This window comes from Acomys russatus, chromosome 10 (genome assembly GCF_903995435.1).
Source record: "Acomys russatus chromosome 10, mAcoRus1.1, whole genome shotgun sequence".
Classification (NCBI taxonomy): Eukaryota; Metazoa; Chordata; class Mammalia; order Rodentia; family Muridae; genus Acomys; species Acomys russatus.
The window spans coordinates 11,399,167-11,521,062 of NC_067146.1; the positions used below are offsets into that span (position 1 = coordinate 11,399,167).

The following is a 121,896-nucleotide window of genomic DNA, read 5'->3' on the forward strand; positions in this document are numbered from 1 at the left end:
CTGTGCTCACAAAAGCAGTGTATTTCCCTCAGACTAGCTCTGGGGTTAGGATTTCAAAGCTGTTAGTTATAGCTGCATTCGTGGAATGGGGGAGGGGTGTGAAATCCAATAGGTGGGGTGGGCAGCCGTCTGCAGTCCTGCAGGGGAGCGAGGTGCCCTTCCTGGCAGGAATTCTGGTGACTCCCTCCTACTGCCATCCTTGCTTGATCTCATCGAGACACACACTGTAACCCAGTGTCCCCTCGGTTCTAAATTCCCTGCTTCCCAGCCCAGCCAACAAGCTCTCTCAGATCCAAGAATACCTGGAGAGGTTCTGTCACCTCAGCTAAGGCTCTAGCAAGTCCGGCCTTCAGGTGAGGCCTTCTGTTGGAGCAACTGGTTTTTCAGGGGGAGTGATTGTGTTTCCTGCTAATGTCCACCCAGTGCCACTTTAATGTTCCAAGAAGAGCCGGCCTTTTGCCTCCCAACCCCGCCACATTGCTGTCTGCCTTTCCTCCACCTCATCCCATTAGCCGCCTCTGCATCAGAACGCTGGCTCAGGGCAGCCTGCAACTGTACTGAGATCCACACACTAAATGAGGCACCATTCGTGTTTTATGAAGTCAGCTGGGAGCAAGGATGGGAGGTCCACAACTTGCCTCTCACATACCACTTTCCTTAGTGTTAAGATACACGGGCGAATGCAAGGACTCTGCACCACCACCTCTCATCACCATGGTATGTACAGAGTGTATGACTCACCTTCTAAATCCACAACTAGGGTTGTGCTAGCTTCAAGGTTAGATTCCCCAGGAAGTAAGACTGATGAGGTCATAAGCCCTATGGAGGGGACACGAAGTCACTCACCAAGGGAATCCTGAGGAGGGTGTCATAGGAATGCTGAGTGTTAGGCTCCCAAGTGTTGTCTTGCCGAAAAATTAAAACCTGCCCCCAGTTTAGACGAAACAAAGTCTGGATGTATTCAAAGACCCTAAGGCTATACAGCAGGTTAATGGAGCATAAGACTCTTGTTTGCAGCTAAGTGTGGTCGGCACACACAGGTAATTCCAGTACGTTGATAGTGAAGGCAGGAGCATGGAAAGTTCAAGGCCAGCCTGGGCTACATGGTGAATTGGAGGTCAGCTGGACTATACAGCTAGACCCTGTCTCAAGATGAAACAAGACACTCCGCAGAGACAATGTGCATCATCTGTGGGATGCTTTGACTGTGGAAGCTTGGTCCTGAGGTGGAAGCTGTGATGGGGTATTCTGTGGTACTGCCTCTGCGATACTGAATGTGACCGCCATTTGCCAAATTGCCAGCTCACCCACAGTCTACCACGTGCTAAACCCTGGCTAGCCCAGAACCCCAGCTCCCTGCAGCTACATTTCCTGTGTCCTCGGCGTTCTGGACTTTAGAGTCGGGGGAAACTCGTTTTTCTGTTCTGTTCCTCATTCCTGTAAATTGCCCTCAACACAGAACCTGACTGAACACAGAAGAGGCCAGTGACAGCGACACATGCCAGAGGCATGCACCATGAGCTAGAGACCTCTGCGCCAGGCTCCTGTGTGGCAGGAGACCATGGCAACACCCGCCACACACAGAAATCTTAAGGGTTGGAGAGGAAGGCTTCAGTCATTTTCTCTGGGATCACACAGCTAACAAATGCAGGAACCAGGATTGAAAATCAGACTAGCCGCCCAGCTACACCCAAGCTTTGAATTTGTGCTCTATTTGGTTTCCTGACTCACAGATTAGATTTTATCTATGGGGAGGGGACCATTATTCAGTTTGAGGTAGTCACGTATCTTCAGTGTATTACAGGAGAATGCTCTCGTCCAGGTGGATGCTTCCGTAGCACGCCTTGTTCTAAGCCCTCCTGTGACGGCTTATTAATGGTGAACACTCTAAGTCCATCTGCGTCTACAGAATGCCCCGTGACCACAAGAGATGCTTTTCAACAAATGCACTTCACAAAGCAACTGCCTCAGTCACCAAGGACAAGGAAAGTAGTGTGGGTCATGAGGGACCGCCTCCCTGTTCTTGGTCATAAACCAGTGATAGCTCATTTCTCTTGTGCCGTCAGAAAGTTGAGGTTTGTCTTTGCTGACTTAACTGGAAATTGGATAGTATTCACTCTTGGGTAAGTACATGGTCTTTGAATGAGAGACAGAAATGGCATAATTGTGTGTGACATGTCCACACACATTATCTATGTTTCACTGCAACTTGGATAGCGTTCTCTGTCCGCATCTCACTGATGGGGAGACATCAGCTTGCCTGACATGGCTAGCGAGTAGCAGAGCCAGCATCTCACCTCAGCTAGTTAGGACCTTTAGTCCTTGGGTCCTCTTCTCTGGTTCCCTGTGTGGCTCCTCCTTAGCAAATGTGGAAAGTTGTTTTCACAGCCTTTTATGAAAGCCATGTGTTGTTCTTGTCCTGGTCAGCTGGACTCAGAGAATTGATTGGTTTAGTTTTAATTTTCTTTTTCTTTTTGCTCTCTCCTCCTCCTCATTAACAGCTTCTTGTCCTCCTGCCGCCCCACATGTACACACTTTGAGTTAAAGTTTTACACCTACAAGTGACAGAACCTCCCCGAGTCAGAAGGGGTTGACATTGACTCTTGTGCGTTTTAGACCATTCTGGCTGCCTCCTTTCATTGTAGAGATTTGGGAAAGTACAAAGTCACAGGGTTTGGGTAAAATGTGTGAGCACATTGAGCGTGAAAATCATGGTTGTGTTGGTGAGAACTGAACAAGACAGGAAGTGTGTGTACCTGGGCAATGAGGAAGTGAGTGAGAGAGCGTGCGTGGGCGGCCGGTGTGCTTGGCACAAAAGAGGCCTTAGAGAGGTTGCTGGCTGGGACAGGCTGTGTAATTAAACAGTTGAACAGATCTTATTAACAGCAGGGTGGTGTTCTCCACAGGCCTGCAGGTGAGCAGGGAGACTGAGCATGAGAGCTGGAAATGTCTTTGGACATGTGACGCTAGACGTGGGTTTTTCACAAGCAGGTGGGCTGAAGACTAGAGAGTCCAGGTGGCAGTTCAAAAGTTAAAAAGAAAATCAACCCAGTATACAACTTAGGTTTCTTTTAAGTAATATTAGTCAAAGGAGGGATTTTTAATTTCACAGAGAAATTAATATTGTCACCACAGTAGGATACAAGACCAAAGTTGTTTTTTCAGTGATTGTGACACTGGCCTGAAATTGGCCTTTTATATTTGGGTCTCTAGCGAGACCCTCCCTACATTTATTACTGTTGTGTTGTGGAGGACAAAGTAAGGGAGAAGACGCCGCTGCCATCAGAGCCCCCTCCTCAGGGGTGGTTGGAGGTTGGAGGCCTTCAGCTGTGGATGGCCAAGGCAGCTGATGTGTTTGTCCGGCACTCACTAACCCTGTGCTTCATGAGTGTCCCTGGTCAGCACTGAGCTCAGACTGATGCATGACGGCACAGGTGAGCAGGCGTGGCCCCCGCCGCTGTGGAACCTCGGTGAGGCAGGGGAGCTCTAGCAGGTGATTTCAGCACACACAGGTGGGGGTGAAGAGAAAGGCAGGATCATGGGAGAGTCAAGGATGAGGGCTCCAGGCCCTAGAAGGGAAGGCCCTAGAGCAGGGGCTCCCAACCTTCCAAATGCTGCACCCCTTAATGTACAGCTCCTCACATTGTGGTGCCCCCTCAACCTTAAAATTGCATTTGTTGTTAGTTCAGAACTGTAGTTCTGCTGTTATGAATCACAGTGTAAGTATTTGATGTGCAGATGGCCATAGGATGGCCCCCGTGAAAAGGGCAGACCCTGTCCCCCAAAAAATGGAGTGGCGACCTGCAGGTTGAGAACCACTGTCCTAGAGCCAGGGGTGAGTGCAACAAGATAGGATCAAAATGAAGGCGCCTCCATTTCAGAAGCCTCATGGAATCTCTGGATACGCCCCTGGGAAGTTTCCAGGCTCTTAGGAGTGCCCCACCCTAAGCCACTGCCTGCCACTTCCTGTTCCTATGACTGTCCCTTGTTGAGGGGAATAAACAAAGACGGTGAAAGCACATGACAGGGAACCCGAAACCAGTCCCATTTCAGGTGGCCCTGAGCATCACAGTGACTGCAGGGCTATCGCAGCCAGGGGGAGGGAGGGTCAGGGGACCCAGCTCCTTCTACTGCGGTTCACATGGTTGGAGTGCTGAGGCCGAAGCAGGGGGCATTGTGACAGACAAGGTGGTAGGATGCCAACCACAAATGGTAGCTAATTCTGAAGAGAGACACCTACACAGCTGGACCCAGCCTTCCAAAGCCGTGTGTGCAGAGTGAGATGGACTTTGGGCCCCACTCCTTCGCGTGTCAGCTTCAGCAAGTTCTCAGAGGCAACACTCAGGCCTGTGCTTCCCTGCAGACCCGCAGGCGGCATCCATTTGCTCTTCTGCCTCCAGTTCCCACTCCCCATTCTGCTTATTTGAAGTGTACTGTCTCCACCTGGGAAGAAGTGAACTTTGACCTTGGAGGCTGGTTGGGGTGGGAGCTAAAAGGAAGCACTGTGGAGCCCAAAAGTGTTGTGTCAACACTGTGGCTCTGAGCGTCTAATCTTTTACTACCTGTAGGGACAGGTGGCTGCGGAGTCGCTGCTGGCAGGGACGGCCAAATTCTTTCAAGGTTACGATTGTGCAACAGGGAGTATCTTTTGAAGCTGCAGGGGGAGGTCAGTGCAGCGTGCTCACAAAGCTCGTCTCACAGGAGTGCATTTACTTGACTGTCTGAAGTGATCTCTAAGCCAGCATACAGCGTATAGCGGGGCCTCCAGAGAGTGGCCGTTACCAATCCGTAGTTAAAGTAAGCATATTTGGGGGTGCGGTGGGGTTAGGATCCTCCTTTTAGAGTTTTCCTAGGGTGCTGGTCTGAAGCACTTACATTAACAGCTCTTTTTAAATAGTGTCTTTGTTTTAATGTCCAAGGGGGAAAGATGAGGGTAGTTTTTCCTTATCCAACAAGAAGTGGCAGTGAGCAGCCATTCAGCAGGTTGTAATGGTGAGGCTGTGCTGAGCTTGCGTCTGGCACTACAACCAGACAAGGGGAAGTTTGAGAAACTGGGGGGTATTTTTAGCTGACCAGGGCTGCTGTGAAACAGATTGCTCCCCGTCCTGTATTTCCAGTGGGAGGATCCGGCAGTGAGCGCCTTCATTCTGAATGTGTTGGTACAGTTTCAGACATGCACAGAAACAGTGTGCACTGTTACGGTGACAGCGCAGCAGCTTTCAGACCCATGTGTGTGGGCATGGTTTCCCACGTCCTCTGCAGCCTGCATCCCTCCCTCCTGCCAAGTAAGTGTGCGGTGTGACAAGGAGCCCTTTCGCAGAGCTGTGATTGGATTGCCCAAAAACCCCTCTGGGCTGGCGGATTCCTGTTTCCATTGCTCCCTCTTTGGTCCTCTGTCTGCTTTGACGTGGCAACGAAGTGGCTGCTTGGTGTGTTTGGGTGCCCTGACAAGCAACAAGGAATGTCAGTTAAATCCTTCTGTGAGTACAAGTACCCCCTGTGGGTGACTGATGCAAGGACCCTCCCCCGCACCTGTGGGCAATCTCTGCAGTCACTTGTGACGGTCGTCAGGGTTCTCCCTTGCGTGTAACCAGAAAAGCATGAATCCCCACCACAGAGTCTTATCGCCCCTTTTTTATTTGCAAGGTGGCTGGCCCCCCGGCCACCCCAGCCTGTGGTGCTATGGAGAAGTGCTGGGAAAGAGCATCAGCAAGCCAGGCCCCACCTCTTCTTCCCCCCACACCTCTCCCCACATGTGGAATTCTGAGCAGGTAACCGCTTATGTCACTGTAACACATACGCCTAGAGGATCCGAATCAATAGCTCTGCTGCTTCTGGCTGATGTGAGCACACAGAGAGTGCGTGTATTATCTTTTCTCTGAGCCCACAGAGAGACAGTGCGTGTATTAATCTTTTCAGTCATTCCACACTCTGAGGTGCTAGAATCCTCCTCCAAGCCGGTTCACTCTTTCTAGAAGGCCTAAGTCACAGGTGCCCCCTTCGTAAGTGTGGGGTTTGCTTACTGTCCTCTTCCCTCTCCAGACTGTCACTGAGCGGCAGATACCGAATAACTAGAATGTTCTTTTAAAGATCTAACTCCAGAGAGGACACGCTGGGAAGTCTGGAAGGCTGGCCCTGGGGAGCCCAGTTAAGTTATCCAGTCCTTTTTCTCCTCCTCCTCCACGTGAAGAAGGCAGCCTTTGTGACAGCAGGAAATGGAGCCCCCTTGGGTCCAGCTAGTGGGATGAAGGTATTGAAGAATTGGGGGGGGGGCGCTTGTAAAGTCCACCTGACTCACCTGTATGTTGTGCCCCAAGCTAGAAGGAGTGGGGTCAGACCCAGACTCGTAACCCACCTGCCTTTTCTGATGGAAACCTCTCCCTCAGCCTGTACTAGTTACTACTTTGAGGTGTTTCCTACAGACCCTGCCTGCCCTCTGTTCTGTGCTCAGCCAGCAAGTCAGGAGCGCCGCCGCTGCTCCTTGCCCCAGACCCACTGACATTCCCAGTGCTCCTGCACGGTTCTCAGTGGGAGAGAAGTGTTGGTGGAGTGAGCGTCCTTAAGAGCTTATACCCTCTCTGGCATTCCTGTGGGATGTGGTGCTGCCCTGTGGTGGGTGGGAGCCCCTTCTTTCTAGTTTAGATAGCTCTGTTTCCACCGCATTGGCTGTCCGAGGCTGCCACCTGGTGGCCAGCGTGAAGCAGTGTGTAACTTGCCTGGTGCTGTGACTTCTGACACACTCACACTAACTCCCACCGCTCCAGCTTAAGGATTTAGCATTTCTGCTTTGGCATCCATATGATCTGAATTTTGGTTTCTTGGACGGATAAGGTCATTTTCCATATGCCCTTCTAAGTCCGCTCCAGGCCAGTCGTTCTGAAAGGCAAATGTGGCTCCCTGAGTTCCAGGCTCTGGCCCAACTCTCAGGAGGTCTGCCAAGCCCTTCTACACCGCAGTGCCTTCCTTCCAGCTCACCTAGATGATGCTCACCTCTCTTACTGTCATCTCAGGTGCCACCTCCCTCTGTACCTCCCCCTTACCATGTCTGGCTCACTTCCCTCAGCATGCCTCAGCTCCTTTTTTGGAAGAAAAACAAAGAACCAGAAAGCCAAGGCAGAGGGAGGGGGAATCTGAGAGGATTTAACAACTGTATTATAATCAGATGTTTTTCTTCTTCCACGAGCTATTTGAAAGTAGAGACTGTCTTTTGTCCCTCGGTCCCTATGTAATAGGATCGTGCCTGGCACCTGACCATTGCTCCCTGGCTATGAGGAGCAATAAAGGGAAGAGAGTCAAAGCAGGCAAAGGGTTTCTTTGAAGCAGTGGAGCTTAGAAAAAACTTAGGGTGTGCTCATGGGATGGAGAGACTACCTGAAGCTAACTGATGAGCCGAGCCCGCAGACCTCACCGCAGCACCTCGCAGAAGGTGTCCGCAGCGCCCGGTGCTAGGGCTCGCCTGTTTAAAACTCCTCTGTTCATGCGGTTTTCTTCCCAAGCACCTTCAGTGACTTCTCAGTCTTGGGCCCGCAGCAAATGCCCCAAACCTACCTGTGGCCTGTACCCGCCTGGAGGACTTAGTAACCATTAGCCTGCTCGTTGACTGCAGAGGCTCTTCCTGGGCTTCCCGGAAGTTTTCGGTTGAACTTCCCCGAGGATAATAAAGCCTTGGGGCAGGTCGCCTTGGGAACCATCAGAAGAGGTTGGGAGACACAGTATGGGAGCGTGACAATAGGGAAGAGAGCATGACCAGACAGCTTGTAATTGGTGGCCAGGTAAATGGCTGGGGAATATGGTGGCAGCTAAACAAGACACCTATAGAAGATGCTTTTCTCCTATGAAATGCCTCACTCCAGATCCGTCTTGGAGTCACTTCCCCTCACACACGTCACACTTCAGATCTAGTAAGTGCTCAGCTTTCATGAAAAAATCTTGAACCCAGGCCTCACTCCAAGCTGCAGAGGACTGCAGCAGACGCCATGTGTAGTTTCCCACAGTGGGTGCTAGTCTGCCCCTCCCACCCATCTCCCTCCCTTGTCAGACCTGTTCTTTAAAGTTTTATATAAACAGCCCCGAGGTCACAGTAAAGCATCTGGTGCTCCAGGCAGGACCAGCTTCCTCCTCTGAGGGTTTCACTGTCCTTGCTAAGCATGCCATCCTTCTGTGGCCACCCTCTCTAGCTGTGACCACCTCGCTTTCTCTACGGCCTAAGCATTTGATGTAAGGTCTGGCGCACAGTGTGGACTTGGAAATGGTTACCCTTTGAAAGTACTTAACGCACACAAAGCCAGAGGGCATCAGTCGAGCTGTGAATCCAGAGGAGGCGCAGGTCAGAATGACTCCGGGACAAGTACAGATTTTTAGAACTGAACAGCAAAAGTTCTTTCTATTTAAAAGATGAGACAGTTTCAAGGAGAAGAACTCAATGTCTGAGGTTCTGCCAACTTGGCCGGCCTAGCAGGGGAGAAGCACACGTTGTGGGCAGCAGGTTACCCTCCCAGCAGAGGTTCATCTAAAGGCAGGAGAACGCCCTGGGGTGGCAGCTAGTGTGTGCCAGTTACCTCTTTAAAAACTTCAGAGCCTTCAAGAGTGGTGAAAATAATCCAGGGTCATTTTTTCCCCTTTTAGAGACAGGAAATCAGGGTGGGCCAGCCTGGCCTTGAACTTACTATGTTGTGGCTGAGTCTCGCCTTGAACTCTTTAAGCCTCCTCCCCCCACTTCCCAAAGTACTAGAGTTTCTGGGTGTGCTGCACCAGAGTCCTCTTTTTAAAGCACTAGCTGCCTGCCCTGTGGCCCTGCCTTCAATTCCTGTAGTGGTGTTCACCTTGGTGTCCTCCTTGTGGCCTCCTGGCTTTGGCCTTATGACCCGCGTTGCTTAGGCATTTGCTCCTTTTGCTCCTTTCCTCCCTTAACAGACTTTCCTTCAGGGCCACCTCTGGCTTGCCCTGGCGACTGTAATGACCTGGAAAGCAGCAGCACGCAGGCAGCAGGTGGTCCTCTGGAGCTGAGTCACCGCCCTGGGAACAGTGCCCTGGCAAGGCCGTCCCAGGCTATCTGGGTCCTCTCCATCTGGCCTGCGAACCTGTGAGGGCTCTTTGCGTGTGACAGGGATGGCAGAGGAAATGGGGATTTTTCTGGCAGAGCACACAGAAGCTTTTCCCACAGTTACAGTCATCTTATTTCGGCACACCAAAATTACCCACTTACAGATGCCCTTTAGAAATAGAAGTGAAGGAATTTTAAAGTGGTGTTTTGCTTCAACTTGTGGTTTAAGAGAACCGAAGACAAGTGTGACACGGGCAGAGACACAAGCCATTGATGTTCTAGAAACAGGGTAAAAATGAGCTTCAAGTTATTTGGGGAGCAGGGGTGTCAAGTAGGCAAGCATGCGTGTGGAGGCCGCTTTGTTGCTCTCCGACCTTACAGCTTTGAGACAGGCTCTGCAGTAGACTGGAGTCTCATCTTCTGCTAGGCTTGCTGGCCTAGCACCTAGGCTCTTAAGATCCACCTGTCCCCATGGGGTTAAGGAATGCACAGCCACACCCAGCTTTTTATGTGGGTGCTGGAGGTTTGAACTCTGATCTTAATAAGGGCTCTTACCACTGACCCATCTCCCCAGCCCTGTGCTGTTCTTTGCTTTTGTTGTCGTTTCCAAGTTAGTTACTCGTAGGCACTGTGATGGTTGCTTTAAAAAGCTCAGGTGCTTATATATTCCTAAAGCAAAAGAGGGGGTGGGAAAGGACTCCTTTCAAAAGTTCCCTTTTTACAAACATGTAGCTGCTTCTCCACACCAGTTGGAGCTGGCCTCGGGCTATACCAGATCCTCAGCCACAAAGTAACTTCCCTCTTCGCCTGAGACAGGACAGGAGCAGCAAAAGGACACATGCTGATCTGACAGACCATGCAGTCATGTCAGCCAATCAGAGCCTTCCAAACACAACATGGAACACTCTCGGGACTTAATACCGACTTTAGAAAATACTTACCAATAAACCATTTTTAAAAACTGTGCCTGGTGTAAACGGTGCTCCTGATGGACTGTGGTGTCCCCCTGGGAGCTTCTGGAAGAGGAGGAGAAGCGGCAGAGGCTCTTGATGTCAAGTAGTGAGGTTTCTTTAACTGCTGAGAGTCAAGTTTTTTTTCAGGTTTTGGCCACAACACCATGTGACCAGTTAATTCTGCTGAGCCAAAGTGTCCTAAAGAGAAAAGCCCACCACTCTCTTCACCAACCCTTCTTTGGGTCTGGGGGTTTGTGTTTACTGGGGACCAGCCTGTTCCCCACTAAACTCAGATGTCTGGATGCAAACTGCAGTGTAACTGTGCTGGGGGCGGGGACTTACTCTTTATTTTTCCTTTTGTCTTTTAGGGTTGTGTGCATAAAATGTAAGAATGGCCAAGAAGTTTCCTTGTCTCCTCCCTTCTCCTTCTTGCAATACTGAAAACCAGTCCTTCTCATTTTACTAAAGTAGAGAAATTGGGGCCAAATTCTAGAATCCAGAACCAGCCCGAATTCCTCAACCTTTAATGTCCGGTCATCTAGGGTTAGCCACAGTTGGTGAAGTTTGCAGGCAGTTAGTCAGTTCTGTAGACTTCATTCTCCTTAACCCACGAGAGAGCTGACCTGTTTCTGCATAGAGGATACAGAAAAATCAGTCTTGCTGACCACATGCCATCACTGAGCATTGGACACCGAGATGCCCGAGTGATATGTGATGGCACCATACAGAAAAGGCCTCCCGGAGGTCTCGGGACTTAGGCACCGGTGAGTTAAAAGGCAAAGGCTCTGGCAGGCATGAGTTTGCTTGTCTTGCCTTCCTGAAGTTGAAGCCAACATTTTTACTGGCTTTGAATAATTCCGTAGGCTCCATTTTGGGCAGAACAGCTTTTCGAGCATGAGCTAAAATCTCTTCAGGTGAGGTGTAAAGCAGAAACCAGCCTCACACTTCATGTTATTTTGTAGGATCATCTCATGTTGGAGAGGGAGGCAACAGAAAAACAGCTTGCTTACTTCAGACAAGGCTCAGCACCGGAGACTTTGGCCTGCTGTGGTCATGGATTCGGGAAGGGAGCCAGTCCCAGTTAGGCCTCTGAATCTGCAGCCTATGACACCCAGTCCAAACCGCAGAAGAGGTCCCTGCCTATCTTTGGCTTTTGCTGGAAGAGACAGCTCACCCTTTGAGGAGTATTCTGGGTGGAAAAGGAAAGCTTCGTTCAGTACAGAGTGGAACAGACCTGTGTGTGCTGTAAGTAGCCCTTTCATTGTCCATGTGTTTTACGTTTATTAGCTCTTGGAGAGAGTGGCAGAGTGAGAGTGTTTCTGTCTTTCTTCAACAATCAGACTCCTCATAGCTTTGTGGGGTTCCCATTTAGATGAGGACGTGTGCCACAGTAGTTCTTAGTAAAACTACCTTCCACAGGAGACAGAGCAGAGCACTGTTGTAAGAACACGCTGTCCTGTAGGGCTTGAATAGATGTCACATTTAGATGCTCTGGGCACTTGGAAGTGCCCGCTGGGGGAGATACAGGGGCCAGGGCAGCCTAGGGAGAACAGTAAACTCACCCCTCGCTGTTCAGCCAAGGCTTCGGGGAGGGTAGCCTCCAGGAGGAAGGATGCATGCGATGCATTGCGTTTCCTCATAAACCTAGGAGAGACCAGCCACCCCTGCTGTGTCAGGGAACATGCCGGACAAGCCTAATGGACTAGTCCCAAGAGACGCCAGACCACAGGCAGAGCCGCACCAACCAGAGAGAGGGCACGTCAGCCGATGCTCAGCATCCATCGTGCACTGGCACTCAGCCACCAGCGTTTCCTCCATGAGCACTTAAGACAGCATAGTGCTCCTGTTTCGTGTAAGAACAGTCACCTGAGCCAAGAGATTAAAACTTTGTCTAAAGAGAGAGTCAAGTCAAAGGCGTGGAATTTGTATCCAGGTCTCTGCCATGGAACCCTCCAGTGAGTAAATCCTAGGCATGTCCTTCTAGGTAGAACTTAAGACCGCTGTCATTCATGCCCCAGCTCTCATAGTGGCCTCATTATTGCAACTCTTGCTTTCCCTGGAACATGTAAGCCCAGCTTGTCAGCCTGAAGTGGAGGCCCTCCCACCCAGCTAGCCTTGGCTCTACTGACGCTCAGTTTGAGCTTTTCAGAGCCCATGGAAGCCATGTGGAGGGTGGCCATCCTGTTTAGCTCCTGGCATGATGCTGGAAAAGAGTAACAATGCCTCTGCCCCCAGCACCTGTCTAAATGTCTAAAACAGGCAACTCATTTTATGATAATTGTGTTTCTAAAGACCTGCTAAAGAAAAGAGCTTGGCAAGTGAGCCACCTATGTGTCTACGGTGGTCTTTCCTGGAACCCCTGTGCGCACACGTGCACCTCTAGGCCAGAGGAGGCCATTGGGTCCCTTGAAGCTCTAGGCAGCCGTGAGCTACCTGCCTTGGATGCGGGGAATCAACCTCCAGGCCTCCGAGAAAGTAGCCAGGGCTCTTACCTGCAGTGCCCCATCTCCAGCCCCTACCTTGGGTTTTTATTTCTTCTTTTCCAACAGCAGGGCCTTAACATGACCATGTCTGCGGCGTGGACAGACTTGGGCCAGAGGCTCTGCCTGCTCCAGGGTCCTGGCATTCTTTGTGAGGCCAAGGGGTCCTCACTTGAGTTACAGGAACATCTTGTGTCTTAGTTGTGCTTTAAAAGCTGCTCCAGTGTGAGTGTGATTTGGGGACTGGTGACATGATACCTTCCTTTGCTTTTCTAGAAGGAAACAAGACAAAGCCCTGTGTTGGCCTGAAGGGCCTTTAGAGGCTGTCCTACGGTCTTTTCTCCATCTCTAGCCACACCAAATTACAGATAATGGCACCCTGCTCTGAAGGCTCCCAGGGCAAAGGCTGTCCCAGCCATCCTGGAACACTCAAGGGACTGGTCCCTACTCCTTTACTCTTACCCTTACCTCTGAATGGGACAAGGAACAGTACACTTCAGGAAAGTTTATCCAGGCCCCAAAGTCTGGTCCTGTCCTGTGTCCTCCGTCAGTGTCTTCTGTTGGCTTATAGCCAGCCGCAGGGTGGCTGGCACCGTGTTCTGATCACTATCCTGTCATCAGCAGAGCTTGCACAGGCTAGACCATAATAAGCATTTACTGTTTTTTAACCACCTTCTCCCCACCCCTACCGCCCATAAAATTCATGGTTCTTCTTATCTCCTGCCTTTCCTCTTCCTAGCTAACCTTTGGGGTAGGACGAATACCATGTTACCTCAGGACCTTGCAGTCTGACTTCGTGAAGACAGTGGTACCCATCTGTTAGCTGTGACAACTCTCCTGTCCTGTCCCTGCACTTCCTTCCTCCACCTGTCCAGGCTGCCCTGTGGGGGCCCAGTGGAGAGCCTTGTCTTCTCGGAAGCACCTCCCTCCCAGTCCATCCAATTCAGAGTGAGTACTGCGCTCTGACAGCGTGACACTAGCTCCAGCAAGATTCTTGCTCTGTGCAATAGAGGCCATCCTGCAGCTGGGTTAAGGTCAGGCTCAGACATCGTACATTCTCTGCCTAGGTATGTCTCTAGCATTGCCTGTGAACACTTCCTGGTTGGTTACAGGAGTATGGGAGGTCTGCTCCTCGAAGACCATGTGGCCATGTTGCATTGCTGTTGGCTAATCTGTTTGCAAACGAGGTAGCATGTCCCTCCCGTGTGCATGGCATGTGGGAGCTGGCACCACTTGTGTTTGTCCATGTTACATCTTGTCTTTCTGTCTGGCACCTGTTCCTTTGCTGCCATTTCCGCCGTTTATAATTTACTTACGTTGGACTCATCCCTCCAGACTCTGGAGTACCATGAACGCAGTGAAACTGTGGGCCTGAGTGGGTGGGCCACAATGGCCAGAACACCTCAGTCTGTTTCAGATCTTAATCTCTTTTACCCAATTCTTGATCCTTTGTTTTGACGTCTCTTGGCCTGGCCTTGACCTCCACAGAAACCTCCAAAGCCACCCACAGTCTTTGGTTACTAATGCCCAGTCCTGTTTTCATATTCATTAATATCCTGATTGTTTGTGGAGACAATAAAGATAATCATCATCTGAAGAAATAGATGTGCCGTCCACTCAAGTCAGGAAAGGGGACATGATTGGAAGCTTCCCAAGAAGGAGGGGGAGGTGTGTGCTAGAGAGAGGAGAGGAGAGAACTTGTTTTGAGACAGTAATACTGCGTAGTGCAGATGATCCTCCTGCATCAGTGCCCTAAGCGCTGGCATTGCAGGTGTGTATGCCTTGCACAGTTTCCCTCTCCCTTCCCCCCCCCCCCCCCCCCGCGTTAGTTTTCACAGTCTCAGAGTTAACCCTAAAGAAAGGGTTAAGGAGCTTGCCAGAGGCAGCAGAGGAGAGACTGACATCTAGATCATCTTCCTAATCTAGGGCTTACACTGTTTGTCCTTCTAATTCCAGGCTAAAGACGCCACAGGCGAGAGATTCCTTTATAACATGTGACAAAGGGCAGCACGTGTGTCCTGGCCCTCAGCCGACTGACGCCCAGTGAGGAGCAGGAGAGGAAAAATACTTGTTGGTAGGTCTGGTTCTGAGGTAAGCCCCTCCGTCTGTAGAGTCCAAACTTTGACTTACTGCTGTCATCTTGCCAGAAGCAGTGGGTGTGCTCCCTCACCGAGCTAGGTGCTCTGCTCTCCCTGGTGGCACATACAGTGTGAGCCTTGCTTCAGTTCTGTCCTGACAGCGAACTAACATGAGCTGCCTTGACAGCGCAATTCTCATGGGGGGAGGCAGAACAGAAGAGAGACTGACTGCACGTGATCTGTTAAGTCAGACCCTTTGGTGTGAGGAAACTCGCAGGCTCCTGTGGTTTTCTTACTTTACCTACAGAGACTGTGCGTATAGCCCACAGCCTACGAAGCTGCAGGGTGCTGCCGTTGGGCCCAGGTCCCCTGAGGAGAAGGTGAGTGGCACACACTCTGTAATTAGGTTTGCTCAGGCACTGGCCTAGGAGGCTCTTCACCAGCTTACATGTAGTAGTAAACCACTTTCTAAACCCTGAGTGCTCCCAGACCAGCTGCAGCAGGTGTCCTGTGACACTGCCGTAAAGCACAGGATGTCCTCTGGGACACTGGTCCCTCTCCTTGTATCTGTGACCAGACAGTTGGGAAGCTGCTGCTGGATTGTGGTAGCATTTGATGTACTAGCTGCACTCTGGCCGTCCCTTTGTGCTGGTCTTGGTAAGTCTTCCTCTCTACCTTAGTTCTTAACCTGCCCCTACATATCTCTCTCTCTCTCTCTCTCTCTCTCTCTCTCTCTCTCTCTCTCTCTCTCTCTCTCTCTCTCTCACACACACACACACACACACACACACACACAGACACACACGCGCGCGCGCGCTGTTCTACGGTTAGCATCATGTTGAACGTTATCATGGCTGCTTCTTTCTTTTCTTTCACCAACCAACATCTTCAGGCTTTATTCCCAGCGCTTAAGAATCTTCTCAGCAGACACTCCATTCTCGTTTGGAAATTATTTTGCAGTGTATAAGCTACAAGAAGGAACTTTGGGCGTTTTCAGGGTAATGGGTAGAATTGAAGATCATTGTGTTAAGTGAAATAAGCCAAACTCAGAAAGACAAATCATACTGCATGTTTTCCTCTCTTACATGGAATCTAAATGTTAAAAACAAAACAAAAACAGTGCCCAGCCCTGGGGAGGCTGAGGCGCAGACCGTGTACAGGGCTAGGCGCTAGGACAGCCAAGAGTACAAAGGGAAGCCCTGTCTGGAAAAACCAAACCAAACCAACAACAACAAAAATTACATTCTAATCCATAAAGAGAAAGGGGGTGTTTGGGAAGAGGCTAGGGACCAGTGGAAGGAGAAAAGGCTGCATAATGAGGGCGAGCACTGGCCAGAGACTTGCTACGTGTGTCTGGAGATGGCATAAAGAAACCCACCAATTTGGACAATAAGACACGCTAATAATAAAAAGAAAACAGTGCTTGGCTTGGCATGTGGTCTATCCCAGTCTGACCGGCTCACAGAACTGGCCCACGCCGTCCTGGCCTGATGATAAGCCTGAGGCCTCTGCTGTTCCAAGTTCTGCCAGGGGCACTGCAGTCATTAACTTAGACGTTGCCACTGTTAGGCTCTCGGCTGCTGAGTCACTCGTCCTCTTTTTGCCGGTATGTTAAGTTCCTTGTAAAGCGTCCTGCGTGGGCCTGCTGGGGCAGCATTCCCAGATTATTAACTTGAGTGATCGATATTTTGGAAATGGCAGCATCTACGCCCTTGGCTGCTTTTCTAGTGAAAGGCATCTTCAGCTTTAAAGTTAGACCGCACAGGAAAGCGTAACGTAGTTTGAGTTCCGTAACTGCCCTCTGCCTGCTGTAGAGTGAGCACAGGTGATTGTGCGTGGGCACAACTGTACTGAGACGCTCCCCCTGCCATCTGCAGCCTGTGTCGCTAGAACTTCGGAGTTACAGGTGAGCCTGGAAAATAAAAACCTCCTGCCCTGTGCAAGATGCTTTCATGCGTTCCTGCTCTAATTGGCTCTACAGGTTAATAGCATGCTGCAGCTCCTAAGTCATCCTGCACACCACACCTTGCTGCTCTGCACATTGGAAGGCCAAGGGGCAAGTTTCTTAGTCATAGCCACCAAATACAGACATCCCCAGTGCAGAGCAACGCCTGCATGAGGAGGTAAATGGCACTCACTGGGCAGGACCTTTCCCAACTTACCTGTCTTAAGCAGCAAGGAGAAGGGACCTTTTGAAGGTGTGTGAGCTAAGGGCCCAGAGTGATAGAAGCTGCGAGGGGGAACCCGCTTACTTCCTGGGCTACACCCCGAGGTTCCTATGTCACTAAACTATCACTTAACTGCTCCATTAATGAAGGGCCTCTCCAGCATGCCTCTGCCTGGAAAAAAATCCACGTAGCAGGATTTTGTGGCACTGTGGAAATATAAACACGTGCTTGCAAATCACCCTTAAAGAGGTTTGCTGTATTCTGTTCATGGTGAGTCCCCGGTGAATTTTTCTAAGTGACCGTTGGTGTCCACTCGTGCCTTGCACACCCAGCTGCCAGTTCACAGTCAGGAAAGATGTGCACAAACTCCTGCTCACTAGCGACAGCAGCGGTGAACGGAAAATGAATCCGAACACATCGCGGGAGCTCACTCCAGTACACCGAGACGAGGAGCCAGCCATTGAGAGACCCGCAGGCACCTTTCTAATGCATCCGTGGACGCCTTCCACTTTGCAAGCCGGGGCAGACCGCCTAGCCCCATGCCCTACTCTGTGCCAAAGAAAATGCCACATATTGCTTGTACAGTCATCTCTCTCATATACTGCCTGATTGAACCCTCACATTGACTCTGGTGTGGTGGGTTAGGAAACTGCCATTGTACAAAGAGGAAACTGAGGCACAAGGGCCTAACTCACCCCCTCTGGGAGCAAATGGAAGAGCTGTGCATCACCACCTGACCACACCTCCTAGAAGTGGGAGGCTCTGGAGAGAGTCGGTGTGTTAGCAGCAGCATGCTCACGTGGAGGGCATGAGCTGGGAACCAGGCGTGACACGCCCTTCACTTAAAGACAAGGTTGCAGAGAAGATGGGGGTGTCCTCAGGTCACACTGGAGTTCAGGGAGTCTCTGGCCGTTTAGTGTGACCAAATCTTACTGGTTTCCAAGTCTTCCTTCCCACTGGTGGCTGATGTGGTACTGCTGAGTGGATTAGGGCCAGAGCTGGTTTTAATGGTTTGTTCTAGTGCTCACTGGCAAAGTGAGGGGGTTGCAGGCAGTGGGTGCTCCCCCTGTCAGGGGGAGATGGGGCGTTATGGTAACTATAAGGTCTCTGGTAGCAAAGAACCAGTGCCTCAGCATCAAGCTGGTCAGATAGAGCCCCAAGATTGCCACGTACAAACTCCGGGACAAAATTAAGTCCTGTATCTACACCCGACCCCCCATCTTTATGTTCACATGTCTCTCTTCATGTGGCCAGGATAAGCATTCCAAAGTAAGTTAGAGACACCAGCTGGCTACAGAGGGAGAACCTATTTCAAAAGATGATAATTTAAAATAAAACTAAGTTTAAAAAAAAAGGAACACAGTCTTTGACTAGTGTAAGAAAAACTTTATGTTCTCCAAAAGAGCACCAAACTAGCTGGGTGGTGGCAGTGGTGCACACCTTTAATCCCAGACTCAGAAGGCAGAGGCAGGTGGATCTCTGTGAATTTGAGGCCAGCCTGGTCTATAGAGTGAGTCCAGGACAGCCAGGGATACACAGAGAAATTCTGCCTCATAAAGTCAAAACCAAACCAAACCAAAAAAACGAACAAGAAACAGGCAAACAAACAAACCAAACTGGAAGACAGTATTCATTCCGACGCACCTGGAGGCCCTACACTGAGAATAGAGAAAACTTCCGGGACTGGAGAGTGAGCTCCATGTATTTGGGAAAGTATGTATGTGTAACACCAATTAAACGGAGGCCGTGAATTGGAGAATGCACAGGAAAGGGATTAAGGGAAGGGAGAAAATGATATTAATTGTATTTTAATTTCCATATATTTTAGAAATTACTTTTAAAAAGAAAGTTAGCATACAACGTTTTATAAAAAGTTATTTTTAAAAAAGAATATTAACATTTTGACATCTGAAATGTTCCTCAGTAGTTTTTTTAGAGTGTGGATGTAGTTAGCATGACCCCTGGCACACTAAAAAGAATGACAGCAAACTGCCTAGCAAGACTATGTCAAGAGTTAGTGGGAGGGAGACAGGAAACTAGCAAAAATAACCCAGTGTGGTGGCCACAGCTTTAATCCCAGCACTCAGGAAGCAGAGGCAGGTGAATCTCTCGAGATAAGATGACAGCCTGGTCTACACAGCAAGTTCCAGGACAGCCAGAGCTACATACTTAGACCATGTTTCAAATAATAGTAGTAATGATAATATGTCAGATACCTAAAATTCAAAGCTTCTGTAGGAGGATTGAAAGCTAGCAAAAGACCTGAACTCACTATTCTGGAAAAGAGAGGGATTATTAGCACCCAGCTTTGCCTTTGAGCTGGCCCAGTGTGCTCTTCAGAATCCCAAATTGCACTCACTCACCTGTCAATCTGAGGGGTGCTGTGCTTACACAGTGTTCTCAGCTCCGCTGCCCTGCCCTACTCAGCACCATGCGTGTAGAAGCGTGGCTCCCGGGGTCCACGGCTGCCTGTGCCGGGGTCTCAGGAGAGTTCTGTTCTCAGCTGAGGGCTTAGCTTTATCATATCACATAAGAATGCCCGAAATTGCCAAGTAATGCACAGACTTAGCTCTTCCCGCTGTAGGATGGCTGGAGATGGTTGGAAACAGAGATAAAGCTTCTTCAGGAAGCTGGTTTCATATGGTGGTTTAGATTTAAATAGTGATTGTCTAGCACCATTTGAAATCAGTGTTCTTGGTGGAGAACAGCTTCCCTGCCAACCGCAAAAGGAGTGGGTGGTACAGCCCTGAATTACCCAGAATCAAAAAGAAGCCGCCAGGCCTGCTCAAGTCGCAGCCCCTGCCTGCTGGCCTCGATGCTGTGCATAGCTGTATGCGTCCGTTGTTAGACTCCGACATGCCTGGATGAAGACCCTATGGGACAGAGTGAAGGCTTGGGCCTCTCCAATTCACATGACCTCTTGTGACCCCCTTAGAGGATGACTGATTTCTTTTGGTGTTCAGAGTCAATAGAATTTTCTAGCACCATCTGAAATCGGTTATAATGATTGGGGAAAAGCACCATGCAGCCGACTAACTGGAGACTAATTCATTGCTCACTTTGGGGCCACAGGTAAGAATAAGAAAACAAATACCAAGACGTACTACGGCACGTTTTCTTCTTTCTGTTTTAAACTTGAGTTTCATTGCATACGTCACAGTGTCAACAAGTGGTTAAATACTCACACAGTGATGGCGGCTATACTTTACACAGTGATGGCGGCTATACTTTACACAGTGATGGCGGTTATACTTTACACAGTGATGGCGGTTATACTTTACACAGTGATGGCGGTTATACTTTACACAGTGATGGCGGTTATACTTTACATAATTTGTGGAGATTTGAGGTTTGGTGATAACTAAAGGATAAAAGAGCAAAGCCAGTGACTGGCCACACCAATTTGAGAGGAGCCGCGAAGATGTTCAGTTTACTTCTAGGAGCTTCTATCAGCTCAGCTAGGGATAGTCACCTAGGCTGCCTGGCCACTGACCATTGCATGGTGAGCTGACCAGACTCAGGAGGCCCAGAAGTTAAATGGTTCAGCTAACTAGTTGGGCCTGTGTCTGTGACTCAGCTAAATTAACGGACGTAGAAATAAGGACTTAAGCTATGGTCCTGAAATGTCTTTAGGAAAGAGACACTCTAGGTAAATCCACAGTGACTTGCCTAGGCCTGTGAACAGTAGGGAGCCCAACCACTACACCTCCCAGGTTGTCCTACCCCAGATGCTGATGTCACCAACAGGTCTACCCACTGCTACATGCAGGGACACCTAAGGACAGCTCTTCTGTGCCCTAACAACCCAGAAACACCCTAGCTGATTTCTCCTGACTGCCTTTCATCCCTCCTCAAAATCTCTAGAAATGTTTCCTCCAAGTTAAAACACTGGGCCAGTCTGTCCCCTGGGGCAAGATAGATGAGCCACAGTTCACCCCCTGCACTCCCCGGGGCGCTTGTCTTCTGCTTTCACTGCCACTCTCTTTTTCTCCTCTACTCCCAGGCCCCAGACACATCCCCCATGTGCTTGCTTCCATCAGCCTGGAGCTCTAGCCCCCAGGACTGCATTGGGGGTCTCCTACGCAGATCAGCCTGCTTTCCTCAAGCCGTTCCCCCCCAGCATGTCAGAGCCATGTCCTTGGTCTCTGTAAAGCTGCCTCTTCCCACACTGCCCATTGGTAAAGTTGAACGCCCTCTCCTTCCCCCACATCCACCCTCAGCAAGCATCTGCCCACTGCCTCAGAACTGCCCTTCAGATTGCTCCCTTACCCTCTCCCACCTTAGTCTCCTGCATGGCTTCCTGGCTGCACTATTCCCTGTTTCCTCCAGCCTTTGACCATCAGTTACTTGTGTAATACATGAATTCATCCTCAGTCCTCCCTCGCCTTTCAGGGAGCTGTGTCATCTGGGGCAGGCTGCTGGAGACTCCCACCCTAGCCTGCATGGCCACCCTTGCCTTCTCACTCTCTCTGAGGACCTGTTTTCTGAGCTTTCTTAGCCTGCTGCCTGACATTCCAGGCCCCCCAAGCCTGTGTACAGTGCCCCTCTGCCCAGAGGTGTCCTCCCTTGATCCTCAGCTCGGGTCTTCGAGGACTCTGCCAACCCCTGGATCACATGTGCACTACTGCTGTGTGTTTCCTCGGTGCCTTCACACCAGCTTCTGCTGGTGACTTCTCCGGTGGGCTCCAGGCTGTACTGTCCTGACTTACCAAGCTTCTCTGTTAGAGGGGAGTGCTATGCCTCTACAAAGGAGGGCCGCCCATGTGCTAGGATTTTAGAGAAAATCTGTCAATACTACAGCTGCTTACTTGAACCATTTTTTAGTATTGCACTCTTATGTGACACACTCAACCTCTGGTAGATAGATGTGTCCTGCCTTTTCACAGTGCAGTGAGATGTCATCCACAAACTTCCTATTAGCTAGTGCAGTGGAGCTGGAAAAAGTCATTTCATAGGTTTTAAGTATACTTAGGATGTGTTGGACAGAAGTCATAGCTGTCCTGGGAGGTGTGGCCCGTGGTCTACAGGTTAGACACGCCTAGCCTGTGGTATTTGTACCATTTCCAAATACTACTTAACAGTCTACATTCTCTCCTGGCTGAACTTTAACTAGACTTATAAGTGGAAAAAATGAATCTTAGAAGTGACTAAGATTTGGATAGATCTAAGAAGTCATTGAGCAAGATAGGGTTTTAATATTTTTTTCTTGATGAACTAACAAAACCCAGAAATAAACCATTTTTTAAAAATCCACAAATCCTAAATTTTAACTCTGAAATGGACAGACAAATCTGGGTGCCTGGAGTTTGCTTTGTTGTTGACTCTAGGGTCAGGCTCTTGCCGGCTTATCTGATTTTTAATAACTGAGCATCAAGAGATGTTGTGAACATTGGTGGGGGCATGCCAAGGAGAGGGAAGTGGAATTTAACGATGATGGTGATGATGATGGTGAAGAAGAAGAAGAAGATGATGATGATGATGGAAACAAAACAAGAAGCTCCTCACTAGACCTTACTGCTCAGAACCCCAAATTCAAGTTTCCTGTGCTTCTGTGTTTCAGAATGAAAAGGCAACAAACTGTTGGTACTGCTGAGGAACTGCGTGTGTCAGTAATTCCTAATACTGTGCAGCATGCTGGTGCTAGGTCATTTCTGTTGTGCCCGAGTGAGATGGCACAGCCACAGGGACTCTGCCATTACATGTCACCCAGGTCAGCATCCTGTGCTTACAAAGTAGGAATGTGTTTGCTGCCGAGACTGTGAACAACTTTTTTGTTTTGTTTTGGTTTTTGGGTTTTTTTGTTTTGTTTTGTTTTGTTTTGTTTGTTTTTTTGGTTTTTTTGGTATTTTTTGGTCTTTGAAGACAGGGTTTCTCTGTGTAGCTTTGACTGTCCTGGACTCACTCTGTAGACCAGGCTGCCCTCGAACTCATAGTGATCCACCTGCGTGTGCCACCACAGCCGGCCTCCATTAGCATTTTTTTGTATTTTTATTATTAAAATGAAACAAAGTTAACATAGTTACAGAAAATGTGAAGTTTATCATCGTAACCATCTTTAGAGTATATAATACAATGGCTTTTAAGCTGTTCATGGAGTTGTACAACTATTAGATTAAAAAAGTCTTAATTCTCCTCACCTAGAAAGAAAGCCTGTACCCAGTAAGTCAGCATTTCTCATTCCCTGCTTCCTGGCTCCTGGCGAAATCTACTCTTTTTTGTTGTTGTTGTTGTTTGTTTATTTTGTTTTTTCAATATAGGACTTCTCTGTGTAGCCTTGGCTGTCCTAGACTTGTTTTGTAGACCAGGCTGGCCTCTAACTCATAGCGATCTACCTGCCTCTGCCTCCTGAGTGCTGGGAATAAAGGTGTGCACCACCACTCGCAAAATCTACTCTTTATAGACTCATGTATTCTGAACATTTCACAGAACCATACACTATGAAATTCTCTTGTCTAGGTTCATTCAGTGTGATGTTTCAGGGTTCACTCACATTTTAGTATCCATCAATACTCTGTTCCTTTTTCATGGCTAAATAGTATTTCATCGTATGGACATACCACATTTTGTTTAGGTGCTTATCAGTTTGGCATTTGAGTTGTCTTTTTTTTTTTTTTTTTTTTGGCTTTATCTTTTAATGTGATTAATGTGTTATCCATCCACAAACTATATTTGGTCTGTGTCTTCTGATTCCCTGCATTTTAAGGTGTTGACTTCTATTCTTTCTTTCTGACTTTTTCTCCTTTCCCTCCCTCGTGGGATGTGAGGATTTAGCTTTAACACTACCTGACCCCCATAAGCATCTCACTCCATTTACCTTCACATTCAGTTATAGCCCAAGAACTAGTCAAGGACTAGTGAACAACGTGGTCTCAAAAAAACAGGTGGACAGCTGGACTGAAGAACCTGAGGTGCCCGTGTGCGCACAAGAACACACATGTGAACACAGAAAAAGGACTAGCGTTGGTAACATGGAGAGAGGCCTTTGTAGCCCACCCAGACAGATTCACATTCCTTCAAAACCCTTGCTTAAATTCTGAAACGAGTTAAGTGTGATTTGAAAAATTGTTTCACAAACTTCACCATTCACTCCTAATCCTGACTGCGGGGCTGTAGCTTCCTCTCAGCGTGTTGGGACGAGTGTGCGGTCACCATTGTTTGTGCTTTGTTTTCTTGGAGCTTCCTCCCACACTGGTCTGGATCAGTGCCTTTCTCGGCTCCCTGGTTCCCTTGCTTCCTTCCTGGGCTAAATGCATCCCAGGTCCTCGCCTCTGTAGTCCTCTCACCCCAGCTCCCTTCTGTGTGTCTGAGATGTGCATGTGTGTTAAAGAAGCATGCGCACACGCACACACACACACACACACACACACACCCCTCGGTAGTCACTGGTAACCTTTGTTTTGGGGATTTATAGTGTTAGTGTGGAATTCCTGGTTAGAAAAAGAAAATCCTTCACACTTTCATCCTCTCGTGCCCAGCGTTGAAACCCAGTACAGAGCTGATGGATAGGCTCAGTTTGCTCCCCCCCCCCCCATATCCTGTGTTCCCCAGGGGTTGGCCCCGTGGTTTCGTTCCCTGGGTTGGGCTTTGGGCATTGCCATCACATGGACAGTGCTGTCGCTCCACTCCAGCAAAAGTTCCTTCCTGGCCTTGTTTTCTCTTTCGTTCTTTCCTGGGGCCACCTCTTTCCATGTGCTGCACTCACCCACTGGCTTGACTTACCTTGCCCCTTCTCCCTTCTCTCTCTGTGTTCTCCTTTCTGGAAAACATCCCCACCGTGTCTTCTAAAACATCACAATATTTGTTTCTGCGACTGCCCTTCAGTACCTGAAAGCTGGGTTTAGTGTCATTGTTCCCCTGTGTGAGGGAGTCACAGCTATTTCAGGACTGTTGATTTCTTTCCCAGTTTATAATTTTCTGCCCACTGTTCTACTGGATTCTTCCGGGTGCTGTGGGTCCTGGCTCTCGTGTTGTGGGTTCCCTGGCTCCTCGACTCTGTCCGTAGTAGGGACAGGGCTGTAATGTCCGAGGTCTCGGACCACTGACGGGAGTTTTCTGGTGGCTTACCTAATTGCAGCACACATGTAGGTAGAACAAAGGTCCCCTCACACAAGCAAAATGAGGTCCCTGTCCTTGGGGCTGGAGAGGTGGCTCAGCGATTGAGAGCATGTGCCGTTCTTGCAGAGAATCCAATGTGGTTCCTCGTGCCCATGTGGAATGACTTAACGGCCACCATAAGTTGGGCACTCCAGGACATCCAGCACCCTCTGCTGGTCTCCGTGGGCACCCACATGTGTGTGCACAAACACCACAAGATGTTTTTCTTTTTTCTTTTTTTCTTCTATGGGCACTAAATATTTGTGTTCCTTGATAGATTTTTTACATGTACATAAATACAATACAGCAAGAAGAACCGCAAAACAACCAGGAATTATAAAATGTTACATTCATAATGTTTTGGCTATTTTAATTTGGCAACCTTGAAGAAAACATCTTTCCTATCTTGTTAAGTCTAAATTTTTAATGTAAATCAGTATCTATCATATCTCATCTCTATCAACTTAAAAAATCTATCTAGACCTACAAATATTTTAACCCCTAAACAACTAAGCTTAATTGTAAAACTAAACTATCTGGTCTTCAGCCCCATTGGAGACTTGAGAAGGTATAAAACTTAATTACCTGAGTAAACAGGAAGTGCAGGTTAGCAGCTTCCAAAATGAAAAAATGACAGTTTGCTACCTGAACAGTCACCCAAAACTCTCTGTAACATTGGAGCATCATCTTCAGCCTTCTGGCCCAATATATCTGACAGACATATTTGTGAGGCAGGAACTATTGAGGACTTGCTTACCCTGTCTTGGCAGAGTTGGCTGTCGACTCTGCCTGCATCCAAGCTTGCCCATTTTTAGGCAGAATTCTGTCTGTGGCAGAAATGAGGACCTTTTGCCCAGTGGATTGTAGCCACATTTGAAGCCATCTCCATAAGGAGGTTCTTTGATGCTCATCATCATCTTTGAGGTAGGCTGAGTGTTGCCATGAGTTAACCTGTCATGTTGTCAAAGAATCTTAAAAATAATTAAAAAAAATATTTAAATGCCATATTCTGTAGGTCTCTGAGGTTTTGAAGACCTTATCTAACTATTTTACCTTATCTGTCTATAGAATCATATCTATTTGTAAAACCTAGGATGTGTATTCTCGTAGTAAAAATAGACTAGTAATTGATATGACCATGATTTGATCAACTAACAATTAGTTTTTATTGCTTACTTATCCTAAACAGCCTGCAATAGCACTTGCAAAGTATTGGAAGAAAACTGCAATGTAATTGAGTTGTATGTATGGGTGCAATACCTCATACTAGAGTAGAAATATGTATATTGTGTGAAGAATTGTCTTAAATTTGAATTCTGTGCCGCTGTATCAAAATTAAACTTATTGTGCAAAATTAAACTTATTCTATACCAATGAATTCTAAATAACCTTATTTGTGAGTAACAATTAAGGCAATTAAGTTGCGGAGTAGATTCAATAATCTACTTTTTGTCCTATCAACCCTATATATTACTGTATTCCTCCTTTTTTTCTTTTCAACCCCTATCTCCATACCTATGAAAGACAGACAAAGGAAATGAGGCATCATTCTGGCTGATTTGGGGCAAATAATACCTTCATAAGGGCATAAAATTATTTTTAATTCTTAAGAAAAAAGCCCATGTGCTAATGCATAAACTCTGTGAAGATGTGGCCCTCTGTGGGCTTGGCAGATGCAGTGGTTCAGGCACTGTGAGATGGGGCAGCATCCTGGCTGGTCCGGGAGCCTCCGCAGTCACTCCTGGCCTTAAAAGCACAGCCCCTTCTTGGCTGCGATCAAGGAGATGTGGGGATGGAGGAAGTAGAGAGGCACGCATTGCTGCCTCTGGGATGGGTAAGAGGCCTCTGACATGGAACATGTCATGTTCCGAAGTGGGAAGGTGATGGAACAGACCTTCTCTCCAGCCTCAGAAGGGCATGGGACTGCTGACACCTGACTTTACCTTATGAGGCCTGTGGTTGACCTGGAAGATAGCGTAGTTAGAGCCATTGACAACACTGCCTTTAATGTGACTTGTCACGGTGTGGCTTAGTCTCCTGGTCTGCTGGGGTGCCGCCGGTTTGCCTACATGTGGGTTCTTCAGTCTCCATCTAGGGGTTGGTTCAGTTAGCATGAACAACATGAACTGCCTCAGATACCACAAGGGTTGCTGTGGAGAGATCCTGAAAGCTTCAGCCAGAGCAGTGGAGACGTTCTCACTCAGTCTTGAGCCTACATCACAAGGGCTGGAGTGCTCTAGAAGTTCCAAGAAGCTGCGGATTGCCCATCAGTGGCTGGCTGCTCAGTGGATACAGGTAGATGGGACTGTGGACCACTGTGTCTGGCCTTTGGAATAATAACTTCAAGGTGGGTATTCTACCTCTGACTTCAGGTTTCTCCCACTGCCTGGAACCATACAGAGAAGGGTATTCTGGGAAATGTAGTTCCAGCCTTACATGGCAAGATGGAGGAAGTGACTAAGACCCAATTCTACACAGGGCTGAGCCTGAATGTCAGATTCTGGAAGCTGAATTGAAGAGTGGGCAGTGAGTCTAACCATTCCAAACGTGGATTTCTAATTAGCCCCTTTTGTAGCCTGTCACCCGATCCTCCCTTGGCTGTGCCCACTGTCTTCAGGTGCACTCCATTTCTGCCTCAATTTCTCAGGAGGGTAAAACATGTTGGGGGGGGTGCTTGGGGAGAAACTAGAATTTAACTGGACCTCTGTTCTGTTCCAGAGACTTCTTCCAGTCCACCTGACATCAAGACACTAACACTCACCCCGGCGCCTGAGTGTTCCTGCCCTTCCACACAGGTGTAGGGTTCCACCTAAGGACCTTCCTCTCTGGCGTCTTCTGTATCACCACTGTGCACTGTACTGAATGTCATCTCTGTGGATCTGCTCGTTTGTTAAGCTTTTGTCCACAGATTTCCTTGCTCTCGTTCTCTCTGTCCTCACTGGTTCATGGTCGTAACTACCATGAGTAAATTTTAAGGTTTTTTTTTTCTTTTTTGAGATGGTTTCACTATGTAGCCCAGACTGAGAGCTGACTCACAGAGTTCTGTCTGCCTCTGTCTCCTGAGTGCTAGGATTGAAGGAGTGTTCTACCACACCTGGCTGCGGTTGTCATTGTTACCATCATCGTCGTCGTCGTCATCTGTTTGGTACCCTAGAGCTGCAGTTACAGACAGTTGTTGAACTGCCCAACATGGGTCCTCTGAAAAATCAGTATGCGCTCTTGACTGCTGAGCAATCTCTCCATCCTCAACAGTAAAATCTTAGCAGGAAATAGAAGACCCATCTAGTTTTGTTTTGTCTTGTTTGTGTGAGACCGATTTAGCTCAAGCTGGCCTGGAAATCAAGAGCCTCCTGCCACGAGTCTCAGAAGTGCTGAAATGACAGGTGTATACCACTGTCCCGACTTCAGCTACAAGATTGTCTCTGATTAGATACTTCAGTTTGTTCATTTTTACAATGATAAATATAGCCTTCCTGTGTTGCTGCACAGGTTGAAATTCGTCCTTCAGTTTTCTCGCATGTACTCTTTATTTACATGACCCATCCAGCCGTAGCCTCGGTGGCTTTTTCTGGGAGGGTCTTTGCAGCTGGCTGTGTCAGGGTTATATTCTTAGGGAGCCTACATTGGGAATATCACTATTCCAGAAATCAGAAGACAATGGTGACCATTGCTCTGGACATGGTCTCTGATGGTTTGGGGAACTTAGGATTTCTTAGATGCTGGCGTCTCTGCTGAATCCAGCTTCCCTGAGATTTTCCTGTGTCTGTTCGGTTGTATTCCAAAGTCCTAGGTGATTAGTAAGAAACAAAGTTGCTTTGATTCTCTAAGAAACATAGTTGTTTAATTCTCTCTCTCTCTCTCTCTCTCTCTCTCTCTCTCTCTCTCTCTCTGTGTGTGTGTGTGTGTGTGTGTGTGTGTGTGTGTGTGTGTGGTCTGTTTTTCTCGCTCCTCTGTGGTGGTCTGAGATTCCATGAGAACGTGACTTGCAGAGCACTATGGGTATTTGAGATGAGTAGTATCTGTGCATGAGCTCATAAGCCTGCCCTGGGTCTGGATGCAGCCATCCTACCATCTTATTTTCATGGTCCCATTGGAGAGTCCCTATGATCCCATTAGGGTCTTAAGGTAAAACCTATTCCACCGAGGGCCCGTTGCATGTTTTGAAGGCTGTGGAGCTGCTGGAACGTGGCACCTGAGAGGTAGGGCAGTAGGCGGAGCTCTGAAGGTTGTCCTCATCCCGGGTCTGGCTTACACTGTTTACTTCCTGCTCTGGACCAGGTGCACAGCTGCTGCCCTGCACTTCACTGCTGCAGTTGGGACCACAGCCAGCACTGCCCCTGCCCTGGGACAGATGAAGCTTCTGAAGCCGTAAGCCAACATGACCCTTTGTTTCCTTACGTTGCTTGCATCAAGGACTTTGTCAAGGCAACAAGAAAAGTAACCAACACAGCCCCTTACAGATACCCATCCATCTTGAGTTGAACGTTTCAGAAGGGTCGTGTAGTGCCTGCCTATCCACAGCCCTTCACAGGCATTCATGCTGCATCTCAGAGCCCCTGGCCCATGGCATCTCTGAGGTCATCTTTAGATCTAATATGATTATCGTTATATGTGAAGCATAACAGAGCTGAGAGACGACCCTACAAGCCCGTCTTTGTAAAATATTATGAAGTGGTTGTCAGTCACCTATTATGAAGAAAGCAAAAAAGGTCCAAGAACCTGAGTGTGAGTGTGACTTCTGTTCATTGATAGGTACCATTCCATGTAGCTCATGGGATTTTTTAGAGAGCAAAAAAGCCTGCGAACAGAGAGAGGAAAGAGACTTTGATTGGCTCACTGTGAAGAGAGGGCCAAAACTTCTGCATAAGCCCAGCAGGTGCCCAGCTCAGTCTAAGCAGCGGCCTCCTGGCCGGGCACCCAGCTCAGTCTAAGCAGCGGCCTCCTGGCTGGGCACTCAGCTCAGTCTAAGCAGCGGCCTCCTGGCTGGGCACACTTCTTGCTGATGATTTTGAGTATTGCTGAGAAACAGCCCAACATGCCCTCTAGGCCATGGTATCACCGTGTGCCCCAGAAATCCAACTGGGCCTTTGATCTTTATCTTCAGCCTTTCAAAAGCTGAAGGGCAGTGCAGCTTTCTGGATCGTATGCATGCCAGGCCACGGGGCAAAGTGATTTCTTTGGGGGTGCAGACTCGTGGTTGGTAAGAGAACTGTTTTCTCTATTACAGGTAAAGCCAAGGAAGGAAGGAGGGGACACCAGGATGTCTCTCTCCTAAGTCTTGTGAGGACTGGGGCGGCTGTGTAGTAACCCTGGACCTGATGTGTTTGCAGATCTCGTCCTAGGATGGTGAGCTGTCTCCATCTGATCCCTGTCTAAGGCTGCTGGGAACTCTGCAAGCAGGCACCCTTCAGAGTGGCCAAGTGCCACCTTCAACAGTGGTGTCACCTTCCTGCCTTAGTCATTTAATTCCAGACTAAAGGTTGAGCCAGTCTTACATACAGTACTCAGGCCCAGAAGAGCTTAGGGTTAAGGAGTGTTTGTATATGTGTGATGAAAAACATGCAGGTGAGACTCAAATTTTGTATGACATTGATTTGTGTTTCATGTGTGTGTGTGTGCACGCGTGTGCGCGTGTGCGTGTGCCTATACACACAGCCTGAAGGTAATTTCACGCATTATTTCTAAGGCAGCTTAGTTACTGCAGTCCATCACACAAGGTGAGGTGTGGAATTTTCCACTTGAGGCACCCACTAGTTTCTGACCCATAACTGGCCCGAAGCATTATGGACTGCAGATTAGTGATGCCCCTTATGTATAGACCTGAGCCTGCAGAGGGAAAGTTACTTCATTAAAGTACTTGGCTAGGACGGCAGCTCTACCAGCAATTACCCTTTTGCCGAGAAGCCGAGCGGTGCAGCAGCATGTCCTGGGACTTTCATGGGGACTGAGGGAGTTGGAAAGAAACTCTACCAGGCTCCTTGGTCTATGGAGCAAACAATAGATGGGCACCTTTGTAGGGCACACTGGCATTGGCACTGCTTTGGTATGTGGGTGCGGCCAGAGAGTTTTGGGCCGAGCTGTGCTGACTTGCTGTGTCAGGGCCGACCCTTTCTGAAGCCAGAGACACGTGGGGCAGTAAGCACAAAATGCTGCCTCCTCAAAGCGAAGGAGCTCGAAGGTGGAGCAAGGGGTTGCTTGTCCGTTGAGCTCATAGTGGGAAGTCAAAGAGAAAGTCAAAGGTGGTGCATCTACCACCTGCAGACACTACCTCTGAAATGAAGTCCAGGAGATATGGCCTACTACCAACCTGTACCAACCCAAACATGTTGGCTGTCACCCACCATGGGTTGGGCACAAATGGTGTGGGCCTGGCAGGGGTTGAGTCACCAGAACCATGCCAAAGGCTTGATGTGGCAGGAGGTGACACGACAGAGGCACTAGAGTGTGCCAGTTGGGTGCCAGCCGTCTTAGCTGTTAGAACTGGTCTTGGAAAAAAAGGATAGCCGTTGGATATACTTTTAAAGGAGGCGTCTTTTAAAACTTTAAAGGAGCCCGTAGACATGGCCACCTGAGTAGCCCGGCAGCAATGTGCTTGATAGGGACCTTCTGAACATCAGCAGAACTCTGCTCCTCAGGCATCCCGAGACCCTGGCTGTAGTAACTTACACTGAGCTGACTCACCCTTACATATGGAACATGTGTGTAAAAACAGACGCCTCTCTCTGCAGCTCCCTTCCAGTGAATGAATAGGTAAGAGGACACAGCCTGGAGGCAGGCAGGAGAAGGGGCTGAAAGGCCTAGATTGGATGATAGGCTGAGCCTTGCTATAATCTCGGCTCAGTTATTCTCTGCAGAAGTCAGGAAACAAAAGCAGTAGAGTTGAGGCAGCTGAGAGAAAATATCAGCAATCTAGAGATTCAGCAGCTGGGCAGCAGGCGAGTGGCGGGAGTCTCCTAACAATTTGGAAATGAACTTGGAAGGGGTCCTGGGCAGAGACTAGGCATTAACAGCCACTAGCCTGATTCCCTGCTGGAAGGCAGAGTCAGCAGTAAGTACCTCGTTAAAGCTGCATAGTGAAAGTGTGTATAGCAAGAAAACTCATGGACGTTGGCGCTGGCCTTTCTAGTGAGGATAGGCTGGGTTCTAGGGATGGGCGGGGCAGGGGGCTTTTCCAGAGCTCACACCTTTACTCCAATATCATGTGGGGTCTGCCGTGTGTCCCGAAGGACTCAGGACAAGTGGTCACCTCTTCACTTTATGCATGGCATCAGCAGTGTGCTGACACTAGGCACTGAGGTCCAGAACCCTGCTCCTCAGGCCATCCCCAGACCCTGTTGACACAGTTACACTAATTGCTAGGCCTTATTTTCCTGCTAGGGATTAGTTTAGAAGGCAGAATGCTTACCCTAGCACGCACTCGCGCACGAGACTCTGGCCTCAACCTGAGCATTGGCCAGGCTGAGTGTGATGCTACAGGTCTGCTGGAGAAGAGACCCCAGAAGGCATGGGAGTGGGGAAACAGTCCTGATGTTCACCTAGGCCAGCCAGAGGAAAAGTTCCTGGCATGGCGTGCTCCTCCTAGACACATTCCGGCGTGTCCTTTTGTTCATGCCTCCCCCGCATTCCGACCTCTGCTTGTGCTGGGGCACAGTGTGGAGGTGGGACTACCGTTTGCGTCCTCGGAGCAGGCTAACCACGCTTTGTCCCGACTTGCTCATGCTTAAGCACCCACTTCCTGCTTGGCAGCCCTCGGAGGGAGGGATGCAATCCCGAAGACACCCAGCAAGGGCCATGACCAGGGCGTCACAGCAACATGCAACTCCATGCCTGGAACAAGCATGAGAGCTTGGGTTTGCTTCCTGGAAACCACATACTGAAAAGCTGTGAGCACAGTGACGGCTGCTTACAATCCCTGCTCTGGGGAAGCAGAGGCAGGCAAATTCCTGGAGCTTTCTAGCCAATCAGCCTTCACAGATACATATATGTGCACATACATGTCCCTGTACACATGAACATGCATGGGCACACATAAACGCACACATACAGTTAAATATGTTTTCCCATAGCTGGAATAGGTGGTCAAGACTAGAACTCAGGGCTGGAGAGATGGCTCAGTGGTTAAGAGCACTGGCTGCTCTTCCAGAGGTCCTGAGTTCAATTCCCAGCAACCACATGGTGGCTCACAACTGTCTATAATGTGATATAGTGCCCGCTTCTGGCCTGCAGGTATACATGCAAATAGAGCACTCATATACAATAAATAAATAAAATCTTTTTTAAAAAAAAGACTAGAACTCAGAACTCAAAGGTTTTTCTTTAGTTACTTTTCAAGGTAGAACACTGTCCTTCCCATGTGTCATCTCTGGCCACACACCTCATCGTACTGTTTTCTCACCCAGCTGAGTGTATAACTTTTCTTTTTCTCTCTTTAAGATGGGGTCTCAATGTAGTTCTGACTGGCCTGGAATTCGCTATATAGGCCAAACTAGCCTCAAACCCAGAGATCCATCTGCCAACAGTCTCCTGAGTACTAGGATTAAAGGCGTGCACCACCACACCCTGCCGTCTGTTAGCCTTTTAATGTAAACTCTCTGCATATCCAGGGCCCAAAGGGCTTTTTCCTGCACACTTTGTCTGTAGAGGACACGAAATTTTCCCATGACAAGTCTCCTGAGAGCCCACATCTGTGGGGCGTCCTCACCGAAGCAGGCAACATTGAAAAGTAGAAAGTTTAAGGGGTCACTGTCCCAGGAACTGTCACATACATGTCTGGTGTTCTCCACACCTGGGAACATCATACTGCGTGCAGCCCGTTGGCAGTTTGCTTTTGCAGCCAGGGTGTATTGTGACTGACTCTTCAGACACTACTCAAGTTTAGATGATGCACAGGAACTGGACGTTCATCTTAGCAAAGAATTCTCTCCCGTGTCTCACTCCTCTCATGGAGGTCAGGGAGTGGAGGCACTCGGCAACTTAGGCAGGCAGCTAGTGGAACTCCAGCGGGGAGGAGGGCATGTGTCTACTCTCCTGAAGCTCTTCCAGCACCCCCACCACTCTTGGGCTTCCTTCGGCCGCTGTAGGAGTTATGTTACAGGAGCATTCAGCACCATGGTCAGAGCCTAAGATCTGGCCTTGCTTCACCTTCCCTAGGCAGTGCCCTCCAAGCCACCTCCAAACCCATGCTACAGCAGGTCCCAGTGTCTGTCTTGAGTAGACTAAACACCACTCCAGAGCCAGGGCCTTTGCAAGCTGCTGATCTGTTTCTGCTCTTCCATAAAATGGAGCCAGGCAGCATATCCCTTGGATATGAAAAATCTGAGTATCTATGAAAACACGAGCCTGACCTCAGACCCTGAAGAGAGATCTCAGGTGGCCAGAATCATTCCTCCAGTGTGTGCCCCTTAGGGGCTCAGCTCTGGACCCCCATAGTTAGAAGGTTATGGAAAAAAATGGGGCTGGTGCCTGCTGAGTGCCCCACGTGCCAGATGCAAAGCATGCACAGAAACCCAGCCAAGATAGAGGTTTGCCCTAGCTCCCCGCCCCCATGGACCCATGGGACATGTGTGGACCCATTGCACAGGTGAGAAAGATAACTCTTGTTAATATCAGGATGCCTCAACTTATATAATGTGAGCATCCCTGACGAGGTGTGTGAAGTTAAGCCAGGAATGCAGATCCGACCACTTTTCAATTTGATTTTGGACTTGGGAAAAAAAAAAAAAATCTCACGAGAGATTAAAAACTGGCAGTTGCTGTCACCATCTGTCTTTCAGGCATGTAGTAATCCTGGGCCAGGCCTAAACTCCTTGCATAACCCTCCCCACAGGCAGGGCATGTACATTCTGAGGCTCCATGGGGACAAGTCATCTGCGCAACTGCTGAACAGCACAGGCGGGATTTGAACTCAGTTCTGTCTGACTTTAGCAGGTCTGTGTATCCGTGGGCATAAGGAAAACCACTGGAAAATTCCCATCTGTTACCTGTTGGGCAGATAACCCTTTTCTTGCTGTTGCCCAGCCATGTGCCCCAAGTTACTTGCCATATTGGTCCTGCCTGGGCTGGTTCTGCTCCATCAGGTCAGTTTTTGGTTTTGTTTTGGGTTTGTTGTTGTTATTGTTGTTAGTTTTTGTTTTTGCTTTTTGTTTTTCAAGACAGGGTTTCTCTGTGTAACAGCTCTGGCTATCCTAGACTTGCTTTGTTCTAGACTCACAGAGAATTCACCGGCCTCTGCCTCCAAAGTGCTAGGATTGGAAGGTGTCCACTACCACAGCCCAGCTTGTTTTTTAAATTTTTTGAGGCAGGGTCTTACGGAGTCCAGAGTGATCTGATACTCACAGTTCTGCGTCCCACGCATTGGGAGTGCAGGTATGCAGTGCCGTACTCAGAAGAAAGTAACAGCAGCCAGTGTTTAAAGTCAGAAGTCACATAAAAGTTACATCCTTCTATAAGGCAGAGAAGCAGTGGGCAAAGGGTTCTTTAGTGTCTGCCCCACCCCCACCCCTCACCTCACTCCAGAGGATGTCACTGCCTTCTTCAGGGATCCTCTGGCATAGCCAGGGGCTGCACTATTCACGTTCTCAGTTCAAGTTTACAGTCTAGCAAAGTTGGAGGGGAAATCCCTCAGATAAGAATTAGAAATATTAGTCTCCGGTGTGGGTGGCTCACTGCTCCTCAGACCTTCCTGTTAGACACAGTGACACAGACACACTGAGCACCTGACACTGACACCCAGCAGAGGCCGTGGCAATGTCAGTGTGTACCTGGGATGCCAATCACTGGCCTTCCGTTTTGTAACCGTTGGCTTATATCCCAGGGTGGTGAGTCACCTAATTGTTAACCTAAGTCAAGTTCCATTTCTCCTGTTCTTCTTGGAAGTTCAAAGCCAGCGGCTGCTCTAACAGAGAGGCCTCATCCTGGGGCATCTCATACCTGCCGCCGCCTTCTTTAGACTTGCTTCCTGTCACCCAGCTCTAGGCTGGGGTCTGCACCGCACCTTCACTGGTCCTGCGGGCACATCCTGCCTGTTGTCATCTGTGGAACACAGACATTGAGGGATGCTTGTCTCACAAGCACGACAACTCACACACTAGACCCTTTCTGTAGCCATATGCGTGTTTATCCCCCCACAATTTCCCCGAGCTTCCTGCCCTTTGGTGCCATGAGGCCTGCATGGAAAACTAGGCATACAGGGAAGCTTGTGCCCAGTTGTAGTGTGCTAAATCATTATTTAATTATTACAAAGGAGCAGAAAAAAAGTGAACCTTAGATATTAAAGTGAGCAGTAGCGAGAGAGCAAAATGGCAGGCTGTAAAGCAGTGACCTGTGGGGGCTCTGTGTTCCTCGATGTCTGTGAAGAAATGTTTGTAAGATGCACATCCTGGGTGCCTCCTGTGAGCGAGAGCTGCCTCCTCTCCCGCTCCCATCGCTGACAGAACACTTTCTGCTCCATTCAGAGCATGAAGGTAAACCATGTTGAAATTCTCGCCTGACACACGGGCTGCCGTGTGTTTATAGGAAAGCCTGGTGCTGCAGCAGGAGGACATGAGCTTGGTGATAATGCCCATGTGAGGATGGCTAAGGACGATGGCAGGCGGACCCACAGCCTCTCTCCAGCGTCACACTCCTTTAGCCTTGCCTTAGCTGAGTATCTAGCACACTCGATGAAGCCAAAGTGGGAGCCAGCACTGACACGGCTTCTGTTCCTAAACCCTCAAAGGTCTGCATATGTATCTCCCTAAGTGTATATAAAAGCTCCACAGCCATGCTACCATAATTTAGGGTCTGGACTTTTGGTACTTCTGTATCTAGCCAGAGATAGATAATTACAGCATGGAGTTAAATATAGAAGAAAATACAGGAAACGCGGGTAGTGACATGAGACCACCTACCGGCTTCGGCTTGGCAAAAGTCAGTCTGTCCATCCCACATGCTTGATAGAGCTGTGGGCAAACAGGATTTCAGCTCTGGTGAGTGGGTGGCCTGGGGCAGCCACTTTGAGAAGTGTGCACTGCAGGAATGCTTGCACACTTGTGCCTGAGGGCACTGGGGGACACTCGCTGGAGCAGACTTAGAGGCAGCCTGGGTATCATGCTGAGGAATGGACAAAAGCATCCAGGTGCAGGCTAAAAACACTACCATGAGAAACAGAAGCGAAGCCCAGATCCCCATGGGTGCACACCAACTCTATGGGAGCCCTTGAGAGCTAAGTGTTACAATTACAGGGTTGCCATCTCTAGCCAGAGATAGCCATGTCAAAAGGAGTTGTAATGTGAAAATTGGCAAAAGCTACAACTTGCCCACACACACTACCAGAAGCTGGTGTAAATATTTGTCAGCATAGCACACAGGCAGGCTTTAAGTGGCCAGGGTTACTTTAACAGGAGGAGGAGTTTGTTCTAAGGAGCCACACAGCACAGGGCCAGCCATGTTGAACGCTCACTTAAAACTACTGAAGAAGGTAAGTCTGGTGGACCATGTTCCTACTCTCATACAAGGAAATGAGGCAGTGGGTACTCAGGCAAGCACTTGGGGTGATGGGGTCTTTTATCTGGATTGTGGTGATACTTTTCACAGCTGTAGGCACATGTTCAAATGCCTCAAATTGTGTACATTGTCTATATGCATTTTCTTGCCTACCGATTATGCCTCAATAAAGGCCTTTTTTAAAAAAATAAAATAAAATAAAACTTTAATTGTATAGCCCAGGCTGACTGTAATCTCTCCATCCTCCTGTCTCTGCCTTCATAGTGCAGGCATGTACCCCTGTGGCTGGCAGTGTAGCTATTCTAAAATCAGAGTTGAGTAAGACGTATCGCCCTTCACAGGATGCATGGGTCTCATCTAATCAGCTGAAGGCCCTAAGGCCTTTGAGCAGGTCCCTTCAAAGAACGACTCTTGCTGACTCCCTCCTCCACCTCCAGACTCAAGACCTCAACCCTAACTCTTGCCAAGCCTGGAGCCAGCTGCAGCTTACCCACTCCCACAGTCACGTGCCAGCCTCAGTGATGCGTATGTTCTCCCCCTCACCTCTCCACACATACACGTGTGCCCACGTGCACATTCTGTGTTAGCCACGTATGTAAAGTATATGGAAACCCACCTGTTAAAGTCATCTATTGAGGAAGCACTGGCAGATCATGTACCCTGGACTTCTTTCATGTAAAAATGTGTCTTTTCACTTTTTAAAATTATTTTTTCACGTATGGGTCTTTTGCCTGCATGTAAATCTGTGTACCACATGTGTGCCTAGTGCATTTGAAAGCCAGAAGAGGACATCGGATCTCCTGGAGCTGCAGTTATAGACTCATGAGCCACTATGTGGGTGCTGGGAATTGGACTTGAGTCCTCTATAAGAGCAGCCAGTGCTCTGAACTGCGAAGCCATCGCTAGCCCTGTCTCTTTAGTTCTGGATTTGTAGATGGAAGAGCTTGGTCACTTACTTCCGTCCGAGAAAATTCATGCTGCTGTGTGCAGTTCTCTGGTTTTAATGGCAGATGGAGACTGCATGAAGATAGCCTCCAGCTGCAGGGAGCCTGGAGCGAGGTCACTCGCCCAGAAAAAGAAGCCTCGCTGTTGACACCCACAGTGTTTGGAGAGCCAGTGAATTCCAAGGGAATGAGCAAGAACAACTCCAACCCAGCTCCGGCCTCTCCATCCTGCCCCATCTTGTCCTGCCCTGTGCGTTCGCAGCCTGGTTTCTTCCTGCAGCAGCAGGTTTTCTTTCTGTTCTGAGAAGTCCACAAAGGCTTCGCAGGCAGAGAGCACTGAGCTCCAGGTTGGAACAGTGACTGCAGCCCTGAGGGCAGGGCAGGGGAGGCATCCTGGGAGGGCTGTGCTAGCTTCCCTCTCACCTGAGCCAGGGACATAGATGGATGCATTCGTGGAGACTTGCTGATGGAAGAGACTGTGTGGCCGGAGGGATCAAGAGCTAAATAGAGGTCACGCGGCCTCGGAGGCTGCCCACTTGAGACTCCTGTTCTTGTCACCTGGCTTTCAATGTCACTGCTCAAGTGTTTTCCTGACACCCCTGGGAGTTTCTAAACTGGAAGTTTCCAGTAAGGATAGAAGAATGTGGAGATAAACAAGGGGGCACCTTGTCCCCAAGGAAGCACCGGATGCCACTCACATGGTTGTTTGGTTTTTGTTCTCAGTACTAGGATTGAACCCGTGCACACCAGGCAAACATTCTGCCACTGAGCTACCTCGCCACTCCCCCTTTCACCGTTTGGGAGAGGCTTTCACTAAGTTGCCCTGGCCAGCACTGAACTCACACTGCAGCCCAGCTAAGGACTTGAACTTGTGATCCTCCTGCCTCAGACCCATCTTGAAATACACCACCAAAGCAGACACCAAAGCACCATGGGAAACCTCGTTCTCCATGGCAACAGTGCTGCCGAGTGTTCACTGGCTAGGTGCTGTGGCCACTGAGTCCTTTAAATGTTGCCAATGCCACTGAGCAAGTGACTTTTTTTTTTTTTTTTTTTTTTTTTTTTTTTTTTTTTTTTTTTTTTTTTAGCAGCTGACTTCTAAATTTTATTTCATTGAGAATGGAGATAGCCATGGTGGTTTAGATGTGAACTGTTCCCCTAGAGGCTTGTGTGTTCAGTGCTTGCTCCCCAGCCATCCATCGGTCTCTTTTGAGAAGTTCTGGAAACTTCAAGGGGCAGAGCTTTATGGGGAGAGTATGTCACTGGGGACCCATGACTGTTTCCTGGCCACCTTGATCCACACAATCTTTGCCAACGTATCTCCACTACCATGACAGCATGAGCCAAAATGACTTCCTGCCTTGTTGTCCATGTCAGTGGTGGGAGCACAGTTTCCTGTGAGTAACGGCTTCCATATTGGAAAGTACAGCCATGGGGGCTTCCTAACTCCCTCATCACTGTGCCTGCCAGCATAGCTCAGGGAAGAAGCACTCTAAACAGATCAGCTCCCGATTCCTTTCCTACTGTGTATCCATAGCTGAGGTGCTGCCGTAGTGATCTGCTTTCTATTTCTTTGGAGTGCTAGCATCTTGAGTGTACCGAAGAAAAGACCACAGACTCAAATAGTATGCAAGTGGCAAAGAGCATTTATTCGGCAGAAATCCAGCGTGCTGGAGTCGAACGGAGGTAACCTCGCAGGCTCCTTTTAATGGCATTTGGGGGAATTTCAATGGGGTTTAGGCAATCTTTAACATGATTGGAGCATTCAAACTAAGAAAGTGAGGACAAACTTAGGGTCATTAGTTAATCATAAGACAAGAGATTTCCAGACCGGCAGTAAATCATCCTTAAGCAATTAGACCAGCATTAAGTCAACCTTAAGCAATAGTATCTTCCTCTGTTCAGGTGGCTGGGCCGTCTCTGATTGGCTGTCCATTTTCTACAGCCTTCCCAGTGAGTGCTGAGCTCATTTCTGAGGAATGGAAGGAGGCTGAGGCCTGCTCTAAGCTAACAAGACACTGAAACCTGCCATGGAGTCAGCTAGGCTTATTTAACCAGCCCCTCAGCCCCCAGGAGAGACTTTTTATTTTGTTTTGTTTTGCCTTTTGGGTTTTTGTTGTTGTTCTTTGTTTAGTTTATGCAGAGTTTCGCTGTATAGCCCCTCATGGCCTGAAACTCCAGGAACACCAGGCCGACTTCGACTTTGCGTGGGTTGTCCCACCTCCCATGTGCTAGAATCACAGGCACGCGCCACCATTTCCACCCTGTCATTTGTGCTTTGGAGACCTGAGGGATGTGGTAGTCATTTTTACCAACCTGAAAAGAGAGGCCCACGACTGAGCAATTGCCACCAGCAGATTGGCCTGTGGGCATTGTCTTGATACCGGAGAGCTGCGGGTGGTGCCACCCCTGGGCAGGGGGACCTGGGCTGTAAAACAGCCAGCTGAGCAAGGCAGGGAAGCAGGCCACGAACAGCTTTCCTCTTTCGTCTCTGCTTCGGTTCCTGCCTCCAGGTCTCTGCCTTGGCATCCCTTGATGATGGCCTGTGAGTCAGCTAAGCAATTTCCTCCCTCAGGCGGTTTTGGTCAGTGTTTTTTTTTTTTTTTTTTTTTTTTTTTTTTTTTTTTTAAGATTTATTTATTACTTATACAGTATTCTGCCCACACGTGTGCCTGCCCACCGCAAGAAGGCACCAGACCCCATTACGGATGGTTGTTTGCCACCATGTGGTTGCTGGGAATTGAACTCGGGACCTTCAGAAGAGCAGATGGTGATCTTAACCTCTGAGCCATCTCTCCAGGTCAGTGTTTTATCACAGCAACAGAGACCAAACTGGAGGCCAGCAGGAGACCATGTGGGGTTCGATCTGGTCAGCTGGAAATCTGTGCTCACGGAAGACATACTTTCACCTGGGTCAACTAAACAGTTTCTCAGAAACATGTGTCTGTTGCTTAAGATTTTAGAAACAGTGAGAGCTTCATGCTCAGCTTCTTTCTAAGGTGGGATTTCCCCTCCCGCCCACCCCCCCTCCTCCATCCAAGACAGGGTTTCTCTGTGTAGCCCTGGCTATCCTAGACTCACTTTGTAGACCAGGCTGGCCTCGAACTCACAGAGATCCACCTGCCTCTGCCTCCCAAGCACAGGGATTACAGGCGTGTGCCACTGTGCCTGGCCTAAGGTGGAAATTTTAAAACAATTATTATTTATACAATATTCTGCCCACATGTATGCCTGTCTACCAGAAGAGGGCACCAGATCTCCTTGTAGATGGTTGTGAGCCACCATGTGGTTGCTGGGAATTGAACTCAGGACCTTTGGAGAAAGAGCCAGTGCTGTTAACCTTTGAGGCATCTCTCCAGCCTGTAAGGCGGAATTTTTAAAATGTGTTTATCTCTCCCAGTTTTTGAGAGATGCAGATGAAAGTCCCTGCAGTTTTTATTTTTTAAATAATTTATTCAGGTTATATCCCAATTATTATGCCCTCACTTGTATCTTCCTGTTTCCCCTCCCTCCCTCTTTCACCTTATTCCCCTCCCCTAGGTCTGTGATGGAAGGGGACCTCCTCCCCCACCATATGACCACAGCCTGTCAGGTCTCATCTTGATAGCCTGCCTCCCCTTCTCTGAGTTCCACCAGGCCTCCCCATCAAAGGGAAGGGATCAAATTGGGGGCACCAGAGTTCATGTCAGAGTCAGTCTCCGCTCTCCACACAACTGTGGAGAATGTGCTGTCCATTGGCTAGATCTGAATAGGGGATCTAGGTTTGCTGCATGCATTGTCCTTGGTTGGTACAGTAGTTGTACAGGGCCCCTGTGTCCAGATCCAGCCTTGATGGTCTTATTGTAGGGTTGCTGGACCCTCTGGGTCCCTCTATCTCCCCACTCTCACCAGAGGGGGATCATGACAGATGCTGGGAATCCCTGAGTTTTAAGAGATCATTAAAAGTCCTCTGCTCCACCAAATGAGCCAGTTGATTAAGAATCCTTTGTTCTACTGAGTGAGCTACGTCCTCTATGGAAGTTTTATAAATAGGAAAAAAAAAAAAAAACCATTTGTCAAGCTTATCTTGGGATAATTTTGTTCAAGGGGTAAGAAATAGCTGGACTTAGAATGTGGAAACATTGCATATTAGGAATGAAGACAGAGACTGGGCCAGAAATAACTTACTGTTTAGTCCCCAGCAGGCGTGTGTGTATTCAACTTATATCTGCCTAGCACAATGGGCTCTGCTGGCCAAGTCTTCAGCTCAGAGCCTCTGAGGCAAGGAAGGACTCTGCCCCCAACACTGGGCTTCCTCATCCAGACAACTGAAAAAAAAAAAAAAAAAAAAAGAAAAAGAAAAAAAGAAATGCCTTTCCAGGTTTTCTTTGAAGAAAATGACAAGGTAACGCTATAAAACATTTTTAACGACGGTAAGCATCCCCTTCAGTATAAACTATAAGAGTTATGTATTTGATTCCCCTTTGGGGATGTGGGGATTCAATGTTACGTGAGTAGGAAAGTTGGGTCTCGCGAGGTGAGAGCACTGCTGTTTGCTTTCCTGAGTCCACTTGTAAGGGAACTGTTGTTACAGACCCCAGGAGACCCTGTGACTAGCTTTTAAACAATGACTGTGACTTGAGCCGTTTCTGAGGAACCAATTCCCTCCGTTTGGCTCCGGATTCTGTTGCTCCAACCCGTCTGCTGTGCCCAGGAGTTGGCTCCGTCTCACATTGCTTTAGAGGTGGCCACTCCGAGTCAGGCTGGCTAATTGCAGTTAGTAAGTTTGGTTTCCGCCCCATTTGGCTTTTTTCCTCCATTCTCTAGATCCACCCCCAGTTTCTCTCCCTTCCTCGGAGTCATTTGAGCACATCAGTGGCCTTCTTCAGCTAAAGAGGCCAAAAGGAAAATTCTCCATGATGGAGGAAAACTCACTGTCTAAATCCAGACATGTTAGCGAATAAGAGGATTGCTTTAGTAATGATGCCAGGACTGCAAGCTCGAACTTCCCGCTGTAACCAGAAGGACGCCTGGTTAGCTATGAAGGCGAGCCCTGATGAGACCCTGTGTCCCTGTCAGACTGGCAAAAGTCGCAGTGTAGACTAGCAAGTGTTAGGGAAGGCTCTGTGCCACGGGGCGAAGTCGTGCTGCTGCTGCTGGTGGCACTGGGGGATGTGGCTCACTTTGAAAGTGACTTGACACTAGCTGCTAAAGATCATTGCTCTCGTCCGATATATAGTTGAGCAGCTTCCTACCTACAAGATATATGTTTAAATACTCACAAAAACAAGTCTACAGAGACCCAACATACCCCCAACATTAACATGGATACATTCAAAAGATGACCTCCGTCAGTCTGCGTGAAACATAAGCATTGCGTTTATTACTGAAAGAAGCGATTAAAAAACACAGCCATTTTCAGGAGTCCAAAATTGCTAGAACTAAGCAACAACACATGGATAGGTGAAACTAAACATAAAAGATTGGATGCTGGGGAGACGTCTCCGTGAATAAAAAAAGGCTAGCTGAGCAAGCATGCGGACCTGGGTTTGAATCCCCAGCACCCGTATAACAAGCTGAGCACATGGTGAGCATCTGTAACTCTAGTGCTGAGGGCGCAGAAGCAGGCCGACCCCCAGGCCTTGCTGAGGGCTCAGAAGCAGGCCGATCCCCAGACGTTGCTGAGGGCTCAGAAGCAGGCCGACCCCCAGGCCTTGCTGAGGGCTCAGAAGCAGGCCGACCCCCAGACGTTGCTGAGGGCTCAGAAGCAGGCCGACCCCCAGACGTTGCTGAGGGATCAGAAGCAGGCCGACCCCCAGACGTTGCTGAGGGCTCAGAAGCAGGCCGACCCCCAGACGTTGCTGAGGGCTCAGAAGCAGGCCGACCCCCAGACGTTGCTGAGGGCTCAGAAGCAGGCCGACCCCCAGACGTTGCTGAGGGCTCAGAAGCAGGCCGACCCCCAGGCCTTGCTGAGGGCTCAGAAGCAGGCCGACCCCCAGGCCTTGCTGAGGGCTCAGAAGCAGGCCGACCCCCAGACGTTGCTGAGGGCTCAGAAGCAGGCCGACCCCCAGGCCTTGCTGAGGGCTCAGAAGCAGGCCGACCCCCAGGCCTTGCTGAGGGCTGAGAAGCAGGCCGACCCCCAGGCCTTGCTGAGGGCTCAGAAGCAGGCAGACCCCCAGAAGTTGCTGAGGGCTCAGAAGCAGGCCGACCCCCAGACGTTGCTAAGGGCTCAGAAGCAGGCCTACCCCGAGACCTTGCTGGCCAACGCATCTAGCCAGCCACCGGCTCTGGTTCACCGAGTCTACCGTGTCTCAAGTAGATGGAAAAGACATACTAGCATTGCCCTCCAGCCTTCATAGGCACATTCACGGCTGCTGGCATATCTTGTCTATCTATTTAACTTGGGTTTTTATATCTCTACCTCCCTTCCAACCCTTATCCACCCTAATCCCTTCCAACCCCCCAACACTAGGTAGGAGACAAAGAAGGTTCCAGGGGAAAGGAGGTGTTGAGTTCTTTTTAGACTGCTTCCTGATGATTAGGGGCGTTGAGTTCCTTAGGAAAAGTCCAATCCTCATCTCCAATTTCTTGTCTCTTTTTTTCTCAACCGCTTGACAAACCAACAGCATCAGGAGCAGCAGCAGCAGGATGAATAGCCAGCCTCCTCTCTTGGGGCTCTGGTTTTTTATATACCCTCTCTAGAGTCCCCACAATCAAATTGTCTTCAGCTGGCAGAATCATGGCCCCTGCCAGAGCACACAGGAGGCACACAGTCAGCTGCTGTGGACAGTCTGAAGCAGCCCCATATCCCACACCTGGGATTAAAACAAAAACATGTTTACACAACATAGCTAGATTTTTAAAGACACCAAAATTCTCACTACATGTGGCCATACATATGCTCCTGCACACACATGAGCAGGTACATGTATGCGTGTACACTATATGTCAACAAACACAAATAAGTAATAAAGGCATGGTGTGTATGTTGGTCAGATTTCCATTACTACGGCACATATTTGGATAATCCACATAGAGGGGTGACATTGAGGCATGGTTTGGGAGGTTCAAGGCCATGACTGTTTGGCTCCATTGCTTTGGAGCCTGTGGCAAGTCAGTGCATCACAGCAGGACCATGTAGCTATAGAGGAACCAATTTGCGCACCTTAAGCCCGAGGAGCAAAAGAGGTGGAAAGGATCAGGGTGCCCAATGCCTTCCAGGGGCATGCCCTCCAGGGATCTGGAGACCTCCCCTAAGCCCCACCTCTTACCAGCAGCACCACACTGACTTAGAGCTGCTAAAAAGCTACGCAGTGGCTGCTCCTTGGAAACGGAGGAACGTAACAAGGAGGGCAGTCTGAGGCCTCAAATGAGTGATGGGTACACAGGTTTGTCCTTTATTCCCTCAAACTAGAGAAACACTGTGTAAAAAAATAAAACCAGTATAAGGATTGCAGTGGCCCATAGAGTCACTTACCTTCAGAACACCTGCTAGATTGGCCTATATGGCTCTCTGTGGCTGAGTGGCACCATCTACTTGCTTTGTCACTCAGGAGCATAAACCCTATGTGTCATTTCATGGCCTCCAGAGCTGTGTCTAAGTCCAGCCCGAGAGCAGACCTTGTTCCAGACAGTGGAGGCTCGCTCCACCTTAGGCGGGACGTCACAGAGCGTGGGTCCCCAACAACCAGCAAAGTGTAGAGCCAGCAAGTTGTAAACCTTTCCTGTGTCAGCCACGGCTACGTGAGATAGCACAGATGGCGAGTGCTGGCCTCAGAACCATTTCACATGGCATCTGCTCTACAAGGGAGGCTGTGGACCAGGTGGAAAAAGAGTACTTCCAACTGTGGAAACTCCCACGTACAAAGACCCTGTGTGGGACAGAGGCAGAGAGAGAAGAGCAGAGAGAACACCAGTGGGGAACACAGGAAGAAGAGAGCAGTAAGAGCTGTGATCTGCCAGGAGGTGGTGGCACACACCTTTAATCCCAGCACTCTGGAGGCAGAGGCAGGCGGATCACTGTGAGTTCGAGGCCAGCATGGTCTACAAAGTGAGTCCAGGACAGCCAAGGCTACACAGAGAAACCCTGTCTTGAAAAAACCAAAAAACCAAAAAACCAAAAAAAAAAAAAAAAAAAGCTGTGAGCTGAGGAGAAGGTAGGCCTGCGCACACACTGAGACTGTCCCTGGTCAGGCACTTGGAGCCTTCTCCTAGGCAGCTGCTGGTGGCTTCAGGAAGGAGGATGACAGCAGGCTGGTCCCATCTCAAAGGGCTCATTCTTTCTGCTGTGTGGCAGGTCATGCAGCGGGCAATTGTGAAACCACAGAACCCACGTACGAAGAAGCGCACACCCGCCTGGCACGCCTTTGACCTTGAGGGTGTTTGCCAGTTTATGGCAAAACGGAAAGGCAGCCCCGCAGGCAGCCACAGGTAGAACAGTAAGTTGTGATTCTATATAATGCAATCACATATATGGAATATTCAGTAGAGTGAAACAATAAATTATTAGTATGAATAAATGTAAGATGAAATAAGGAAGTGAGAGCAAGGGTTAAAGGTCAGTCTTACTGGGAGCACGGCTTAGTACAAAGCACCTGTCTGGGATGTTCACGATTGGATCTCCAGCTCTGCAGAAAAATATATATAAAAAAATTAAAAAGATATTTTATCTGGAACCTGGTGAGATGGCTCATCACTCCGTTAAAATTGCTCATTGCTCTAGTGGAGGACTAGAGTTCAGTTCCTGACATCCACAACGTCAAGTGCTCACCACCACCTGTAACTCTAGCCCCAGGGGCTCTGACTCCACCTCCTGACTTCCACTTCCTGCACACAAACACGTAAAAAGAGAAATCTATCTTTAAAAAGCTGTGTCTTGGAGCTGGAGAGACGACTCAGTGGATACGAGCATTGGCTGCTCTTCCCAAAGAGGACCTGAAAGTGGCTCTCCACCCTCACCTCAGGCTGCGCACAGCTGTCTGTTAACTCCACGGAATCTCACACCTCTGCCCTCGTGTGCACACACCCACGTGCGGACACACGAACCTATAATAGTCTTAAATAGTGAAAGTAAACCTTTAAATAAAAGAAAAATCATTGTGTACAGCAACAAAAGTTAGACAATGAATAAAAAAAAAAAAAAAAAAAAAAAAAACCAGTCTGGCTTCACGAGAGATTGCCTCCTCATCCCCCCCCCACCCGCACACACAGCCTTCCTCCTCTTTGTTGTATTTTTAAAGGATGGACACAGTAACATTTTCTATCCTCTATATCTTCTTAATTAGTAGTTCTAGCTAGAATAGTAATTGGCTTTGTCTTATGGCAGTCTCACAGTGTACGTCACTACACCCTGTTCCTACTCCCATCCTCCAGTCTTTGCATTCCATGGCTTTATTTTCTTTCCTCTTCCTCTTCCTATTTCTTTCTTTCTTTCTTTCTTTCTTTCTCTCTCTCTTGATTATCTTCTTGGGTTTTTTTTGTTTTTGTTTTTTTGTTTTTTTGGTAGTGGGTAGATTTTATTGGTTTGGGACACACAGGAAGGTCACCCTGAGGGATGGAGGGTAGGTTGGAGTTATCTGGTGGCTACTTGTGGTAGAACCGTGGGTTCTGGCTGTACTGGGTGAAAGGGAGCCGAGGGCCAGGCTGGCTGGTAGTGGCGACGACGCCTGGCTTTGCCACTGCTTGCATCTGCACATGCATCTGGGGGGAAGCCATGAGTCCAGGGCCTGGGTGCAGAGCCTGGGCGTACATGGGCCACAGAGAAGATGATTCCGAGAAGCTGGTTGGCTGAGTGGCACGTTCCATCTGCTTTGGCAAAGACAGGGCACCGCCAGGCTGGAGGAACCCTGTCTGAGTGGGCTGAAAGTGGCCATGCACTGCATAGGGGTGTGGCTGCGGCTGAGATAGGTACTGCACTGCAGGAAATGCTGCCGGGGCCCTGAGCTGCTGCTGGCTAGGACTGTAGGCTAGCTGTGTAGGCCCATAGTGAGGTAGGGGCTGGGCAGACCCGTAAGCACCCGCTGGAATGCCTTGGAACTGTCCATGCTCTGAGGTTCCTGCGAAAGCAGCTGCTGCTCCCATGTAGTGCTGGGCCGCAAGCACTTGGGGTCCAAACATCTGCTTGGCTCTCTCCGCCGCCATGAGGATATCTGGGCGGTTGTGACCTCCAGGACTCGCGTGCATGGTGAGGAGGTGAGCTCCTGTGTGAACCGGCAGGCTCTGCTGGTACGCGGCTGGTGGCAGGGCGGTGAGGTCGCTCTGTTCCTTTCGCTTCTGTTTTTCTTCCTCATGCAGAACTTTCTTGAGCTGCAAGAAAAGCTGGTGCTTCTCCTCCTGTAGAGCTGAAAGTTTTTCTTGCAGCTTCTGAATTTGTTCCTTGGTCTCCTCCAGGGACATTCTCTCTTCCATCTCCTTCTTCCTTCTTTTCTCCTGCTCGGCTTTCATCTTCTGCTCCATCAGCTTGTCCACCTCTTCCTCCTCCTGGCGTTTGCGCTTCCGCTCCATCGTGATGTGCCTGTGCAGAGCCCTGGCCATGGCGTTGGAAAGCTTGGGGCGCTCCAGCAGTGCGGGCATGATGCTGTTGGCGACTCTTGGGGCAGCGGGCGCCTGGCTCTGTCACTGACTGCCAGGCCTCAGGCGGTGCTTACTCCGGGGCCTCCTGGCTTCATTTTCTAGTGTTGGGGAAATATGAGAACAATAAAGGAAATGTTTACTATCATATATATAAATATCAGGAATACACACACACACACACACACACACACACACACACACACACACACACATATTCTTAGAGTAGCAAATGGATGGAGATAAGTAGACTAAGGCAGGTGTAATGATGTACGTCTTTAAAGGCAGCACCAGGCAGAGGCCAGCAGGTCTCTGCCTTTGAGATCTGGTTTACGGTGTGAGTTCCAGGTCATCTGGGGCTAAACAGTGAGACCCTGCCTCAAAATTGGGGGTGGTGGAAGGATTGGCCATAAAGATGGGATATAGAAGGTTATTTTCCTCAATATAATGTTTCGCCCATTAGCCACTAAAAACTATGGACTTGTGCATATTTGGCATTTAATCAAAGCACACCATTCATATATAAATAATATCCACATATAGTAAGTGTGCAGCTCACTGAATTTCCACAAAATGAGAACACTCTTACAGTTACCACACCTTATCAGCAGCCAATGAAATTTTTTTAAATTAAAAGCAATAACTAGTAGAATAAAAATCAAAAGACAGCTACTAAAAAAAAAAAAAAATTTAAAAAGCCGCAATTCTTTCAGGCCTACAGAAGAGGGCGCTCTTGAGCCAGCAACGCAGCAAATCATCTCGCCTAACCCTTCTAGATTAGTGAGCCTGGAGCAGGAAAGACCGTTCCCAAATGGAGTTTCCAAATGGATGGGAGACTGCAAACACCTAAAATGACTATAAAATGAATTAATGAATGAGCTAACGAATGAATGAATTAATACCAAATATAAAATAAAAACTCCCTCCCACAAAACGAAACAGGAAGAAGCTAACGCACATTAACAGCCAGAGCCCTTTGTAGACAGGAGAAGAGTCACACATTCAAATGCTCAGGATGAAGCTAGACAAACAACCCGGGAAAATCTGAAACAGGAGTGTGTCCTGGAGGTGGAAGAGCTGGCATGGACCAGACTTCCTGCAAGTGGCAGCCATGATTCCATTCAAAACAGTTCGAAAGGAAAGCAACAACCACAGGGCAACGCTGGGATAGACTTGGTAGAGGGAATAATAGCACGGGCACCACGTAAGTTCCTCGTTTAGGTGGCTGTTGGCCTGAGGGCAAGCCACAACCCATTCATAGAACTGACTGACCCTTGAGTAAAACCACAGGCCCATCGGCCTGCAGACTGGGAAGACGCCGTCAGAGGCATGCACCACAGATCTAAGGGGAAGGTTTCCAGAGCTTGTGTCATGAGCTAAGATAGCCCCAGTGTCTTCCAGTGTGACCTAACTTGGGGATAAGGCCTGCAGATTTATTGATTCAGAAAAAGCCTTGCAAAAGTCAGACCCCACTCTCCACTCAACTGTGGAGAATGCCCTGTCCATTGGCTAGATCTGGGTAGGGGTTTGAAGTTTATTGCCCTTGACTGGTGCCATAGTTTGAGCAGGACCCCTAGGCCCAGATTCACCTGTCATAATGTTCTTCTTGTAGGTTTCTAGGACCCTCTGGATCCTTCTATTTCCCCATTCTCCCATGCTTCTCTCACCTAGAGTCCCAAGAGGATGCCCTCTCCCTCTGTCCCACTTTCCTGGTAAGTGAAGACTTTCATGGAACTCTGGTGCCCCATATTTGGCCACGTCCCCCAGATGGAGAGGCCTGGTGGCACTTAGAGGAAGGATAGTAGGCTACCAAGAAGAGACTTGATACCCTATGAGCATATACAGGGGGAGGAGGTCCCCCTCAGTCACAATCATAGGAGAGGGGAGGAAGGGGAAAATGGGAGGGAGGGAAGAATGGGAGGATACAAGGGATGGGATAACAATTGAGATGTAATATGAATTAATTAATAAAATATGTTTTTTTTTTTAAAAGAAAAAGCCTTGCTGGAGTAGGTGGCCCCTCATCCAAAGTGACCGTGTCCTGCGGGAAACGTGAGTGCAATTGTATCCAGGACGAACAGCACAGAGGCAGAGAGCAAAAAAAGAGAATACGTTTTCAGAGTTTTGAAAAAACCAAAAGGCAGTTTTAAAGCATCAAGAAAACAGACTATATATTAAAGCAAAGCATACGGGAAATGGAACAATAAAATATTTCCTAAAGCAAATACCAGCCATTTCAGTGCAAGGAAGAAGACACCCACCAGGCTGGGGAGGGGACCCCGTGGCTGACCAGTTCAGAGACCACTCAGGCCCAGATCCAGGGCTTCGAGTTCACCCACCCCAACATCTACCCCATGTATGAACTGCTGGAGTTTGTGAAGGGGCCAGTTCTACAGACCCAAAGCTGCAGGATCTCCATGACACAGGGCAACCACAGGGTATCCAAGAGGAGTCCCGGCGAGGTCCCAGTATTAACAGTGTAGCAGAAGCCAGAGGCCGCAAGCCAGACCAACAAGTCATTGCAATGAACATTTGTAAGTAAGCAAAGAAGTGTGGGCAAAAGGGTTTACTGTGGGACACACTGTGACACACTACAGCTTCCATGTGAGGTTTTTTTTTTAATCTGTTAGCGGGGCAGGGGAAGATTACAAGGGTGGAGGACAGGTGCTAGAGGAGAGGAAGGATTGGGGCTCATGATGTGAAATTCACAAGGAACCAATCAGAAAATTACAGCTGTCAGAGAAAAGTGCTTATAGGTTCATGATAGAGCAAATGTTAGCTGGGGGTGCAGTCACGAGACAATGAGTCAGATTCCAAACAGCTAGAACTGAGAAGATGTGAAAGTGTAACAGGCATAAAAAACACACAAAAGCAAGATATGGAGAATGAGCTCAGAAAACACTGAAGGGGGGAAAAATGTTTCAAATGAGAAGCAGGGTTTTTTTTTCCAATACAAGGTTTCTCTGTGTAGCCTTGGCTGTCCTGGACTTGCTTTGTAGACCAGGCTGGCCTTGAACTCACAGAGTTCTGCCTGCCTCTGCCTCCCAAGTGCTGGGATTAAAGGCATGAGCCACCACCCAGCAAGTAGCAGAATTCTTGATGATGCCAAAGACCATGAGGCACAATAATAATATGTCACTGGCACAATAACAGCATATGTCTGTACCACAGAAAGCCATGGGTACATAAGGACAAATACACAAAGTCACACTAACACTGCAAGTGGTTTGTAGCACAACACAGGACACTGGCACGCATGCACGCACACACACACACACACACACACACACACACACACACACACACACACGTCCTGCCCCTCTCCCCCAAAATAGTCCTACCTCAAAAGCATGCTGGGTAATTAATCCTCTTATGCTTCAGAGTCTCCTGAAGGCCACTGAGACTTGTCATGGGCAGAATGTGTAACCCACTACACCTTGAAGTCTGATCCTCCAATAGGGTGGTATTTGGAGATGGGACCTTTGATGGGCAGCTGGGCTTAGATGAGGGCATGAGTGTGGAAAGGGCTTTCCTTATAGGGTTGGTGGCCTTCTAGAAGGAGACATCAAGGGATTGGCTGTCTCGCTCTAGCACCATCCTTTCCCCTTTCTCCCTCCAGTATGTAAGATCTCAGCTCAAAGATCCAAGCCCCAGGTTGCAGCCCAGTGCTAGAGCTCTGGCCTCGCGTGCTCAAGCCCCAGGTTCAATCCCCAGCAGCAAACAGGGAAACGTCAGCAATTCTATAGGTTTGCAGAGTTGTCCAGTGTGAAGGACAGAAGAAAAGTGAACGAAGAGTCTCAGAGGAGCGTGTGTCCTCTGTCCGCGTCAATCTCCTAGCAAGAGGGAGAGGAAAGAGCAGGAGTAATGAGGAGAATTGTTTAGGTTTTGTGCAAAGCGTTAATCTGTGCACTAGTAAATGCCACAAATTCCAAGCAAGAGGCTTGCAGGCTGGAGTGTCAACAGCAAGGTAGCAGAAGAAGGGTCCCCAGTACCCGAAATCACCAGTGTCTGACAACTCTGCTCAGAAGACCCTCCTGTGCTTTAAGGAGGCCAGATGAGAGGAGGCCTGCTTGGGGCGCAGATGCAAGAAAGAGGGCTCTTGAAGGAAGGACAGATAGCCTGGTTCACCCATGCCACTCCTCTCCTTAGTGTGAGGGAGGAAGAGATAAATACACACCCAGATTTGCTAAGAGCTAGGCCCAACAAAGAACCCTGGAGGGAGGGAGACACAAAGTCAACAAACTTAGCTAGCAAAGAGAAGAAGAAAATTTAAATGCAATTGTAAATGTGATAGAAAACATTAAAGTTATACAGTTATAGATGAAGCAGAAAATTTCATTAATGAGTGAGTGCCCTATGGTCCAGCAACACCATCCTTGGATTATGTACTCAAGGAAACAAACTATGTCAGAGAGATGCCTGCACCCCCACCCCCACCCCGTGCTCACATAGCGCCACTAAACACAGTCCAGTGCAGATGAGGCTGAGGGAAAATAAGGGATGCTACGGACTGTGATTCAGCCCAAAGAGAGAAAGAAATCCTGTCATTGATCACAAGATTTACCTGGAGGACATTATGCTACGAGAAATAATCTAGACACAGAGGTATAAACGCTGCATGTATTCATTTATATGTAGAATCTACATGTGATGAATTCCAAGAAGTAGAGAGGAGGACGGTGGATGTTAGGAGCTGTGGCGTAGGTGGTGGGGACACGGGAGCTGTGGGTTAAGAGATGTAAGGAGCCAGGCGCGGTGATGCACATCTTTGATTCCAGCACTTGGGAGGCAGAGGAAGGCGGATCGATGTGAGTTTGAGGCCAGCCTGGTCTACAAAGCAACTCCAGGACAGCCAAGGCTACACAGAGAAACCTTGTCTCAAAATAAAAATAAAATAAAATAAAATAAAAAAAGAAAGAAATAAGAGATACAAAGAAAGTTCTAGAGAACCCGGTGAACAGCATGGCTATTAATTATATCATATTATATTATATTACTCTACTGTGCATCAGAAATTTGCTGAGAGCAGATCTTAATTATTTGTACCATATATACATGTAGACATTTACCTTGTGAGATGACAGGCATGCTAACTAACTTGCTGGGGGTAGTCATTAGAAATCAATGGTAAGACAAGCAGAAAACTCCACATACTAGGAAAACCTAAAGTATTAACTTTTAGAGGAAGCCAAGTATAATATTACAGAAACCCTCTATTTGTGAAATTTTATAGCTTTAAATTATTCCAAAATTTGATCTGGGCGTGATGACACATGCCTTTAATCGCAGAACTCAGGAGGCAGAGGTAGGTGGATCTCTGTGAGTTCGAGGCCAGCCTGGTCTACAAAGAGAGTACAGACCAACCAAGGCTACACAGAGAAACCTTGTCCCGAAAAACCAAAAAAAAAAAAAAAAAAAAATCCAAAATTTCATAATTAAGCCATGAGAGACACACTATAGATTGGATAAAAATATATGCATGAAAGGCAATGGACAGATGGTAGATTGAGAGATAGATGACAAATGGGTAGATAGATGGCTCTGGATTGATTTTAAAAATGAATTGAATCTATGTAGTTCATACAGCATTAATAAAAGATAATCCAAATTAAAATGTCCAAGTGATTTGAGAAAACACTTCACAAAAGAGGATGTAGGAATGGCTAGGAGATGCCTAAGGCACTCAACATCATGATTAACCAGGGAAATATAGACTGAACCCACACAGAGGGCTCCACTTCACACTCATTAGGACGCAGACACATATATAAATAACCCCTGCTCTCATTAAGCACGCTTAGAGGCTAAAACAGTGTGGCTACTTTGGGAAACTAATTATCTACCGTAGGATATAGCAACTCTACAGCACGTCCCCAAGAGAAATGGAAATTCATCTTCCTAAAATGACACAATATTTATAGCACATGTATTCATAATAAACAAAGCCTAAAAGTAACCCAAATGTCTACCAGGGAAATAGTGATACAGTGCTCATCAATGAAAAGGAATGGACTGCTTATGTGTACGACAGCTTAGATAAATCTCCAAAAGACATATTAGTCAGTTATCCAGAAAAATGGGAAGATGCAATGCACACATACAAGTAGATCAGATAGGCAGTAGGCAGGCATCCGAGAGACAGGCAGGCAGAGTACAGCGCATGTGGCTTCCGATATAAAGAGAATTGGCTCATCTGATTAAGGTGAAAGAGAAGTCCTGCCATCTGATGGCCACAAGACGCGCCTCCCCTCCCCCCCCCCCCCCCCACCCCCCACCCCGGAAAGCTGCTGGCTCTAATTCAGCCTGATTCTGAAGGCTTGGAATGCTGGGTGGGGGTGTGTAGGACAGAAAGCAGTGGCTGTCCCCACTCAGGAAAAGAGGCACCACCTGTCCTCAGCATTTCTGTCCTAGTCAACCCGTAGGCCTGGGATGATGTCCACGTACAACAGCGAGCACAGGTCTTAGCTCAGTCTACCAGTTTAATTAAAAAATACATCAAATTATTTTTCTAAAAGCTGATAAATATCATAAACGTTATCTAATTTTTTTTTTTAACAATTTCTGCCTGAAAGCCTGTTTTTTTCTGTGTGTTTTGGCTGCATGCTCTTTGACCACGTCTCCATATAGTATCAAGTTTCTAGTGTTTTCCCCAGAAAGATAATACACTCTTCTGGCATAGTTAGTATACTGTTGTTGTCGTTGTTGTTGTTGTTACAAGAGTCTCACTGTGTAACCCTGGCTGCCCCAGAACTCACTACAATGATCAAGCTGGCTTCAAACTGCCAGTGATCCTCCTGCCTCTGTCTTCTGAGTGCTAAGATTATAGGAGCACACCACTGCAGCCAGCTGGAAAGAACTGTTTTTGGACCTCATAAGAGGCGCAACTTTGCCTGCAGAAACCATTCTTTCAGAGTGTGCTGCACAGCCATGCCTTGTAGGTGTTCCTTCACGGGATTCCCACACAAGCGCGCAGCACTCTGCACAGGTGAGCATTTTTATTTTGATTAGTTATCTGCGAGCATCACATCCTGAGCTTCGCGTTGTTTTTGTCTAACAAGGTATATCAGAGGTCCCTGTGGACCGGCTCTTGCCGTTGGCATCTCTACCAACCTCTTTTTGATGCTGGACACACCAGGACCAGCAGTCCACACCTATGTCATTGCATGGAGCGAGTGGTGGCAGCATTATTGGAAGCCGCCCTGGCACCAGCCCACCTTACAATAACAAACAGCTCCACAGAAATTATGGCAAATAGATTCTCCTCATTAACACCAAACTACAAGAATCCCAAACCCCACCCCCCCCAAACTCCCCAACCCCAAAACCAGATCCAAGGGATGCCCGAAGCTATTCAGTAGAGCCCAGCTGGAGTAAGTGTGTGGCCAAGGGAAATGTGATGAAGAAATCACCTCTAATTGTGGTTATGATAAATGTCACACTAGTACAAACTTTATAGAAGTTTTAACACGTTGCTAGGTCTTGTGCTGGGCCTGGGAAAGAGCCTGAGTTTGTGGGTGGTCCTAAGATTCCTTTCATTAAGTGAGTTTCTGTCTCTAATCCTTTGCCACTTGTCGGGAGAGCATGTCTCTCGTTGCAGCCATCAGAAGCACCAGCCATTTACGTTTTCTTACCAAAAAAAAAAAAAAAAAAAAAAAATCAGGTGTGTGTGTGGGGGAGGGAGACATCAGTTCTTTTAAAAATAAGAATGAGCAAGCCTTCTAACACCAAATTTATCCCACAATTAGTAATTCATAGAATGCCAAAGAACACAAACCCCTACGCAGCCTAGGCTGTAAGCTGACCTGCAGCGGCCCCTGTGGGAATGCTGGGCTTGCTTGAGACAGAAAGGCTAGTGGAGCGAGCAGGGTGCACGTGCAGTCAGCCTGGGTGCCACCACCAGATAGAGAAAATGTGCTGTGGAGACACAGTGGAGTTTAAAACGTTTTAAATGCGCGCGCATGTGTGTGTGTGTGTGTGTGTGTGTGTGTGTGTGTGTGTGTGTGTGTGTACCTCTGTGTGTGGGCTTGTGCATATGAGTGTGGTGCCTGCAGAAACCAAAAGGGGTGCCGAGTCCCCCTAGGGCTGGACTGACAGATGGCCGCGGGCCACCCGTTGTGGGCAATTCAGGTCCTCCCCCAAGAACAGTGTGTGCTTTTAACCGCAGCGCCCTCTTTCCAGCCCTCCAGTGGAGTTTTATTTAGCAGAATGAAACCATTTTGTTTATAGGGAAAGACGCGGAACTGGTTGACTTGTATAATATCATGTGTAGGAGTTCTCAGAGGAGCAGCAAAAGCCTCGTGATGTCTCATGTTTTCTCTCGTGTGTAGGATTTACGGTAAATAAATAAATAAAACGCAGGAAAGAAACAAGGGAACTACTAGGAACAAAAGGGAGGGGGAAGAGGAGGGAGGAGGGCAACGCAGAGTGCGTGGAGTACGTACACGGCTGCGTGGAAGCCTGCGTCAGCCCTCACAGGAACCATTCTCAGCTTGTGGGGATCGGACGACCCTTTCCCAGGGGCCGCCTAAGATTATTGGAAAACACACAGTTCATAACCATAGCAAAATTACAGTTATGCAGTGGCAACAAAACTAATTTTATGGTTGGGGGTCACCACACCATTAAGAACCGTATTAAAGAGTCGCAGCGCTAGGAAGGTTGAGAACCACTGTTCTAGACTGTACAGTTAATAGTCTGTTAAGTATGTGCATCCTTCGATTAAAAACACCCTACTGCTAAAACGGCTCCCAACCATCTAAGCTTTAACCATAGTCTTGTGGGTGTACTGATGTCTGATAAATAGGGCACGGGGTACCAAGGGCTTGCGGTAGTTTGGGCAGTTTCTTAAGTCAGCGGGGATATTTGCTGAATCAGTTGACTCACTCTTTCCCGAAAGATTTATCCGTAGCACAAGATGCAGTTGGGTACCACTTTACCCACAGCAGAACATCTTTCACAGTTGACACCCACCTTCTCAAGCCTGCTGTGGCCGTAGCAGCTACATTAATGTCGCATTCCTAACCGAACAGCATCTTCACCTGAGGTAGACTCCATCTCAGAGAAGCATTGTCTTTGCTCCTCCAAAGGGAGTCCAGTGTGTTAACAGTTCAGCCATGTGGCCAGGCCCCACTTCTGACTCTGGTTCTCAGCGTTTCTACGCTGTCTGCAGCTGTTATCCAAGCCTTTGAACCCGTCAGCCCCATCTGCTTTAGAACAAACGTCTAAACGCCTATGAATGCTAGTATTTTGGCCTCCAGCGGTTTTTTGGTTGGTTAGTTTTTTGTCTGTTTGTTTGTTTTTGTTTTTTGGTATGGGTGTCTCATATAGTCTCAGCTAGCCCCAAACTTACTATGGAGCTGAGGCTGGGTGTTGTAACTGGCTTTCCTGTTGTAGTGATAAAACACTGACCAACATGGGGTGGGTGCAGGTGCGGGTGTGTTTCACCACAAGTAAGAGGGAAGATGTGAGAGGGGGTGGTGGGAAGGGGGTGGCACACACCCTTAATCTCAGCACTCAGGAGGTAGAGGCAGGTGCCTTTCTGTAGGTTTGGGGCCAGCCTGTTCTATATAAGGAGCTCCACGGCAGCCAGGACTTCATAGAATATATAGAAAGACTCAGTGTCAGGGTAGCATTTGTCTTTCTGGGTCTGGTTACCCACTAGTGACTGGGGGTTCTTTCTCCCACACATCCCTACCAGCCTTTGTTATCAATCGTTTTCTTGATCTCAGCCATTCTGACTTGATGAAATAGTTTCAATTTGAGCTTCCCTAATTGCTAAGGGTGCTGAATAAGTGTATTTCTTAATTTTTTTTTTCTTCTTTTGAGACCTATGTGTTCAGCTCTGTCAACCATTTTTTCAATTGGGTTGTTTGTTTGCTTGAGTCTTTGCTTTTTAATATATTAATTATATAAAAATAATATAATATGATATTCATATATTACACATTATACTATATAAATTTTATATAAATAATATATTAATCCCCATTGGATGCATAGCTAGCAAATTTCTCTCTCACCATGTAGGCTTTGTCTTCACTGGGTTGTTTTCTTTGCTATATGCAAGTTTTTATTGTTTCATGAGGTCCCACTTGCCAATTTCTGGCCTAAATTATTCCTAGGTACACGGAGTTCTGTTCATAGTGGCCTTTCCCACAGTTCTATCTAAAATGGTCTGCCTACGTTTTGTCCCAGCAGTTTCAGGTTTCACACTGAGGTCTTTGATCCATATGGGGTTAATTTTTGTGCAAAGTGACCACTGGCCTACTTTCATTCTTTTACATACAGACATCCAGTTTTTCCAGCATTATTTGTTGAAGATGCTGTTTTCCCTGCAATGTATGTTTATGGCATCTTTGTTGAATGTTAGATGTCTGTAGTTATGTACACTCATGTTTGGTCTTCTTTGCCATTCCATTGGTATATATGTGTTAATGTTGTTTATCTCTTCAGACGAGTGGATGAGATGAGAACCAACTGTAAAATTAATAATAATAATAATAATAAATAATAGAAAATAATATGGCAGCAGTTTTCTTTAACCAGCTAGTTCCCTAATGATTGACATGGAGTGACTATGATTTATTACTAAGCCATAGGCATCATTCTGGGCAGGATCTGAGCTATTCTAATACCACAACCCTTAAAACCCACATAAAACCTCATCCTTTGCCAATCTGATGACTCCCAGGCGGCTTCTGCTCCATCAGTCTGTCCTCATGGCCCACGTTCCTTGACCTGGCACTCCTAGCTCATCCCTTCCAGTCACAGACCTCCTTCCTCTCTTCCTCCTTCCAACCTGGTGGTCCCTCGAGACCCCAAGCCTAGGAACCTAAGCCCCACCAGCCTCTCTTCTGCCCAGCCACAGGCTTCAGCATCTTTATTAACCAATTAACTTTGAATTAGGTAGAGCCAAGTTTACACAACAAAAACAGGTGTACATCAGAATGTGTTCTTCTAGGTGGCATCCAGGTCTTGGAGGCCATTAATCAGCATTAACTACTCAGCACCAAACCAACCCTCAGCAGCCTTACTCAGGCCTTACTAATACGTGAGGCCATTAATCAGCATTAACTACTCAGCACCAAACCAACCCTCAGCAGCCTTACTCAGGCCTTACTAATACGTGGCTTGGGATGAGCCCAAATTATTTCTATCTAAATATCCCTAGGCCTAGGCCTGGAAGCTTCTAGCCTCCGCACAATCTAATCTTCTGCAAGCCCGGACCTTGAAGGCTTCAGTTTCCAGCCTCCACCAGCTAACCTAGGTCTTTGGATGTGAACCCTTGCCAGAGCAGTCACGTCCCTGGATTAAAGTTCCTCTACATGTATGCCTGGTTTTGTTTGCTTGTTTTGTTGTTTTGGTGTGTGTGTGTGTGTGTGTGTGTGTGTGTGTGTGTGTGTGTAAAAGTACCATGCTGTTTTTATTACTATGATTCTGTAGTATATCCTAAAATCTGGAGTGGCAATTCTTCCATCATTGTGCTTCCTGCTTAGGATTGCTCTGGTCGCCGTCCTGTATCTTTTGTGTCCCGTGTGAATTTCAAACTTTTTCTTCTGTTTCTGTGGAGATTTTTTTTATTAGAATTGCGCTGAATCTGAGTGGCTTTTCAGAGCATGATAATTTTCACAATGTTAATTCCATCAGTGCAGGAGTGTGGGAAGCCTTCGTTTTCTCGCGTCTTTCTCAACCTCTTTCTTCGCAGCTGCAAAGTTTTCACTGTAGCGTTCTTTTGCTTTCTGAGTTCAATGTGTTCCTGGATATTTTACTTTCTTTGAGGCTACTGTGAACAGAAGCGTGCCCATCACCTCTTTCTCACATGCTGTCGGTGGTGGATAGAAAGGACACTGATTTTTGTAAGTTGATCTCAGCTTCCTTTGCTGAAGTTGTCAATCGTTTCTCTAAGTTTTCTCGTGGAATTAATTAAAAAAAAAAAACAAAACTAAAAACTAAAACCATTCACTTCTCCTATCTGTATCCCTTTAGCTCCTTTCTCTTGCCTCACTGCTCCACCTAGTGTTCCAAACACAATATTGAAAAGGAGTGAGGATAGTGGATAGCTCTGTCTCATTTTATTTTAATTATATTTCTTTCTTTTGAGCAATTTAATAAACTATCTTCTATGAAAGCCTGGTAGATTTCTACTATGAGTCTATCTGAACTTAAGCTTTTCAGCTGGGAGAACTTTTATCACTGCTTTCATCTCCTTATCTGTTATGGTCTGTTTAAGATGTTGGTCTCTTCCTGGCTTAAGTTTAGCAGTGCCTTAGTTAGGGTTTCCATTGCTGTGAAGAGACAACATGACAAAGGCAACTCTTATAAAAGAGAACAGTTATTTGGGGCTGCCTTACAGTTCAGAGGCTCAGTCCATTATCACGGCGCTGCAGGAGCTGAGAGTTCTAACATCTTGATCTGCAGGCAGCAAGGAGAGACTGTGTCCCACACTGGCCATAGCTTGAGTATGTATGACCCTAAGGCCCGCCTCTACAGTGACACACTCCCTCCAAGAAGGCCACGCCTCCTAATAGTGCCATTCCCAATGGCCAAGCATTCAAACCCATGAGTTTATGGGGGCCATACCTATTCAAACCACCACAAGCAGATTGGATAAATCTAGAAATGTATCCATTTTTAAAATGTTTTCTAACTTAATAATTATAGGTCTTTAAAGCCTCTCCTTAGAATGCTTTGAATTAATTTACTGTCTCTTAATGTTTCCCTGCTCATAAGAGATTCTCTTCCTTTCTTTTTGTTAATTGGTCTTAAGGTTTGTTGACCTTGTTAATCTTTTTTTGAAAATCCGCTCTTACATTCATTGATTCTTTATTTTTCTTTGTTTTTAACTTATTAATTTTTGTTTGTGTTTTTCCAAACACAAACATCATTAAGTATCTTTTTTTCTGTTTTTGTTGTTATTGTTGGTAGTTATTAATGCAGCTACTTGGAGCTACAAATTTCCCTCATGGGACAGCTTTTAATGTATTCCAGAGGTTTTGTTGTATTGTCAATTTAATTAAATTCCAGGACATTTTGGATTTCTTTCTTGATTTCATCTTTGATCCATTCATTATTCAGTGATGTGTTCCTTAATCTCTATGTATGTGTGTGATTATTAGAGATGTGTTTGCTTTTGGTTTTAAGTTTTATTGCATTGTAGTCAGAAAGGACACATAGAGTCATTTTCTTAAATTGTTATGATATTTATTTGCATTTCCCAAGATGTGATCTATTTTAGAGATGCTTCAGTAGGCTGCTGAGTAGACTGTGTATTCTGTGGTATTTGGGTGGATATCTATTTTATGTTTAATATTATTTAATTCTGATGTTTTTCTGTCTATTTTTTTTCTGGATTAACTGTCTATTGTAGAGGTTGGGTTATTCAAATCACCCACCATTACTGAGTTCCAGCTCATCTGTGTCTCTAATTCCAGCAATATGAAATTGGTTGTGCCAAAGTTTGATGCATATATGTTTAGGATTCTGGTGTCATCATGTTTTGCTGTCCCCTTGATTAGAATGAACCACCCTTCTTTACCTCTTCTGATTAGTTTTGGTTTGAAGTTTATTTTGTTGAATATTAGGATAGTGACACCTGCTTGCATCCTGGTCCTAGTTACTTAGAATACCATTTTCCATCCTTTCACTTTAAGATGAGTTTCTTGTAGACAGAAAAAAAAAAAAAGATGTATTTAATTCTTAATCCATTCAGCTAGCCTTTGTCTTTTAGCTAGAATGTTGAGGTCTTTAACATTTAAAGTTGTTATTGAAAAATATGTGTTAATTGCAGTCATTTTATTTGTTTTGGTTGTTTGTATTCTTAGTCCTACTTTATATTTCAGTAATTATAACTGCACCCATTTTCTCTCTATAGTCTCCCGGCTATGCTAATTGCCCTCTTCAGTCCAAAGTATTACTTCCAGTAGTCTCTGTAGGGCTGGTTTGATGGGCATAAATTCTTTTACTCTGTTTACCTCGTGGGAAGTTTCACTTTTCCCTTCAACCACAGCAGATAGTTTTGCTGGATATTATAGTCTAGTCTAGGAGTGCATTGTTCCAGATTCTTCTGACTTTTAAAGTTTTCATTAAGATATCAGCTGCTATTGTGATGTATTTTTCTTAATGTTTGACTTATGGTTTTCCTTGTAGATTTCAGTACTCTGTCCTTGTTTTAACTACAATATACCACAGGGAATTTCTTTTCTGCTCATGTCTATTTGATATTCTGTGTGTTTCTTGTGTTTGTATAGGTATGTCTTTTCTTAATTTGTATTTTTTTGTTTCTTTTTATGATCTTGTTGAGGATACGGTCTGTGCTATTGACCTGGGATTCTTCTCCTTCATCTGTGCCTATAATTTGAAGATTTAGTCTTTTTGTGGTGTTGCATAGTTCTTGTATGCTTCCTTTGTGTGTTTTTAAGTTTTCATATTCTTTGCTCAAGTGGTCAACTCTTCTACTGTAGGGGTCTCTGCAAACACCACGGCCAGTAGAGTGTTGATCCAGGAGCAGCAAGGAGATTTGGTTCAACACAACTCAGTAGCACCTGTGGACTTCAAACTAAGAGTCGGACACTGGGCAGGGTTTCTTTCTTTCTTTCTTCTTTTTTCTTTCTTTCTTTCTTTCTTTTTTTCTTTCTTTCTTTCTTTCTTTTTTGGTATATTTAAGCACAGAACAATTTGGAAAACAGTTTCCTGGTGATAATCAACTCAATCCTATATATACAACAAAGCTTAAGACGTGCATCAAAACTCTGTAAATTACCAGTAACATTCTCCATAAAGACAGGTTCTATATTCAGTGAAGAACCAGGATCAAGAGAAAGCAATGCTCTTGAGAAGACTCTCAGGGATGATATAAAACTACAGGTTGAGATAAACATAAGAGTCTGGGGGAGCTGGTTCAGCCTGGTCATACAGAGAGCCCTGAGGGCACCAGGCAACTAACCACATACATTTCCAGTCTTCTGGGCAGAAAAGTGGCTATACATCTGTGTCTTTGAAGAGACAACCCTGCGTATTTAACATTCCTGGTTTCCCTAGTACTTCTCTGTGAGCACAAGGACATACATGCCTCCTACCTTCTACTTTATCTTCAAGTCCCAATACTCTGTCTTCTACTTGGTCCATTCTATTTGTAATACTTTCCTCTCAGTTTGTTGATTGAGTAATTGAAAACTTTGTTAATTGATCTTAAGGTTTGTTGACCTTGTTAATCTTTTTTTGAAAATCAACTCTTACATTCGTTGTTTATTGCTGTTTGATTGTGTCTTCTTTAAATTTCTTGTATTCTTTTATCAAAGTTATGGTCTTTCAAATTCTGTGTCTGGGTTCATCTGGGTAATTCTTATTGGAAAACATTTTATGAGACTAATAGGTTAGGGGTAGGGGATCATGTTGTCTTGGCCTTTCATATTGTTTATATTTTTGTGTGTGTGATGTGTCCTGGGCATATGGTCATCTTTCTTTGGTTCTACAGTTGATGATGGATTCCAGCTTGCCTTTGGGTTTGCGCCGGAGCTGGTGCAGGAGCTACATGACCAGAACTAGGTTTGGAAGTATTGAACGGCTCCAAGCAGACTCACCAGGGAAAGCTGGTGTGTACGCTGCACACCAGGATCTAGGCCTGGTAGTGTGGGGATGGCATGAGCAGGTTTTGGAGACTCCTCATGAAAAGCCAGTGGGCAAGCTGTGACTCAAGCTAGGCTTGGGAGTGTACCTCCAGCTTTTTAAGGCTTTTATCATGACAGAATGTTAAACTTTGTCAAAGGTTTTTTTCTGCAACTATTGACATGGTCATGTAATTTCTGTAATCCTGAGTCTATTTATGCTATGTATTTAGTTAACTGATTTACATATATTGCATATATTATATATATATGTAATATATTATAGATCCCTGCATTGTTGGAATGAAGCCAATATGATTATAGTGAATGATCTTTTTTATGTCTCTTGACTCTGATTTGTCAGTATTTTGTTGAGATTTTTTTCATCTATATTTTTTTGAGAAGCTTGGTTTGTAGTGTGTGTGTGTGTGTGTGTGTGTGTGTGTGTAGACCAGTCCCATAAAAAGATTGGTAGTGGGTTTTTTTTGTCTTGTTTTTATGGAATCACTTCATTTGAGAAGCCTGGTGTTAGTTCGTTAAGGTCTGGTAGAAATCAGCGGTGAATCTATCTGACAGTGTTGAAGCTGGCCTTTGACAATCTGGGTCAGACTTTTTTAAGTTAGGAGAATTTTTTTGTTTTTGTTTTTAATTGCTGCTTCAAACTCATTGCTTGCTAGAGATCTATTAAATTGTTTATCTCATCTTGGTTTAATTTTGGTAGTTCATGTGCATTTAGAAATTCATTTATTTTCTTTAAAATTTTCTAATATTAAGGTAAGATTTCCTGGATTTCCTTGGTATCTATGTAATATTTCCCTTTCTCATCCCTAATTTTATTTATTTTGTTTCATTAATTCCTTGTATTATTTTGTTTCCATTTTATAAATTTACGTCCTCATCTTAATTATTTCCATCCACTGATTTTGGGTTTAATTTGTTCTTGTCTTCTCAAAACAGTAAGGTTCACTGTTTTTCATTGACAACATCTCTGATTTCTTTTTCTTTTCTCTCTTTTTTTGTTTGTTCGTTTGGTTTTTTTGTTTTGTTTTGTTTTTTGTTTCTGAAAGCAGGGTTTCTCTGTGTAGCCTTGGCAATCCTGGACTTGCTTTGTAGATCAGGCTGGCTTCAAACTCACAGAGATCCACCTGCCTCTGCCTCCCCAGTGCTGGGATTACGGGCGTGTGTTCCCACACCTGGCTGACATCTCTGCTTTCATAATGGCACTTGACACTACATAAATTTGCCCTCTTTAGACTATTTTCACTGTACTACAAAGGTTTTGGTGCTCCCATTTAATTTTAAATTAACTATAGATATTTTAAATTTTCTTTCTTAACTTTTTTCAATGACCCACTCAGCATTCAATAGTGTTATTCAATTTCTGTGAGTTTGTGCTTCTTTGTAATTTCTCTTGCTGTTGATTTCTAACTTTGTTTCACTGTGGTCAGATAGAATACAAGGAATTACTCAAATGTTTTAAAAAATTGTTAATACTCAAATTTTGATTTATTATATAATCTATTTTTAAGAGTACTGTGCACATCTGAGAAAATTGCATGCTGCTCTTCAGTATTTAGCTAAAACATTCTATAGATGTCTGTTAGGTCCATTTGATGCACGATGTTATTTAGACCAGACGTGTATATATATATATATATATATATATATATATTTTTTTTTTTTTTTTTCTGGAGTGACCTGTGTGATGGAAGAGTAGGGCCCTGAAGCCACCCACTATTATTGTGCTGGTGATAATCTGTATCTTTCTCTTTATGAATTTGGGTGTATCTCTGCCACATGCTCCATCTTCCCATCTCTCGACCACATGCTCCATCTCTTCCATCTCTCTACCACATGCTCCATCTTCCCATCTCTCTGCCACAGGCTCCATCTTCCCATCTCTCTACCACAGGCTCCATCTTCCCATCTCTCCATCATATATTTGCTTATCATTGTGGTCCCTGACAGGGTAGAAGTTTGGGTGTCTTTCAGGCGCACTGGGCACAGGCTTTTTTTTAGTCTCCCCTTTTCCTGGTAGATCAAAAATAATTATAATTTGAAATTTTTTTTCTGGACATAATAATTCCTAATAATTATCTATAATAGACATACTTGCCTTCTCTAATATACTAGAATTAGCAATACTAAAAAAAAACCCTATCATGAGTACTTGAAACAAAAAAAAAACATACTTCACAAAACAAACAAACAAACAAACAAACAAACAAAAAGCTAGTAGCAGGTTTTTCCACCAAATTGTCCCATATGAAGCCTTCCAGAATGACATATCTGTGCCAAGATGGTGCTGGTTGAAATTCATGCTGGGAAGAACTAAAAGGGTTTAAAAAGAGTTGGGCTTGCACTGAATACAGAAGAAACCGGAAGCTTGCAGAGGAGCAAACCCTGTGTTTAGGCCTTGTTTAATGGTGCTAAGGGATACTTTCCTTAACTGAGAAGAATCCAAAGACCTGAAGGATCCTACTTTTCCCCAGTGACACCAGCAACAGAATATAAGTGTCCACTCAATGTCAAAAGTATCATGGAAACTTTTCCAGCTTTCAAAGTCAGATGGTGCAGACCTGCCTTGTAGACACCATGCCTGTGTGCAGGTCATGCCAACCTAAACCCAACCTCGAATCAAACATTATGCATTTCAAAACATTGTCTGAATGGAAAGAGAAGCTGTGAAATTTCTACACCAGCTTTTCCTTCTTGTTCCATTTACAGCAAAACATTTCCTTGTTCCCTCCAAGACACATGCACCAGCGCTCTGCTGGGCTGGGGAAGCCTACACTTATTAGAGAACGTGTTTCCCTGAAACACAGAACAGGTGCTTTCCCAGACAGAGAAAGGGAATTATCTAATAATTACATCAAGGAGGAAATTGGAAAGGTACAGCCTGACAGGAAGTGAACACACAGTGCCTGCTCTTGCCAGCTAAGGGAGAAAAAAAAAATGCTCATTATCTCAAGTTGTGGGAGATGGAATATAGAATTTGGTTGAACACGGTTTCCAGTTAAAAGTGCCCCAGTTGTTAGGTTTAACAAAAAAAGAGGAGGAGGAAGAGAGGGAGGGAGGAAGAAAGGGAGGGAGGGAGGGAGGGAAGGAGGGAGGGAGGGTGGGAGGGAGGAAGGGAGAGACAAAGGCACACAGACACAGACAGAAAACCCAAGCCCTTTGGGCAAGAGAATTATTACATAACTAGAACAGCAGAGGTCTGAGGGAGCCTTCCAACCTCACCAGATGAAGTAAGATGCCCACGTCTAACAGTCTAACAGTTTCCAAGGAGCAGAGGAAGTTCCATTGTGTGGAAGCAGGCTTAGCTAATATGTAACCTCTCCTCCATGACTGGAGCGGGAGAGGGGGCATCTATAACTTAGGCTACTTGACAGGGGTCACTCTTTATCTGGATAGGGAAGTAGGGGCTGGTTAATGTGCGACCCCAGGCAGTAGGAGGCAGGGGCCTGGGGTCTTAACACCCAGGTCCCTGCCCGGGAAAAACATAGGGCACATTAGCACTGGGGTTTTTTCCATACCTTGCAGTCACAGCTGCCATTGTTGTCTTTAGGATATGAGACTTCAACCATCACTTACCAACAGCTGTCCTGAAATCAGTAGAGGGTGGCAATTTAAGGTAGCAGTTAAAGCTAATTGAACTAGTTTGCTTCTCAGGCAGCATGACTAGAACACCGTAAAGAACCATGTCCTGCTTATTGGAAAAAAACTCCAAACCTCTGAAGAAAGAGATTGAAGATGACATCAGAAGATGGAGGGATTTATCTTGTTCATGGATCGGGAGAATCAACATAGTAAAAATGGCCATCTTACCAAAAGCAATTTACAGATTCAATGCAATCCCTATCAAAATACCTACAAAATAGTTTGAAGATATTGGAAGATCAATTCTCAAATTCATATGGAGAAATTAAAAACCCAGAATAGCAAAAACAATCCTATACAATAAAAGATCCTCCGGAGGAATCCCCATACTTGATCTCAAGCTGTACTACAGAGCAACAGTAATTAAAACAGCATGGTACTGGCAAAGCAATAGGCTGGTGGATCAATGGAATCGAATTGAAGACCCAGAGATGAATCCACACACATTTGCTCACTTGATTTTTGACAAACAAGCCAAATCTATTCAATGGGAAAATGATAGCATCTTCAACAAATGGTGCTGGTCTAACTGGATGTCTACATGTAGAAAAATGCAATTAGACCCTTATTTGTCACCATGCACAAAACTCAGGTTCAAGTGGATTAAAGACCTCAACTTAAAACCAGAGACATTAATTCAGTTAGAGGAAAAAGTGGGGAAGAGCCTGGGACACATAGGCACAGGAAACAACTTCCTGAACAGTACACCAACAGCCCAGGCCTTAATGTCAACAATTAATAAATGGGACCTCATGAGGCTGAGAAGCTTCTGTAAGGCAGGAGACACTGTCAGTAGAACAAAGCGACAGCCTACAGACTGGGAAAAGATCTTCACCAGCCCTTCATCTGACAAAGGTTTAATATCCAAAATATATAAAGAACTCAAGAAATTAAACATCACAAAATTAAACAACCCAATTGTGAAATGGGGCTTGGAACTTAACAGAGAATTCTCAACAGAGGAATATCAAATGGCTGAGAAACACTTAAAGAAATGCTCGTCCTCGTTAGTCATCAGAGAAATGCAAATCAAAACGACACTGAGATTCCATCTTACACCCATCAGAATGGCTAAAATCAAAAACTCAAATGACACCACATGTTGGCGAGGATGTGGAGAAAGAGGAACACTCCTTCATTGCTGGTGGGAATGCAAACTAGTACAACCACTTTGGAAAGCTATCTGGCACTTTCTCAGAAAAATGGGAATAGGGCTTCCTCAAGACCCAGCCATCCCACTCCTTGGAATATACCCAGAAAATGCCCTACCACACAACAGGGACATATTCTCAACCATGTTCATAGCTGCTTTATACATAATAGCCAGAACATGGAAACAGCCTAAGTGTCCCTCAGTAGAAGAATGGACTAAGAAACTGTGGTACATTTACACTATGGAATACTACTCAGCTATTAAAAACAAGGAATTCCCGAAATTTGTGGACAAATGGATTGATCTAGAAATTATCATAATGAGTGAGTTCACCCAGAAGCAAAAAGAGACAAACGGTATATACTCACTTATATCAAAACACTAGTCCAAGGGATACGTACCATGAAAAACTTTACTTACCAAAAAAGTGGGTCAGAAGAGAGGACATCCTATTGAGACTCTAGGCGAGAGTAGCATGGAAGAATGGGGAAATAGTAGGACCCACAGGGTCCTGGGAACCTTCAATAAGAACTTTATGACAGGCAGATCTGGGTCCTGGGGACCTCCTCAAACTAAGGCACCAGCCAAGGAGAATATAGGCAGTAAGCTTCGAACCCCTACCAGGATCTAGCCGACGAACATGATATTCTCCACCGTTGAGTGGAGAGTGAGATCTGACTCTCATGCGAACTCCGGTGCCCCTTTTCTGACCACGTCCCCTGGATGGGGAGGCCTGGTGGCACTCAGAGGAAGGATAGCAAGTTACCAAGAAGAGACTCAATATTCTAAGAGCATATATAGGGGGAGGAGTTCTCCCTCAATCACAGACATAGGGGAGGGGAGAAGGGGGGAAGTGGGAGGGAGGGAAGAATGGGAGGAAACAAGGGAAGGGCTAACAAACGAGATGTAATATGAATAAATTAATAAAATTTTAAAAAAGGAATCACGTCCTGATCCTAAACTGGACCACATGACTAGGTGTAACAACGCCATCCATATTCCAAGATGGTGGTGATCTTGGTCATGCCAAGACTTTCATCTTCCTACTCCTCCTGCTGCGAACTGGCTTAGGGGAAACAGACTATGTATGATTTAGTTTAAATGTAGGACTTATCTCTTCATCTCCATTGTCTTTCTTAAGGTTTCCTAGAATATTTACAAAAATAACTGTAATAATTGAGCCCACTGTTCTGTGATGGGAGCTTCTTACCAACAAAGGGCTCTCAGGTTTGCCTTGATCGAGCTTGGTTCCCAAGGCCATTAATGCTGTAACTGGGCTTCTTTTCTTTTTCATTTCCTGCTCTACTCAGAGGGTTATTAGAGAGATATCAAAAATTTTGAACATTAAAAGTGACATCCTCGACTTACTGTCTGACTCTCTCAAAAAATGGCAGCAGGTGCTTTCCAATAGGAATGAAATCTTCAGAGGGCTAGGGAGAGGTCTCACTGGGTAAAGTCACCAGCCTGAGGACATGAGTTCGGATCCTGAGGACTGATATAAAGCTGGGCATGGCGACGTGCGTCTCCTTCCCAGCTCTCCTACATCAAAATGGGAGCTCACAGGCCGGCTGTGAACATTATGGTAGCGATCCTGCCTCAAACAAGGTAGAAGGTGAGGAATTGACGCCCAAAGTCATCCTGTGACCTTCACATGCATGCTGGGGCACACAAGCATGTGTGCATGGACCCAAAGATTTTTAGTCCCTGCAATGGCAAAGTAAATTAATTATCTCTTTTTATAAGAATTTATATCTGTTTCCGGAATATTGTAATGACTACCTTCCTAGGATTATATTATGGTCCCCCCCAAAAAGGCTCAAAGGATCACAGTCCTGAAGAAGGTGGTTCACGTTTCCAGGAAGCAAATGTTTCTCAACAGAGACCATCCACTGGATGCTTCAGATGTTCACAGCAGCACCTCTCAAAGGAGGTCCCCAGGCCAGCAGCCTCAACCTTACAGAGAGCACACTGTCCTACCCCAGACCAACAGAACCAGGCTGTGGACATAGCCCTCAGTGATGTACACTAACCTTTGGGTACCCCTTTCTGTATGATGTTCCCTGATTTTGAAGTGTAGGGTTGCAAACACGCTGCATCACAGAGGGGGAAAAAAAAAGAGCAAGAAAGTCAATTTCAATAAAAACAAATTCAAGCAGGAGCAACATCGGAAACAATGACGGGCCAAGGGCCATCGCCCTGGCCTCAGAAACCACCCATGTGCCCGCCTAAGATCTTACCTTCTCTTCATTCAGCTGCAATCTAAGCTTGGGATTAGATTCTATTGTGTCAAAAGGTTTACTATTGGCCCAGAACAACTCGTAAACCATCATCACATCTGACTGTGGGCACTCACACCATGCAAGGCTTTCAATCTGTCTCACCAAGGAAGATGGCAATGTGCACAGAGAAAGCATCTGCTGTCCTGACGTTTCATTTACAGCTTGCATAAAACCCAAATGAAAAGCACAATGTGAAGATATTGGGGCAGGACTCAGGTGCGAAGGTGAAGGTGTGGGCAGGACCAACGGAACACCCAGGGAACGAGCAGAGATCCGGGCACCAGCAATGGTGTGGAGCCATTACCGTCTGTCAAGGGGACACAAGCTAGAATTATCAGAGAGGAGGGAGTCTCAATTGAGAAAATGCCTTTGTAATACCAAGCCGTGGGCAAGCCTGTAGAGTTTCATTAGTGACTGATGGGAGGGGACCCAGCTCCTTGTGAGTGGTGGCCCTGGGTTCTGTAAAAAAGTAGGTTGAGGAGCTGGAGAGATGGCTCAGAGGTTAAGAGCACTGACTGCTCCTCCAGAGGTCCTGAGTTCAATTCCCAACAACCACATGGTGGCTCACAACCATCTATGATGAGATCTGGTGCCCTCTTCTGGCCTGCAGGTGTACATGCAGGCAGAGCACTCTACGTACTAAATAAATAAACCTTCAAAAAAAATCAAAAAAAGTTAAAAGAAAAAGAAAGCAAGCTGAGCAAGCCAGTAAGCAGCACCCCTCCACAGCCTCTGCATCAGCTCCTGCCTCCAGATTCCTACCCTGTTTGAGTTCCTGTCCTGGCTTCCTTCAGTGACTACACTGTGGAAGAGAAAGTCGAATAAACGCTTTGCTCCCCACGTTGCTTTTTGGTCACAATGTTTGCTTGCAGCATTAGAAACCCTGACTAAGTCACTATCTTTTCCAAAGAGGTGGAGAGGGAAACGTGCCTGGGAGCAGTGGCCCAGTAGGAACGGCTTTCATGGGAAGGACCTGACGTGGACGGAGGGGAAGACATTTTCTAACAATGTAACTCCTTTGTGCTCTCTGTCTCTTTGCACTTGACAAAGTCAGCTGGAGCCATCGGAAAGGAAGCTCAGGTGACAGTGTCCCCTGAGGGTGCTGCGCTCCGGACTAGAACAGAGCAGAAAGGCTGAATTGATAGGCGAGCTGGGAAGCAGTGAAAACTCAGCATAGCACAAACAGGAATTCCAAGTTTGGGAGAAGACGTTAGGTCCTGCTGCAGGGCACCGCTGGCATCGCCTGCCCTCTCCCAGGGACTCACTCTGCAAACCAGACATTTTGGGTTCACTGCCTCTGTCCTTTCCCACCTCCCTGCCCTCGTTCCTTCCCTTGCCCTCACCCCTAGTGCAGGCTCTCCCTTTCCTTCCCTTCCCTCTCCTGCTGTTTCCAATAAACCTGCACTTAGATATTATAGCTTCATCGCCAGTAGCCCATTCCAATTATTTAATCAATCATCTGGTGCCATGGATGTTAGGCTAGCATGCCCTGCAGCGGGACCTAACAGAAGATGATGTGTCTCTCTTTAACCTCTTTAACCTTTTTTTTTTTTTTTCTTTGTTTTTAGGTTTTTCGAGACAGGATTTCTCTGTGTAACAGCCTTGGCTGTCCAGGACTCCCTTTGTAGACCAGGCTGGCCTGGAACTCACAGCGATCCACCTGCCTCTGCCTCCCGAGTGCTGGGATTAAGGGTGTGTGCCATTACTTTGAGTGAAGGAGAGGAAAACATACAGCTACTGTGTGTGTGTGTGTGTCTGTGTGTCTGTGTGTGTAGGTGTGGGTGTGGGCGGGTGGGTGCGCATGCAGGTTGGTAACTTGCTAGGGTCATTTCTCTCTTTCCACTAAGTAGGGCCCAGGAATCACGCTCAGGCTCGGCGGCACGTGCCTTACCCACTGAGCCACCTCACTGAACATCATTTCCCTTTCTGAGAGGCAGCTTTAAGGTTGAACTCCGTTTTTTAAGTTACTGAAGTAAATATTTACTGTCAGTGTTTTATCAACTCTAACAATGTAACTGTAGCCAAATTAATTACAAGAATTATCGGAGGCTTTTAGAAGTTTTGATCAGGAATGTCATTAGAACAATTTCCGTAGTCAAATAGCTTTAAAAACATTGCTTATAGTCCAGAAGAATTACTTGTAGAAGGCATTAGCATATTTTAATTAAAAGATTTGAGTAGCACAATTATATCTAAATTACATTTTGTGATCTCCCTAATAGCTTTAAAGTCATTTTAGATATATCGGAAACCCTGCCCAGAGGGTTTTATTTGCCGTAAAACAACCAAGGAATTTTTAGTGACATTTACAGAAAGTTTCATAGAAACATCCACTTTTCTAAACCTTATCAAGATCGAGGTTTGGACACTGTGGGAATTGTCTAATGAGTGCTGAGATGATCACAAAGTCACCTTCTCATTACGTATTTGTTAATTTCTGCGTTATTTTTTGAGTCAGGAACTCATGTGCCGCAGGTTGTCCTCAGACTTGCTGGGTAGCCATCTTGAACATCCTGCTGCCTCTTAGCTCCTGCAAGCTGGGATGGCAGGTGTGAATCGCAGCACCCAGCAGGATGCTGGGGATCAAGCCCAGGGCAAATTACATGCTAAGCAACCACACCACCAACCGAGCTGCATGAATCGTGTCCTGGCTTCATGGATACAGACCAATAAAACCTACAGGTATGGGGCCAGCACGTGGGGTGCTGTGGTCGGCCCATGAGAGCTAAATTTGGATTTCTTCCGAGCTTGGCCTTCAGCGACTACTCATCCATAGTTCTGAAGATTCAGGGAACTTATGACAACGAAGCCACCAAAAGCTAAAGCCGCTCTCCCCTTCCTTTCCTGCCCTGTAGTCCCTGAAGCAGAGGTCCCCTGGACCCTTAACTTCTCCCTTGGACCCCGCAGAGGTAGTGGCTGCAATGAGGTGTTTTTGCTGTCTGCGGTTTGCTGGGGCAAGGCTCCTGCCATACAGTTCCCTGGAATTTAACTGTTTCAGTGAATTCTGTGGGACTGAGACTGGTAGCTTTCCTTTTGTGTATTCAGTTAGAAACTGTGGTAAGGGATGCACCTCCAGATGGGTCTTCAGTGTCACTCTGTGCTAGGCTCCCAACCCGTCCATTTCAGGACGTGGTACCCTCTCTGAAGACACTTTATCCTCACACTTTATGCCCACAGCCTGAGCTCAGCACCAGCCAGTCTCATCAGACTTTCCTCTGCCTCCCCTGCTATCCTTAAATGCCTCTGTCCCTCCTTCTGGTACCTAAGGGCATCTCCATCACTCTTAGGATGTCTGCTTTTCCTTTGACCCATACTATGCTTCTGTCACTGCCCGAGGGAGGAGCACAGCCTAGCTCCACCCAGCATTCTCAGTCCAGAGGCCAGTGAGCTGTGGCCACAAGCCAAGATCCCAAATTAACCCGGGCCATCATTATTTCCCTCCTAGTACTTGAAACTGTAGTGTGTTCTGGGCAGAACGCCAAAGGCTTTCTACTTTGTATCCTAATGGCCATCCTTACCTAAATAAAACGATGCCTGAAATAGAAAAGTCAGGTTTTTAAAACTGAAATGTATGTCACAAATTACAATTTAGCATCCTTGTGAGCTGTGGAGTCCTTTGGTAAGGATGAAGTTTCTATGCAACATTTTCATGTTTAGTCCAAGAATTATAATATCTCAACACACTCAAGGAGCAAGCAGTGTGTAAAAGTTAAAAGGAGAAATCTCTTTATGTTAACTTGACAACAGGAGCTCTATGCAGCTGGGAACACTATGCTATACCCAGATCACACTCACCTGCCCTTTTTCCCAGGTCCACATTCCCACCCTTGTGCCTGCTCCAAAGAAGAAGAAGGAGGAGGAGGAAGAGGAGGAGGAGAAGAAGAAGGAGGAGGAGGAGGAGAAGAAGGAGGAGGAGGAGGAGAAGGAGGAGGAGGAGGAGAAGAAGAAGAATTAAAAGAAGAAGAAAGGAAAAAACCTATACCAAGTCCAGTTTGTGTTGCTCATATATTTACTGGCCTATTCTCAAGCTCCCAGTGGCCAGCCCCTTAAAACTGAGTCTTTCCCACCGTCCCCACCTGGCCAGTGGCCACCAACTGTGGAGAGCTACACTTCAGCACCCCTATCACAACTTTTAAGGATGCTCTTCAATGGCGTCCTGTCTAGATTGTTTTCTTTTGGGGGAGGGGGAGGTTGTCACAGGGGCCTTCTGTCTCTCATTCTCAGCTGTGAGTCTGCAGTCATCGAGAGTCATCAAGACTCCACACTGCAAAAGACACTTCCCTGCCCATAACAGCCAGGGGGCAGCATCACCATGGTCTTCCTCACAGTTTCTGGTGGCAGCATGGACCACACACATCCACACAGCCTCCTGCAACATGGAACACGGACCTCAACCTAGCCCCAGGTGGCAACACAGACCACAAACACCAGCATGCCTTCTGGCAGTAGTATGGACCACGGACATCCACATGGCGTCAGGTGGCAGCACAGACCACAAACACCAATGTGGCCTCCAGTGGTAACACAGGCCACCAGTATCAACAAGCCCCTCCCCTCCCCTGGAGGCAACATCATCCATGGACATCACCATGGCTTCCAGCAGCTGCTCGGATCATGGACCATGAACATCCACATGGCCTTTGGTGGCAACACAGACTATGGGTATCAAAACGGCCTGCAGCAGGAGGCCAGACCATGGAAGTCTTTCTAGGCAATCCAATGCAGAAAGTGAACTGTTCTCCATCCTGAACATCCTATCATAGAGTCTGGGAGATCTGTGGCTGGGCAGTATGCTCAGGGGCGGAGCCTGCAGGAGCTGCAGGCTGCTGCACACCACCCTGGGGCCCTATTTGGGGATGCTCCCCCATCCACCGCAGCCTTGCTCCCACATCTGTCCTTTAGGGCTCCACTCCTCCACTCCGCTGCTCGACTCCACTTCTCCACCCTGCACTTATCCGTTGAAGCAGCCCTGCAAACTGCAGTGTGTCACACAGTATTCCTCCCCAAACAGCTTTATATGCAGATACTTATTGCAATGAGTCATTAGCCTGGTTCAAAGTCTCTGGTTTCTAACGCACCCTAAATACTGGACCGTCACCGACACTCCTCTTGGCTGTCCTGTTGGTGTCCAGAGTCAGGGTCGTCTTACAACTGGGCAGCGTATTCCGAGGGCAGGATCTGTGAGAGCTCCAAGCCGCGGCACACCTCGATGCCCTTGTCAACTCACCGGGGCTGGGTACTCTCCTCATCCCGGCAGGATGAGCAGCACCATGCCACAGGCTGGGCCCAACGGCCCACCCTTCCCAGTAGGCTGAGGACCAGCTCACCTCAGCAACAACATGTTTTTTGTCCCCTGTGGCTGCTCTCCTATACCCACTGCATGTCTAGTTTAGCCATCCTCTGCGCCATGTTTCCTTCCAGTTTCATGAGAGCGCTTTTAAAAGCGTCTTCCCGTAAGCCCTGCCTGTTTTCAGTTGTCCTGGGAATATTTCGGGCTCTGCTGACTCTTCTGCATCTCCCCTCAGCCTCCGTGGGTCTCTCAGGTTCCTTGGAGCTGCTCAGTGGCCCCGTGGGTGCCAGCAGCTGGTGCCATCTTGAATCGTCTCCCACCGTACATGTCTTTACAGGTCAGTTTTCCAAAGCACAGAATGCTAGCTGTGATGTCACCCGCATGGCTGGTCTCAGGTAAGACCCAAAATAGAGCTTGCAGGCAGCACAGCACGCTCAGTATGCCAACCACTGTCTTCATTATCATCAGCGTGAAGCCCATCTGTGGTCTGTTTTAACTCACATCGAGTGCAGTGGGTTTTTCTGAATTCAAAACAGAACATATTCATCTCTGCTGCGTTTCTTTATTTCGCAGATTAGTTTAATATTGTATATTGTGAATCCCTATTGTGCTTATACTTTTGTAAAAGGACTAATATAAAGTGTAGTGCATTTATTATGGGTAACTTTCTTCTATGACTTAGTGCTCTACTGCTGTGAAAAGACACCTGTTAAAAAATTATTAACATTTAATATTGATTTATAATGTTAAAAAAATCAGTGCTTACTCCTTAACCAGCTTTATATCCAAATAACCACACAGAGAGACTAGGATCTACTTAATTAGCCTAGAGAGCAAAGCTGTGCAAATATTACTCCATCCTAATCCTCCAAGCTGGTATAGTTTCCTCCCATTCAGATTTCCCACATTATATTTGCTTTTGCTCATATCCCAGGTCTGGCTCATTCCTCCTGATGCTTCCTGGTTCTCTCCATGTGTATTCCTCTCCTTCCTATTCTTTGTCTCCTCCTCAATGGACCAGGATGTCCCACCCTATTCTCTGTTATTGCTCAGCATTGGCTAGTTGGTCTTTATTGGCAATACAGAGAACAAATGGTGACATGTTTACACAAACTTGAGACAGGCGATCCTTAGAATAAATGTCACAATGCAATGTCTGGATTGAAAGCAGATAGTGGGGCAGAAAAACCAACATTTGGATGAACAAGGGTAAACTGCACAGAGTCCACAAGAACATGATGACAACAGACACCGTGACCACGGCTGCTCTTATCAACGAAAGCATTTAATCAGGGGTTTGCTTACAGTGTTGGAGGTTAGTCTATTATTATCATGGCAGGGAGTATGGTGGCATGCAGGCGGACATGGTACTGGAGAAGAAGCCAAGAGCCACATTATGACCTGTTAGTAAAAATATCTGGGGCCTAGCATGGGCTTTTGAAACCTCAAAGCCCACCCACTATAACACTTTTCCTCAAATAAGGCCACACCTCCTAATCCTTCTAATCCTTTCAAAGACTGCCACTCCCGATGACTAAGCATTCAAATATATGAGCCTATTGGGGCCATTCTTTTTTTGAAATATATTTTATTAATTTATTCATATTACATCTCAATTGTTATCCCATCCTTTGTATCCTCCCATTCCTCCCTCCCTCCCATTTTCCCTTTACCCCCTTCCCGTATGACTGTGACTGAGGGGGACCTTCTCCCCCTGTATATGCTCATAGGGTATCAAGTCTCTTCTTGGTAGCCTGCTATCCTTCCTCTGAGTGCCACCAGGCCTCCCCATCCAGGGGACGTGGTCAAATATGGGGCACCAGAGTTCGTGTGAAAGTCAGACCCCACTGTCCACTCAACTGTGGAGAATGTCCTGTCCATTGGCTAGATCTGTGTAGTGGTTCAAAGTTTACTGCAAGTATTGTCCTTGGCTGGTGCCATAGTTTGAGCAGGACCCCTGGGCCCAGCTCTGCCCATCATAATGTTCTTCTTGTAGGTTTCTAGGACCCTCTGCATCCTTCTATTTCCCCATTCTCCCATACTTCTCTCACCTAGAGTCCCAATAGGATGCCCTCTTGGGGCCATTCTTACTCAAACCACCTAATACTGTACTTTGAAGCTCTTTGATGGAACTCTTCAAAGTTGCTTTTAGATGTTATTGGTTACACTTTTCTTGGAAGGCATAGTCAAGAAATTGCCACATGTAAGGATAAGAAAAGAAGTGGACAGTTAAAGTGGGACAGACAAACATGGCCACAGAAATAGGATTCTTAATGATAAAAATTCATTTTCTTCCTCTAGTCTCTTTTGCTCCCTAGTAGGATTCTCTCCTTTTCTTTCTCCAAATTTCTTTATTTCCTTTCCTTTTGGTTTTTGTTGTTGTTGTTGTTGTTGTAGATTTTGTTTGTTTGTCTTTTGTCTTTGACTTGGTATATTTTTGCCTCAGTCTCCCAAGTCCTGGGATTGTGACTGTGTGCACACACCCATGCCTTGAATGCCTTTCCTTTCTCATAGTAAAACCACACAAATGGTTTGACGCAGTCAGGTAAGTTGCAGAGACTGAGGAGGGGACTATTCTCTAACTAATTGTATCAATACTTTAATCTGTTTTTGTTATCCTGCTAAATCTAGTGTATTATGTTATAACTACTTAAATTTTTTCTAAATATAATTCACTTAAGTGGAAATAAAAGACAAATAGGAAAAGAAAATAAGAGTAAATGAAGTAAATAAGAGTAAAACAAATAAATACTAGTACCAGTTGTAAAAGTGCTCATTCCTTGCCTTAAGCTTTTCTTGCTCTTTTTATTCCAACGAGGCGATTTCTATCAGGGTAAGTAGGGTTTTAAACCTAAAGTCTCATCTCCTAGGTCTGAATCAATGGCTCTCACCCAATCTCCCTAGCCAGATTAGGATTCTTAATCATTTCAGAACTTTCACTGTTTTTAAGATGAAAGGATTATAGACTCATCTCCATTTTTATTGTAAATAATGTGTTCAGTTGTAGAGCAATTGAAGCTTTGTGTTCCCAAGCCTCTGAGAGACAAAATGAATTTGCCTGAATCAAATAGCCCAGGTGTGAGGAGCGGCAAATTGGAATAAGCCTTGATAAAAGCATACCAATTAGCCAAGCAAAAATCACTTTTATGTCTGTGCTGGTGCATTGGTGACAGAGCATTAATTCACATCTTTTCCTTAATCTTTCTCTCCCTTCATATCTCACAAAATGTTATTGAGAAGACAGTGCCTGACCTGGGAGGAGAGTAGAGTACAAAGGTACAGGATGGGCTGGGGTTCCCCCATGTCACCCCAAAAACAGGGCCATAGCTTCACTTTGTTATAGCGTCTGCCCTGAGACAATTCCAAAGGGCTCAGGCACACTGTCGCCGTGTGGCAGAAGGACAGTGCACTTCGAGGAGAAAGAACTCACGCTGACATCTTCAGATGTCAGCATGGATGCTAAGGACTTGCACATTCTAGCAGAAACTTCTGACATGAGATTCATAAGGAAAGGCATTGCCTGTCTTCTCCCATAAGTGCATATCGTTGGGGATAAACCCCCTATTTTGTGTGATAACTTTAAAAAGAAAAGAAGCTACTGGCATGGACAGTCAGACAAGTGTCACTTAGAGGAAGGTCCTGAAGATGGAAGAAACGCCTGAGTCGGGAGGGTAAATGTCCTCAGAGGAAGCCACTGACATGGAGGACAGGCAGAAAGAGTTAAGGGGCATACAATCCATAAAATGAAAAAAAGATCCCATTGAAAAGAACATAGAGTTAAAAGGAAAGAGCATTTGGCAAATAGGAATGTCAAATGGAAAAGCAAAACAACAGAATACTCTCAAAACAGCAATATAAGACCTAATGAAGGTTTCTTTTTCCTCATCCTACCTGGTACATTGTAACAGGAAACCATGGTCTGGGCTGGACATCACAGCCTGTGAGCAAACAGGAATGGGCACCAGCACATGGGCCAACCACCTGGTGCTGTTGCTGCTGTGGCCTCAGAGTTTGAGTCTGGGCAAGGCACTAAGCACTTATCCCTAAAGAGAAGTTAATAACATGTGCAGAATGGACGATGTGGGCAAAAGCCCTTAGCTGGCTTCCTTCCCCTGATTGGGATACTGAGCCTCTTTACGTGGGCCAGGATAACAAGTGACACACAAGAGGGACAACACATAAAATTAAAGGGATATGATTTCTTAGAGTTCCAAACAAAGGGACTGATCATGGGACATGGGACAGACACTAGGTTCTCAAGATTCACTAGACATGAGGGCATAGATCTCTACCCAGAACTTAGAAAAACAGAGTAAAGCTAAAATAAAACAAACCTGTCTGTTCTTGAACATAGACCAGCCAGCTGCTGCTCTGAGCCCTCCTCAGAGTCTGTTCTCTCTTTGTTGACTACTCTCCCATTTGCACCTTGTAGTGTTGTTTTGTATCTTTGTGCATGTTCTACACAGGTGGAAGGATGATTCATGATAGCCATACTTTTAGTTTTGAATGAGTGTGGCTATTAAGTTATATAGCAAATCAAAGTAAACGAATAGATAGCAAGAGACAGGTAAATAACAAAACATCATCAATTTAAGGCTCAAAACACACAGCGCAGAAATTGATTGGGAAGGTGCCTTTATAGCAAGTCATCTGCGGTTCCTAACAGAACCCCAGGCAGAGCAGAGTGCTCTTGTGGGTGAAGCTTTTAAGTACAAGAACAAACAGCGACAGATAGAGATGACATCATCAAGTCAGGCACTCACGACACCCAGCAGAAGCTGAATGGGGAGGTTGAGGCAGTCAGTCAACTGAAGTCCCCAGGTGAGCTTTCTCTCTGGGAATAAGCAGCTTTGGGCTTCCTGTCGAGCTCTTACATCACAGGGTAAATAACAGCTCTGTTGGAAAAGGTCTGCCTTCCGAGTGTGTTCAAGAACACAGTGCTTCCACTCCTAGGCCATTCTGATGTTTTCTTCCCTCCCTGCCACAGAGTTGGGGCAGGGAGCAGCCTATCCCCAGCCTCGGAGGACACACTGAAACAAACATGCTTGGGTCTGAAATGGGGGACTGGATAACCCTGTCTTCAGAGCCAGCTTCTCAGTGTACCGAAGAGCATACAACAGTTTACCTCTGCAATGTACACTACGGTGCAAGGCAGCCACCTTGCTTCTTTGAGGCAGGGTCTCTCACCGGCCTGGAGCTCACTGATTGGGCTTATGTGGTGTTTGAATATGAACGGCTCCCATACATTCATATGTTTGAATGCTTGCCCTAGAGAGAGTGGCACTATTCAGAGCTGTGGCCTTGTTGGAGTAGGTGTGGCTCTGTTGGAGGAAGGATGTCACTACGGAGGCTGGCTTTGAGGTCTCCTATGCTCAAGCCATATCCAGTGTGGTGCACAGTCTCCTCCTGCTGCCGGTGGATCCAGATGTAGAACTCTTAGCTCCTTCTCCAGCACCATGTCTGCCTCTACACTGATAATGGACTAAATCCCCGAAACTGTAAGCCAGCCCCAGTTGAATGTTTTCTTTATAATAGCTGCCTTGGTCACCGTGTCTCTTCACAGCAATGAAACCCAAACTAAGACAGAAGCTGGTACCAGGAGTGGGGTATTGTGATAGCCCCGACCATGCTTTTGTTTGGAAGGATGTGGACTTTGGGACTTTGGGTTAGGAAAGCCGTAGAATGCTTTAAGAGTTGCTCAATGGCCATGCTAGTAGAAGCATGGAAGACGGTGGTGCTGAGGGTGATTTGAACTGTGGGGACCTGGCTCAAGAGACTTCAGAGGAGAAGAATTTTAGTATTTTGCCTAGAGAAAAAAAATGGGGCTGTTTCTTTTGCCCTTGTCCAAAGAGTTTGCCTGATGCTGAATTGAAGAGTTTTGGATTGATAGCATTGGCAAAGGAAATATCAAAACAGCCTAGTGTGGACTGTGCCATGTGGTTATTAATGGCCGTGCTTAGAAAGATCTATAATGAAAAAGGGCACCAGGAAGAATGGAGCTAAAGCCTGAGTTCAAGAAGATAAACAGATCAAAGATATTAAATGGAATAAAGGGGTGATGGCCCCAGGGCAAGACTGTAATGGAAGTAAAGAACAGTGTAGATCCAGGTGTAGTGGTACAAGTCCTTAATGCCAGCACTCAGGAGACAGAGGCATGCAGGTTTCTGAGTTTGAGGTCAATCTGCAGAGCAAGTTCCTAGATTGCCAAGCATAGGCAATAAAGGAAATCATTAAAAACAGAAAGCTGGTGAAGATGTAACAGAAGTAGGGGGCCATGTTTCAACCCCAGCAAACAGCAGAACTTGGCAGCTTTGGCCAATGTGGCTTTAACTTTAGAGTCGACAATAGAAGAAAGGCGTCATAGAATCCCCCTCCATAACTGAGGAAAGCAGTCGAGGCCAGGTGTGTGCCAGGGGTGTCCCTGCATGGAAGCCTAGAGAGGCCATTATGTGAAGCTGTGAGGTTGAAGCCTGCACTGCCTTGGAGACCCCAAGATGTTGGAGATGTCAGAGCTCTGCAGTGCCTGCCGGGAGAGCTGCTAACAGGGAGTGGAACCAGCCCAAGAGAAAGGAGTACACTGAAGTCAGCAAAGCTGAAAGGAGCTGGAGATCGGGAGACGGCTTTGACCTCAGACGTGGAGATAGAGTTTGGAGTTTGCCTGCTGGCTTTCTGTCTTGCTTTGGTCCAGTATTTCCTCACTCTGCTCCCTCCCCTATGTTTTGGAATGATAATGTATATCTTCTGCAACTATATGTTGGGAGTATGTGATGTGCTTTTTCATTTTGATTGTACAGCAGATTACAGTTAAGAGACTGCATGGATCTCAGAAGAGAGTTTGAACTTTTAAACAAGGTTGAGACTGTGATAGACTATGGAGACTTTTGAAGTTCGACTAATGCATCTCTGCATTATGTTATGGCTACAAGCCTATGGTGGCCACGGAGCGGAATGTGGTGGTTTGAATAGGTGTGGCTTCTCCCCCTACCGTCCTCCCCCCACCCTCACTTCCCACCATGGGCTGTAATCCTTGGCCCATGGAGAGTGGCACTATTGGGAGACGTAGCCTTCTTGGAGTAGGTGTGGCTTTGTTGGAAGAGGTTTGTCACTGTTGGGGTGGGCTTTGAGGTCTCCTATGCTCAAGCTATGCTCAGTGTGGCGTTCCTTCTGCTGCCTGCCCATCACGATGTATAACTCTCAGCTCCTTCACCAACACCATATCTACCTGCAGGCTGCCATGCTTCCTGGCATGACAACAATGGACTGAACCTCTGAAACTGCAAGCCAGACCCAATTAAATGCTTTTCCTTTATAAGAGTTGCCATGGTCATGATGTCTCTTCACATCAGTAGAAACTCTAAGACAGATTACTTGTTCAGAAAGCCCCAAGGGTCCTTTGTTTCTGTCTTTCTGGTGCTGCGGTTAGAAACCTGTGCCAACAAACACAACTTTTTATATGGGTTCTGTGGCACAAACTCAGGTCTTAGCACTTATAACAGCAACATGACCAACTGAGCCACATCCCCTGCCCCTAATGGTTTCCTTTGTGTCCAAATAAGTAATCAGCTTTAACTTTCACACATACTGATTCTCACTGCAGTTGGCACAAAGGGAGACTCCTCTATCTATCCCAGCAACTAATTTGAGATGGAAATACTCAACTTTGGAGCCAACAAAATTGTTCAGTGAGGGATGACACTTGCCACCAGCTCTGACAATCTGGGTTCAATCTCCAGGACCCACATGGAGACAAGAGAAAACCAACTTCCCCCAAGTGTATCCCTCTGACACACAAGCCATGGCACAAGGGTGCCCACAGATAGACACATACACACAAAGAAATAAACAATTTTGTTTAAAAAAAAAGTACCAATTGGGAGTGCAGGTGAGCTTGCCCCATGGGTCTGGGAGAGCTGCCTCGCCACTCACCTGACATAAGGTGGAAAGGGCGAGGGAGTGATATCCTGATATTATAAAAAGCAAACCCCAGAGTGTTTAATTTTACTAATAAGAGCCAGATGCTGGGGGCAAAAATTTGCTAGCTCATAGAGGCAGAGAAAACACCTAGATAACCTTCCTACTCAGCTCATGTCCTGAAGGAAAAAGTCAAAACCCAAAAGCTAAAAATAAAAGCTTGTAAGCTTATCCAACATCCCAGGAAGAAAAAGCCAAAAGATAAAAGCCAAAGAGCTCCTCCTTTTCCACACTGTCTTAAAGGCTCTTCTCTCAAAGATCCTCCTTTTTACCTTAATCCCTGTCATCTGGTTTCTTGCTGTGCCTCTTGACCTAGGGTTAACTTTATTAAGTCATGTGTACAGAAAGCTCTTGGATTAAAGGTGTATGCTAGGGCTAAGCCATACCAAACAAGCAACAGATTTTTATAGTTCACAATCCTGGGGTTTGCAATAGCATCAGATACTCTGCAACAGTTCCATCACTCCCCTTCCCCAACCCCTTGCCACGCAAAGGAGTCAGGAGAGCTGGTCCAAAGACATGATAGTGGGAGAGGTGTCCCTGCCTCTCACTGGCTGCCTTGTACCTCTCCTGGGCAACACAGAGGGGCTGGCCCTGATGATGAAGGCCTGGTGAACCATCCCTGAGGGTGTGAGAGCAGGAGAGCTGTCCCAGCCCCTCGCCTGCTGCATGGCTTGGGAGAGTGGGCCTCATGTCTTGCCTGGGCAGCACAGTGGAACTGGCTCTGGAGGTGTGGGTGCAGGTGAGCCATCCTGAAGTCATGAAAGCAGGAGAGCTCACCCTTCTTCCTGCCCATGACAGCAATAGATGGCATATCCCGAGCAGTGCTAGAGAACTTTCTCTGGTGCTGTGGATAGGGAGAACTGTAAACGTATCTTATATTTGCTTGGTGTAATTGTCATCTTGGAGGCTTACTGCTTCTGTCTGCTAACCTAGGCCTAGTCCTGGAAGCTTCTAGTCTCCATACAATCTACTCTAGGCCTAGAAAGTAAGACTCTGAGAGTTACTGCTGAATAAGCTCACTCTTTCTACGTCTTTCTGAAGTCTGGCTAGCTGGTTCAAGTTAGCTGTTCTGGCTCAAACTCCTCTTTAAGATGACTGATTCCAACTGGCTTCTCTCAACTCCTGACTGAATTGCTCTGCTTGGCCTCAAACTAACTCTAGCAATATGCTCTAGTCTTCTGGCTCCTTCTTACTCTCTGGCTCATTCTGCCTTCACCTGTGTCTTGTTCTCTCTTCAACCTGTCTCAGTAAAACTCTTCAGGTAAAACTGCCTCTTCCTCTCATCTCTGTGCTGCTCTTTCAAGTAGCTTCTCTTTCCTCCTCATGAGAGTTGGGTGTGTCCTATCCTGCCAAATCTTTCTGATTTATCACTTTGTCCCTCAATTAGATGTCACTGTTTGGGATTAAAGGTGTGTACTTAGGGTCTGTCTATATTCCAGCCAGATCACACGGACCTAGAAGGTCGTTGGATGTGATCAGAGAAGCCATGTTGCTGGATTAAAATTCACCTACATTCCCCCCTTTCTGTTGAAGCTAAATAGTTTAACTATTACAACAGAAATAATTATCAATCCCACAAATTTAACAGTCCAAATGTCCTTATGAAGATCTGTTGATGTGATGGTCCTCCATACCTGCAGTTCTGATCATCTGTCCTTCAGCAAATGTCCTTTTCAGCATCAAGGTTTTCAGTGTGCCAGTCTGATGGATGATCTGCTCTTCATTAGCTGGTGTGTTGAGCTGTCCCCATGCAAGGGGGACCAATTTTCTGCATCCCGTGCATTTCTGTCTTTCTGTGTCTTTTCCTTCCTTGGATCACACCTTTCATGTGGAAGCTTCTTTCATTCAGACTGGATCTTTATGAATTTTGATGAGACCCACAGTCTTTCATCACCACTGTAAATATAGGCAAAACCTCTTCCACAATGTAACACATTTCATGTCTTCCATTCTGATGTTTAAACATCCTTAAAATATACAGGTTGATCTAATTCAGCAGGGTTTTTTTTCTTCTATGATCCAGTGTCTTTCAGATAATCTTATTCTCCCTTCCTGATTATCAAGGCATAATTAGATCTTTGTGAATCCACACATTAACTGGACACTTAGCACTCACATTCCATCCCTTCCCATGCCATCAAGCAGGGCTTCTCACCCATTTAAACACAGAAAAGATCAAGCCGTGTAACATATGCTGTCAACATACAGTGCTAGTTAAAATAGGTATTCGTTGTTGGAGATTGAAGGCATATTACACTGAGCTTCCTACTGTTGTGGTAGATTTACTCCCCAGAGGTTTATGGGTAGATCTGCCCCAGAAGGCTTTACTCTTCCTTTTTAATCTTCTGCCCTCGTGCATTTCATTTGTCTTACACTTTGCTTTACATAGGACAATGTTCCAATCCCTACAAAGTGTGCAGATGCCTTCTGAAGGGTTGCCTTGGTCATAGTGTCCCCTCACAGCAATAGAACAGTAACAAAGACAATATAACTGTGTGGTTTGCTTAACCTGTGGCTATGGTGGACGACACTGACTCCCTTTCGCCTATGGAAGTCAAGTCCTTCCGCGTGCTTTCTTCTTGTTTGCTAATACTTGCTGGGAAATGTGCCCTCGTGTCATGAGGCCCATTAGTGGTCCTTCCTGTTGTGTTTTGATGGTATGGGGAAACTGGCCTCACATTTTCAGTTTACTCGATAGAACCAGGTGATATATTTTTTTTTTCCTTTTAGTGTTGGTGAGATTTTATGGTTGTAGCTTCCTATATTCCTGGGGGCCACAGCAAATTCCCCAACCTTCTGTCTCGTACAGTCTTCCCATCCCTTCTTCTGCAATAATCCTGAGACTTGGGTTTGTAAGAGAAGATGTGTGGACAAATGTGGGCCACACTGTGATACACTACAGCATCCACAATGAGATGTTTTCTATGGTGTGTGTGTGTGTGTGTGTGTGTGTGTGTGTGTGTGTAAGGTTAAAAGGGCAGAGGGCAGATATAAGGGGATGGGTAGAGGAGTGGGACTAGAGTGCCTGGTGTGAAACTCACAAAGAATCAATAAAAAGGGTTTGTTTGTTTTTTAAAAAAATATCAATTGTGGATACTGGCACATGCCACTTAGCATGCACTTTAGCATTCCAAAGCTTATGCAGGAAGAACACAAGTTCAAGACCAATCTGATCTACGTAACAAGATCCAGGCTAAGGAGCACAGAATGACTCATATCAATGTGGCCCCTGAGGCAGCATGGTTTATGGAAATCAACATGGCTTCAGGCTGCAGCACAGACCACAGACATTCAGTGGCAACACAGGCTGTGGACACAGACCCTGACTGCAGTAGGACCTCCTCAGATCCAGACCTAGCCCTTGGCAGCAGCACAGACACAGACATCACTGTGGCCTCAGATGGCAGGACAGCACACTCTCATCAATATGGCGCCCAATGGCAGCATGGCCCATGGATGATTTCTTCTCTTTTTCACAAAGAGGTCAAATCACATTGCTCCTGAGAATTTTGCCATAATGGCCCTTTCACTCAACATAAAAGCCAAAGTCCTTACCCTGGCCATTAAGGCCCTTCACAATTTGCATCTTTCCTCTCTACCTCCCAACCACGTGTTTGTTCTGTCACGCTAAATATGGCCTTCACCTGTCCCCAGACAACCAGGTTGCCACCTTGGAGCCTTTGTGCCCACTGGTCCTCCCATCTGGAATGTCTGCCCCCAGAAGCTGTGTGTTACCTCCTCTTCTTGAGTCTCTTCTCAAATCCCAACTGGCCAATGAAATCCATCTTGAGAATCATATGTAAAAGGATGCACTCTCCATCTAGTCTGCATGTCTGCCATTTGTTGTTACTAATGTTTTCTGACTGCCACATGGAAAGACAACCCGGTCCTGTCTACTAAAATGTGACGTGATCTCTCCCCTCAGCTCAACTTCTATTGCAGAGAAACACCTGCACATGTGCCCAAGGAGCCCTGTGTCAGGGTGCTCACTGTAGTAGAGTCTAAACCAGTGAAACTATGGAAATAATTATAAAATTTAAATTTTTGTTTGTCATTATTATTGTGTGTGTTGGGGTGTATATGGCATTTGTAGGGTAAAGGAACAAATTTGTGGAGTCAGTCCTCTCTTCCTGCTGTAATGTTGATACCAGAGCTCAAACTAGGCTTGCATCATGAGCAGTAAGTGCCTTTACCAGCTGTGTGGATCCAACCCCTGGAAAATAATGTGAAATTCCATTAGCCATAGAATTAGTAAATATATTGAGCATATCTATACCATGAAGTTCTTTTCGGAACTTAAACAGAATTGGCTGTTCTGCTAAATGGGTTAATCTCCTGTAAAATAACTTTTATTCTCCTGGCTCAATTGTTGTCTGGGAGGCTAACTGCCTCCTTCTGCTGGCCTAGGCCTAGTCTTGGAAGCTTCTAGCCTTTGTAAATCTAACCTAGGCCTAGAATATTTTCAGCCTCTGGGTCTTACTGCTTAATGAGCTCACCCTTTCTTGATCTTTCTAAGCTCTGTTCTGGCTTAAACTCCTCTCTCAGCTGATTTATGTAATCTGGCTTCTCTCTTGGGCCAGAATCACTCTGCTCGCCCACAAACTAACTCAGCAATCTGCTCTAATCTTCCGGCTTCTTCTCATTTTCTGGCTCGTTCTGTCTTCACCTGAGTTCTCTCTCTGCAGCCCACCTCTCTGGTAAAACTGCCTCCTCTCTCTGAAAACCTGCCTCTTAAATAGCTTCCCTTTCCTCTCTCTTCTCATGAGAGTTGGGCGTATCCTATTATGTCAAACTTTCTCTAATTTGTCATCTTTTCTGCCACTCAATTAGGCACCATTTTTAAGCATGGGTGCTTCCTTCTGAAAACTAACTTTACCTTCATTTGGGATTAAAGGCATGTACCACCATGTCTGGATCTAAGCTTTTCTTTACCTGATACTTGCTCTATACCAGGCTGGTCTTGAGCTCAGATCTGTTTGCCTCTGTCTCCTGGATTAAATGCATGTTTGTCTTCCAGCCAGATTACACAGACCTAGAAGGTCTTTGGGTGTGGTCTCCATAATGTTTACTGAGTTAGAGATAAAAATTAACATTTTTATCAGAAAGCAAAGAACAGGATCTCGATCACTGAGCGGAGTAATGCCAGGAAGCTTTCGAGATGAACAGCTCTCCATGCTGATTGTGGAGATAATGGTTGTGTGATGATGGCGTGGTGTGGAAGATCTACACATGTGCTGCAATTACACAGATGCACGTCATGACTCCATGCAACCTGGTACAATCTGACTAAGTCTGTGGGTTGTACTAATGTCAGTGACACTTAGCCAAAAGTACACAGACTACTGCCAGTAGGAGAAGTTAACTAAAGGGTATTCTGTTCTGTTTATGTAGCTTCTTATGATGCATCTATGATTATTTCAAAATTTAGACAGTTAAAGAAATAAAAAAATAAATCTTGATATCTTTGAAAATTCAATTTTATGAAACTAATTCTGCCTCTAGTAGAGTCCATAGAGCTTATGTGGAAGAAGAAAGCAGAGAAGAAGGTGTCCCAGGAGCCCTCTTGTGTCAGAACAGAGGACGAGGACACGCTCTGCCAGGCACGGAGATGGATTATAAAGCTATGCAGCAAGGGAGGATGGATTCGTCACCTGAATCAGCAAGTTGGTCAAAGGAACCGAATAGGAAGTGAAGCAATGAATATCAGAACAATTGATTAATCACTATAAAGTAGACAGAAAGGTTAGGCCTCTCAATAAAAATGTTTATATATAAAACAAAAGTAGCTAGGCATGCTGGCACACACCTTTAATCCCAGCACCTAGGAGGCAGAGGCAGGAGGAGCTCTGTGAGTTTGAGGACAGCCTGGTCTACACAGCGAGTCCAGGACAGCCAGAGCTACATCATAAAAACCCTGTCTTAAAATTAAAAAGTTTTAATAAATGAAACTAAGCCTCTGCCCCACACAAACAAACAAAGAAACAAACAAAAAACCAATGAGTAATTATGGTCTCATTGTTATGATCTTATAGTTATGATCACATAGTGATGATCACATTTAAAGGGGCTAAAAAAAACATATCCATAAAAGAAAGGAAGGCAGGAGCTTAATAGAATATACAAGGGAGAATTAAATAGAAATTTTAGAACAAGAAAATGCAATAACTCACTCAGTGGGTGAGTTCAAAAACAGAATGCAGAGGACCGAGTGAGGAGAGCGGGTGGGTGAAGCTGAAGAACACCTACTAAATATTTCAGGAATGTTCACTATGAACCTTGTAGAAGAGCCCCCAACCACCACTTTACTAAACCAGCACACTCCCCACAACTGCATTCTAAATATTTGTCCTTGTACTCAGATAAGTGAAGCTCTCAGCCCTCACCAGGGAGCCATCTCTCTGCAGCGGATGCAGAAAACCACAGTCAAAATGCAGAGTTGTGGGGCCTGGTCCCAACTGATACACCCACAACACAACTCCTGCACCTAAGGCTCAGGCTCATTGCAGAAGAAGGGATAGGAAGCTGGTAAGAGCCAGAGGATTAGGGAATTTGCTGTGAGATTGTGTCCCCCCAGGAATGTAGGAAGCCACAACCATAAAATGTCACCAACATTTAAAACAGGAAGATATCACGCTGGTTCTATACAGTAAATAGAAAACGTGAGGCCAGATTCCCCATACTGCTAAAACACACCAGGAAGGACCACTAACCAGCCTCATGAACACAAGGGCACATTTCCCAGCAAGTATTAGTAAACAGGAAGAAACCATGTGGCAGGACGCAGGCAGAAGGAGACTTCCATAGGTGAACGGGAGCTAGTGTCATCCACCATAGCCACAGGTTAAGCAAACCACACAGTTGTATTGTCTTTGATACTGTTCTGTTGCTGTGTGGGAGCACCATGACCAAGGCAACCCTAGTAAAAGAAAGCATTTAGCTAGGGACAGTTTTAGAGAGCGAGTCCTCAATTGTCACTGTGAGATACAGACAGGTATGGTGCTGGATGGACATCATGATCTGCAGGCAGAGAAAGAGAGAGAGAGAGAGAGAGAGAGAGAGAGAGAGAGAGAGAGAGAGAGAGAGAGAGAGAGAGCAAACATTCCAACATATGAGCCTATGATGGCCGTTCTTCTAAACCACCACACATATGAATCAAAGCACAAAAAGTATGTGACAAAATTCAACACCCAGAAGTCACAAGATTCTCAGGAAGCTAGAAACACAGAGAACGCCATCAGCTGGTAAAGGATGTGTGTAGACATCTGCAGGTAGCCCTGACTGACTGGTAGAAGACTGGATGCCTCTTCACTAAGCCAAGGGTGGTCATCTTACCATTGGTATTCAGCACAGTACTGGAATTCCTGGCTAATATAATAAATCCAGAAAGGAGAGAAAAACAAATGTGGTTTGGAAGGAGGGGCTTCCAAACCCACCTCTATGTACAGGCGACAACACGGTCTGCAAAGAGCCCCCACCACCACCAAGTCACTGTGAGCTGGTCAAATTCCGGAAGGAAAAGGACTTAGGAAGGAGGGGCTTATTCTGGCTCCTCACTTCAGAGGTGGGGAAGGGCATGGTGGGACAAAGCAGCTCACCTTGCTGTGGCAAGGAAGCGGGGAAGCAGAGCGCCTGCTGCCAGCTGGCTGTTCATTGCCTAGCTTACAGGATGTGCTACCTAAACCCAGAGGGTGGGCTTTTCCCCCTGGTCCTCTGTGGAAATGCTTTCACACATACCTTAAGGGTGGCACAATCAGGTTGATTATTATGATCAACTACCACACCAAGTAATCCATGAGAGAAAGAAAGAAGGAAGGAAGGAAGGAAAGAAAATTTGAAAGTCAAAATAAGAAAACAAAGACCATCTCCAAGAACAGAATATAAGGCCAACATATAAAATCAATTATAAGATCAAACAATGTCTTAGCAGGTAGGGACACTTGCCACAAGACCTGATAACCTCCATGTGATAAGTACAGACCCTATTCGTTGCTCTCCACAACATGATGTTAAGGGCCTATTGCTGAAGATATCACTTACGTGGTAAAACATGGAGAAATTGGCTGGGTGTGGTGGTGCATGCCTTTAATCCCAGCACTTGGGAGGCAGAGGCAGGTAGATCTCTGTAAGTTCAAGACCAGCTGGTCTACAGAGTGTGTCCAGCATAGCCAGGGCTACATAGAGAAACCCTGTCTCACTGACCCCACCCAAAAAAATGGAGAAATCAAGCTAGTTCCTGTAGTGGAAGTTTTGGTTTCTTTAAAAACTCAGTTACATGTTTTTGTTTTAATCCCAAGGATGAGGCCACTTTGGTTTGTCCACAGCTATTAACTATGATCATCTCATGTGGGGAGTGGTCTTTGCCAGGGAGATGGTATAAATCTGAGGACTCTGGGAGAGTATAAATCGGAGAGCTTGAAGAGAGGGGAAAAAAATGCTTCGAGAGGATGCTTTAAAGACAATGCTTTGAGGTGCTCCGAGGAGGAAGAGGGATGCTGCTGGCTCACCCTGCTGCCACATTTGCTGTTCACTGGCTTGCTAAACTGTTGGATATCCTGATGAATGGGATTGGCATTGCCCCCAAAGAACCCAGCAACACTAATCAGCAGACATGAAATTTATAGAAGTCTACATCCCCTGTCCCTTCTAACATTCTTTCTCTCCTACCTAGTGTTAGGGAGTTGATAGGGAGGTTGAGACACAAGAAATACAAATAAAACAGCATTTTAAGAGGTGCTATAGGTACCCAACTAAAAGCTTCACCTCTACTGGCTAGCGTTCATGGTCTTGGAAGTACTCTATACACAGAGAAACCTTGTCTGGAAAAATCATCATCAGTATCACACAGCTACAAACTCTGCAACCTACAACAGTACCCTGCCTGCAAGATACACTTGCAGGCGCAATAACAGCACAGATGTGGGAGAGTAGCCCACCACTTCCTGTTTTGTCTTCACCAGAGTCTCTGTGTAAAGTTCAGGGATCAGTGTGGAAGAGGAGGCGGGAAGATTGTAAGAGCCAGGAGTGATGGATGACTCCAAAGAAACTTTCTTCCCGATTCAGCACTTCAGGGCAGGTGCCACACCTGGGAGTTGTTGGCCAATGCACAACAAACTCAGTCATATTTTCATAAGCTTTCTGTCTCATGTTGCTTTGTTTGGGCATTTTTTTTCCTTGTTGGTCTTTTGCTTGTATATTTTGGTTTCCGTTTTTGTGTGTATGTATGTTGATTCTGTTGTTGTTGTTGTTTTAGAGAGAAAAGGTATAGAGTTGGATGGGAAGTGATCTGGGAGGAGATGGGGGATGGGAAAAGCATGTCAGAATATATTATAAGAGAAAAAATTTTAATTAAAAAAAAAGACTAATAGAGGACGGGAGATAACAACCCAACCAACCATAGAAATTACTGGTAAAATTTCAGTTTAATAATCATCTCTCAGTAGTAACCCTAAGCATAAATTGCCTCAACATCTCAATAAAGACATGAAGATTGGCTAACTGGATTTTTAAAAAACTGGATCTGGCTATGTGCTGTCTCCAAGAAACACACTTCGCTGGTAAAGACACCAGCTGTCTGAGAGTCAAAAGAGGGACACCAGTCTATCAAGTGACTGGAAGCTGAAAACCAGCTGGCACAGCTATTCCCACATCTGATAAAGTAGATTCCAAAGCAAAATCAGTCCAAAGAGACAATGAAAGGCACTATATACTTAAATTGTGTCCTACTAGCAGGGGACAGTGCCTGATGACCCAAGTGTGACCTGAGTCATCATGGTGGAAACAGAGAACTGACTTCCATAAGTCATATGCCCACAGTTGGTGCATGAGCACCCCAACTCTCACAACACATGCACATGCACGCACGCACGCACACACACCCCCCCCCCACACACCCACACACTAGTAACAACAAAGAAAGAGAAATTTAAGATGCTGAAAGAATAGAGGGCCTAGAAATAAACACATTAAGCTACAGGCGCCTTGACTTTCAGCAAGGGCTGAAAACCACATGTAAGCAGGGACCCTCTCGATGGACAGCACTAGAAAAGTGGATGCCCACCTACACAACAACGAAACCAGAGCCACAGCTCCCAACCTAGATGAAAGCAAGCCCACGACGGGCCAAAGGCCTGCCTGCGTGCATGGCCTGAACGTTTGAAACGGAGGGAAGGGGAGGTAAAATGTGTCAGGGACATGGGCTCTCCGGGGATGAAAAGTGGGATAAGATGGAATTAAAAAGCTTGTTCTCAGCAAAGAAAACTAAATTCAGGTTAAAGAGGCTGCCTCCCAAACAGGGCAAAACGTTGCCAGTTCTTCATCTGAGAGGACAGTAATATTTAGGATACACAAAGAACTGCAAAAGCTAAACATAAAATGTAAACAAATTATCCATGTAATAAATAGGCTGATGAGCCAGGCACAGTGGCACACGCTTGTAATCCCGGCACTCAGGGAGGAAGAAGCAGGCACATTTCTGTGAGTTCGAGGCCAGCCTGATCTACAAAGTGAGCCCGGGACTGCCAAGGCTATACAGAGAAACACTGTCTCAAAAAACCAAAACAAAAAAACGAAACCAAACCAAACCAAAACAAAACAAAAAAAGCTGATGAACTAAACAGTTGTCAAACAAAGAAACACAGCCAATAAAAACTTGAAAAGTACTCAATATCCTTAGTCATCAAGGGATTTCTAATTAGAACACCTTTGAGACTCTGCCACATGCAAATTAGCATAGCATCGTGCAGAAAACAAATGCTGGTAAGAATGTGGAGAGAGCGGAATCCTTGTACGCTGCTGGAGGGAGCGTGTCTTAGGTTTTCATTGCTGTGAAGAGACACCATGACCAGGGCAACTCTTATAAAGGAAAACACTTGAGTGAGGCTGGCTTACAGTTCAGAGGCTTAGTCCATTATCATCATGGCGGGAAGCATGGCGGTGTACAGGCAGACATGGTGCTGGAGAAGGAGCTGAGAACTCTACATCTTGATCCACAGGCAGCGGGAAGAGACTGACAACCACAGTGGGCGGAGCTTGAACATATAGGAGACCTCAAAGCCCGCCCTCACAGTGACACACTTCCTCCAATAAGGCCACACCTCCTAACAGTGCTACTCTCCTATAGGCCAGGCATTTACACACTTGAGTCTATGCAGGCCGTATTTATTCAAGCCACCACAGAGTGTAAAGTGAGGTAGCCACCACTGAGGTCAGTGTGGAAGCGCCCTCATCTCAAAATAGAGCTGCTCCACAGCCCAGCTCTGCTGCTGCTGAGCATGGGCCTGAAATCTTCCAACACAGAGTGACAGGAATCCTTGCACCCCATATTTACTGCTGCTGTACTCACAGCAGCTAAGGAATGGACCAACCTAGGTGTCCATCAAAAGGTGACTGGATAAAGAATATGGGACACAACCACAGCCGGATTGTGTTTGGTTATAGAGGACGGTGAAGTGAGATTTACAGGAACATGAGTCCAATTTGGAGATCGTTGTGTTAAGCAAAGTAAGCCAGACTCAGAAAGACAAACAGTGCATGTTTTTCTCATATATGCAAACAGTATGTGTGTGTGTGGGGGGGGGGTAGGTCATAAAAGTAGAAAACTAGGGGATGTGAACAGGAAAGGATGATATCATAAGTAGGGGAGAGAAATAACATACGCACGACATGAAAGCAGAAGGTGTGAGATACAGAGGATCAGAGAAAAGGAGGTAGGGGGCAAGGAAAGGCAGCTAGCGGACAGAGATGGATCCGGACAGCACAAAAATATGAATACTCCATAAACAAATGCATACCTTTATACGTTAACTTAAAAAGCTAAAAAGAACAAAGCAAAACAAATAAACCCTTAAGCTGTAACACAGATGCCTATGATAAAAATGCCAACGATGGCCTTGGCAACGTGATCTAAATGATCGGCCATAATCTAGGTAAGCAGGTGCAGTAAAACGTCCTAATGATATGAACTCCCCCGCCACGTGTATCTCTTTCTCACAAACTAAATTCCAAGGGGACTTTAACCACATATCAATTATTATTTTTTAAGGTGTAATAATGTTGTGTCCATGTATTTAGTAACATGAAACATTTCAAAATATATTAAGTGATTTAATGAACGTTATGAAACATGACAACATTTTGTTAAAAGTTAAATTATGCGCATCAAACTGGTTGTCCCTGAGTGATGGAACAGTGGGCTGATTTTTAAAATCACAGTTGTATTTCCTAATTTTTCTACAGTGGGCATATAATTGCATTAAATAAAAGAAAAGTCAATAAGCATTTCCTTTTTGAAAACTAAAAATCTTTAAAAACTAAAATCTCTCCAGATCTGGTTAGAGCTCTCCTGTTGTCACTACTGTGATACTGCACAGAGGGCACCACAGCTCTTCACCTTTTCTTGTCCAACCTTATGATCTTTCGTAAAAGAAGTTATCTGCGCGTCCTTAATTCAAACCCTCATACACAGCCCCCTCCCCAATAAGATTGGTTGACCAACCGAGAAAGTGAAGCAAATAGAACATGCATGCAACTCCTTCTCTTACCACTAGAGGGAACCATATCTCCACTAAAACAGCTTGGGGCGCTTGAGGACTCCAGCGAGAAGCTGTTTTTTGCAGCATAGAACGCTTCCACAAAGCACTGTCGAGTCCTCCTGAGGGGGAAGCGACTGTAAACCATTCCCAACAATGAAATGTCGATCTTAAGACGAGATAGCGTCCCTTTATCTAAACACCCTGTACATTCTGTACTTTTGTATCTGCGCCATCCTTCTCCTCGCTTACAAGAAAAAGCAGTTTGGGGGAGTATAAAATTAGATCCTGTGTTTTGCCTCCACAAAAAAGCAAATCTGTGTTTAAAGTTCATTTCTCATTCATTCATCAGTTCAGCTTGAATCCCTGGAAGTGTAAAAACACTTGCTCCGTTGAATTAAAAGGTTAAGGTTCCCTTTTGAATCGTGTGTCTCTTCCAAGAAAATCCGACATGCAGAGTTCCAGACTTACAAAACATGGAAATAATGTGATTTTTTGAATAATGTTATATTTTGAATAATAGGGTTATTTTGAAAAAAAAAAAAAAAAACCTTCTCGGATTTATTGGCGGTTCCATCATAAGTCACAATGAACGGAACGTTCTCCTGGTTCACTTAAAAGAAGGTCCTGTTTTTAAGGTTAAAGTGGCAGGCATGTGATTTAAAGACTGACCGATGACAGTGGACAGACAGACAAGTCCATTCACAGAGGCATCGATTACTCCAGAAAAGGATATAAGCGGAGTATGTTTGCTATCTAAAACAGGAGTCGACTAGACGTTGGATCTGCTGTGTCATAGAGGCTGGGACCCATGGAGTCTAGCAACGGCTGGTAAGTCTCCATCACCGCCCCCCACCTCACCCCAGTAGCTACCCAAGTCCAAATCCCAGCTCCCCCGACGACGACTTAGTGATCGCTCTGGCCCTGAACAAGCACTCAGCTCCTCCGAGTTTCCGGACCCCCATCTGAAACGTAAGGACGACAAGGAGACTTCTTGCACAGAAGTCTGGGGGGGGGGGGTTAATGAGACGCGGCGAGAAGAGCAGTCACTGCAGAGCACACTGTAAACACTCAAAATAGTCACCGTTACTCACAATCTCACTCCACAAATGACGTAGGAAGTGTCTAACGCATCACGCCTGCCAGAGCGGGCGCTAGGTGTGGGCTGCTAATATCCTGTGAAGGAGAGGTTCTGGACAGCCCATGAGGTCCTTGATCCCCTTCTAAGATGCATCACTGTCACACGCATGTGGCATGAGCCATCCCACTCCATGCAGGTCCCTGATTTCATTTTCAGCCAAGGCGCCTTCTCTAGGAACGCAGCGTTTTACGGAAATGTCTTGCCAGGAAGAGAGACTGTTAAGGGCAGCTGATTCTGATATAACCTGGAGTTGAGGGCGCAAAATAAGCTTACATCTCCACCAATGTTCAATTTGGAGAGACTTTAAGCCGCTCCTTTACCAAACCCGGCCCCTTCTTAGCCACAGATTGAGGCTTTCAAGAATTTTTAAACTATGAATGTCTTTTTTTTTTTTTTTTTTTTTTTTTTGGCTTATTTTTTTTATTAGCTATTTAGTTTATATGAAGAGTTTCATGATACCATTCCATACACATAGCTAATGTATTTCGGTCACACTCCCCTCCCCCTCCGACCGTTACTTTTTCTTTTCCCCCTCCCCTTTCTGCTGAACCCCGTCTTCCCACCAGGCTGACTTAATTAGACCAGCGGCTATACCACCGAAGAAAACGTCTCTACTCCCTCCCCTGCCAACCAGTTACAGCGCATAAGTCCTGAGGGAGGGGTGGGAGTTCCTCGCCCCCTCTATCCATTGCACCGCGTTTGTAGGGACCCCACTCTCGTGCAGGGAATCAATCCCAGCCCCGCGGCTACTCAGAAGTCAGCATTCCTCACCGCCCCCCACCCTCCATAGGCCCCAGAATATTCTAAATGGAGAGAGGGTTTGTAGGATTCAGGCGGCCGCGGCAAAAGCATTTAGCGAGTACCTGCTGTGTGCCAGGTGCAGTTCAAAGCGTTGCAGAGAAAGGCAGTCAACAAGCCACCCTCCCATCTCTGCTGTCATTGTTTGTGTCCTAATAGGGGAGACAGCCAATGATTACGGGGGTGACAGGCTATGCTAGGTCAGGGACAAGCGCTAAAAAGAAAAGTAAATATGTAAGCGACAGTCAGTGGGAAGGTAGGGGTAGAGAGAAAAGTCTAAACAGCGGCGTGGAGAGAGGTAAGGGAACACCTGTTGGTACAACAGTCAGCTTTCCCTGCGGTTGAGCTGCTACAATGGGGGGGGGGTGGGGAGCAAGAGCTCCAAGTGTTCCCCAATCTGAGTCCTTCCTAACAATTGTTTCCTTTTCTCTCCCTTTCTCCTATACTCAGAAGCATGTAAGGACAGGCCCACCCGGCCCACAGACACCCTCTTAGTCCTGGAAGGCTGTAGCCCAGACTTCCCCAGCTGCCACTCCCTCCCATGAGACCCCTGTCCCACCTCCCAGAGCCTCCAGACACGGAGACTTTCAAGCACCCCCATACCTCTGAGTGTGGCCCAGTGATCACAGCTCCTTCCCCTTCTCATTTTCAACTGGAGGGAGCCATGCCTAATGTGACAGGCAGCAAGGGCTTTGTGACCCTCAAACAGTCCAGTCTGGCTCTGCCTTATGAAGCCTGGCCTCTCCCACCCCAGCCTTGGTCTCCTGATACCGCGAATTCTCTGATCTAGCGTTTGATAAGGGTCAAAGAAGAATCATTTACAGTTTGTGAGATAAGTAGGTTTCTGCCACCTAGTTTTGTTGCTGTCTTACCACCGATTACGATGTGTTTGATTTTGATTTGGTGTTTTGTTTTGTTTTAAGATTTCTTTAAAGTTCTTAGCAGTGGGCTATGTTTGCTTGCTGGGGTTGTAGAACTGCCCCCATCCCAATCCAGTTGTTGGTTCTTCGCAGTCACCAGTGGCTCCCTTGTGGTTGATAAAGAAGTCTTTGTTGGCTTGGGGATTTATTGGCTGCCTTATTCCTTTATTTACTTTGGGCTTTTAAGACAGTGCCTCACTACCTAGCTCAGTCTGGCCTTGGATTTGCAATCCTCCTGACTCAGCTCCCGAGCGCTGGGACTGCAGGCGTGAGCTGCCATGCCTGGTCTTGCTGGTTTAGTTTTGGTGGTTAATTTAGAGTTACAGACACAAGGATCTCTGGCACCACATAGACCCGGCACATAGTAGACCTTCGAACTGCTGCAAGTGAGAAGCGGCATTTTTTCCCCCTGCAGCAGGCTCCATACTTCCTCTGTGAGTGTCCCCTGATGGGACCTTTGGCTGTGGAGGGTGAGTGCCTGCTGATGACTGAAAAGGAGACAGCTACGCAGCAGCACTCTGCAGGAGACACTAAGAGGCAGGGGGAAGGGCAGCCGGGGTGGGAGAGGGGAGGTGGAGTTGGCAGCGTGCAGGCCTGCAGAAGCCTGCAGAAGTGGCTGTGGTCAAAGCCTTCCAAGATTGTTTAATGATCCATCTTGCATTCCTGGTGCTGATGAGCCCCCTCTTCCCCCTCCCACCTCCCCATCCCCCTAGCCCCCACCCCCCAGCTCAGTCCCTTACTTTGTCCAAGCATCTGGACTTATCAGAAGATACAGGGGAGATGAATGAATAAAAGGACACTGAGAAAAGAGGCTTGGAGAAGCCATCTGTCTGGCTGCCATCCTAACTGTCCGCTGGGGCCACCTCAATCCAGGTGCAGGGCCCGAGGAGACAACTTCAGATTGCTGCAAGTCCATGACCTAGGCTCACAAGATATTTTAACAGCCTGCTGTATACACGTCGATTATGTGAGGGGTAGGTCCCCAAAGCAGACTAGACTACAGCAAACCAAGGAGAGGGGGTTGTAGACAGGCAAGAAGAACAGGCGGTCGCTATAACTACACTGGAACACCAACTTCTGCAAGCAGAATGAAAAGGGGATGAGAAACAGTCATGGGTACACTTAGGACAGAGGTGATATGATAAATGAACTCCCAGAAATCCTAGGGAGGCCATGGCAATTCCTTAGGACGTGGGGAGGCTCTCAAACAACTTACTTTTTAATTTCTAAATTTAATTTTACTTACTGATCTCATGTTGTTCTTGAACTCAGAACGTAGCTGGGGAATGACCTTGACTCTGGTTCTCCTGCCTGTCCCTCCAGAGTATGGAGGTGACAACTGCTCCCAGTTTGTGCAATGCCGGGGATACATACGACTCTTATCTTACTGATTTACCTGCCCACTGCCCATTGGGGTTCTATGCCAGTGGTACTCAGCTGACCTCCCCAGAGCAGCAGCAACTACATGGCGACTTGTTACAAACCCTAACTTTAATACTTCATCCTTGACTTACCACCCAGTGAGGCCATCAGTCAGCGTGTTCAGAGGACCCTCAGCGCTTCTGGGAGAGGCACACCTTCAAGAGGCAAGGTCATAAAGATGTGCCCTTAAGAGACTAGGAGGAGTGGCCCCAGTTCCCTTCTCTTTCCTGTTCACCTGTTGTTCTCTATTGAAATCCCACCCTTTCCCTTTCCTTGTGTCCCAAGGAAGTGACATTTCACCGAGTTGACCCTTTATCTGTGCCCCACAGGAGGAGACTTCCACCCTCTATCTCTAGAACCATGCATGGTCGTAACAATTTTATTTTTCCGTTTCCACGGTCAACCCTGGGCATAGTTTTGTCCCTGGCCTTTCCCCAAGATTTCCTCTAAGACTGTAGGGTTTACTATCAACATCTAACCCTTCTCAGCCACTCTTGCCAATAACCTCAGTTCCTGTCCCTAACTGTACGAGGACACCCCTCAAATCCTTGTGTCTCAAGGCAACTCAAAGGACAGATGTCTCCCTGGCTCACAGAGGATGTCTTCTGGCCTCAGGATGCTGCCTCAGGGTCCCATGTCCATGCTGAGCTCAACTTCCCATTGGCATGGCTCCTAAGTCTCCTCTCCCATTGCTATTTCTCGGCCAGTTTCCTCTAGTTTGTTCCATTCTCAGCAGCAGGATGAACGCAATCTCAGGAGATACTGTAAAGATATTATCAGGAGAGACAGCAAGAGTGTGCCTTCCAGGGGGCACTCAAGACCAACGGGGCTATCTGTCCTTAGAGGCAGCCACAGTGTCTCCTTCTGCTCTTTGGATTCGGTCCTTGTGACACATGGCACTTTCTCTCAACCGCCTAAATGCTTCTGGGTCATGTATAGGAAATCTCATAGCATGAATAGTGGACCCAATACAGAAGTCAGGCAAATCATGCAGCAGCAGTAACTAGGGCTGGTCTCAGGCTGCCGATCCCAAGTCACCACCAGGCAACCATTTTCCCAGGATGAGGAAGCTCAGCCTGTTTGGGAGCTGGGTGACAAAGGCAAGGGAAACATCAGCCCACGCTTAAAGGCTGAGCACCTTGGGTGATGCCCTCATGAGACTAGTCTGTTTGGGGTCTGCTTCTTCCTGTTTGTTTGTCCTCCTCCATTTTACCCACAAGGGACTGCCCTGACACTGAAATTCTTAGGGCCCCTTTCTCTTAGAAATATAGTTTTAAAGACAAAACTAAGACCCAGCAGCTATGTCACATTGCTTCTTGACATGGACCGTTCCAGGGCGTGGTACATCTCTCATGGTCTGTGTAGGCTTATTATAAATAACCAGCTATCATAACATAAGCACAGTGTCCTCTGGGACGATTTCTGCCCTTGGCCACGTCACCTGCACAGGACATCAAATCATTTACCAGTATGAAAGCAATTACATTTGTTCTGACACTCTGTTCCAGAATCTGCTTGTATATGGCTTTAATGCTGCAGTGGCACACACAGACTTGGTCCTCTCTCTGCTTACATTTCTAGTATTCCTACCCATCTCACTGCTCTTTTACCTTCCTGGTCAACTCCATTTTAGAAACATCATATGACCAAGCCCGCGCCCTGCAGCCTTGCCCCACCCCCCTCACCCCCCACCCCACCCCGCCGACTTCATTGAGCCTGATAATTTTGGGGTTTGGTCATTTTTAGCTAATCCTATCACAGCAAGAGCTATACTTGATTTTAGTTTTGTCCATTTTTTTTTTCATCTTAATACTTCTCTTTTTTTTCTTACTCCAGCAATCAGATTTATTCCCCCCTCCCATTTGTGATTTGCAAATTATTCCCCATTTTGCTCTCTTGTTTGAGATTACTTAATTTAAAATATATAGAGTTGAATTATACTCCTTCCTTCCATTAAGTTAAAGCAGTTGCGCACATGAAATGTTTGCATTTGGAAATTCGAATAGCAGCTAAGTATGGAGGGGCACACCTGAGATCCCAGCCCCGGAGAGAGGCTGAGGCAGGAGCATGGGGTTGGGGTGGGGGTGGGGAGTGTTGGGGCCAGCCTGAGTTTACATAGGAAATTCTAGACCAGCTAGTGCTACATACAGTGAGATCCTGTCACAAATAAAAGCCAAACAAGCTCAAAGTATGTAGAGAGAAGAGTTTAAGTTCCTTTCATGGCCCCAGTCTCACTGCTCTGTAATACTGACAGAAAGCCCCTATGCTGGCATGGGGGTGTATGGTCCAAACCTTCTCTGAGCATGCGTGAGTGTGTGCATGCAGATTTGCAAATATTTCAAAAATCATCAACAGAACCCACCCCCGTGGCTTCCTCTTCTTCTTCTGCTTGCTACTCCCACTGTAAGTAAGCAGGTGCTCACACACCTGTCCTTAACACGGTGGCAGTGGCCATGACATGGCTTTTCCCCAGTTCCGTACCACTCCTCTACTGCCCGTTGTTTAATTCGGTCCCTATTTTCCATCATAACAGTGTTCTTGTAACAAACCTTTGACATATGTAGTTGCATTAATACTTAGGAGTGAAGTTACTGAGTCAAAAAGCATGGGCCTCTGATGTTTCGGGAGTGCCTGCCACACTATCCCTCAAGACACCAACGGCTCCTGAGACGGTGCAGGTAGCACAGATGCTACTCGGCAGGCCCCGTGACCTGAGTTTGATCTCTGGGAAGAGAGAGCCAACCCCAACTGTCCTATGGTCTTCACATGCATGTTTTACACACCCACACACCCACACCTCAACCTCTGAGAGCTCGGGCCACCTGCTGGCTGAGGAACGTGGTAATGTGCCACAGCCTCAAGCCACAGGTCTCCTGGCTGATGGTGAGGTTGCCTTTGCACTTTGACCAGCCCTGTAGACTCTGGGGGCCCCCTGCACCTCACTTTGTACCTCAGGTACTTTGCCCACTTGCCTATTACCCTGTCTTCCTCCATAATAACTTGTAGGAGACCTTCATATATGGATGTTAGTCCTTTGTTTGGAATATTTGCTGAGAAACATAATTATGAGTTCATGGCCTGACTTTGTCGTTGCTGTTTATGATGATGACCTTTGCCTACAAAATTTTATGGGTTTGTAGGGTGTAAATCTGCATTTTTTTTTTTTACAGATTCTGGGGTTTATGTCTTTCTACTCTACTGAATACTCATAGAGGTGTATATGTTTTCGCAGTCCTTTCTGAGTCACATTTTCTAATTTACATACAAAAAAATTCTCTCCGGAGTGTTCCACTCGACGAATCTAAACAAATTCGTACAATTATGTAGTGGCCACCATGACAGCCAGGTGTAGAAGAGCTCTAAAATTCTTAATTAACACTCACTCCGGTCTATGTCCCACACCAGCCCAATGGTGACCCTTGATCTGATAATAATAATAATAATTATTATTATTAGTATTAGTATTAGTAGTATTTTATGTAGGTGTATGTATCTATACGTGGTTATGTTCATAAGAGTGCAAGTATTTTCAGGGGCCAGGGGTGTTAGATCCCTCAAACAGGAGTTACAGGTGGTGTGAGCCGCCTGAGGTGGGTCCTGGGACTTGAATTCAGGTCCTCTTAAAGAGCAGCAAGTGTTCTGAACCACTGAGCCATCTCGCTGGCCCCTCTAACATGTTAAGGGGTTTCTTGGGTACAGGAAACTGACGTCTTCCAGTCATCATAATGAGGTTGAGGCTCAGCCCTGGTGTTGTATGGGTCAGTGAGCACCCTTCACCAGCTGAGGGGCTCTTGGGCTGTTTCTGAAGTTTGGGTTTCCAGAGGGCTGCTGGGTTTGATGGTAACTGTCACATTCTGTCAGGCTGTCCTCCCAAGCAATGGCGCTGTTTGTGTTCCTCCCTCAATGTCTGAGGTGTCCACTTGCTCTGGACTTAGTATTGTCTGGCTAGAAAGTTCATGTCTAGTGGGCATGCATTGGTAATTTATTGTGAATTTAGTTCGCACTTTAAAGAACTGATAATGTTTGGCATCTGCCATATATCTTTTTGGGTGAAATGTCTGTTCAAAGATTTTGTTCACTTTAGAGACTGAAAGATCTTTTCTTTTAATTGAATTTTAGAGTGCTTTACATTTTTAAATACAGCTCTTGTCATATAAGCAATTTGTAAATATTTCTTCTAGTCTGTGTCTTGTTCTCTTATTATTAGTGCCTTTTGCAGAGAAATATTAATAAGAATACTATAATTTTTAAAGAAGTCTATTTTAACAGCTTTTGCTTTAGATATTATGTATAAGAAATCTTGCCTAACCTGAGAACACAATCAGTTTTTCCCTTTTCCATGGAATTTTCATAGCTCTGAAATTTACATTTAGGTCTACGACCCGTTTCAGCTATAATTTTTTAGAAGCTGCAAGATATGACTGAGATTATGTTTGTTTGCTTGCTTGTGTCTTGAGACAGGCTCATACCAGGTAGCCCAGGTTGGCTCCAAACTTGGGATCAGACTCACACTGTCCTAATTACCACAGTTGTAGATTAATTCCTAAAGTCAAGCGATTGACAATATGAGCTTCGTTCTTTTCAAGAGTTGTCTTCCTTCAGTTCCTGGTGAGCACAGAGGTCCCAGGCCCGCTGGACCCTGCCTAGGCCTGTGCTGCAGCATCTTCCATGAACTGGTGTTTGTACGTACGCTAGCTGCCAATAATGGATATCATTTTGATAATTACATATAATGCACATTTCACCAAACATCTTCTAAATATTTCTCATTGATGCTAATTTTAGTAGAAAGCATTTAAAAATTTTTTTGGTTTCTACTTGTCTGTATATAAGAATATTAGTGATTTTTTAAAAAAAAAAATATTGATCTTACATCCTCAAACCTTCCTAAAATTACTTTTTGATTTTGGTAACTTTCTGATAGATTCCTTGGGAGTCCTTGGGAATGGACTAATCTCATCTGAGACTGAAGCCAGTTTTCTCTCTGACATTCCAGCAGAGATACTCTTTTTATTTTGTCGTGTTTTCGTGCCTTGTTGCATGAAACAGGATGAAAACCCCCAGTCAAGTGTTGAAGACTGATAGGAGAGTGGCCTACCCTCGCTTCGCTGCCCCACAGAGCAGGGACCATCCAGGCCTCACCATTAAGCACAAGGAAAGCCGGTTCAGATCTCCCAGTCACAATTTAAGTTTTCAAAGAGGTTTCAGAGCCTTGCAAACACTTACTTGATATCTGCTGAGGGTATTCCTTCATGCTTTAAAATTTATTTTAGTGCTTACGTGGCTAACCCACATATAATTTCTTTAGGTTGCGTGGAAAAGTGACAGAACTTCCCCCCCCACCGAGTGATTAACTGTCAATGTTTTTCAGTAAGTGTCCGTGTTTCCTCTCATTTGAAATGTCACTCTTGTCATTCGCTGAGCTCTCTCGCCTATGTGGCTGTTTCTGGATCATGTCTTTTGTTATACCAATTAACTAGACCATTCCCAAGCCAGTGCCACACAGGATCAGTTCCTAAGCTTTATGGTATGTTTTGAAAGCTGCTAAAAAAATGTTACTCTTGTTGTTTTTCTCTTCCAGATGAACTTGAATCTGCTTGCAGATCCCATACAGAAACCTGTTGGTCCTCTGAAGGACAGGGCATAGTATTTATAAATATTTATAGCTGTCAGTTCTTACTGCGCTGACTTTTATAAACAGTGTTGTCTCACAGCACTGAGCTTCATTATGAGGAAACAGTATGCGTTTCTCTATTGATTCAAACCGTCATTTGTGTTTTTAGACATGTCTCTTGGACTTTTACAAGTTACATGAAAACATCTGTAGAAAGTAACACTTTTGCGTCTTTAAAAAAAAAAAATCTACCCATAAAGCTTATTTCGCACACTTAAAAGTATCATGTCGGATGGCACGTCTGGTTCAATGCTGCATTTACTCCTGCATTGTTCCCACTACAGTGGAAATTCTTCAAGTATGTTTGTAACTGAAGAAGCCTAAGATTCTTGGTAGAGAACAGGTTTCAGAGAGCAAACGCTTCTTCCTCTTATGACTTAGCTACTAAGACACATTTAATCAGACTTGTGTGTTGCACTCTATCAATTGCTCCCCTGAGGCACGTACTGAAAATACCATCCCCTTATCTCCAGAGAGTACAGTGACTTCTGTCAAGGTCCAGCTAGGAAACACTCAACAGCTTGAGTGTGCTTCAGGGCTCCTTCAGCACAGCACTCCGTTCGGGCTGTTTGTATTGCTGTCCACAAGCAGGATGGACTTCTTTTTAAGCCTTGCTATTACATTATTTCAGAAGAAAGGTAATAGCTATTTCTTGCGAATGAGAAGGCGTCTGTCTGTTTTGTGAGCTACACTGACTTGCGTGATAGAGAAATGCCTCTTCCTTAGTTTTCATAGCTATACATGGCAAAATTACTTGTGTATGGTCTGATTTCTTTTCCTTCTGAGCTTTGATTATTTTCTCATTTGTTTTTATTGTGACAGGGGTTGCCTGCTAAAACTACAGGTGTCTGCCACCAGCATCTATTTGTTTCTAGATAACAGTCTGGTAGTGGGGGTTGGGGGGACGGGAAATCTCTTGCTTATTGAATCATGACGCTTGGAAATCTGTGCTTTCATGAATGGAACATTCCTCTTACCTTTAGTTGTATTTATTTTAACTGTAGACAGTGATCACTCAGCTTTCCCCAACACTTCTCGCCCCTTACATTGGTCATGGTGTCTTTTCTGTTTTTCTCAGTCAGTCATTGTTTTATTGGTCTTGCCAGAGGATAATAATTGGTTTTATTTTGTTAATTTCTATTTTATTCCTATTCTTGTCTTCTTTTTATTTCTTGGGATTTTTTTTCTGTTATTTTTCTACTGCTCGAGTCAAATGCTCCATTTGTTTATTTTCACAATCACTGTTCCTGCAAGCCCTGAAGGCTGAAAACCTTCCCATTTGTGACATTTTGTCAACACTCACAGACCTTGACGTGTTCGCTTGTTCGTTTCCAAGAAGTTCATCATTTCAAATCTCATTCCTCTGTAATCCAAGTTAATTAGGAGTGTCCTTGATCATTTCCAGTTTTGTTGTTAAACAGTGATTTTTTTTTTATGCATATAGTAACAATTGTAGGTTGTAAATTTCTCATCCTGAACTTTTCTGGCAAAAATTTCTGGTAAGACTAACTGCACGTCCAGTATCCCTTGAGTATAAAGTCTCTTAATTACTTTATTAGAATATACCAAATCCTTATTTTGCTACTTGAAACATTTAAAAATTACACAGGCTTGTGCTGTTTCCATTACGTAGCATGTCTGCCTCCATTCCCCAAGTTCAGGTTTCTGGGTGGTTTTTGCTTTAGGCATCGTAGACACCTAGAATATAATTTTCAGGTTTTTGATCCCCTCTTATTTTTTAGCTCTAACCCAAAGGTCTCCTTATTTTCAGCATAGTAAATCTATTCACATTACAATTATTGCTACTTCAATTAATTTTTTAATTTAGCATTTTTCTACCCCCATTTGTTGGTTGGTAGTGTTCCCTTTATTCCACTTTTAAAAAAATTAATGGTTGGGAAGTTATGCATCTTACTTCACTTTCCCCCAATGTTTGAGTCTTTACTTTCTAAGCACCTGTTTAATCGTATTTATAAAATCAATATGTTCAATTATTTACTCTAACTAGCTTCTCTCTAAACAATCAGGAGCCCCCTCCCATCTTCTGCCGCCTTCTAAGTAGAAGCCATCAGGGGTTTGTTTCAGTTGCTGCCAGTCAGATGGTTGTTTCCCGCCCCCTCTCCCCCTCTTCCCTCCTCTCCATCAATAATTATTTTAAGTTTTACCGTGTTTTCCTCACTAAATCTCCTGTCCTTCCTGCCTTTCTCCTTTCCACCCATCACGTCCCCAGAACACGTTGCCTAGCTGCTCTTCCGGCGTGGGGGTGGGGGTCTTCGGTGGTCCGTGGTCTGCCCCTGGGCCTCTCTGAAAGTGTTTTCTTTTTGCCCTCACATTTGACTGATTGGCTCACCTGGACAGAGAATCTAACGCTCACATCATTTTCCAAGAGACCCTTGAAAGCCCCACTTCACTGTGTCCCCGAGTCCATGTGGCGTTAAGGAAGCTTTCCCCACTAATGGGCAACATAGCCGGTTGCTCTTTTGACTAGGAAGCAGACTAAAAGGGTAGATAGACATTTCTGGGGCGGCTTCCCCAGGCCCAGCCACTCCTTAGTCACTCACTCATTTACCAGATATTTGTTGTGCATCTAATGTTCCAGATGTGTTCTGGGACTTGAAAAAGAAAAAAAAAAAAAAAAAAAAAAAAAAACCAAAAACAAAAACCATTGCATGGGCACAGAAAAGTATAGAGAGTAATAAAGCAGTCAGCGAGGCACTTAACTGCTCATATTGACAAATCTTATCATTCTGCCTCATTCACTTCCGTTTTTTAAAAATTAAAAAAGTAAATGTGAGGGAGGGAAGAATGGGAGGATACAAGGGATGGGATAACCATTGAGATGTAACAAGAATAAATTAATATGAAAAATAAAAAATAAAAATAAAAAAGAATTGTTTATTTTTGCATTATGCAAAAAAATAAAAAAATAATAAAAAAGTAAAGAGTCAGTTGAAACCCACCCCTTTACTTCCATATACTGCTCTAAATTTTTTTGTTTACTACAACTGATGTATTATACTTTTAAAACATGGAAACAGTATTATGGATGTAGGTGGCTGGGTAATATACAGATAAGTAGCACAGAATAGCAAATACAGCGCTCGCTACCCATCTGTGTGCAATATAATCATATTGTATATATTAACATATTCCTGCTGTAACCTGGTGAAGTAGGTGCTATTATTCTTTTTATGAATTAGGCATTGTAACTTAATTACTGTCACCTAGCTGGTAGCTGACAGCATCAGACCCTGGCAATCTGGCTGCTGTTCGTACAACTTTACAAATAAGATGTGCTGGTAACTAACAATTAACATGTATTCACAAAATTAAGTGGGCTTTTTGGTTGTTGTTGTTGTTGTTTAAAATAAAAGCGGTATCAATTTTGATACCTACTTCTAAAGTCTTGGAGTGTTTTTTTTTTTTTTTTTTTTTTTTTTTTTCCTATTCTGTTTGTTGAACAGAAGCATAGTACATGATCTCACCGGCTTTGGTTCATCATTTATTTTTAATCCTATATAGCGCTGCCTTACATTTTCATAAATATTTAGGTTGCTTCAAAAGATCACAAGAAATGCTGCGCTGAACATGTTTGTAGATGCTCTCTGAGGGAGATCGTGAGTTTTTCTAAGGCATGTCACCAACACAAAAAATCGCTAAGCGGCAGGACTTGCACATCATCATCTTGACAGGTCACTGTCTCACTGACGCACCAACTCACAACCCACCCCTCCCCCTTCCGCCTTCCCCCCCTCCCCCGCTCCTGGGAAAGATGAGGGCGCTGTGTTTCTAACTGCTTGTTCCCCTCCTCGCATGCTGCCTAACTGGTGAGCTCAGAGACTCAGAGACGCTCACAGGATCCACTTCCTTTCTGTCTGGATTTAGATAACTCACAAGTCGGGTCTTGACATAAAAGTTTACTGAGGACTTACTTCTGTGGCTCTCTTCTGAAGCTCACAACACTACGGGCTCAGAGAAATATTTGCCATCAGTCAAATTAAGACCCATTCTGTTTTTTTGAAAGACGTAGAGCATCTAGCGTTAAATAAAGTCACTGTGCTGTGTAACAGAACTTATACTGTTCGCCCAGCTGTAACTTTGAACCCCTTGACCACTGCCATAAGAAAACATATAACCACTAGGACTTGCAAATTAGCTTGAGGCCAAGCGTGAGCTGAAGCCATTCAGTTGGATCTACAAGAAATCCGACAGCTAGGAACATAATAGTTTACCAATCAAACAAAATGTTGTATTTCATATGATAAGATTTTTACTTAACGCTAAATCAATAGTTTTGACAATATTATGATTATACTAAAAATCACCAAGCAAGTAACTACACACAGCATTTTTAAGAAACTCTATGACGACACAGCATCCTGTCGTTTGAAAACAGTTGTGAAAACACACTAGCAGTTTGGTCCTTTTATCCCATCGCTCAGCCACGATGCAGCTGGACCTCAAATAGCAAAACCCTCATAGAACCAACTCTGCATCTCTGCTCACACATCTCAAAGAATGGCTCAGCCACTCCAAAACCAAACTCCCAGTTTCTGTCTCCTGAATCCTACCTCTTCGTAAGTATCTGGATGAAATCCTTGGAGTAGGTCACCAATCTTAGTCTTCTTCTACACCCTCCAACCAACACATCTGAAAATACCCTACACTCTGACTGGGAATGACATCCCAAATCTGACCACAGCCAGCTGCCTTTGCCACTAGCACCATTGTAGAAGCTGCCGCCATCTCTTGCTTGCCCCTGCAGGAGCCTGTGAAGGGTGTCTCCTGCCCCTACTCTTTCCTGAACTCTAGTGTATTTGCCACACAACGTCTAGGGAGAATCATTAAAATTAGTTTATATGACCACCACTGCTTTAAATCCTCCTTAAGACTACCTCACTTTCTCCTTCCATTAGTCTGCAAAATGCTACCTGGTCCAGACCCCACTGATGGTTCCCCAGAGACGCCTACATCCTAAGACTCAGACTCCAATAGACATGTCACGTTGCATGCCAACGCAGAGCTAAGGTGGTAAATGAACTAGAGGCCACCAAAGCTCATCTTGAAATGCAGAGATCATCCTGGGCCATTCAACTGGGCTGGATGCAATCACGGGGTCGCTATAAGTGAGGAGCAAAGCGATGCAATAAAGACATGACGCGTCCTTGCTGTGTTTAAAGATGGAGAAAGGTGTCCTTAAGAAAAATTATTATATGTATTTAGCATGTGTGTGTGCATGTGTCCATACGTGGTGCTTGAGCCTGTAGGAGCCAGTCCTCTAGCCTGTGGAGGCACGTCGCCGACCTGGAAGGCATCCTTTGTAGATCAAGTTTGAGCAGCATCAGGAAGCTTGAACAAGAAAAGTGATTCTTGCCTAGAACCTGCTGTGTGTGGTTTTTTTTTCCTCATTGAAACCAATTTTGGACTTCTTTGGTTGCTTTAGGTTATTGAGCCTATATGGTAATTTGCTACAGCAATCACCAAAATCCTGCTGCTCAGCACCTCAACATGTTCCAGCCTTCAGATTTCTGCATTCTCTCTCTCTCTCTCTCTCTCTCTCTCTCTCTCTCTCTCTCTCTCTCTCTCTCTCTCCTCTCTCTCTCTCTCTCTCTCTCTCTCTCTCTCTCTCTCTCTCTCTCTCTCCCTCTCCCTCCCTCTCTCTCTCTCTCTCTGAGGTAAGTTTTATGTATATAGTTATGGCTGTCCTGGAACTCGCTATGCAGAGCCTTGAACTCACAGAGATCCATCTGCCTCTGCTTCACCAATGTTGGCATATGCCACTGTGCCTGGGTAAGATTTCTGCATTTTTTTAAATCCCTTTTTTTTTCTTTCCCAAGAAACCAAGACAAAATATTCCCTTTTGGAACTCCTATCTCACTGATTCTATTGTATTGGTCCCTACAGCATTCGTCAGGTATCTGAACTAAGTATTTTTCACTTACTTGCTTGTTATTTGTCTCCTTGATAAAATGTAAATATGAAAACAGAGGCCGTTCTGTTCATTAGGCCTCATATTATGCCAGGCAAAGAAGAGAAACCTGATAAATACTTATTAATTGGGTCACTTTGTAACGGAGAGAACAGGGGTTAGATTGGGGGGAATGTCAGGCTTCTTGGGGTAAGAAGTAAGAAGAGGCAATTCAGTGATGCCCGAGGAGGGAACCCAGGCAAAGCCTTTTAGAGCCTGAGTGTTGGAGGCCCTACTATTTTCAAAGCTGGAATACAATGGAACAGGAGAGGGCCAGGCAAAACAAACAAAACACAAGAACAGCATGAAGCACAGGCCACACCATTGCCTGCCATTTTGGGTTTGCCTTGACTATGACTATATTTTGAGGGCTTTGCACCTAGCGGGTGATAGGAAGTGGAGTGGTCTGGACCAGGTGGGGAGCACAGTAATCAGTTCAGGGGTCTTGGGAGCACCATGGCTTGTTCCTAACAGTAAGGGCTTGGAGTAGGGTGTCGGTAAGAGAGATGAGAAAACTGGGACTTTGAAGGTATAATTGACCAGACTTAAAGATGAGGAATTATATATGGGGCCAGTGTAGAGAGAAGTGACAAGGATGACAGGCGTGACGGAAGTGCTGGACACTGAGGCAGGGAAGAGTGCACAGTGCAGGCAGAGGGTAATGAGCACGAATTCAACTTCTAAATCTAGTGTCTGAACTGTCTGTCAGGCATGTCAGGAGGCCTGGGGTCTTATCAAGTGGTTGGACAGATTTGAAACTGACATCTCTGGAAAAGAGATCTGGGTGAGAGATCATAATTTCAAAAGTCAAGGGAGAAACCTATGTATTTAAATCATGGGAAATACTATAAATTATCTAGAGAGGCTGGGTAAATTTGAGAGAAGATAGCCTGAGAGATAGCTCTGCAGAACTTTACATTTTTAGAGTTAGGTAAAACAGGAAAAAATATGAGTAATTAAGACTTAAACTGTTAAAGAACCAAGAAAATGAAGAAAGTTGCAAAGAATGTTAGGTCACAGACGCCAAGAGAATGCTTCAGGGTTGCTCAACTGCTCTGAGGATTCTAGTCATGTGATGGCTAGGTTTAGCAATGAGAGGACCCATGGTGTGTGTGTGTGTGTGTGTGTGTGTGTGTGTGTGTGTGTGTGTGTGTGTGTTTCTTCCTTTCTTAAGGAAGAAATGGTTCATGGTGGTAAAAGAGCTTTAACCAAGAGAGAGAGACTTTTAAATTAAAGCTATTAGTCCATTACTTAATACTGACTCAAATTATGCTCTAAAGAAGAAAGGACAAAAGATGCTGGAGAGAGAGGAAATGCGACAAGCTGAAACTGGGAGAAGAAAAGGCATGGCCCAGAACAGGAGCAGACCCCTTTCGACAAAACAAAACGGAGGGAGGGGGGAGGCTGAGCCCGGCACACACTGGTTTGCAGTGTTTCCGGAAAAGCTGTCTTTTTGAGATTGGTAACCATTCATCTATTCTATGTGTATTTGTTGAATTCCTGCTCCTTTCCCGCATTGAATCACGTGGCCCACAGGGATATGGAGACAGTCTTTCAGGACAGCTGTGTGATGTTCCTGGGAGCCTCTGAATGGGCTTGTGAGATTTTAGGAACATTTATTTCAAGGCCACTGTATATGCCACATTGAGAAATTACCCTTATTCTACTTTTTATTTCAAATATTCCTCAATTGTACTTCCAGGAGCCAAATCCCAAGAGCCCACACAGTAAACACTGGTTACAGAATAGCTCAAGTGACCCAGCAGCAGGGAAATCCAGGAAGAGTGTTCTTCTGAAAGCTGAATGTTTGAGAAATCACAGCGAAGTGTGACGCTCAGCACAAGTGTCAGGGATTAAGAAAAACAAACACAGAAAGTAACCGCACATCTCTATACTAAAAGAAACAGACACTATCAACCAAAGCGGACCATTTGAAAGGGCCACAGACAAATATCAACAGGCTCATAAAAATATAAGTAAACCTTTATTAAGGGGGGAGAATTATCAAATGTGTGTGTGAAATAAAAATGGGATATTCTAACAGATACTATAGTACATGTTAAAATGAGATAATATGAGCCAAATTCAAACCTTTGTAGGTTTAAATATATCTATCTTAAGAGAAATCTGAATTACCAAAATGGTTTAGTGGATTAGAGAAACTGCATTAAAATTTCAAAATATGATAGCATCGCAGATGAGATTCACTAAACATTCAAGGAAATAATAAAAAAAAACTGTCATAGAAAATAGGAAAAGAAAGAAAAATTTCTAAATGCATTTTTGCAAAGGTAACATAACCCTGATGCCAAGCAACAATCAAGGACAGTACAAGAAAGGGAAACTCCAAGCCTTCACTTATGAATAAAATGCTAAAATTTTTTTTAAATTATAGATTGCTTGAAGGAGTATATTAAAAATATAATTGTAGATTGTGGCAAAGCACCACTTCATCTAAGAGAATCAACAGATTCACACTATCAGTGTGACCTGTTACATCAACATACTTACAACAAAATCCGTAACTTCCTCAACAGTCTGAGGAAAAGCATCTAATAATAGTTCAGTATCCATCTCAGGTTTTAAAAAGGTTCTGACTTTAATCACAACTAGGATAGATGCAGCTACTCTATCCTGATAAAGGCTTTCTATTGGAAAATGCAGAGCAAACGGCATAAGCAAGGATGGACACTAGAAATATTCTCAATGAGACAGAAAGGATGGGGAAAATGCTTATTAACACCAGCTGCAGGGAAGGTCCCAGCACGCGCATTGAGATTAAGGGGAAAGGTGTCAAGGGTGGTATTTACAGACAACATTGATAATCTGCATGAAAAGTACAAAAGCCATGAGAATAAACTAGTAAGAACACTTACCTCTTAAACAAGACCATTAGCCTTTTTAAAAGCAACAATCAACAAATTAAATTTTTAATAGAAAAAAACTGCCTCTGTCACACAGTAATAAAAGCTGTGAGGTACTGGGCAGTGGGAATCTAACACAGAGGCGCAAGCATTTAGTAAACAAAAGTGTTATCGAGGAATGCTTGGAAGTCAGAATACTATTCATGAACTGGATAACTTGGCTTTATAAAGATGTCACAGCTACTTAAATTAAATTGTAAATTTAACTCATCAAATTACAAAAAAAAAAGTTTTTCTTCAGATGTGATAGGCTGATGTTGGTAAGGGATTCAGGTCTAAACATGGTCAGCGCAGTTGAAAAAGTGAACGAAGGACAGGACAAGTCCTTCTGTACATTAAAAGTTATTATCAAGCCATTGTAATTAAGACTTATTATCAAGCTGCAGTAATTAAGATTGTGCTGTTGGCTCAGAATTGGCTTGATCCATGGAGAAGGACAAACTAGGAACATTTTCATGAATATATGGAAATTTAATTTACAACCATGGTGCCATTGCACATTAACAGAGGCATGATCACTGCTCAGTAAATCAGGTCACAGCAGGCTTTCCATGCTGGAGGAGAGAGAACTGAAATTAATTCCTCCTTTCCACCAAGCCTTTCAACAAGTGTAAAAGAAAACATCAGTGACAAAGGCCTAAAGCTGTCCTCATGCATCAGGTGTGGAGTTGTATCTTTAATGATACAAAGCCAACAAAAACTGGAGGCTTTTGGGGGGTTGTTGTTGTTTAAGGGAGTGATGTGACCACAACTACATTTTATGTATTTTATAATACAAATGACATCAAAAGTTAAAAGACAAGCCATAGATGGAGCCAATATGTTTAATGTGTATACACATGAAACACTATAAATCCAAGGGATGAAAGATAAAAAGCATACATAGCCTATTGGAAAAATGACAGAGGCTATGAAAAAACAAATCACAGACTTAGAAACTTCAACAGCCAATAAATACATGGAAAAATGCCCAGCCTCACTAGCAGTGAGGGAAATTCAAATAAAATAACAAGATACTGAGTATTTAAAAAAAAAATCAAATTGGCACAAATAAGTCTGAATCTAGAATGTGCTTAGTATCATGTGAGTGAAACAGAATCCCTCATCCACTGCTGGGTGTGCAGGTAAGAAAGTCATTTGGCAGTTTCTAGTAAAGCCCAAAACATGAGTGCTGCCTAGCATTCATCTTCTAGGTATATACAGGGAGAAATTTCTACATATGTGCAAAGAAACATGCACCAGTAATATCAAAATATTGGCAGCAACTCCAACATCTGTCAGTAGGACCATGAATAAACAGGACACATTTATATGCATGAGTCTACAATGTAACAATTAAAATGAATGAACTGCATTTATATTTGCCAACATGAACAGAAAAAAAAAAAAACATACCAAGGGGGAAGAAATAAGTTGCAGGTTAATATATACAGTCTAAAGTCATGTGTATACATTTTAAAAAGTAATACTTCTTACAGATTCATATGCTGTTAAGAGTGTGCAGCTTAAATTGCAAACTTACATACCAACTTAGTCTCTGAGGGAAAGAGTGGGCAGTAATGCCAGAGAGGCATGCAAGGGAGACTTAAATTTTATCAGAAATTATGAAAAGTTAAAATTTCAAAAGAAGACCTGAAACAGATATGACAAAATGACAATATTTATCAATTACTTGCATTATATTATTTCAGCATTTTAAAATATATTTGCATGTTTTTCTAAGCCGTAAATAAAAAAACATTCTGATAGAGTTTTCATGTATGGATCAGTGTAGCATCTGGAAATTTGAGGTAAACACCTTTAGCAAAAGTGATCAGTTTTAGAATGGGTCTCCTTTAAAACGACACAGCTGCCAATATTATTTTAAAGCTGCTGAAATGAATAATCAGTTCTACAGGTATCAACATAAAAATCTTGTTGAGAGAAGCAAGCTGCAGGATGACATGTGCAGCACTGTAACACCTATTAAAAAATTTAAATACACTAACAAGGATACACATATATTTACAAACATAGGTAACTGTGCAACGAAGTATATAACAAATGTCTGAGGAAGATACACTTTATGGCACTGATAAGCAAGAGGGAAAGTGAGTAGTACTGGGGAGAAGAAGAAAGTGACACCAACCCTCCCCTAATGTTTAATATAAATGAAAAAATCTGATGCAAACGCGACAAAAACATCATATTTGATTATTCTAGTCAATAAGTATAAGGACATATGTTATTCTTAAAGCACGTGTATCATTTTTACTTCCCAAAGGAAAAAAAATACTGAGGCACTACAAATAAAATGCACATAACTTAATATTACAAAAGTAAAAGCCTGTGTACACCCCCAACTGTTGTAGCAATATAGTAAGAAATTATCCTGTTTATTTTCTATGTTTTTTTAATTTAAAAAAATTAAAAGGGGGAGATCAAATAAAGCAATGAAGACATGTAAAAGAAATCATTCACATATTTGATTATAAAAAAGAAAAAGCCCCCCACAATCATATGGCACTGGATGAACATTCTATACCATTTTGCTGCATTTTCTTATTTTTATTTTTTTTATCAAAAGAGAAATAGAAAACGTTGCCTAATTGGAAACGTGACTTTCTATTATTAAAATTGTGGGAGTCCATTTTAATGTGTTTATCTCGCTGCTAGTCTGTAATTTATATTTCAGCGTGTAAATTTGTTCGCGTGCCTGTGACAGGTTAATGCAGTTTAAACATGCGTTTTTCTTTCGTTGCTTGAATAGTTAAATCGTTACTCCAAGGATTTTAAGTTTCTATTTCAAGCCGGGAGGATTCTTTGCTCTCGCCAGGGTTAAAACCGCTTCTGGTTCAAAACGCTATTAATTAAAGGCTACGTGGTGGATTCTATTTGGGACACGGCTGCGGACCCCGCATTAACAGTCGAACTGCTAAATGAGAAAACTTTGTTTCGCCCCCGTTTTCTTTTGGATGAAGACTTGGGGCTATTTTCAATTTGGGCTGCGAGCGGTAGACGCGAGTCAAACACAATCCCAGCCCACTTCGCCAGCGATCGCGTTTGCGAAGCGAAAGACAAATCAGGTATTAACGCGGCTTTTTTTCGCCGCCCCCCACCCCCTTAAAGAAAAAAAGTTTTTAGGACTCCGCCGGACACCCCGCTGGCCAGGAACTAGGGGCGCGGGGGGCGAGGCCGGCAGGCTGCCCAGAAGTTGCGATCCGGGACTTGCGCGCATTGAAATTACCTGGCTCGCCAGCAGCGGAGAGAAAGCGCAGACAAGATAATTTCTCAGGCTGCTGGGAATGCCTTAGCCCGCGCGGCAGCTTGATCCAGGGGTGTCCTCGGGCCGGGGCGGGTCCCCGCCACCCCCACAGGCTCCGGTGCGTCAGGGCGCGTTAGGCGGGGCTGCCTCGGTGCTGGCAGCAGCGGCTGCGGGCGGCGAGCGGCGCGCACCAGCCTCCAGCTCGTCCGGCTCCGAGCGGCGGGACGGACGCTCCGGGGGACTCTGCGGCCCGCGGCTGGCCACGCTCGGACGGCGCTCGCCCGCGACCGGGCGCCGCCAGCATGTCAGCCGCCGTGGCTTGCCTGGACTACTTCGCCGCCGAGTGCCTGGTGTCTATGTCCACCCGCGCCGTGCTGCACCAGCGCGCAACGGTCCCCGAGGGCGCGGGCGCGGCAGCTGCCTCCGAGGTGGGTGAGGTGCCACGGGAGTCGGCAGGGACTGGTCCGGGCATGCGGGGGGTGCTGTGGATACCCCCTGTCCTCCAAGTCCCCACCCCTAGCCCGGACGAAGGCAACGGAGCGCCCCACCTGCTGGCTGCGAGCGCTTTGGCGGATTTAAGCTGTGGTGTCCCAGAAGGTCCCAGGGAAGACTCGGAAGAAGCTGCGTGCGCCTCAACTAGCTGCTTCGAGCCGACTTGGTGCTCCAACCCTACTGGGTGCTCCGAAACGGCTCCGGCCTTTTTCGAAGAGGAGCTCTCGGGCCCTGAGAGCTCCTGCAGCGAGCCTGCCATCCCGAGCACACCAGAAGCCGCAGAGGAGCTGGATGACAGCGGGGAGGTGCCCGAGGGGCCCCCAGGGGCCCGCCCTGGGCCATCAACTGGCTCGACGTACCGAAGGAGGCAGATTACACCCGCATCCAAGCGACATCAGTGCCCCTTCCCCGGCTGCAACAAAGCCTATTACAAGTCTTCGCACCTCAAGTCACACCAGCGTACCCACACGGGGGAGCGCCCCTTCTCCTGCGACTGGCTCGACTGCGACAAGAAGTTTACACGCTCTGACGAGCTGGCCCGCCACTACCGAACACACACCGGTGAAAAGCGCTTCTCCTGCCCGCTGTGCCCCAAGCAGTTCTCCCGGAGCGACCACCTGACCAAGCATGCCCGTCGCCACCCAACTTACCATCCCGACATGATCGAGTACCGAGGTCGTCGTCGCACTCCCCGCCCTGACCCACCACCCCCTTCCATGGTGGAAAGCTCCGGTTCCGACTCCAGCTCCTGCTCTGGCCAGGAAACCAGCTTCACTGCTTGCCTGTAGGACTGTCGCTGCTGTCTTTCTTCCCCTCAAGCACAACCCCAACCCCCTCGCCCCGCAGGCCGTTGTCTTTGCCTTCGCTCTGTCCATTCCTATTTTCCAGGGTCGTTAGACCAAGGCACTGACTGGTTGCTCCGCTCTGAGGATGGGTCCAGACAAGCTTGTCTGACTCTGGAGAGGGACTGGGAGCCAGAAGATAGTGGAAAGTCTTGCAACACAAATACTATCTGAAAGAACATTTTCTTCAAAACAGCCTGCAGGAACCAGTAAGAAAGGATGGACTCTTCAGCATACTGAAGATTCTTCCCTCCATGGCACCAGAGATGTAAAACTGAATTCTCAGATGCCTGAGGATCTCCCAGTCCCAAAGGACTCTGGTGTCTTACCCATTGATTGGCCAGGGCGGACCTTGGAGAGGGTGTCCAGGGCGGAAGTCTTGGAAATGTCTAGACTTAGATGATGAGAGGCCTTTGGAAACAGAAATTATTTCTATTTCTGTAAACAGCAATGTTTACTAATTTATTTTTAGTATCTTTTAAACAAGAATTCCAGGTTGATGGGAAGCTAATGTCTTCCACTCTCCCACTGCCCCCAGCTACCTCTGCTTTGTGGATGTATGGCTGGGAGATGCTTTTCGGTGCCTGGGGAGTGGCATGAATCTGCTTGTACTTCCTGTAGCATAATTTGGAACCCTGTGCTTACATTGTATCCCTTCTTTTAAAAAAAAAAATCCTTCTCAGGGGTGGTAACTTTCTGGCTCACGATTATGAAGACATTGATTAAGTAATTCGAAAACAGCCATAATAGCACCAGAGAGAACAGGCTGGTCTGAAATAGTTTCTCCTTCACCTAGAAGGCAAGCCCAAGTAACTTTTCACAACCACTGATAGCTGTTCAGAGAAATGGAGAAATGGCGTTACTGCTGCCCCACCCTAAGTAATCTCAGGGGTAGTAGAGTCTGTTCACCTCTTACTGGCTAAGTAGGGCTTAACTTCTGCGGAGATCTGCACACTGTTGTTTCTGATACAGGTGAATTGGTGGATGGGGGCGCGGGCGGGTAAGAGATTGGTTCTTTTTGAGAGCTGCTGTGTTGGGTTTGGGGAAGGAGCAGCTAGGTAATAGCTGTTTGCTATCAAGTAGAAGCACCTGTCTCTAACATCAGACTCTTTCTGCCCCTTGAAGGAAGCAAATACCAGAAGTATTTTGTCGTGTGTCCCAGCTACTGTGGATTGAAATCACTGGTGTGTGTGCA

General features: G+C 45.9%; 2 protein-coding genes and 1 long non-coding RNA gene across 5 annotated transcripts; 1 reads left to right on the plus strand and 2 right to left on the minus strand.

Moving 5' to 3' along the window:
- Positions 1 to 43,737: 43,737 nt before the first annotated feature.
- Positions 43,738 to 44,430, minus strand: LOC127194233 (uncharacterized). The gene is made up of 3 exons (XR_007831248.1): positions 44,260 to 44,430; positions 44,116 to 44,223; positions 43,738 to 43,863 (listed from the first exon to the last, which is right to left on the minus strand). It is a non-coding gene; the product is annotated as an uncharacterized LOC127194233 (long non-coding RNA).
- Positions 44,431 to 47,720: 3,290 nt separating this feature from the next.
- Positions 47,721 to 119,484, minus strand: LOC127194409 (G protein pathway suppressor 2-like). Of its 3 annotated transcripts, none has more exons than XM_051151771.1 (2): positions 119,350 to 119,484; positions 47,721 to 48,892 (listed from the first exon to the last, which is right to left on the minus strand). In XM_051151771.1, the coding sequence occupies exon 2, from the start codon at positions 48,792 to 48,794 to the stop codon at positions 47,805 to 47,807; it is 990 nt and encodes a 329-aa protein (XP_051007728.1). In that variant the 5' UTR covers positions 48,795 to 48,892; positions 119,350 to 119,484; the 3' UTR covers positions 47,721 to 47,804. The 3 variants fall into 3 exon arrangements, with proteins under 3 accessions (XP_051007728.1, XP_051007726.1, XP_051007725.1); XM_051151769.1 differs by lacking the exon at positions 119,350 to 119,484 and adding an exon at positions 99,281 to 99,396; XM_051151768.1 differs by lacking the exon at positions 119,350 to 119,484 and adding an exon at positions 98,371 to 98,727.
- Positions 119,485 to 119,669: 185 nt separating this feature from the next.
- Positions 119,670 to 121,670, plus strand: Klf14 (KLF transcription factor 14). The gene has a single exon (XM_051151772.1). The coding sequence runs from the start codon at positions 119,670 to 119,672 to the stop codon at positions 120,645 to 120,647; it is 978 nt and encodes a 325-aa protein (XP_051007729.1). The 3' UTR covers positions 120,648 to 121,670.
- The last annotated feature ends 226 nt before the right edge of the window (positions 121,671 to 121,896 follow it).

Coding starts and splice junctions, on each gene's coding strand:
- LOC127194409 (XM_051151771.1), bottom strand. CDS start 48,794: ATGCCCGCACTGCTGGAGCGCCCCAAGCTTTCCAACGCCATGGCCAGG.
- Klf14 (XM_051151772.1), top strand. CDS start 119,670: ATGTCAGCCGCCGTGGCTTGCCTGGACTACTTCGCCGCCGAGTGCCTG.